The sequence below is a fragment of the Struthio camelus genome, chromosome 4 (genome assembly GCF_040807025.1).
Source record: "Struthio camelus isolate bStrCam1 chromosome 4, bStrCam1.hap1, whole genome shotgun sequence".
Classification (NCBI taxonomy): domain Eukaryota; kingdom Metazoa; phylum Chordata; class Aves; order Struthioniformes; family Struthionidae; genus Struthio; species Struthio camelus.
The window spans coordinates 33,968,117-34,085,509 of NC_090945.1; the positions used below are offsets into that span (position 1 = coordinate 33,968,117).

At 39.8% G+C, this 117,393-nt stretch overlaps 1 protein-coding gene across 11 annotated transcripts; it reads left to right on the forward strand.

The window, feature by feature from the left end:
- The first annotated feature begins 8,100 nt into the window (after nt 1-8,100).
- GAB1 (GRB2 associated binding protein 1) lies at nt 8,101-109,430 on the forward strand. 11 transcript variants are annotated; one of them, XM_068942146.1, is made up of 11 exons: nt 8,101-8,786; nt 65,982-66,276; nt 75,895-76,108; nt 83,969-84,573; nt 87,874-87,959; nt 88,260-88,470; nt 101,427-101,516; nt 103,713-103,806; nt 104,173-104,296; nt 107,170-107,292; nt 107,540-109,430. In XM_068942146.1, exons 1-11 carry the CDS (start codon nt 8,715-8,717, stop codon nt 107,696-107,698), a joined length of 2,073 nt encoding a protein of 690 aa, XP_068798247.1. In that variant the 5' UTR covers nt 8,101-8,714; the 3' UTR covers nt 107,699-109,430. The 11 variants fall into 11 exon arrangements, with proteins under 11 accessions (XP_068798247.1, XP_068798243.1, XP_068798250.1 ...); XM_068942142.1 differs by having other exon boundaries at nt 8,106-8,786; nt 88,167-88,470; XM_068942153.1 differs by lacking the exons at nt 8,101-8,786; nt 101,427-101,516 and adding exons at nt 9,009-9,055; nt 20,205-20,305 and having other exon boundaries at nt 88,167-88,470.
- Nucleotides 109,431-117,393: the final 7,963 nt, after the last annotated feature.

Genomic DNA, 117,393 nt, shown 5'->3' on the forward strand with positions numbered 1-117,393 from the left:
TCCAAGGAGATTTTTTCAGAACTGGGAGACGCGGAACATGCATAATCTTTTTTCACGATGTTCTCTTTCACTGATATAATTGTCCCTCCCTCTCCTTTTTCTAGACTTGGCCTGAGACATGATGAAAAAAACAGTTGTGACTCCACTGTTCTCTTGTTGTACTGTTTCTCTTATATTCTTTTAATTTGTCCCTGACACTCTGTGACCTCTAGGCTAGCCATTTCCTCCTCCTCTGGCAGTGGCACTCCACCTTTTATAATCTGTCATTTTTAATGTGATTTTTTCTTTCTGTTTTTAGGAGTACAGAAACATTTGGAAGTTGTAATACAAACTTGAGCAAAATGATATGTTCCACTCACTTAGCTGAGAATATCTGCTTTGCTCCACTACTGTCCTTTCATGACAAGACAATTCTTCCCAGAAAAGATCAGACTGAGCCTGAAAGAGTTCAAACCTATGAGAGAGAAAAAGATTTTTCTAACGAAGCCTGAGTCCAGTGTGAAAACTCTTAAAATTAAATAAAATAAAATAATGAAAATCCTGCAAAGGAAAATTTCATGTACCCCTGTTTGGAAAGGCAGAGAGAGAAGTACACCTTCCTTTGGCCCTTGGAAGGGCCAAAAGCCACCCCCAACTTTTGGGGCTTTTAAATGTTCTATAAATCTTAGATACTGTGATGGAGATTTTTAAAATTGTAATTTTAATAGTAGAAACACATCTGAATCTCCTTAGATTTAGGCTCTGGAAGTCTCGAGACAAACTGCTAAAGTTTTCATGAACAGCTACAGAAAGGGTCTCTCTCTCCTGTTTGCTCTGTCTGGGCAGGGTTGTCATTGCTTCAGGGCCAAGTGTTTGACTCTGGCTCTCAGATCTTTTTATCTAATTTGTAAATTCAATAGATCTCCTATCCCTGCTATCGATAAAGGCTGAGGAGTTTCAAAATTCTCAACAACACTCAACAGAGAGTAAAAAATATATATCCTCAGTCAGGACTGGCATTTCCCTCCGAGAATATGGTTGCTTTTCTCACTCACATGCTAAGGGGTAAGTTTCATCTTACCTAATTTTACGTGTCACAAGTATGGCTGTCTACATTTGAGCTAGTTGTCCAGACTCCTTTTCTAGTCCATAGAGATAAACAAGCACTTCAAGGACACAATTCCTCTAATCAATTTAGACATCTGCCTTAGGTAGAGAAGAAATGTGTCCTCGTCACCTATATCTTGTCACTGGCTATAAATGAAGTGCTGATGACTGTCTCATATGCAAACAACTACACTGTAGATTAGTACATTTACATGAGATAAATCTCAGCCTAGATGACTTGCACTGCTAGTTAGCTTCATATAATAGGGCTCCCCTATGGCTGAGGCTGTAGGCAATTGCTAGGATTACCCCTGAAACCGCCTCTGCCCTTACTCAAGTAGAAAGTGTTAATGTTGTAAGAGGCTTACATTTCCTATCCTTCCAGTCAGATAAAAGAGAAGTAAATGTGGCTGTTTGAAGAGAAACTACTTAGAATGAGGGTTAAGCATTTCTAAAGGAGGCATCCTTAATTCTGCAGAGAAGATATTTCAGTGCTGCTAATTTCATGCGTAGTACTAGAACCCAGAAAATATGAGTGTAGGCCCTAAAGTGTCACCCTGTAGTCTGAGAACAGGTTAGAAAGGCTCCTTCTTGCTTCTCTCTCTGTCTTGTGATGGTAGGCTTGTTGTGCAACGTTCGAAGTCATTTACGCATTCATTAGAGGGACCTCTGCTCGCTAGTACCTTCGTTAACTGATTAATTTATTTAATTTTTGCTGTATGTTCCTACTGCAGTGTCAAAAACATTCCAAGACATCCAGTGACTTTAATCCTCCGACTAAATGATTTCCTGTGAGTACTGCAGCATAGATGTTGGCTTAATCTGCTAGAGAGAGACAGGAACTTCAGCTAAACACATCTGATTCCAGCCTGGCATTTAAACACCTTCCTCCTTTCTTCAGACACTTCTAGTTAATCTCTCAATTTCTGTATTTTATTTTCAAAATATCAGTTACACAGAACTGCTTAACCATGGAGATTACAACAAAGAAAAAAAAAAGGTAGGCTTTGTAGCTGACAGAACATATCATTATACTTGCATTGTAAGTTCAATTATTCCAATTGTCGTATTGCATGAAAAATCTCTCTAACCAACATATACTCTGATGCACTTGCTTTTTCATGCTGTAACAGAAACCGTCAGCCTGCAATGCCTTCATATGTGCTGTCTCTTAGCCTTTAACTCCTCCTTCAGTGCTCTACCTCATAATAAATTTCTTCTGGGAGGAATTCAATACATCTTCCACCTTGTGTTTTTGGAGCTCGAACCATGCTCCAGGTTAAGCAACCAGGCTTAATATGTTTTCTTGACTACGCGCAGCGTTGGAGAATGAAATATTGGTCTCTTATATGACCATGCATTACAATTCTTCCTGAAAACAAGGTCATCTCTATAGTAATTCTTATTTCTATTACAGGATCAAATCAAAGTTTCCAAATCAGGCTTGTCTGAACTATTAAGTTTCCATCGTGCTGAATTTGGAAAATACCTCCCATGATACAAAAAGTCTGCTCACTTTCACTGCAGCAGGATAAATGCAAAGGTATCATCCTTACGGAGGGAAAATCCTGTTGATTTATTTTTGAGCAGAATAGAACTGAGGAAGTTTCTGCATGGCTGGCCAACCAGCTTGCCTGCTCCTTCTTCCTTGCTTAGTCTGAAAAAAAAAAAAGGGGAAATTCCCTTGCATGGAATGAGACAGTCCACTGATCCTTTGGCAAAAATGAGAGGACAAATATTTACCAGTGAATTTCCATTCCAGAAGTGGGAAGGAGTGTTTTCTACAAAAAAGGAAATCTCAACATATTTCACCAATGTAGAAACTCAAACTGTTCCTTTTTCATATGAGCTTTGCAGTATAGCCTTTTATTTATTTTTTTACACTCACATGAGAGGAAGAATACAAAAAGACAAAAGGTAGTTTAACAATCAATGAACGATCCTAAAGTGTGTGGACATGAAGTCATCTCATTTAAAAGTCTGTTTTGTATTAGACTTTCCTCAATTTCTTTGACAAATAATCTAAATAACTAGAATCTGAAAGTAATAATAGATAAAGCTATCCGCAAACTGACCAAAAAGAACTCTGTAAATTAAATTTATCTAGGAAGATTTCCGAGCTCAGAGAGGAAATATCTGAGATGAAAACAGATGTCTATATTGGGTTTTTTTAAGGTTAGAAGAATCTTTTTGCACCGGTTCATTGCTGTGTAAATACGTAAACATGTTCTGGGATATAGTTTGACATGCAAAATATGATTTTTTTTATTAGAGTTTTAAGTCTATGTCATAATTAAGAGCTGTGGTCTTATTATGCAATTCCAGCATTTCTAAGCTATTTGTATGAGAAATTAGTATCATTCATATTTTTAAAAAACAAATCCATATGAATTTAATCTCCTCTTCTATCAGCTCCTGCTTCCTTTGTCAAGAAGCCTTGGCAGACATACCAGGGGCAATGAATTTACACATGACCTACTCTATGTGGTAAAATATATAAATATTCTACTCCAAAATTTTGGAGAACCCATTTAAAACACTTTGGAATGCACTCACAAAATAACGCAAAGTCAATGGAAGAACCAAGGCTTCTTTCACATGCTCTTATAAGCAAGGTAATAATTGAGATGAAAAAATGTCAGAGGAGCCTAAAGCCCAAAAATAACACAGTTAATTAGTTGGAAGGTGGCAAAAGCACCATGACTGTGAGTGGTAGTCACATACCAGAGCACAGTGTCGCCTGGCCAGTTAAAGTGCATTTTAGTCAGTTTTGTACTACATACTTCACTACAGTATCTGGTCACAAAACGGATACTATTTTGGATGACAACAGCTATGCAGGGTTCATAAATAGTAACATATGCAACCGTGCAGTGGCTAGGCCTGAAATTATTTTGGCATTGTAGTCAGTGAGAATTCCATCTCTGCTCAATTCTCTAGCTGCTTTGTTGGGCACATCCTTTCCCTGGCTACATAGAGCATTGCAAAAACTGCAAACTTCTTTCAAAAAATGGAAAAAACAACTCAGTAACCCCATCACCTGCGAAACAACTGATTGCAGTTGATTGTTTTATTACTGCTATTAAAAAAAAGAGACAATCTAAAGCAAAGGAACTTCACCTGAAAAATAAGGTGGCAATTCCTCAGAAGTCCTGAGTATTCACAACATGAGAGAGCAAGATTGTCTTAGCACCTGCAATGAAACCTCTTCAGGTTTTCAGGCCATCACTGATACATTGGCAAGGCAAAGAAAATCCTTTCTTCTTCAAGACTGTCCTTGTACAGAAACACAAAAGATCTCCATAGTGCAATTAATTGAGCTCATAGGATCTTTATTCTCTGCGCTTCCTGAATCACAGCACACTTGTACAGAAATAACCCTCTGGAACAAAGTGAGGGGAGAGGGTACTCGTGTCCTTATGTGCAGTTACAGTAGTCTATCAAGCCAAATGGCAGTGTGACCCAACGGCTCCACCACGAGCTTGTCAGAACACTCTGTGACCTTAGTGAGTCTGTACTTCCACGCACGAGCTGTACTTCAGGAGAATTTCAAAGTGGACCACGCTTATGTTGTTTAAAGTTTCAAGGCAAAAACACAATAAGAAAACTAGCTGAAACATTCAAGTTTGATAGAAATTTTTGCAGTTTTTAATCCTAACTTAAGGAAATCACGCCCTACCTTACCTTACTGTAAGGACGGCATAATTGCTTCACTATAGTTAGGCCCACTAACTTCTCTACATAGACAGTTATACAGCAATAACTATGCAGACGTTACAAGTCAGACTTAAATACTGTGCTATTTATGCATTTCATCAGTGTTCTTAATTGCTTTGGTTTGCCCTAATTCAGGATGCCTCAATTATGAACTGTGGAACATTGTCAGTTATGCATGGAAACTCACTGTATTAACATTCTCAGTTTTGCTAGCTGTTAACTTACTTTAAAAGATAAATATAGCCACATGCAGCTCTTTCTTAAGATTACTGGTCAAAGTGCCAGTGAAATTGTAAATGGGTAGTTCCAATAACAAATTGAGTGTCGAAAGAGAAATACACCACCATGATCAGCAAGGAAGCAGTCCATTAGACAACATCTTAAAAAAAGATGTTACGTATCTAACAAGTCATTCTGAAGTATTTCTTTGCTGTATTATATTTTCTTAAATTCAACAATCCAATGAACCATTTTTAAGACAGTGTTTGGGCCTGTTATTGTATATAACAATAAGGCACGGTCTAAAAATAAGTGTTTACTACTTTCTCATCATTTATTGATATACTTGACATCTACTCCTTTTTCCTAACCTGTGATTTATCACTATATGGCAGGCATGAAACCTACACACAAAGTGCATCTCTAGGTAGCTGTTTTCAAGAAAATTAATTGCTACTGTAGTTACAGGACAAACTAATGCTGGACTCTGGGCTAACACCGGTTCCAGCATATTTTAAAATATCTATGTAATGTCAAAACATTAGACAACTACATTAGTGGTTTAAACAAAAGAGCTATACTGAAGCCCACCGTGAAGTCTAAACCACATATTACAATTTGAGCTCATACTTATCAACTGTACGCATCAAATCACCTTCTCACTCTTTCCGCTACCCCACTGAAGTAGATGAAATGATGTTTCATCAAAATATAAGCGAGGATGGTTTGGATGCTAGGATTTGTGCACTTTAACATTGGTAAAGCACAAAATTCACTGATTGTCTTTTTCTAAATGTTTTTGGTAAAATCTTTTGTTCTTTCATTATCTTTCTTTTAATATTTAATAGTGCTTTACCTGTCATAAAACTTCAAGCACTAGTGAAAGTAACTCTGTGTAAAGATCTACAGTGAAGTGGATGCACCGATTTCAATGGCTCTTGGCTTTAATCTTTCATTTTCCTGTTACTTTTGCAAGTGACTTTGTCAAAATGCTACTGATGCTGTTTAGTTACTTTTTAATGCGCTATACCTTGATGAATCACAGTAACTATGACACTGCCTTCAACAAAGGTACACTAGGGGGACTATTTGTCTGCAGTGGAAGAGCACTGCTGTTAACCAAACAACATGTCCCATTCCAGAACCCTGCAAATAAGTAATCTGAAAAAAAAAAATCATATTTAGAGCTCCTTTTTGTTGGAGTGGAAAAGATAGAGCACTGTCAGCAGAGATTAACTGTTCAATGGACTTATTTTTACCCTTTTAATTGAATAATGCCTAGGACTGCCTTGCATACCACTGTCCTTTTTTCTCAGTTGCATTTATCTGTAGGACGGTGGCAAAGAGGAGCCTTGGTTGTGAACAGACCCTACCTGTGGAAGATACTGTGCAAACACAAACCAGAAAGCCCTGTCCCCAAGACCTCACAGTCTAACTAGCAGACAAGAGGCAACGCACGTGAGAAGAGAAAGGTGAGAAAACGCATTAGTCGCTGTTTACATCACCAGACTTTAGACCCCAAACACCATGTAATTTGCTGACTAATCTCGGGAGCTGATTGCAATCTCCACCGGCTGGTGGAGAGCAGGAGTTACTGTCGGTGCTCTGACTCGCCCTCTAGAGGCGCCTTTCCTGCCACTGACTACACAGGGAGCTGGTTAGTTTTTTACCAACAAAGGTGGGCGCTGTGGTTACTTCCCAGGGAAATGCAGGAGCCAGCATTACAGCCAGCGGATACACCACTTAAAAATAACACTGTAAACACCACATACAAATAAGTAGGCCCGAGCTGTCAAAAAACGTGACTTTTTTGGTAGGGAACACTCTCGTGCTGAGGGGTTTCGGGTTGGCTGGTTGGTGTTTTAACTGTAGCTCCACAGGCTCGGGCGATGGTGGGTGGTGCGTACGTGTTAACTGCAGAGACGCTTCAAATCCGTCCGACACGTCCACCTTAATTAATACATCTCATCTGTCACATGCAGACGTGTAATTACAGCTTTCTTACCAGAAGCAACGTCACTCCACAGGGCCAGAGGCTCGCTCTGGGAAGAAATGAACTTGGCATTTAACTTTTCTAAGCCAGTAACCGAACTTTCTACTTTTTTGCCAAGGCAGTTTCAGACTTGCTAAAAGGAGTTTACTTTCGCCGAGTTGTTTTTAAAGCCGTTTTTATAGGTGTTTTTTTTGTTTTGTTTTCACCTCTAATGAATGATTTTGCGGTGTGTTTCAAAGAATTAATCAACATTTCAGTCATAATTTTAACATTTGTTATTCAAATCAGCATTAGCTTCACAGACCTGTCCTTCAGAGCTGAGAACAAACCCGTGCCCTCCTCAGCTCCCGTGAATATTCAGCTGAAGCTCCGCACGCCCCCAAAGCAGACCTCTCAACTCCACATAAGTCAGAAAAAAAAAAAATCTGCTCTTGGGGGTGGGGTGAGGCAACCTACCCCCCTTCTCCTTTTCCTTTCTCGCCTTCCAGCGGGGCAAACGGTCAGCGCCGAGGGCGCCGCCCGCCGAACGCTCCGCGCGCCTCCTCGCGCCCCCCACCTCCCTAACGGCCCCTAACGGCCGCGCCGCCGCAGTCGCCGCGGCCCGGCTACCCGCCGGGGGCCGCTCCCGCTGGCAGACTACAGCTCCCAGGATCCATGTCGGAAGCGCCGTCCCCTCCCTCCCTCCTTCCCTTCCCCCTCCCGGCCCTTGTTGTTTGAAAAGGCTCTGGCGGAGTTTCAGGGGGAGCTGCGGCTCCTCGGCTCGCCGCGGCTGCCCGCCCGTTGTGGCGGGGGGGAGAGCGGGGCGGGGTGGCGCCGTCGTTCAACTGGCCACCGCGGCCGGCGCTGTGGAGAAAAAGTGGGCTGGGGGGGGGGGGGGACACGCTTTGAATACCAGGGTAAATCCCTCCCACACTCGTGAGGAGAGGGAGAGGGGACCCGACCCCGCGGCGGCGTGGGGGCGAGACCCGGCCGCCGCTGCCCGGCTGCGCCCCCGGGCTCCGCTCGCCGAGCCCCGCGGGGGGCGGCGTCCGGCGGGCCGAGGCGCCCCGTCCCCCCGCCGTGCCCCGGAGGTGAAGGCGAAGGAGGCAGGAGCGCTGGCCGGTCCCCTCCTCCCCGCGCGGAGGGGAGGAGGAGGAAGGGGAAGGAGCAGGAGGTAGTGAGCCAGCCCGCCCGAGTCGCTGCGGCAGCCAGCGCCGAGATTTGCCAGGCGGCCGGGAGGAGGGGAAGCCCCTCCCGGAGCCTTTCTCCGCCGCGAGGGTCCCGGCGGCGAGGAGGCGGCGCAAGCGAGGCGGGGCGGCGGCGGCGGCTGGATCCTGCCCTGGGACGCCGGAGCCGAAGTTGCGGCGGGGCGGCGGCCGCCGCTCGTCGTCTTCTCCCGATGTTTGTGTGAAGGGCGGCGAGGAGGAAGGGGGGAAGCCTCCCACCTCAGCCCCGCTCGTTACTCCGCTCGGCCGCCGCTCCGGCTGTTTGTGCGTGCGTGAGAGACAGACAGACAGACAGACAGACAGACACCACACACACAGAGCGCTCCCCCCGCCCGCCCCTGCCCTGCCTGCCGCCCGCCTCGCTCCCTGCCCTCGCCCCGCAGCCCCAGGAGGCCGGAGCGGGCGCCGTGCTGCCGCCGCGTCTCGGGGCTCCCGCGGCCCGGCTGCCCGAGGAGGAGGAGGGCGACTGGCCTGGCGGGCAGGCGGCCCCAGCCATGAGCGGCGGCGAGGTGGTCTGCTCGGGCTGGCTCCGAAAGTCCCCGCCGGAGAAGAAGTTGAAACGCTACGTGAGTGCTCTTCCCCGCTTGGCGCTTCGCGTCCCCTCTCCCGTCCCCCGCTTTCCCCGTCCGCTCCCTGCCCTCGCCCCTGCGCCCCTCGCCTCTGCCCCTTTCCGCCGTCCTCCCCGGCCCGGCCCGGCCCGGCCCGCCGCCGCCGCCCCGCCGGCCCCTCGCGGCTCCGCGGCCGCTGACAACGCGGGGCGCGGGCGCTGCCCGGCCCCCTCGGCCGCCGCGCCTCGGCCGGCTCCCGCAGGGCTTTCGGTCGGCTTTGTGTGTGTGTACGTGTCTCTGTTCGTTTCTTTCTGTTTTTATTATTTTTTATTGGGGGGGGGGGGAGGAGGTGAAAAAGAAGGACACCGAGCGGTCAGATGTTTCTGCCTTCGTTTTATCGCCTTTCTGAGCGAGTTGGGAGAGGGGCGGAGTTTTTTGGTTTTTTTTTTTTTCTTCTTCCCTTTGGATCCGGGCTTAGCAAATATATGTGTTTTAAACGTAAACCCTGGCCGTGCCGGTGCGCGCGTGGAGGGGGCCGGGGCCGGGGCCGGGGCCGGGGCCGCCCCGCTCCGTGCGGCGGCCGCCGTCGCTGGCCGGGAGGCTGCGGGAGCCGGCGATGCCCCGGGAGCCGCCGGGCCCGGCCCGGGCACCCAGCGCTTTGGGACAGAGCGGGAAAGCGGCCGGAGAGAGGAAGGAGTTGCAATACATTTGTCGTCTTCTTCTTCTTCTTTTTTTTTTTTTTTTTTGATAGCAGCCTACTGTTGCTCCGAAGTAAATATTTTAACAGGCTGTAGAGGAGCTGACATTTCGGTTGCAGGAAAATGGAGCTTGTTTGCTGAGAGGGCAGATTTCGTGACAGGGGAACAGCAACGCTGTTGTGCTCTGGGTAGCTCTTCGGTGTTGGCGGAGACGCTGTCAAGTCACGTAGGAGGGATGGGTGATGCCAGAAGTCCTCTTTGCCGAGGCCCTTTCCCATTGGCACCGAAGTAACTTCATGGTATTTGTGTAATTGGTACAAAATGTTGGGGCATTTTTTTTTTTGTTTTTCTCCCTCCCCAAATCTTCGTTTAGCAAGTATTTAAATAGAAATGGGCTTTGCAGTTACCAGTTTTACCAAAGTAATTAAGCCTCTTCACGTTCATTTGAGAATCTGTGAATGCAGATCTTAATGTGATCGGGTTATTTTAATTTGTTAGTGATTGACAGTCACTTCCTGGAGAATAAACTTAGAGAAACACGCGGTTGTTGTTACTGATGAATTGTTAAATGCCAAGGAATTGGCTAAATGTGGCTCTTCTGCTTTTTTCCCCTTCCAAAGAAGGGGGAGGATAGCCCACCCTCCTGTTCCCACTGGCAAAAATCCTGTTCATGCTAAGGCTACAGGATCAGACTTGCAAAGAGTATGTCGTGATGGGCCTGGGAAGGGCTGTGCTTCCCCGCCAGATTGGACATGGGCTGTGTTTTTGGCTGATCTGCTGCGTGTACTTGTATACACATAGGGAATATACTCACAGGATACCATTTCACTTTAGCAGTGAAATGTGTAGGTATTAAGTAAACTATTAAAGTTTTTAAAGTTTGAGTTTTCTGCCCAAGCTTTAAATAGCAAACAGTTATGCTGCCTGTTGATGGCAGAAATTGTAAACAAGCACTTGGTGTCCTAAATTGATACTGTAAATCACAGTCTTTAAATACACTAGCTTTTTTTTTTTTTTTTCCATGTAGCTATCTTCTCAAGGTATATTCACGTCATTCATTCATGCTCCCATATTAAGATAAAATTACACCCTTTGAGAGGAAGTCTCTAACTGTCGTGTTGGTTAAGGGGTTCGCAGTCCTGAAGAAGTGGTTCCTTTATCTTTACTCAAAACGGAGGTTTTTTTTGAGGAGTTAGAGTATCAGAGGGATAGTACAGCAAGCTTATATTAGCTTCAGCATGACTTAGTTGGTACAGCTTCTGTATGCACTGTAGGCCGTAAGGTCGTAAGTTTAAATCTTGCACGTTGCTGTCAACTGTTACCTGCTTGTACTCTCCTGCATGAAGGAAAGGTGCTGTCTGAGGGAGGGATTAAAGCAAGATTTCTCCTGCTTGTCTGTAGTGGTTTGTGTTCGTTTCAAAGGCATAAAAGTGACCTCTGCGTCATGGTTGTTGGCTTTATCCAAACAAAAAGTTGACAAACTCAAGACAATGATTTTGGACTGAGTGCACAGTGATTGAAACGTTGGCTTGTGCTCTCTGTAATTTTATGTCTATGATAAGGCACAAAAGAGCTATGTTTTTAAAGCTATGTTATACTGGTGATATTTCAAGAGGCTGCATGAGAAGAAAAGACAGGAAAGCCTTTTCAGCAGAAAACTGCTTTTCTGCAACACATACTTTTCACATATATATATGGAAAATTGTAACTTCACGCCCTATTAGTTTTTGCATGCGAGTGTTGGGGCAAATCCAGGTTACCATCTGGGAAGGGAGATAAAAAGTTTGAAATTGCAGTTAAATATGGTTTCAGTTCTTAGGAAGGGTGAAAAGGAACACTTTGAAGCTAGTGCATAGACATATGTTTCACAGGAACTTTTAATTTTTGTTTGAAGCAGTTGGACACAGTATTAAAGCTAGCTTACAACCATTTGGAGCCTAAAAAGAAATAACTGTCCTGGAGGTGGAAAAATCAGATTTGCTTGGATATCTGCCTTAGCACCATGTATTTCTTTCCCCACCTCAAAAGCAGTCCTATTTTCATGTCTTGTTCATGCATTTTTGGTTTGGAAGTAACTTTCCAGTAACCTTTGTCGCCAGTTGTTGGTTCCCTGGAGCTGGTATTGGGAATGGTTTGTTTGCTGGAATAGGCTGGTTGTTGTCAGCAGGCAGATCTCTGAGCAGGAAACTAGTTGCAAGAAACCTTTGGCGTCAGCTGTGGATTAAAGATCAGGATGTGGATTTAGGAGGGGAAAAGGGAAAGGAAATAGGGGCTAAATCCTGCACAGATCTCTGCGGCTTGTGCAACGCTCGCATGAGTAGCGTGAAAGAACTGGCTTTTGCATAGGGATGGAGGACTGTCACGTTTTGCAGCTTCTGCTCCCCTCTGTATTGTTTCTTTTTCTCACTTGTTCAGTTGCCTTCAGTTTTGCGTATATCTTATGCCTTAACCTACTGCCACTAACCTGTACTTTTTCTGTTCTAGTTCTCTCATTTTTAAAGATGTAAATGGAAAACCCCTTCCCCCTGTCTCTCCTGTAAAAAAGGATAGTAAAACCTGGCTTCATAATTCTCTGCTATATTGCAGTTCTTCTGTGCCTGTGCCAGTTCACATAGCTGATTTTCTCTGGGGTAGCTCTATTTAGAGAACCAGATATTTAAATACAGTTGTCTCCTTGGTGAAGCAAGGGAGAAAAGGTTGAGTGAATGGGAAAGACTCCTGAAATCTCTCCTGCAGTTCCTACATTTTCGTTTGCGTGGTGGCTAGCGTTAAGTATAGCTGCTGAATTTGCTTAAAACCAGTTGATGCTTGGTTTATACAGTTGATTCACAGAAAGTCTGCTAATATAGAGTGTAGCATTTGGTGTTTTGGTAATTTTAAGTCAAGTGTGATGTAACGGAGGCTGAGCTTTGTATTGCACTGGCTTATGTTCTCAAGTGAGAATGTAATTCTCAATGTGCTTACTGAAATATATTCTATTTTGTAAAAGGTAAAACTTCATCCAAAAAAACACAAACATTCTCTACTGGGGGAGGAGTCAGCACTTTTATGGGTAGGTTGGTTCAGACTTCTCTGTATATTTGATAGGCTTCCCCGTGTGTTCCCACAACACTTTTGAAAGTATATTAGAAACTTTAATTTCAGTGTTACTCTCTTGTCCAAAACCAGAAGGACTTTTGGTTACTCTAATTGATCACCTGTACAGTTATTTTAAAATGAAGAGTTTAAAAATGAGAAACAGACTTGATCTCTCCAGGATATCAGAGGCACTGATATAATTCAGACGAAACTACATAGCATTCAACTACTTATTTTAATATTCTCTGGTTTAGACAACTGAGATAAGATAGTGACTAAAAAGTGGCAGATTATTAAACTAATTACTGAGCTTTGGACTATAGTCTAAGGTGCTGTAGGTGCAAAAGTAATAGAAATGGAATATTTTACTGTGGATTTCTTTGGCACTAATCACGTAGCTGCCTATTCTGTCCTGAGTAATACTTAAATGTGCTAAGATATGTAATGATGTTAAGAAATATTTTATTCAGCAGAATAGCTGTAAACCAGTAAAAGCTGAAGTACCTGACAAAAATCTTCTTTCTGGAAGGCATCTGTTTGTTAAAACCTTTTGTGATCTTCCGTCAGCATGGTAAGCAAATTAAAAAAGCCAGCTGATTTACACAAAGAAAACAAGATTGACTTGTTTGACGTCATTCAGTGCTATCCCTGCAAAGCAGAGTGGTCAAGTTAATTCAAGATAGGTGGGTGTAATCTAGTAATGTTATGAGATATCTTAATTTTCTGAACTTGGTTGTCTCTGCTCCTCCAGGAGTTGCTGAGGACCTTGCAGTAATCGGACCGTGCTCATGCAGAAGCCTCATGTTGTAGAAGAAAGTCTGTGCCTTCCCCTACTTCTATGCGCTGTGCAGGAACCTGTATCTTGACTTTGGATATTTTTAAAGAACACTAGTTAGGGAACCTTAAAATGTGAATTTGACAGCACAAGTAAGCATAACGTTTTCCGGTATCCCCTTTCATTATAGAAGGAAGCTGTGGTGGTCTGTGCGCCAACTGAAGATACCAAACTACGTGAGGTAGTACTTTGGGGGTATGTCCATGTTGCAAGCTTACCCTTTAGGCGTTTTATCTCACCTTAGCAGCACGGAACTGAACATGCAAGTATTTATCATCTTTGACACCTAGACATTTGCAGCTAGCGCTGACTTCTGCGCTGCCAAAGCTACAGCACTGGCAGTCATTGAGCTGCGGTGCGTGCTGTGAATTCTGTTATCTGTGAATGGCTTCAAGGGGAAGGACTGGAGAATCAATATACAGAACGCACTAAGTCTAATATACACATATTAAGTTAGAGGAGTCTCTTCTGCTAGTTATTCTGCTTCTTATGTAATATATCATACTGATGTACACTGTTTAATGTAAATGTTTCTGAGCTTGGGTGATCAGACTCCTAATACTCAAACTGTTTAAACACTTCTGCTCTGATAACTAGGAACGTTAGAGACTCAAGTAGCAGAAATGGATCTGTTTCTCTTTAAGTGAACTGGTGGACTGCTGGACATACAAAATAATCCAGATACTCATTAATGCATTTCTTGATGTGAGCAATTTTTGTTAACTGTTGTTGGATAGTAGCTCTTATTTTGAGGCCAGAATAGCTGAGAGCTGAGGAAATAGTAAAATTCCAAATTTTTAATGACATTGAAGATCATTCTCAGTTGAGTGTATACCAGGTTATGGATATCCTTTCAGTGTGCTTCTGCCTTTTGGTAGATGTGTTAATAAGATTTATTGCAGCTGATTACAATTCAATGAAGAACTAAAAGGGAGCAGGGAGAGGAAGTGGAAAAGCAAATTAATGTCTCCAGCTTTTTGTCATGCAGCACAGCAGCTGCTCCTCCACATATGCACAAAGTCTTACAGTTTTGAACATCCAGCGTAAGCAACATATCTATTAAGCTATCAGAAGAGATCATGAAATATCATGAGTTTAACTTCTAATTATATGCAGATGATATTGTTTTGCATGTCTTTTAATCATTTGTAAGCCCGAATGCTGGGAAGGCAGTTGTGTGAAATAAGTGTGAATTGGATATATTTAGAAAAGGAATGTTTTTATTGGACAGTTTAGCTTAAAAAAAGAAAGAAAGAATGATAGGCCTTGACTGTCAAAATGAGCATCAGTTTCAGAGGCCTTGGGGCGGGGGGTGCTTTACTGCTCCCAAACACCTGTATATCAGTGCTGTTGTTTTTAGTTGGCAGTCTTTCAGAAGGGATAGAATCTTTCCCTTTTCAATCTGCTTTTTTTTGTATGAACATTCCTCTATTTATAACGATAAGTGACAGACAGAAAATGGTTTCCAGTATCCTTTTCTTTTTCTCCTTAAATTTTTAAAATCTTGGAATGATTACTTGGACGCTTCTGTACTTTGCTAGTGTGTTTAAAGCCTTTTTTGGCATGACTTTTGGGTCAGATGATTAGAATCGAATGTAGTCTCTCTCTAGCATAGACCTTAGAACACATTTATTCCTCATTCCTTTTGGATCATGGCTTTGGCAAAAGCTTTGGTAAAAGTGAAAGGAACATCGGTAATTCAAAATGTAGCAATCTTAAAGAGATGAAGGTAATTTCATGTATGTTGGCTCTATTTTGGTTAGTCTCTCTTGCACTTTTTTAGTTTTGCTGTCACCTCTTTCTAGCCTAAAAATAGATTTCAACAATGTATATTAGATGAAATAGTTAAATCGAGGAGGGTGCAAATGATAAGATGCAAATTTTGTTTTGACTTGAAAGCAAACAAACATAAAACAAAGATGCATCTCCTTATTTTTTCATCCCCTAACTACTTGTTTATTGTTGCAGTGACAGATTTTGAGATTGATTTATCTTTTGTAAATGACCTTCACGTTTTCCCTGCTCCAATGACTAATCATTCTATTGCCAATATAAGCAATTTAATATGTTGCAATTTAATTGCAGTATTTCATTATGAGGGACAGACCTTATGTCATTCAAATCACTTGAGCAAGGCAGGCAGAAAGATCGGACAGAAAGGGATCATCTTGTCAAGGCAGGTATGTGTTGTGTACAGGTGAATATCGCTAGTCCAAAGTAAGTGGTTGTTTTTTATGGAAACTACTGTGACTTCAGCTCCTTATATGTACAGGCAAATATTTCTAAGACAGCCTTATTTTTTTTTCTTGGGGCAGGAGGAGAAATTCTGACATCTCTATATCAAGTACAAAGTGTTGCTTGCTTATTCCTAATTCCTGCTTTATCAGTTCTTGGTTAGGCTATTGCGGTTCTCTTTCATGAGTTCTCTGCCTTGTTTACTTTAGTAAAAGTGTTCATAGGCGTACAAATAGCTTTAGCTTTGTCAGTATTGCTGAGTGCAATATGCTAGTTGTATTTTTGTGCTTTCTTTTTTAAACTGGCTTCCAATAACAGATTATGTAGTCTGTTTCTGCGCTTTGATTTGGTCTTGCTGCTAGCTTTTGACAAAAGTTTTGTTTATCATGATTAAGTTTTGAGGCTTTTTGGAACATGCCACATTGCTTTTAGCTGTAAAATAATCTTACATTATGCAGTGTCTGACTGTCTGCTTAGTAGTGTCCAGCAGGGAAATGTTCGTAGAATAACTTTCAGCAAAATGAAAGAGACTGAATGAACTGTTAAATTCTCTAATCATCTCCCCCCTCCCTTTTTGACTGAGGTCTCATAGATGAAGGAATATGTTTAGTGGCATTTTATACACTGTAATTATGACTTTGGGATGAAAATCCCTGAGGATTTGATTTCTCTGAGGACAGTCACTGTGACATGTTTTTCTTCCTTCTTGCAGGTAAATGGTAATTATTTTGGATAACGACAACATGATAGTCAGCTGTCTTGGAGCTGGTGGAATAACAGCATATAACTGAAAAGTCAGGCAGTTATGTCTGTGTGGCTTGTGTATTCGGCATAATGTCTGTACATAATAACACAAATAATTCTTTGTAAAAATACATCTTGAGAAAGAGGTGATATTTCTGCTAGGAGAGCATACTGAGTGAGCGTGCCAGTCTGTTGCTCCTTGACAGCTGAGTTCCAGCTCCATATCAACAACTGAATTAAATGAAAAGATTTTGCTAGTTCTTCTTATTTTAAAGATAAATTCGTTGGCAGAATGTTTTAAAAATGATGCTTGATCAACAGCTGTGCTTATTCTTCTCTCTTGGAATTTCTGGGAAGCCTCAAGCTTTGTTGCATCTGCTTTTAAAAAGGAGGCAATTTTTGTGTCTTCCTCTGTAGACTGAGAAACTCAAGTTAGCTTTCTTGACATACAGTTATTTGGAAGCAAGGCCCTGTAGTTTTACCACACGGCTGGGAACGGTGACCTCACCTAGCAGCCGAAAAGCGACCTTGTCTCCTTGCGCGTTTTCTGCCCTAGAGCTTTCTAGCAGGCTAGCTGGTCACGCGTTGGCTGTCCGGCTGCTTTATAAAACAGCAGCAGATAAACTCTCCATGGCGTTGGAGATAGTGGCCGTCCCAAACTCGGTCTGCTTCCCCACCCTCTTTCGAGCGCAGCCAGCCTTGGGGCAGGGTGATGGCAGATGTGCTGCCTGCCTTCCTCCAGGGTAAGCCTGTCCCCACCCTGGGAGGAATGCGGTGGCTCTCAGTGGTGCTGCTGAGCACGTTCCACTCCTTCGTATTTCTGCCTTACAAGAAAAGGAATGAGAAAACCAACAGGAAAATAAACCAAAGTCTGTCTGTCTATTTTTATGTTTTCTGGGACTTGGGGTTTAAAAACGAAGCTTCTGTAGGTGTCTGCTGCTGACGGTAGGAGTTCATGGGATGAGATCTGGGGTATGGGATAGGCGTACAGGAAGCTATTCAAACACACTTAATATCCCTGCCTTCAAATAGACCTTTGATACAAGCAACACAAGAATTACACTGTATTTGGGAGAGTTATTAAAGGGTGAATACACACATGATATCGAATGCAAAGTAGATTTTTTTTAACTTTTAAGATTTAAAATGGAATCTTACACTTTTAAAAAACAAAAAGTAATTGTGAAAACAATGTTTTGTTTTCTCATTTTTCTTTTGTATGAAGAAACTACGCTGAGTCACGTAATGTACTAGACAAATGTCTCCATGTAGATTTTTAATCGGGATGAGGTGTAGTAGAGAAGCAGGTTTTGACATTTGGGGGAGGAGGATTGCTACCTTTAAAGGACTGCTTTTTGGAACAGCTAGTTCTACAGCACGTGAGCAATGGTTATTCTTGACTGAGTCCAAAGTCCAAATACAGCAGCTGGTGCACAGTTACGATCCAAAAAGCATATAAACTTTGGGGACCTTTAGAAATAGGGTGAAACGCTGAGAGCAAGTCTGCCCCTTCCCAGCAAGCACTAATATGAAAGTAAGAATCATATTAGGACAGACATTAAGGAAAAATTGTCTGTTACCCGTACTGTGATACTGTAAGGATTGATACTGTGCTCTTTTTTATCAAGAGGCAAATAAGCGAGGCTGACATAAAATAATGCATGGTCTTGAGGAGGTGAGTTGGTAATTTGTCCTTGCACAGTTTAAAAAGAAAGAGAGGAGGGCGAGCAGGAGGGGCACGCTGTGCAGTTAAGTTTAAAACTGAAGAGGTTTGCTTTTCCCAGAACAGATTAGGCAGTGGAGCACTTTGCCAAGTGATGTCCAAGACAGGAATGTAGGAGATTCCAGAGGGCTTGGACAGAAAGAATCTCACAGCTGTAGCAGCAAACACTTAGAGACTTGGAATATGACAAAAGGAGACTTAAAAAAAATGTTATTCCTTAACCAATTTCTTTTAATCCACCTGTGGTACAGTTGTCGCGAGGTAGGCTATGAGTGTGTTCCACTCTGGTGATTCTGCTTTCCTAGAAAGTAGTGATCTATATGAACCTGATTTGAGATGTAAGCCATAAACTGATAAAATTTTATCACTGTTGAATATTTCGCTTGTTATAAATCCACAAAGTCTTGTCACGTATTCATTAAAGAAATGTTTCTTCCTTTCAGTTATGCATTGTATTAAATCATGTTCTTATGGTAGCATTAGATAAACTTGACTTTTACAAAATTCTTTCCTGTTGCTAAGGGATATAACTTTTCCTGAAAAAGTAAGAAGTGTAAGAGCTGATCTGTAATCTTAAAGCATAAATGTGGAAAAATAACTTTCTTAAAACAATAAGTGTATCTTCCTGATTCTTGCATGCACCAATGCCTTCCCAAATACTGTTTCTGCACAATTACTGCCGAAACTGTGTGCATCGTGTTTTGTAGATAAGTTTTGCAGTCTAATGACTTGTTTGTTGCTCGGTGTGAAATAAAGCCCTTAAAGCTCAAAGCTGAGGGAATGTCACTTTCTTAGTTATGATCTAATGCACCTGTCTGTATGCATGAATGAAGTTAAATTGCATAAGCTTGTCAGAGCTATGAAAAATAACTTAAGCTACCCTTTATTATTAAAGGTCTGTCAGCAGACAGTAATGACTGACCCTTGGGTCTATATAAATGTGTTCTTTTAAGATAACACCTATTTTCTCCTTTCTGGAGTTTTGGGGAAGGAAAAGAAGAAATGGGGGGGGGGAGGAATATGTAAAATAAAGAGTAGCATTCAAGTGACTCATTAGCGTAAATTGGGAAACTTAACCCTGGTTTCATCCCAAGGTAATTTTATCTCAGGACAAGTAACAACAGAGTTTTTCTGCCATGGTGTATGCTAAGTTAATTGCCTTTTCACACTCCTTCGCCTTTTTCCTTGACCTGACACCTATGTTTATCTGTGAATCTCTACTGCTCCAGGATCAAAAAAAGATTGCAGGAATTTATTGTCTGATTTATGAAGAGACTAGCAGAAAAGTCTGTAGTGATTATATAAACGAGGCACCATCACCATTAGATAAACTTGATGGTGTTCTTTGGCAGCATTGTGTTAATGCCTTCTTAACTTTGGAATGGGCATATTTTTAAATTGCAGTAATAGTCTGTATAATTAGAACTAAAAATTTTTGCCAGGTACGTACCAGTGAGAGCGAGTCTCGGACACAGTGGAGGGGCGTTGCAGTGTCATTAGCAATGCTGGTGAGATGCCTGATTGCTTCCAGCGACTTCTTGGGAGGCCACCTTTTTCTCATCCGGATGCTTCTTTGTGTAACCTCTGTGTAACTGGTATCTGACAAAGTTGAAGTGTGTTCCTGCCTTCCTTTGGTACCTACCTGGAAAATGAGCCTTCTTTCCTTCCGCCTTTTTCCCATTTGCCACTGCTGAGCTGCTGGGAATTGAGTGTTGGCTACCATGATGTTTTCTCCCGCCCAGTATTGCCTCCTGTTAGGCTCATCATGGAACCCACTGCAGGGAGCGTCAAAAGGGCCTGGAGAGGTGGCACAGAGACCTTTCCTGATGGACTGCTTCCCTGATGGCTTCTGTTGCTTCAAAATGCCCTGTGGCAGCAGCATGAAATCGAATTTCACAACTGCTGCTCAGCACTGATAATGGGATGGTTTCAGAGGAAAGAAAGCACTGGTTTCCAAGTAGCTTGACTCCTGTGCTCCTGGTAGCTGTTGTGTAAAGGCGGGGGGCAGGATGGAGTGCTCCTCCCCGATATCTCTAACTGCTTACACAAAATAGAGAATTGGAAAGACCACGATCTAGCCTTTCCAGCTGAGGGACTGAGCTTGACAGATGTTTCTTTCTCAGTGCTAAGGAGGAAAGTCCCTGGCCAGCTGCTCTAGAAGAAGGGGTGAAAGGTGAAGAAATCCTGTGGGGCCTGCTGGGATCATATCTTCTGCCCTGCACACGTGAGAGGAGATCCAAAGCTCGTGGCTCTCATGTCCTCTCCTCCTCCTTCCTCTCATTGCAGCTATTTTGTGTTTATTTTCCTACTTTTAAATTGCATAATTTAGTTCTTCCTGTCACTTCCTAATGTCTGAATCATGGGTAGCTCTTCCTGCCTGCAGTAAACAAGCATTTTACTCCTGGCACCTTCCCAAAAGTTAAAAATGTATTTGGAGGGGCGGGGGGAGTCTCTGACAGTGTGCTTGGGAAGCTGATTTACTTGTGTACAGATTGGGTGAGCTGCTTTCTCCATATTTCTGTGGCCAGTTGAATTTTTTTTTTTCCCATCATCTGAGCAGGTACATTTGAGCAGGATATAAAAAGTGTACTAAGTTAATAACAACAGCAACTGGAGATAGTTGCTTCAAGCCCTCCTGCTGTTGCTATTCCCTTTTCCCTGCACTCTCTCATACCTTGCATATATGTACATTGCTGAGATACATGCTGTCTGCTATTTAACTGGTCGCTTATGATAAATGCTGTCTGGTCTAACTTTGTTCCTTTTTGCCTTTTTTTTTTTTTTTTTTTTTTTTTTTGCCTGTTTGCCTTTTTGCCCTTTTTTGCCCTTTTCCGTTCACTGCAGGGCAAGAAGGTAACACAAGGGACTTCAGGACAGGTGTTCTGCCTCCATCAGCATGTTGGGCCTTTTAGTCTCTGTAAAAGCTACAAAACATAGGTGTGACGTTCTTGCCTTTCCTTTTTTTCCTATTATTTTTAAGCTTTTAGAAATCTTTATTTTTTAATTTAAGTTAACTGTGACTCCAGAATAACGCGTGGAAGATAAAGTTAACCCTTTCCCCCATTTCCCCTCCCCGCAATACGTTTTTAACTGTTGGGAAGGGGAGGTTTCTTACCCCACCCCACCCACCACCCCAGCTAATCTGCTCTTTATGGGGAAAATTCTTTTTGGATCTTGATTCAGCAGCCCCACAGTATGCTGAACAGTACAGCTTCTACCCTGTTAGCTACATGTGTAGCTGGTAAATGCACTGAAGCGTCCTAAATAGGGGCAGAAGAAGAGAGATTCCGTTTTTTCTGTTCTGGCAACCTTGCATTTGTGCTTTCCCATCAGTCCATGCATCCTCACTTCACTGTGTGACCCTTCCTAGTAAGATGGGAAGAAGGTGGGAAGAAGTCAAATGTATTTAGGACAGACTAGATGAGGTAAGAAAAACCTCAGTCTGACTTCTTAATTGTGCATTTTTGTAGAAGAGAAAGAGCTTTCTTTCCAACAATTAAAGTTTACAATGATTTTTTAACTGCCTTTCATGTTGCAGGGGAAGCATATTCTACATGTGGATGACTTCAACCAAAAAAAAAAAAAAGGCAGGTTGTGCCAGTAAAGCAAAACAATAGAATGTTATTTTATTCTAGTTTAATACCAATTTCAGAGAAGACAATTGAAGCAAAAACGCTGTGCTGTTACATGCCATTGGAATACCTCATCTTGTAGTTTCTCCTGAATGAGACTTCATATGCACAAGGCTTTTCCTTGTGCCATTTGCTCTCATCCAGTGAGCAAAGGAAAGGATGGTTGTCCTCAAGAAGTTTGATGAAAGATTTTGGAACTGCTAACTCGTCTTAGAAGCTGTGAATAAGTTGGATATCCTCACTGTTGCTGTCTTCTGCTTACTCTACTTCCCTCCATGTATGGAGGAATTTACATTTCTTTCCATGGTAGTGGAGGGAGTTCTTGATCCATATGGTTGGAGCTGGATTGAGTTTTCTGTGTTTGCAGTATAAAATTCATTTGCTTGGGAGTACGATTTGGATAATGAAAAATGGCAGAGAAATGGGAAGAGATGAGGTGTGGTAGAAGACAGTACTATGTTTATAGTACGAATGGAAAATGATGGCAACCTAGTTTTTAATAACACCCCAACATTATGGGAGCTAAATATACAAGCAATTATATGAAAATGTTTTGGCCCATGCTGATTTTATCCTTTTGTTACGTGCATTTTGGAGACCTTGAAACTGAACGGTACAGATGCAGATAAATACCATATTTAATAATGTAGAAATTACTTTTATGTCCTTTGTACACTGTATGGTGGAAGTTCTGCTGAATCAAAAGCAAAAATGAAATGATTGGGATCTATAATTACAGTATTGCAGGACTGTGTACAGTATTGCAGGATTGTGTACTACTGTCTTTCAATTTAAGTTTGTAATATGAAGTATTTGGGGTTAGAATGAAGGTAACATTGACCAAAGCATAGGGGGACTCTATTTTTCAAACTTTTACATTACTTAAGTTTACATTTACATTAAGTTAATGTTGTAGTATTCTATGGTAATATTTTATCCGTTCTGGTCAATAAATATCGCACTGGTATGTAAATCTACTTCTATTTGAATTTGAAGTTCCTAAATTATGAACTTCTATTGATACGTTTCAGTGACTGCATTATTGTCATTCCTCTAAGGAGATCACAGTCTTACCATCTCAAAGGGAGTGGGGTTTTTTATTTCCTTTTTAAGGAAACTTAAACAGTGTTCAAGTAAAATCCAGTGGAGGGTCATGTGATTTAGCAAATAGTTTAGCAGTGTTTCTATGAGTTGCTCGTCAAATTCCAGTAAGTCTCAATTTCAAATGCAAATATTTCTCTAGGCAATTGACCTACACAGCCTTAAGTTGCTATAAAATACCTTCATAGTGTTATGAAAAAGTCATGCTAAGCTTTATACCAAAACTTGTAACTCTGAGAGTGAGCATAAACCAGGAAAACAGTTCAGACTCTAGCAGAAATGTACTTTCCCACAAAATAAAATCCAAGGATGTAGCCACCGTAATTGTGCAATAAACTCACATAAATGTGATGTCATAGTCTCTGCAACTTACTGAAGGGGTAGTCTGATTTTGAAATCAACTGAGTAGTGAATAACAAGTCTCTGAATTGGCCCAGACAACAGCAGACACATGTCTGCATCATTTTGGGAAAGCAGTCATCTCCTTAGAGAATTAAGCTATTTCAAAATAGAAGTTGTTGACTTAATGTGTTACTCTTGGCTTTCCATGAAGAAGAGCAGTATCCCACAGCGATTACTTCTCTGAACAGATCCCTAAATTACTGACTGTGTAGGTAAAGCAGACTGAATGGAAGAAAGTTCATTGAGGCTACTAAATGTAGTTCCTCTGAACCACAGTTATTCTCCGGTAGAATTTAAACAACTCCTATTCTTCTGTTTAAAAAAAAAAAAAAAAAGGTCCCCAGATGAAGATGTGATTGCAGAATTGCTCTTTATCTACAAGGACAGATTCATAGGCTTGCCCAAGGGTGTTTTCTAAAGTTTAAGCAGAAACCAACCAACCTTTAAAGTTTAAATGTCATGATTCAGAAACCGTTTCAGGTAATTATTGTATGTGATAACAAGGATGGGTGTTTGAAGCGTAGTTCTGTTAGGCATATGTTATCCTAATGTAAAAAGGCAAAATGAGAGGGTCTTTTAAGTTTGTTTCAGTTACAGTTCTTGATTAAAAAAATAAGTGTTGTTACTGAAATTGTTTGAGGGAACATGTTGAATGTCTATCAAGTGGGGTAGAATCTATCTCAATGTCCAAATAAGAAAATATTCTAAATATAATAAAGCACAGTATATATTATTCAACGTTAACCAAAGCTTCTTGGTGAGTATACAGTAATTAAAACAATTAAACAATTTATAAATTAGTGATGTGCCAACAAAAGATATGTCTTTGCCTTCTTAGTAGGAAAATCTTCACACCCATCCCTGTATCCTTCAGGCAAGAGCTTGTGTAAATAAATAGGCCTTGCAGTATGCCCAGAAGGTCAGCAGATCTGTAAAGGGGAGGAGGGAGCAGAATTCAGAGCCAATAGCCTTCCCAGAAAACTATCTACTGGTAGATCTCCATGTTTGGAGGCCTGGGCTTCTGCCTATTTCAGTCCTTCCTCGTGACTCTTAACAGATGTCTCTGACCTTTTCCTGTGTCACTAATTCATTCATTCTTTGTATATATTCCCCTTCCATCTGTATTGACTTGAGAAACAATCGAAATTCTCACCTTGAAGTTTCATATTTGGCATTGTGACGCTACCCCATGCTACTCTGGTCACCGCTTTAATGTCTCTTTTAGAGTGTTATAGATATGTATTTTTTCTCCTTTGGTCTCGCTTTCCTTTGGGGACCCACAGCTTCTGTGTTAGCTCATATCTCTTCCTCTTTGCTCTTGCCCTTGCCCTGTCCACAGATGACTTCCTGTGCTCAGGTTACTTAAGCTTTGTAGTGATGACACTAACTTCAGTGTTTCTGCTCGTAAATGCTGGCTCTTCTCCTATGAATTATCACTTGTGCATTGCTATCATTTATGTTTTACTGTCAAATAAAGTGTTTTTTTTTTTCTTGGAAGCTCTTTGCAGTCTTCCTTCTCTATTATTTTGAAATATACCCATATCTTTCTACTCAGTAAGTCTCTTGACACTAGAGTTACTTGGAACAAGTAGATGATATTCATGATAGTTGATGATATTCCAGGAATAAGTAGATGATGTTGCCTGAATTTGCTAGTTGGTAGGCTTATAGGCTTTTTGCAGACAGTACAAAGTTGCAGTGATCTCTTATCACTCTTGCTAACCATATTGTGTATCTTCAAATGCAACATCTGTTTTCTTCCTCTTAAATTCACGAATTTCAGGTTATTTGAAGGTTGTATTCAAAACCTTTGTCGCTGCACTGTACTCCTTTAGAGTCTTGTAACGTTACTTTGCCTATCTGTTCTAACAGAGCTATCCTTTTTTTCTTCCCTCTGGGCTGCCTAAGTTTGGGGTGAACTGATTGAACTCCCTGACCTGATTAAAACTCGACTATTTTCACATTGGGTTCTTCATTAGAACTCTTTCCCTCTGTTGCATGTGCGAAGGATTTGTAGGTCATCCTCTGTTCATTTAGTTTCCTGTACGAGATGCTTCTAGCTATAGAAGAGTAGGGCTCAGTGCTGGACAAGAAGGGTGTTGGCATTGAAGATGCTTGCTATTCTGGTGGGCGTGTCAGCCTTTATTGTGTTTAATAATGACAATAAATGTATTTAGCATGTTTGGCAAAAATACTTTTATAAGTACATGCAAACCCCTTAGAGAGCAAAATAGCTGAAATAACTATTTCCTACATCTTTCCTCTGTCTTCCATCTTTCTTAGATGGTACACAGGGATGAAACTGGATTATGTTCTCAGGAGAGTTTTCATTGCGAGATGGTCTTGTCTCTCTCTGCTTAGAAAGCATGTAGTAAGCTTTAAAACTGGTGGGTCTATGTTGGCGTTGTCTGGGTAGAATGAGAGATTCCTTTGTAAGTAAGAATTTGACCATATAGAGATCCATAAATCCAAAATGCTTCAAGTTTGTGCATAGAAACAATTGACAGAACACAAACAGGAGAGCATGGGAATTATCAGTGCTCTGTTAGGAGCGCTGCCAAGATAAGCTGCTGCCTTCTGTATCAGCTGTAAAGTTTCTTTGTGGTCATCCTTCAGTAAAGCCCCAAACAGTGTGCATGACTTGAATTCCATTGAGATATAAAAGCAAACACAAATATGACAGCTGACTCTTGAAAAAAATGAAACTTTTTAAACTATTAAGTCAAATTTTCTTTCAACTGATGATCTCATTATTCTAAAAAAAAAATCTGAAGCCAGCAGAATCCGCGCCTCCTGCATCCCCTCATCTGAAGAGGATAAACAGCAGCTTTGCTGTCCCCTTTGCGTGCTTTCTTCAGCATCAGTTCTGCCTTCTCTGGACTGTGCCTCCGTCGGTTGTCCTCCTGATCTGCATCAGACAGATCGCCTGTAGAGCAAAAAGTTACCTTGTGTTGGGGAATCTAACTGCCTGGGCTGCTGCTTTCTCTTTTCATGGGTCTCAAAATACTCTGAAAAGGAAGTATGATAGAATAGAACTAATGAGTCTGCAAAGAAGGGAATCTCTGTTCCCAAATACCATAATTTAATCCCAACCTGTTGCTTTGAAAGAGGAAGGAGTAGGTTATGCAAGCTACTTCATCAGGGTTCTTCATGTAACAAGATAGTTCATGGTACCAAAGACTGCTGCCAGTGTTAAAACTAATTAGCGTGTATGTTTGATTTCTGCCATGGTCAGCAGTGGGTGCTTGGGGGAAAAAAAAAGAGCTGTCTGCATATAGATGTACGAGTAATTTGAGAATGATCCTGAATTGTTTGTGTACTCCTGTAATTGTTCTTCTGTATCTTCCTGTGCAAGGTATTCCAGGAACGGGGGAACAGAGAAGGTGATGACTTGTTATTTTCTGATCTTGCTAACCTACCGTATGCTTAATGGGAATAACTGGAAATGAAGAGGCTACTCAGGTGTAATGAGGTTTAACTAATGTAACCAATGTTTCAACTTGTTCTACTGCATGTTTGCTCTGAGGCTTGTTTACGTATTGTATAAGCCAAACTTGTCTGTCTTGTTGGGTGAGTGTGGTTGAAGTCTGCAGAGCTAAGTGAATGTACTGTAATATCTTACATAGCATTAACAAAATATGCCCTTGTGGTATGACACATTAATGGCATATGAAATCTATATGCTCTTGAGACACACCTCATAATGGTGATATCTTTTTTTTTTTTCCTGATTGTGAGAAATCAGATACATACTCAAAACATGCTGTGGCTATTTGTACCTATTAAAGAAATTGAAGGGAGAGGGTTGGTGTGAGAATGTGAGTTCCTGAGGTAAATGTTGAAGATTCTCTATGCTGGGCTTTGGGCTTTTTCTGAAATGAATTGAAAATGTTTAATGAATTGTGAATTGTTTTTATTTATTTTAACTGACTTTACAAGCCCACTGCCCTCTTGTTTTGCTTTTGGAGTTCATAATAAGAATATTTTTTGGTGTTTCATATACTTTAGTTACTATAACCAGCTTATTTCACTGAGAAGATCTAATTTAAAATTAATGTAATAGTCATTCACCATAACGTTTTCCTTACTAAGGAAAATTCTTCCAGTATAAATTTTTTTCCTGGGCTAAGCTTAATTAATGTTAAGTGGAATTTAGTAAAGAATTTTTTAAGTAAGCCAGTTATTCAGAGTTACTATAAGTTGATAAGTATTCTGCTAAGAACAATAATAGCAAAAATACTGGTAACTGCTGTAGAATCTGGTCAGCTACAGAATGTGGTCTGTTGTAAAGAACTTTTCTGTTTTATGCCTAGAATCACTGCCCTTTTTGTTGTCCCTTTCTAATGTTAGCCTGCAATGTCTGCGTTTCTGTAAGAACATGACGTTTCTCAAACTTTCCAACAAAAGAGGGCTATCAGAAGTGCTGATGAATCTAGATGAATTAAAATATTTCATTACAACCCATTGATTCAAAGAACTTTCACGGAAAACTTTATTTTGATAAGATAAAATATTTCTGTCACAGTAAAATACAATAGAAATTTAACATTTTAACAAAAAACAATAATACAAATTCTTGATAAGACTAAAAAAGTAGTACTATTGGGGGGAAAAAAATTTTGACATTATTTTTCCCAGCTTCAAAATCTTGGGGCTTTCTGCAGGAGGGAGATTCTGTTTTGATAGTCAAACAGTGACACATACAATGCCTAAAGTATTTTAGGGTAACCTAGAGGAGGGAAAATAAGCGTTTACTCATGTAAAGCTGTGTTATGGCTGAATTTTTCAATGTAGTTCTCTGACCCCCTTGCTCTGTATTACTGGAAGAAGTTTGTGTTAAACACTGCTTTTTGTAATGGGAGAGGCCATGATCCGTAGTGATTTTTGCCTGAAAATAGCGGCTGCAAAGGAAGATGTTCACTTGGTTAAAGCTTCTCTGTAGTTTTTTCATTATCCTTTTTCCAGCGTTTCGGCTGTTTCGTGTCATGTTAGAAAGTGCAGTCTTCAGCCCAGACTGCCTTTAGCCCACTGAGTGCCGTAATGAAGCCTATCTGCCCTTTCCCTGGGATCCAGAGGTGCGGGTAGAGCTAAGAGGAGCTTGGAGACCTGAGAAGGTGCTGGACTCAGCATGTCCTGATTGCACTGGCTGAAATCTCTGCATGTCTCAGGTAGAGAAAGCTACAGTAGCTCTTTCTTGAAGTAGAGGAGATGGTGACTGTTAAATGAATCTGTTCTGCCCCTGAGAAAAGCTAATCCAGCAAACTGGAGGTAGTAGAGGAATTCCTTGCTGTTCTTATTACCTTAAACTCAGAAAAAGCAGAGAGGAATCCAGCTGGGTGAGCTGAACACTCTTTGGGTGATTGGATGGTGTTGTATATTTACATTTGACTTATAGTATAGTCAGTCTTCTAAAATTAGCAAAGCACAGCGTAATTATAAATACTTTCATGCTTCAGGATAAGCTTTGCATTTCATTAGTTCATTGGTTCTTATTTATGCTACGTCAGTTCAGGAAGAAAAATGTTAAACTGGAATAACTTGTTTTGAAAGTTCAGTACAAGTGTGTGCTTTCTTCATCTCTAATTTTGAATCTCCCACCTCTTCTCTGAATGTGAAAGTCTGTTTGCCTTGTCCTCTCTACTAAATTGTAAACTTCACCGTGGAGCAGCATCAAAGCAGTTTATTTGCCTTTAAATAAATGTATGTATTTGATTAGAAGTTTTTAGTTGACACCCCCAATTCCTCCTTTTCTTCTTCTTCCCCCACACAAATATATTCAGAGCAAGATTTACTGGTAAAAATAGTAAGCAGTTCAATGAATTTGGCTTTTTCTTAGGCTTTTCACTCTAAACCCTGGCTTGTTCTGGGTGAGATGCGGTGTCGTTTGTCATCCAAACAGCTGATGGCAGGGCCGTGATAGCATGCTGCGCCTCTGAATAGCTGTTGACCACCAGCTAGCGCGCAGCTTGTTGCAGGTGCGTTGACGCCAGTCTTTCTCGTTGTAAGTCGTCGCCCTTCAATAAGCGTGCAGCACGGCGGAGGCTCCTAGCCCTTTCAGGAGAAAAATTTGCAAAACGGGGGCAGGTTCTGCCTCTCTCTCTGGCCCTGACCCCCGTCCATCGTAGGGCCTATGGCGGCGGCTGCTGCTGCTGCTGCTCCTCCCTCTGCAGCGAAGGCTCCTGTGGGGCCCTTCCTTACCCTGGGAGCCTGGACGCCACCGCCGGAGGAGACAGCAGCACGGCTGGCGAGCGCGGCCGAGCACCGGACCCTCCTGCGTGTGCCTGCCCCGGGCTGTGCTCTGGCAGAGCTGCTTTGCCGGTGCACCTCGCCGTGCCGCACCGGCGAGCCAGCGCTGGGCACTCCGCCGCTTGGGAACCGCGGGGGGAAGGATGCCCCAGTTCCTATGCGAAGGAAGCTCTCCCCGTTTATCTCTCTCGAACACCACTTTAAAGGTACCTGGCGATGAATGCACGCTCTTTAGAGATCACAGTCTTGTAGTATTTTAGGGATACTTTGAAAGGCAAAAGAGTGCTTGACTAGGTTAGCGGGCAAATATATGTATGTGGCCCTGGGGGCCTCTTGTGCTGACTGTTTTAGGGATTGTCCTAACATACTTGTCAGACAAAACCAGAAAGATGAGCTAGTCATGTTCTCTTCCTTTTGTGACTTGTTGCAGAGACTGGAGTGAAAAATGAAACATTTGTGCTGCAGAACACTCTCGACTGCTCGGAAACGGACTTCATCTTAGTCTCTTTCCTTGCAGTTGATGTTAATAAAAGTAACCTTTTTAGCCACACTTTCTTCTTGTTCAGTCTTCTATGTGACCTTGTAGTGAAGTCATAAAAGCTTGAATCTTTGCTATCGCAATCCTTGCCATAGCAACATGCGTCATAGCTGTATAATTATTTATTTAATGGGTTTAATTATGAAAACTGGGAAAGGCACTTATGAAAACTGGATCAGGTAGGAAAAAAAGCACTAGTTTTAAAGTAGAAAATACTTTCATGGTAATTTGAGGCAGGAAAAAGTTTTTAAATTCTAGAGCATTTTTTTTAAAAACTTTCTTCCCTATGTTTGTCTTTTTCCTCCTTTTCTAATTGTTTTTTGTCTGTTGCACAAGAACCATGCAGCTGTTTCAATGATTTCTTTCCCCCTTTGCAACCTATAAATACATTTCCTTTGTCATGTTGTTTCCTAAGAGCTTTGCTTCCAGTAGCTGGCTAAAATTTTTCATCCTTTAAGTCTCGTATTAGCATGTTTAAAAAACAAAAACAAAAACCCTAAAAATGATCTTAACTAGTCTTTAGATTTAAGATTTTCTGTACCTTTCACTTCTCATAACGAACAAATTAATTTTGCTAGTGACAATCACCGTCAGAATTGTCTATTGGAATAAGATTTTCAGGTATTTATGAACGTACGGGCACTAGCACATTTGTAGAATAGAGAAAATACTTAAAATACTTTCTTTTTTTTCCACCATAAGCCTGAGCGCTGTGCTCTGGAGGACTTCTTCATTTATTATCAGCATATACACCAAAAGGTCCACTTTCAGCAGTATAATCCACAGAGTTTCGCAGAATTCTGCGGTCAGTCCATTCTCTGACTAAAAGTTGCAGGCAATGGCCCCTTTTCCTTAAATCAGGAGGGAAGAATGAATTACTGCGGTGTTGCGAACCTTTCAATTTAATCAAGGAATAACTGCAGCAGTAGGCAAAAAATACCTGGGCTTCTGGCAGGTATAATGGCTGGCAGAGTTGCCCTTTCCTGTATCTCTGCCTTCGGGCTCCGCTGGAATCCTGAATCTGAGTGTGAGCAAGTGAAGTTGTAGCATCAGAACAGGTCTTGGCAACTTAAGATTTTATAGACGTTCTTGCTACAGCTACATTAAAGGCTGGTTGCGAAATAAGACTTGGTGACAAAGCAATGAATTGCTAATCCAGGATGGGGCTAGAATTTCGAATTTGTGAACTTCTGGCGTGGAGAGAAGGGTGGGGTTTTGGAAAGAATTTCGTTAGTTGGATCGTGATATAAAAAGCAAGAGCTTTTAGCAGAATAACTCAAAAGCTAACTTAGAACTGTACTACTTTTCTGTTGAAGGTATTACTTGACTCAGAAGCCCTAATGAGTGAATATTCCTGCTCAGGCCTGATGCATGGAAGGAGAATTTCCTTTTTTATTTTTATTTGTGTTTTTTGCAATGTTGAAATGGGGGAACCTTTCCTGTTGGCACGCTGGTTGACGTAGCCACTTCTCTGGTAGTCTCTGTGCTCCTGTGTAGGAAAGGAGACGTTCACTCCTGTGCTCTCTGCAGAGCGCTTTGTGGAACATAATCTTTTTCCTTGGGAAATTACTTTTTATTCTGCAGATGTAATGCAAGGCTGTATATAGGACCCACAAATTGATAACAATGTGTTAGGAGAAAAGTCTTGCATCAGTTTTTCCTTCTCATTGCTATTGTATCTTCTTGGCTATCCATGGAGTTCTGCTTTTTGGAAACAAACTGTGATACTTTGGAAAGAGTTTCTTGGTCTTGGGAGTTCTCTTGTGGCGTCACTGCCTCTGAGAGGGATCGGCACGTGGTGGCTCTAAAAATAGACTGAGGATTGATGCGTGCTCATTAGTCAAAATGCAATGCAAGTGATGCACTGTTTAGTGTACTTCTGCAAACCATCTGGGACCATGGAACTTGTCTCCTAGGCCGTAGTTTTGGAGCCGCAGAAGTACAGTTTGGGACCTTCATGAAATTCCAGTATAAACTTAGCTAAATGTTAACCAGTAATGTTAGATGTAATCTATTGTTTTGTTGGACTGCTGTTCAGATTACATGTTTTATATTCGTAATTAATCTCTGTCTGCATAGAATCTAAGCATAAATATAACTTCAGCAATGTTACTGCCTAAGTTTCTCTAGGACTTCAGTAAAAAAAGCCATACCGTGTTAAAATTGCTAATGCAAAGGTGTACAGAACTGTGAGCAAATCTGGAACATGTTTCTGCCTCTCTGCAGCTGTTTTTACTTAAACTGATATTGTCTCTCTTAGTCAAGGATCTAAAACCTGCAGGAAATTTGATGTGGAAAGCCTCCAGTTAAAAATAACAGGAGTACTCCCATCTGAGATGAAAATAGTCTATTGTCAGTTTGGGTAAGTAAGAGCTATAAGGTCTTCTGTAGCATGTTGTGAGGCTTGTCACTTTTACTGAGGAACTCGTGACATCTTGGCGGCTGACTGTCGTCTTCAGCAGATACTTCTCTATTAGGTTGAACTTACTGGGCCTCAAAAATTGGTTATTTAAAAGCCCGGTGCAGCCTTTGTATTTAGAAAGGCTGACTGAGGTCTGGCAGTGCCCTTTCTTCCTAAGTTTCTCTTCCTCTTCCTGGAACAGTCAAGGTGGTCCTTAGCCACCTGGAGTTTGGCGTTGCTATGGGGGGGTGTGTGTGTGTGTGTGTGTGTGTCTATTATTTATTTATAATGTTTTCCTTTGTCTGTGGCAGAAATGTAACACATCCAGAATGGAGCTCTTTGCTGTCACATTGAATGGTGTTTTAAGAAAAATATCTTTGTACAGCAAGAATTGCCCTCTCTTTACAGATGGACTTCTTTCTCTGCTAGGTTTCTCCTGACCTGATGGATGTTCAGGCAGAAGCTTTTGTTCTCTAGTTTCCTCTTTTGGGCTTTGGGAGGACAAACTTGGAGAGCATTTGGCCTGTTGCAGCAAAGAGACTGTGCTTGAGGGGAGAGGTGGTTTACTGGGTTCTTTAGAAATGAACCTGTACCTGGTGAGAAGGGAGTGGTGGGGATAACTTGCACCTAGTGAAAACAAGCAAAAAAATCCCAAAGGGAACAGGAGAACTTTATAACTTTACAGCCCCTTCATGCCGAAGTCAAGGTCACTAATTTCACCCTTTGCTTCTATAAAACTTTTGCTTAGTGTGGGAAACCTTATAATCCAGAAACTATTGAAGAAAAGCTGTTTATTACATTGGCTTTTTTCTTGCCTATATCTTGACAATTAAATCTGATTTCTTTTGAGGAAGATCAAATGCTCTTTTAACATTGCAGTAAAACTGTGCTACTTAACTGTGTTTTCATGCATAATGTAATCAGCTTGATTGCTTTTTAATATGTCACTCAGACCGACAGTTACTGTCAGCTGGGCTGGATCTGTTGCCTTGGGGAGTTTCAGTGGCACATTCTGGTAGACAGCATTTGGTAGAACCAGAGATTTTGGTGTGAAACCTGTGTCCTAGGGTAAACGGTGACCTTACAGTAGAAAGCTCGATGAAGGCTTGAAAAAAAAAGATGCTCTGGGTTCTTTGTCTTCCCCTATTTCTACAGCCGGGAGGGAAGGGCTAAGTAGAGTTAAGGCTCTCTGCTCCGAGTGTAGCAGCCAGCACAGCTGCGCTGGTCTATGCCAGACATAAGTTAGGCTGGGTGCAGACCTGAGAGTTCATTTCTCAGCTAGAGGTGCTGAGGGGGTGGAGAGGCAGGATGGAAGCTGAGCTGTGGAGAAGTTGTCCTTTTTGGATTAAGTAGCGCATGCCTCATTACGGTTTAATCAGTGCAAAACCAGTACTAAGCCTGTAATGCCTTTAAATGCTGTCGTGCTCATTTTGTAAATCACAGTGCCTTGTTTTATTGAGAGACGGGGTTTGCCTTTTCAGGTGTTTTGTTCTTAAAGGCTTTATTGATGGTACAAAGTGTGGAAAATAAGGCATGCATGCGGTTGTACTTTTATTTTTTTTCTTTCTTCCCCAACTGAGTGTACTAGCATGTCGGTTTTAATGTGAATATGATTTCACTGAAGTATCAACTGGTTGAATGTGAGACCTTTAGATGTTATGCGTTCCTGATTAGTTGCAAAAATAGGTTTGAGTAATGAAGCTTTTCAATTTTCTTTTTAGTATATGCTGGTCTTTGAAGATACAGGTGCTTCATTTTTTCCTCCATTTTAAAAAAAGGAAGCAAAAAAAAAAATCCACATAGGCTCATTAGAAAACTAGAAAGTGGCGTACATAAGAAATTAAATTTGGCATTTTCGTATGTGTGCTTAAGTGTACTGCTGTAACTGAAGCATTCAGAGATAGTTCTCTTGCCAGCTGTGTGCCTACTTCTAAACTTTTGTGTAAAGATGCCTGGATGCAGCTTGCATTGATTAAAAATTAGGAGTAGCAGTTTTATGCATGCTGCAGACTTCTTTTCCCTGACATAAAGAAGTGCTTATGAAGTGTGCATAAAGGAAAGACAAGTTCTCTGCATGGGAGAATGAGGAAGGATTAAAATGAGACGGTCAGTAGTCCCCCTCTGCGTATTTTCCAGGAGGAAACCTTTCCAAGTAACATGGGAGAAAGTAGACAATCTTTAATTGGAAATATTTCAAGGAAAAATATTAGGCTAGTAAACTAAACAGTTAAAGTTAGTTATAGATTAAAAATTGGACTAATACCTCTATGCTGATTCTGTACTGCATGTGACTCTTTATCTTGTATGAAATACAGATATTGGTTTTTAAGTCTCATGTCTACTTCTCTGTTCTTTCTTCCTCCCTTTTCTTCCTCTTTAGAAAATTTCTTGGCAAGGCTATCAATGCAAATTTGACCTTTAAGTTTTTGACTGAACAGCTCGTGTGTCAGGAAATAGTTGAGAATGTGCAAGATAATTTATTGCAGGAATTTAGTGCACTTTATCACTCTGTGAAACTTTCAAGTTTGTGGGATTTTTTTCTTTACTTTGTTTTTTAAATCTCTCTCTTTAAACTTGCCTTTTACCATGAAGAAGTCCTGCGTGCCGGTTGTCTTTGCAAGGTGCTGGTCGCTGTTTGTTACACCTTGCCACACGTACTGTGATTAGAGTGGGGAGGCCGGGTTCGATTTATTGGAAATATGTTAAAACGTGTGAACAATGAGAACTCCGTGATTGGGGTGGGGTGGGGTGTCTTTTTTGGTGGTGGTGGTGGTGTTTCAGACTGGGAACGGACCTGTGTGAGGTGGCACACCAGGTGTGGTGTTGCTGGCAGCTGGGTGCTGGTTCTGCAGAGCAGCTTTCCCGTCTTGTGGTGGTGGGGACCTGGCCAAACCGTCTGCTCTGCTCCGTTTTCTGCCTCTGTCCCCTGTGTGTGGCTTCTGCGGCTGTATGAATATGGAGCAGTTGAAGTCAGCGGCTTGGCCGGGGGCCAGCGTGCGGCTGTGCGTGGCTTGTGTGACGACCACTCTGTCATGAGCGGGGCGCTGAGGCGAGGCAGAGAGGCGGCGAGGCCACCCCGCTGGAAGGTAGGCTTTCTCTGTCTTGCGTCCTTCGGCATATCGAAATCCTGCTCCTCGCACTTGATGGCTCCTTGCTCCTCCTTGCTAACCTTCCTTTCTGTCCCACTGGGGTAATTTTACTTTCTTTCTGGTTAGACAAAGTGACGCTGTTTTGTAAGCTAATGGTCTGTCTCCATTAAGTCACCGCGTTTCATTGATGAAAGTCTTGTTTCACAGACTTGGTGTTTAAGGTCAGCTGGCTATCTCGGCGCAGTGGAAGCGCAGGTGTGCAGTTAGGAGTGTATCGTGTAAGCCAAGATTTTATTTATTTTTTTTAAATTGTAGCAGGAGTTCCTTTGCACCTAATAATTACGGATATAATAAATAAAAGCACCAACTCGGTTCATTGTGCAAGTTACCTTTATTTTCTTTTGGAATATCACAATCAAGCTTTCGCCTGCAAGCAAAAACCTGATGAGAAGCCACGTGAAAAGTTAAATCGTCTCCGTTGGAATTTTGTCATAATCTCTCACAACCCAAGACCCACTACAAGCCTAGAATGATGTTTTCTTTGCTTGCAATCTCAGAGATTTTTTTATTTGGATGTAAAGAGACTTCAAACATGTGGTAAGGAAGAAGCATTAACTGGGTTTACTATATCTTTTGCTATATTTTTTCTAAAATAAGAAGCTTGTCAACTTTTAGAGAAAGCATTTTTTGTGACCTTGTAAGCGCCTTCCTTAAGGAATATAAAAATTATAGAAGGGAGAGTGTTTTAAAACATACCACAGATAATTTTTTCCTTTTTTTCCTTTTTCCTCAAGCTGAGTTTTTAAAAGGAGGCATAATTCATATTGTTTATTTTTTTTCTTAAGTATTTATTAGGGGTTTGCTAACTACCTGGGTTCTCATAGCTCTCTGAAAAAGCCAGTGTTAAACAGTTAATAGCAAAGACTGCATCTTTCAAGGTAACTTTTTTTTTTTTAATTGCTGTGATAACGCAGCGCTTTCTGTGTTTGTTTAAATATGTGCTTGCTGCTTTACTAAGGCTGTTGCAAAACACTGTTTACTCCTAGTGCACCAGACAGATGTATCTGACAAGTGACTCACTCCATGCTTTTAAGAAAAACTCTGTTGGGCACAGAGAAAAGAGGAAAGGAAGTGTGTTTTGGAGATGTCCTACACACTTCAGCTTTGCCTGTGAAGCATAGACCTTTTTTGTTTTCCTCATCCTGCACCTGTGTTGAAGAAACCACTGTTGAATAATGTCCAGAAATGTCTGGTGTTTTGAAAGTTCTCTTTAAATGAATAATGGTAAAACTAACCTTGACTGCTGTCACATATCAGGTACTGCTACTTCCCATATTGAAAATAAACTTAACTGCATTTAGGAGCAACTGCATCGATTTTGCTTTGAAGAAGTAATTTTTCTCAAACTACTCCTTCAAGTTCACCCAGTAAATTACATAGCAATAAAACCCTGATCTTGCAAAAGACTTAGGTCTTTTTTTCCTAACCTCAGATCTCTGAGGCCTGAGCTATTAAACAGTTTGTTAAAATTCTTGTATTTTATGTGTGTAGCTATTACCTGCATTGATGTGTTTTTCCTGACACTTGAAAAAAAATATACTTCCATTTGGCTACCCTTAACTATCCTGTTAAAAGCATGGGAGAATAACTTGAAAAGTATATTCTGAATAGCTGATCTCCATAAAGGCCTGCATGAAGCCCATATCAAATATAAAGAAGGTTTTTTATTCAAATGTCTGATAGTAATATAAGAGAATATTGGCAGAGTGAAATGAAATAGTTTCCAGTCACTTTCAATGTGACTTATTCAGACTTTGTGTATGCTTAATAAAAAGAAAAATTGAATATTTAACATCAAAGCGAAGAAGGTACTGGGGAAATGGCAAGGCATTTCAACTGTTCAATATAACTGTTAAATCAAACAGCATCAAAGTGAGTGTTTGTGGTTTTAAGTGTTTTCTGTGCACATGCCTCTTCTTGTGTATATGTTTTTATTAGTTTTGTAGTTCTAGGAGCACCATATATATACACCACTTGTGCTTTATCATAAATAGTCTTTGTACTTTGGGCATCAGTGCTGACCCTTTCCTTCACCCCAGTCTGGATTTGTCATCAACATAAGTTTCTGCTTATGTACTGCTTTTTTTGGTAATTCTTAGTTGAATTATTTTTAACTCTCAGATTATAATTCCCTATTAAGAAAAGACTTTCATGGTCCCTATTAAGGAATTTCTTCTCGTTCTGTTACATCATTATTACTTTGGCACTAGATAATGTGACTGGAGTTAGTGCTTTCTCCTAATGTCGGCTCCTTTGAATGGTTTGATGTACAAACCTGGTTTTGTTCCACACGGGCTCTGTGTGCAAGTTTTGGTTGGACTAGAAACGTGAATACTTGTCTGTATTGCTTTGTTACTCTTCTGGACCATGTGAGTACCTAATGCGGTAGTGTTATATTTGCGTCCAAAAATTTAGCTGCAGGATTTGTTAGTGAGGTCAAAGATCTGCCCTCCTTACTTAAGTAACCTTTTGTCGTTGCTGTCGATACTCAATATTTGAAAATCCAAACCCGATATTTTCCCTGGGGTTTTGCCTAGAGATCTGGGGGGAATTTCTGAAAAGCTTGCAGCTTAGTTTGCTCTTCTCGTTACTGCGGCTTCCGTGGGGCTGCTGAATGTTTGTAAATGAACCGAGTTAGCGGTGGAAGCAGTAGCCCGTGATCCAAAGCGTTGGAATTCACAGGTATGGGCAAAATCTCTTTAAAATTGCTCAATGCTGCTATTGGACCTGCAGATGATGGCAGAGGTGGTCCTGCCTTCAGAGGGTATTTCAGAAAAGTTCTTCGCATGTGCCACGAAAGGGAAAGAATAGTGTGTAAAATAATTGTTTTAATGTTTTGCAACTGCGTTGCTCCACAAAGAGCTGTCTACGCTTTGTTCTACCAAATGTAAGAAACCTGTTTAAACGAGTAAACGCTTCTTGAGTAAACCACTTACAGAGTTGCTGGTGGTGCTGCACAGAAGGGGAGAGAAATTTAAAAACACACAAGGCATGTGTTTTTCATTTAAACAGCAGTTATATTAACTCTGTATGACAACAGGAAATATATTCTGTGTTTACTTAAATGAAGATGCTTAATTCTGTATGGTGGCTTCATCTGTCAGACTTTCTGAACCTGAAACTGTTGGCGTATCACTAGATTGTGCTGGTTTTGAACCATTTTTGATTCTGTCGTGGCTAAGATTGCAAATGTACGAAAGGAGTATGAAACGGTGCAAACCAGCTGAGCGATGGAATGTGCTCGTACTATGTTGCCAGCACATCCTGTAGTAAGGCAACCTCAGCAGCATTGAATTGGTTAGTGTAATTCTGACTGCTTTAATTAGTTCTTCACCAATTTTAGAGACTTTCCCCTAGAGATGGTCTCCTTCATTAAAATTATTTGTGTCTGCATTATTTAGTCTGATGAAAATTCATCCATATTAATATCAATTTGAGATTGTTTTGATTCCATTCTTCACAGGAAAGAGGAATTCCAATTTCTTTCTAACAGAGCCCTACTGTGAAAATTTACTCCGTAAAACTAGATACTTTTTTTTTGTATTCCAATCTAAGCGAGACCTTGAATCAAAGGCCATTCAGTGGAATTTACACAAACTTTAGCCCCTGAAACTTCTTCCCATTTTATTCTCAATAGTTGGGACAGAGCGACCAATTTTCTGTGGCTAAGTATTCTAATATTAATAATAACGATCCTAATGAGGAGGATCGTGAATTGAGGCAATAATCAAAAGTAACAATCATAGTACTCCTGTGAAAGCCAATCACATGGCTAAAATACACCAAGAACAGTCATAATCTAAAAGAAAACACATCAATTACAGTTGAAAACAAATCACAGCGTTACATCTTAATGACGTCTCTTACTTTCTTCATGGAAGAAATGCATCGGTGTCTTATTCGACTGATCTTATTCACCCATTTTTGCAAATTGGTAGCAGAAGACTTCTGAGATGCCTTTGTTGGCTCCAAGATGTAGGCCACAGCTAACTTGCAAGCTTCTTCATTTGAAGTTTCTTCATTAGACATAATGCATAACCATGGTTAATGGCAGTCCTTATTATAATAGTGTATCGTCTGGAGCAGCATCAAATAGTGATTTGTTACTCAGTTCTACTCAATGATTGAATTGTTCTAGTAATCACCCTGTCCTTGGTTGTCTCTTACAAGAACATCCTGTACTGGAATACTCTCTGGCTTCCCTTACGTACCCTGCTGTTTCTATAACTTGATCCTGTTTTGGACACGTGATACTTCGGTGATACAAACTGTTGTCCTCTTTCCTGACTGCTCCTTCTAGAAATACTTCAACCACTGACTGGTCTCTGAACCGTGCCAGAGAATAACCAGTTCTTGGAGAGAGTTCAGGCGTTCTCTCTTCCAGGACCTGTAGAGCTGAGGCAAGAGTTCTGTTTTTTTTTTTTCCTTTTCCTGTTCAGAATACGTACGTTATCTCCAAGTAAGGCTAACTTTAGATTTGCATGATATTGTGATGGCAAAACTTCTTGTTCAGAATTTAGCCACCTCTCTTGCTGAAGACAACCAAGCGTTGCTAGAGTTTTGTTCAGTTTATACAATTATCTTTTGTAGATAAAATGAATTACTTTTGGTTTTGTAAGTATAATTTAATAAGCATTTACACAGTATGTTTTAGCTTAGATGACCCTTAATCTCTTGTCATTCGATTTCTTGCATGAGTAAATTTGACATTAGTTATTTTATGGAAAACACAGAAATGGAACTTTACAATTAGAGCATATGTTAGCAGAACTGAATAATTCTGACAACTGTGCGTCATTTTGAGCAATGCTGGGAGGACAGTTGATTGCAGGAAGTCTAAAAATACTTTGTATAAGTTTGTTGCCTCACACACACTTGAAGTGGCTAGAAACTCAGACGTATGCTTGTTAATGTCCTATAGCTTAAAATTCCAGAATTTGGATCAAATGCCCTATTGAGAAAAGCTGAAGAAGTTTTGAATTTGTATTTAGAATAATGTGTTTATGCAGTCAACTGTCTCATCCTGTCTGAAGTTACTATGGCTTCTCTTTCCTCTTGTCCACATCTGGGATTGTGTTAATTCTCCAGATAACCTCGGAAAAAAAACAGGATATTACACTTGTAGGAAACCAGTTGTTATTCTCCTCCTTTCTAAATACTTGCCTGTGAGTGAGTGAGAGAGAGAGAGAGAGAGAGAGAGAGAGTGTGTGTGTGTGTGTGTGTGTGTGTGTGTGTGTGTGTGTGTGTGTGTACCCACACACGACTGTCAGGAGATGTTTGGAGGATGAGCAAGAGTTGCTTTCTCTGTGATCTTAAGAGATGCCTATGATCTAGTATAAATGAGAGCAAAAGAAATATAGTTTGCATTCCCTTTTAAAGACAGACAAAGTATCAAAGAGATAGAGAGGCAAAAAACATACTGAGAGCTTGCTTTAGGGTGGCTACTTCAAACTGTGGTGTGCTGCAAGCGTCCTCAGTGTGTGGTAAGGTCTGCGCTCTGCAGTGCATTTCCCTCCAGGACAGGAGAAGGCGCAAAGCACAAAGGTGGTCAGGGCTTTGCACAAATAGTATGTTACGTACCTGATTACTGCTTGGATATTAGTTCATCAGGTCTTTCTCTGGGCTGGTTAGTTGTTATCTTCCCTTTTCTTAGGCTTCTGTTTCTTCTGTGATAGTTTGCACCTGGAGCAGCTAACCAATACGTATATCATGTCCCTGCTGCTTGTGTGCGCTTCAGTACTGACCCCTCTCTTCCACAAAACCTACTCTGCTTCGTGAAATACCTTGGATATGATTTTAAGCTGGTTATGTTTATGGGATTGTGCTCTGTTTTGCTTTTTTACTATAAATTACACTGTAAAATCTTTTATATATCACAGAACGTTCTTGAAACTATAAAGAATGGCTATTTGCTAGTTTTGGACTGTTTGAAATCACACTATCTTATGAAAAATTATACTTGCAAATGAATGTCATTTGAAATACGTATATCTCACACACACACACACACACACACACACACACACACACACATATATAAAATAATGTATAAGAGAAATTAGGGGCAGGAGGTAGAACCCCAAAAAGGATATTTATTACCCCTTGTTTTCAGACCTGAATCCACACTACAGAGATGGAAAGATATTGCAGATTGCTTATTAGCAACAGCTTAGGTCGGCCTCAGGTTCATTTTGTTAGCGTTGTGCTGCCTCTGAAGACTTGTCTAGGCCAGCTTTTTATTTTGACGCTTTGTAAGACAACGCCCTGGAGCTCGTTACTCTTAGGATGGTCTGTCCCCTGGTAATGATTGTGCACGGCTTGCCTGCCTGAAGGAATCAAGCTTGGAATAATATCAGTGAAGGCAATGTGGCTTCCTTGTTCAGAGCTGTTTGAATATAGTATGTTTATCAACCTGTGTGTGTGTGTGTGTGTATATTTATTTATTTATTTATTTATATACACACACACATGTGTGTGTATCTTGTCTAATGTTGTTTGTTTAGTTTTTTTCAGTATACTAGACAGGAACTGCAAGGGCAGGCTGAGATATGCCTTTTTACAGACGTGGTCTCGGCAGTGCCGTACAGCGTATACGTTGAGGTTTGTGGTTCTGAACTATATCCATTGTAAATCATGTAGCTGAGGTTTGAGAGCACGTTGGCCTGAGGAGCACCTGCACTTTCCCAGGACAGACTCTTTAAATATGCAAAATTACAAAAACACCCAAACAACCCCAATCCCGTACGTAATGTGGTCAAATGTCCATCTCCAGAAGCATTTTCTCATCTTTAAAGTTTTCTGTGGGTGTAAATTCCAGTGTAACTTCACACTCTCTGCTTCATCATAATGAAGTCAGAAAGGAATTACTGTCAGGTGGGAAGATATTTCTTAAAACCTTCTTTCAACATTTGTCTCTATTGCAATGTGTTCGTTAGAAGTGTGGAGCAATCTGTAAGTTCTGACCAACAAGAAATGTGTCAGAAATGGCATGTTTTTATGACCCAAAATAACCTGTCAGACATCAAGCTTTATTAGGATGTTATATGCCAAGCTTGAGATGATAATTTCCTGGTATATGCCAATATTAGAAAAACCTTCCTAAAATTGCAGTTCACAATCTGCAAATCTCAATTCCCTGCTCAGCAAAATGTTAACATGATCAATCTAAGTAGAAATTCAACCCTTTTTTTTCACATGTGCTGGAAATCAGTTTCTTCCTCTTTCATTCTTTTCCTTTTGTTGGTTGCTTGCATGTTTGTCATGTTTGTACTTTTTAATTTTTTTTTAATATGCCTATAAAATGCCTTGCACTAGGAAAGGTACTTTAGGAATTAGAAAGCAGTAAAAATAAACAAACTCGAGAACTACGTGAAACTTACTTCAATTTCTGTCAAGACTGAAGAATATTTCTTAAGGAATTTGAGTGATAGGTCACATACAGAAATGAAGTCTTATCTATTGCTTTCCCTCCTCTCATCCCAAACTCTCAAGAAAGATGAGCAGAAAAGTGAATAATGACACCTTTCTTAGATTAAAGAAAAAAAAATTTCTAATTAAAAAAATCTTGGAAAATGTGAATGATTAGGCAGGATTACTAAAAGGCACAGTCTAAATTTGTGCATGTCTTTAGAAAAGTGGTGACTTAAAAATAAATAACAGTAAAAAAAAAAAAAAACCCAAAACTCCTGATATTAACCTGTTCAGTAAACTATTTTTTTCAGGACAAAATATTCTTCTGTTCCTTTTTTAATCCTCTGAGCAGTCTTAGTGTTTCACTGGTGTTTTGCCATTGCAAATGAATACTTGAATGTCTGTACGATGCTCGTACTGGGTTTAGTCAGCAACATAGTACACTTGTTTGCAGGTGTTTGCCTTTCCACTGTGGCTAACAAAAAAGAGAGGAAAAATAATGATACCACTGATAAATGAACTGCAGAAGCTCAACAAAGTTTGCACTCTGCTATTAGAAATAAAGATTTAAATCCTAATGCAGCTAGGTCTTCCTATACTTTACATGACTTCTTCCTGGGCTTAGAATTCTGTTTATCCAAGGGAAAGTTTTATAGAATATCAAACAAAGGCATTAAGCAAGTTTGCTACGTGTGGTTAAACAAACTTCCTAGGAAGCTGATCTTCTTGTTACCTTTTCTTCGCAGAAAGTGCAGCTTATCCTTTCCTGAGTTTTTCATTTAATTAGCATTTTAGATCTCTGTGGAAGCTAACATAACATCAGGGATCTTATTACAGACAGACCAACCAATGAATCTCCGAGTTTAGATTGCCTACCATTTCCCATTACAGTATTGTTTTAGTTAAATCATATTTTAACTGGCTGTGCTGATGATTTTTGTGCTGGATGTCTGTCCTACACTGACTGTATGAGGAAAAAGAGTGAAAATCCTTCTCCATCGAGGGTAAGTCTGCTTTTTGCTCCAGACCTACCTTCTGGTCTCAGGGGCCTGGGTTTGCTGAAGCAAAGAAGGTATTGAGGCCTTGGCCTTCTCTATCTCCTCTGTCACCGGCTCCCCTGCCCCGTTCAGCAGCAGGCTCACGTTTTCCCTAGTCTTCCTTTTTGCAGCTGTGGAAAACTTTCTTGTTGGCCTTCACATCCCTTGCCAGATGCAACCCCAGATGGGCTTTGCTTTTTCTTGTTTTAAATTCAACAGCTACAGTTTTCCTCATAATCTCATAGGGAGCAATTTGAGAAAATTGCTTCCTTTTGATCCTTAACTTTGTTTTAAAAATAATTTATGCCTTTTCTTACTCTTTATCGCTTAATTTGATTGTTTATGTGGAAGCAATAGGCCTACTAATGTGAATAGAGATGTTAGGAATAGTCACTTTGATTCTTGCGGAGACTTGATTAGTTTAGTCGCGCTCTGCGTTCCCTGGGGTCTCTGAGCAGCAGAACTAAGGAAAGCTGGTTTCTGATGTGTTTAGGTCTCATTGCTGGTTCCAAACCAAAATGACAGTGTAGCAGACTGAAAGCGGCTTGTTAAGTATGAGTGCTTGATGCTCCTTTCTTTTTCCTGTACGTGTATTGTCCTCCCCAAACACCCCTCCTTTGCACTCTCTCCCAGTTTCCCTTCTTCCCTTCCCTTCTTTCTTCCAAAATCTGGAAGTTGCCTTGATGCTATATGTAAAAACGTAATATAGTAAAATTAAATAATAAACCCTGGCTACAAAAAAATTCTAATTTTTGAGAAATCAAAGTGTTAGTGCATTGTAAAAGTAATCAAGTCTTGGTGCTCTGTATAAGCAATACTGACTCAAGTCTTATGCTGGTGCCTGTGAAACAGAGACTTGGCATGACCCAGTTTTATATTCCATTCTGAAGGCCTAATATGCATTTGTGAAGCAGTAGTTATTTGTGGGTGTTGATTGTCTTATTTGAAGTGGAGTGGCATTTGCCTTCGCTTGTGATGTGCGAAGACGATATCCTATAGAAGCTGGAAGTTGTTGAGCTGCTCGGATTTGGTATGCTTGTGTAAAAGCAGAGGAGAAAGTTTGGAGGCTTTTTAAAATACAGTGCATTTGATCTGGGGTGTGAAGTGCCACAGGTTACCTTTTGGTAGTATATGCTGTCTAAAGAAAGGATTGCTCAGCAAGGCAAGAGTCCCAAGTCAGATCCTGGCTTCAGCTGTGCCAGCTGAGTCAGGGCTTCCAAGATAGTTAATTTAGGACAAAAGTCTTTTGATCTTGTTATCCAGAGATTGCTGTGCTGGTTTTCCCTTTGTATGTTTGCATTTTAAATGAGCATCCTGGCAGTGGATTCGGATGCTTTCAGGAGAATTTGGGAATACTTGGCCCAGCAAAATAGGCTGATATTCAGAAATGGGGTTGTAAAGCCTAAAGCTATTACATACTAGCTTTTTTTTTTTTTTTTTTGAGTTTCTTGCTATTTACACGTTGTGTCAAGTTTTAGATGGTGCAAGGTACTTCTAACCTGAATGCTACAAGCTTGTAGCCTTCTATACTAATCTGGTCTCTTTCCTTTCTTTCCTTTTCCCTTCCCCCTATTAAAAGCAACTAATTTAGGCACTGTGGAAAGTAACAGCTTATAGGTTTGGCAAAAGGACACACCAGAAGAGATGCTTTGGATTGAGGAGAAATAAGTGACTGGTTTTACAGTCCCTTATCAAGTTTAGATGATGTGTAGTCTTCAAAAATTGAAATAATATTGTTAGTTGTCAGCATCTTTGCTCATACTTGCATGTTTTTCTTGCGTTGAATGAAGATGAGTAGAAATTCTGGTAACACTAATATTTTCAGATATTTTTTGGAGGGGAAGCGATGCTAGTGTGATAAGCTAACACTGTCTGATTGAAATGGTATGTTTCAGAGTTTTGCTCATGAATCTGCCTCTTTGGGCAAATTGCTTAAACGGTCAGGTAAAATGCTGATAATAGCAGGGTTTGTTTTGTGTTTCTTCTAAGCTTTGTGGCTAGGTCCTCTAAATGCACAAGAGACAGCTGGATCCTGATGTTACCTAGCTCTTCCTGGGTAACATCCTTGTCGGGTTCCATCAGAACTCAGGGCTGTTTGTTTTCCTTGCAGTTAATGAATAGAATATAGGTTAAGCTCTACTTTGGGTATTTGAATGTTCACGCTAGTCTCATCTGTGAAACGGAGCAAGTTTTGTGTTTGTTCAGAAGTTAAGTTACACAGAGCATAGATATTTCTTGCTTTGATAAAGGGATAGCATTAATTACCATACGATTTCTGGTTTAGCAGTAGCAGTAGACAGCCAGTGCATAGTTCCCTTTGTGCCTTGTAAGCTCCATTTGGTAACTGTGGAACGTTGCATTAGAGAAAATACAGTTACTGATGTTGTACAATAAAGTTTAATACATTTCACATCTGAAAATCATAAACTGAACATGAAAATTGGCATATGTAAACTTCATGTGCTCCGTGCAAGGAGATGGTTGAATCAACCAGTTTGATCTGGTTGAGTATAGCAAGTATATAAAATATAAAAAATGGCCTGAGTCATAATCCGTTGAATGTAAGTGATGTTAGGATTTTTAGCTATTAGTGTTTCCTATACTTTTGTGGCCGACCTTAGTTCACAAAACTTATATCCCTCTGGGTTTTGTTACACTGAGGTAGAAACTCTTTGCGTTTGGGGAGGGTTTTTGTTTTTTGGTTTTTTGTTTTTTGGTTTCTGTGCATAGTAGCCATTTACTTCCAGGAGTGGTATCAGAGTAAGCTGATTAGCATGATTGATACTGCATGTCAGGGGACTGGCATAATGGGCTACCATTGCGACTGCATTGTGAAACCACACGCAGATGAGGTAATCTCATTAGATGATTAAAACCTTCCTTGACTCTACGAGACTGCAGAGCTTTCAGTTGTATTGCAGTTGGGAACTGATGCTGTAAGTCTAGTCCTTTCCTTGGAATGATGCTGAAATGGAGATCTGGCTGGGTTTTTCTCTTGGATAAGGGTCACAGCAGCTGGAGGCCAATGCAAGATGTTCCATCTTATCATTTTTTAAAGTAAGATTCTGGATGATGGAATTACTTCCCTTTAAAGTCAGTGTCAGAACTGTGTTAGTTTAATTTTATCATGCTTAGCTGTTCTTTATGAGATTCTTTAATGCCAGTGCTAAAAGGATATATTTCTGCTTTCTGTAACTTGCTGTCTCCCTAAAGCGAAGGTGAATATCAAGGGTTATGTTGTTGGCAGAAGTTGTCCTATTTTATCAACTAATTGATTTTTTTCCTTAAGGTCTGCTTTGTCTTGATCCAGGATGTGGTCTAGTATAAGTGGCACTCCTTCTCATCTTGTCCTATTTACAAATTGTATGGCAGGTAGGACATGCCCATGCTAGAACAGGTGGCATACAGAAATCGTATTTGATTTGGTCATATGCTGTTTGTTTTAAGGAGCTCATAGAAAGCCACTGAATTTCAAGTAAAAAATAATACATTTGGCTGTAGCCGTAGACTTGAGCTCTGTTTATGTCAGCAAGTTAAAAATGAAAAACAAATGTTTTGAATTGTGGGATTTCCGTGTTTTAGTGTTTATAATGTAGGTGTCACTAGAACAGTGTTTAGCCAAGCAAGACTAATATTCTGAGGCTGGCAGTAATTACTGTTGCTGTGTAGTCAGATTCATCTGTATTAAAGAGTAGCGTAGTTATTCTGTTTAGGAAAAAAATCAAAAGCTACATTTCTAACTTATGTTGCATGCTGTGAGCCGCAAACCACAGATATTCTGTTGTGTTGGCAAGGGACCCCAGAGATGTAAACTCTCCTGAAGTCCATTTTCAAATGTGGCATATTTATACAGCAGTTCTGCAAGGAAGTGATCTTTGTCGAAGATATATTTGAAATGTGATGTCAAAATAAAAAAATCCGTGCTCCAGCATGTCAACAACTGATGAAATGCGCCCACTGCAGAGAATGGTTGTTCTTCCATAAGTATTTGATAAAAAAAGAAAATACAAATTTGTACAAGTTATTAATGGGTAATAGACAACCAAATATTCTGTGAAACACAATCAGGAGCAGTGCAAATACGTTACTCGTTTTCAGGTTCTTTAAGGTTCCTAGTTTAGGTTAAATGGTGTAACTTATTGACGTGATGTCTCAGGTGGTCAAGTTCAAAATTCAAGGTTATGCTGGCTATCCATGATACCCCAGTGAGAGGCAGGCCAGTAATGTATATATAAAATGAAGTATTAAATGTTTAAGAAAGCAAATGAACTGGAGCGAATTACAAGCTTGTGTTTCTTCTGTTTCTCTTTTCTTTTAAACTGTTCGCAAGCTTTGAGTTGTATTTCTGTGTAGTTGTTAAACATATTTTTCTATATGGTAGACTGAAGTGAATTACTTTACTGTTACGGTGTCTGTTATACGTAGGTATGGGAAATGTTTTCCATCTTAATTTTAACTTTCGCTCTGAAGTATTGAATGCGAGCATCGGCTGAGTTGAGGTAGCTCAAGATCTCTTATTCACGGAGGAGTCAGGCAAGTCCTGACATTGCCTGAGATGTCTGAGGGTGCTTGGATAAACCTTGGTGGTTACTTTTTATTTTACAGACAAAGCAAGGCCTTGGTACCTATCTGCATTTTGCCTGGAAAGGATCTGTTCCTCTAAATGAGGTTGAAAACTCTGGAGTATTTCCAGAGAAGTGAGGCAACTGTTTGGATTATCAGAATAGAAAACCTCCTCTGGTACGAGGGCAAAGCAGCTTGCTCTTTCCAGGGTGTCTGCCTTGAACAGAGGAGAGCAAATCACAAATAAGAATTCTCACAAGATCCTGTCCAACGGAAATGAGTTGCTGGTTTTTTGTGTTTTGTTTTGTTTTCCTCTTCATGGAGTCTTTTTTTTCCTGCGTGTTGTGCCCACATGAAACGCCTTAAGAAAACAAATTCACAGTAGTGATCTCTGGGCCTTGTTGGCTGTTGAAATAGTTAAGTGACTTCAGATTCACCAGAACGGAGTATAAGCTAGAGTAATCCACGCGCTATGGAGTTCGTGAATGCGATAGTGAATACATTCATTACTCAGCGTTTCTTATTTAATAGATGTACTTTTTTTTTTTTTCCTGGTGATGCCATAGGTTGGTTGTAATGTCTGAAAAATCCGTAATGGTCTCCAGTTGTTTTGTATGTACTTGCTTTCAACTCGGTGCGTGTAAACAAAGTGCCCTGGTAAACAGCTGCAGTATATTAGCCTATCTTAAAACACTTCTTTTTTGGTTGAAGTGGGGGAAAAAATATATATATGTATATTTTCTTTCTGGATGGGTACCCAGAGAAGTGTTGGGTAGAATGGAGAATTGCGGTCGTGTGCTATAAGCACCTGAGCAGATGCAGGAGAGAGGGAGTAAGGCTGAGTCCTTATCACTGGAGGGTGAGTGGAAGGTCTGGACTACACAGAAAGTATGTTCTGTCCCTATTCTGGTTTGTAAAAACAAAACGTTCCTGATGGGTATTTGTGGTTTGGACACTTTTTTTTCTTCTTTCTCTGGAAGAAGTCTGTACTTGCAGTATTTCTTTTGCCACGATTTAAGCAAACTAATTAGAATTGCTTCTTGTGTCTCCATATGGATTTGTTCTGGTGCGTAATGTACCACATTGTAAACTTTTATTTAAAAAAAAAAAATCTTCTAAGGACCTTAAAATAGCGTGTTCATGAAATATGTTGCTCCACTGTTATTCTGTGCTGTTTTCTTCCTTCCTGCCGCCCCCCCCCCCCCCCGCTCTCTCTCCATAACAACACAGTGCGTGAACACAAGAAAAAGCTGATGTTCTACCTCTTAACTATTTCTTTTGTAACATGTTTGTTGAGCTAGCTGGACTGCTTCCAGAAGTGCGTGAGCATGTTTATACATCTAGCCTAACAATAGTATCATAACACCGATTTGTTTAACCTGGGCTGGAAATAACAATCTAAATATTGTGAATCAAAGAGAAAGCAATCATTTGTATGTGCTTCTCCACTGTGGCAGCCCATTTGCCTTGTGTTCGATAAAATCATTAAAACTGCTTTTACGTTCTGTGGGAATTTTATCAGTTCTGAGAGCGTGATGTGACATGTACCATGTTTAAAGGCTTAGAGAGGTTCAGCTCTAGCTTTCCCTCCGTGCAGTGTCACTTGCTTTCATCAGCTTGCTCAGGCAGAAAGTGTTTAATTTCTGTCTAGTTCAAGCACACGTTATTGCAAAAAGTGATCTTTTCCCCCTCCCTTTGGAGGGCATACATCATATCGTAACCTGTTAAACTCTTTGCCCAAGCTTTTATTAGAGCATTTGAGCAGAGTTCTGAGGGCGGTAAGTGAGCAGGTGATGCAGGCTATGCTTGTTTATTCGTCACTTTGACTGACGTATTTTCCTAAAGATGCCGAGACTTTGGTATGAGAATGGTTTTTTTTATTGTTACTTTGATTCAATGCCTTTGCTCGCCAAAACAATTTTCCTCTGTATTGGCGCAGCTGGGACAGTGTGCTTCAGTGGCTGATGTGAACAGTCCTAGCACTATTGAGACTCTTAATATGCCGTGGGGCCTCAGGTGTGAAAGTTTGTGGTTTATGAACAAAATAGCAACATGCGTTTTTGAACCCAAATGAAGTAATGCTAAAACATGAATGTTTTCACTTGGATCATCCCATCCGTCAAAACCAGGCGGATGTTCACTGTGCATGCACTGATTTAATTTTGCTTTAGCAAAATTGGAGTGGACTTGCCCCCTCTGCTAGTCTCATGTCTTCCATGAAAAACTTTATAACAGGGTAGGAATGGATATTCCTGCCGCTCTGGTGTGTCGGCATGTTTCCAGAAGTGAGAGTGTATTTGTCTCCGTATTATTCAGTCCTCGGCCTCTGTGCCAGACTATCAAGAAAAATGAATGTTCCCAAATTACAGAGTAGCTTTAGTGAAGTGGCACCTGTCTAATAGGAAACCGACTGCAGCTGTACAATAATGTGACGTTAGTAGGTGTCTTGTCTTCACAGTGGGTGACAGTGAAGATATAATCGTTCTACATCAGTGGTTTCTAAAATTATGGTTTGACAGTTGTGTTATTGCTTTTACCAGTGCTTCTGTCACGATTTGTGTAGTGAATCAGCTGCTTCAGCTCTGCAGCTTTCCTCGAATGAAGTGACTTGCAACAGAGGCAAAACAAGTACGTTCAAATGTGAAGGTCAGCTGAGTATTGGCTTAGGGTAGCTATTACATTCCCCCCCCCCCCATATTGTTGTTAGCCTTTCGGCCTGAGAGGAAGGGTAGAGGACTGACTGCATGAGTGTTGGAGCCTTCCATCTGGAGACGTGAATTTGTGCCTTAAAAATCCACCTAATATTGCTTCCGTGTAGTACTTGTGAGAGAGAAAACCTGCGTGGCACCTCGCGTGTGGCGCGCGCTCCTCTGCGAAGCCTCGCCTGTCCGAAGCACAGCAGCGCGGAGACCGCCTGCAGCGCTGGCGCGCGGGCGAGCAGAAGGGAGGCCGCGGAGCGGGGGCGCGCGGAGGGCTCGCGGCAGGTCCCGTGCGCGCAGGGAGCTGGGGAGAGGGGGGCGCGTGGCCCGCCTAGCGGCATCCTTCTCGCCTTGCTGTACCCCGTGGACAGGCGAGTCTTGGTCACGTAACCTAATATATGTTGTGCTGGAAGTTCCCGGGGGGGGGGGGGGGGGAAGACCTGATTTTTGCTCTGAGTGAGGGAAAATTAGAAGCTACCTTTGTTTGCTTGGAGTTTCATATGTTATGGCTATATATAGATAGATGGTTATAGATATGTAAAAATAACTTCAGGATAAAAGGGGTTAAGTTGTAAGGTCAGACAAATACTTGCTGAAGTAGGTTGTTTTGTCTGTTGGAGGTTACAAACTATTAAAAAATATTTTCAAACTGGTACATGCGTACCTTGGAATTCTGTTGGATGACAAATAAAATTTAGAAAAACATGTTTTCCCCTTCCCACAGCTGCATTGTTCCTGAAGTGCTGGCAGTAGTAAGAACTTCCAGTCAGTAAACAAAGTGGATGTCATTTAGATGTATAGGGCAGCAGTACATAAAGTAACAAGTCATCCAGGTTTAGAGTTCCTTTGCTGCCTGTAAGTTAAAAATTAAACCTTTTTATAGTAAGTGAAACTAATTACGAAACGCTCGCAAAAAGGTGTAAAAAGCAATTGGATAGTGCAGCGCTTGCTTTTCGTCTCAAAGAGCAAAGCTTGGGCTTGCGGAGTAATTTGCAAGCCAAATGAAGGAAAGGGACTGTGGCACTTGCATCTACTCCAATTTAAAAGAAAAAAAAAAAATCCCCTAGGATTTAACTTCAAGTTCTCATGGTAGTGTTTGTGGTTTTGTGACAGGTTTCTATTTTATCTATTTGTAATGTTTTTCTTTTTTCTGTGTTGTGATTTGGTACAAATGAAGAAATGAGCAATCTCACTGTACTGAGCAAACCGCAATCTAAACGTTCACTTTTATCTAGTTGTGCCCAGAGGAGGAAGGGAATAAACTTTGTGGTGAGATCAGAGATTCTGTGCAATTTTTATTTTCCGTGATTCCTTTAGCAGTTATTGATTGGAAAGATGCTGCTGTTAAAAAGAACAACAGCAAAAACCTCCAAAAGGATAAGTGCTTTAAAAAAATTGTTATCAGCAGTTAGAGGTGGAGATGAATAACGATATTTAAAATACCTTGAGTTTCTGGGCATTTCCTAGGTTACAAAAGTGAGCTAAAAGGATGTTTTACCTCATCTTCTTAATTATCTTAAGAAATGCCTGGCATTAAATTACATTTTCTGTGCTTTTAACATCCAAATGATGCCACTTAAATTATATGTTCTTAGATGATACCAAAAATGTCTGTATTTGCCAACTGTGCAGATGCGAAAAATAGGGTTTTTCATATCATACTTGAATGAAGCCTTAGCTAAGGGATGCTTTTAACTGAGCAAAATGTGAAGCGCTGGCCGTTTCCTGAACTAAGTGTCCTTTTTTTTTTTTTTTTTTTTTTTTAAGATGGTGAGATGTAGAGAGCTGTTTGGTTGGGGATCTCAGTCCTTTTAGCAAAGAGCCCTGCTGCAACGCAGCTGTGATAGCTTGCCTTGGAAATTTGGGCTGAGAAGCAAGTCCCTCCTTTCGTGGTACAGCTGTATAAAGACACTCACATTTTTCTGTGTTTACTTACTTTTTGTCATATGATGCTTGCAGCAAAGGAATATTAGTCAAAATGACAAGAGCCTTGAGGTAAGATTTCGCACAGCGATTGTCAAAGGAAATGTTTCATTTTGGAGAAAACAACATAAAGCTTCCTATCTTTTCACTCACTTAGACTACGCATACAAAGTTAATTTAAGGTGAGTCTGGGAAGAACTGTGATTATATTTTGCCCTTTCTAGTTTTTTCTTCTTGTTGTTTTTTTCCTCTCAAGTATGCTTAACTTCTTAATTTTTAAATGAAGTCTTCGTGGACCCTAGGGGTTGGCCCTTAATTTTAAACCATTGTGTGAATGCTAACTACTTAAAAATAGTCGTGCAGCCAACCTTGTTTCCTCTCAGGGTTTATCAGTTGGAAGCATCTTCTTTTTATCCTATGTGTAAGCAAAGACCTCTCTGGATTGACGATTTGATCTGTATAATGGAAAATGTAGGCAGGATATCCTTTCTCTGTTATTCCTTGGTGTGATGGCATCGGGTTCTGTCTTAGGATGGGGGAAGGGGAAGAGGAGGTTCCGATTAGCAGGCAGAGTGGTTTCAAGGGATGCTCCAACTACAGACTGAAAGAGGACGTCACGTCCTTGTTGAACCAGTTGTGCTTCAAAGTACTATTATAACGTGTGCCGTTGGTGGCTTCTGCTGGTATGCCCGAAAGCTTGCTCATATGCAGTACTGGCATTTTACGTATGGAAGTTGTTGTGGGTTCTGCGCTGAGATGCGTCGTGAGGGGCTTCTCGGTAGTTATTTTGAGCATTTGCAGACCTTCGTGAAATACTGTCGCGTCAAGCTAAATCCAGCCTTAAACTGCTGAAATTCAATGCCGGAGCTTCCCCCACTCAAGAAAAGAGTATTTCTGGTATAATTCTATGATTAAAATGCCTCTAAAAAGAAACATGGCCTAATGTACAGTAGAGGTGCAGTGAAGTATGAAGTGCGTGCGTGCATGGGGTAGCAAGCATGCTTAAAATTATGGGGGAGCATTATGAAGAGCTCCCATTTTGGCATACTCACAACTATCCAACTATAACGTTCCTAGCCTGAGATTTTGTTTGGTATTCACAAGGCAGAGGACGTTATCAACTTCTGTGATTGCTGAAGAACCTTTTACCTAGTAAAGTTGGGTTGTGTTCAAGGCGAGGAGTCAGTGTATACGTATAAATTTGACACAGATTTTTTTCCCCCTCTTCCCCTCTCCAGAAAACATGATAAAACTGTTATACAAGAGGTGAGTCCCTCTCTGAGAGAGTTCATGCTGTTCTTATCATCGTGACCCACATGTGCTGTGGTGTAACCTCAAAGGAGGAACACAAAAGCCTTGGAGGGATGACAAAGACAGGATGAGAATGTGGATTTGCAGAATAATGATCAACTCGTGCTTGGAATACAAGACAAAAACATTAAAAGCAATGAAAAGAAATATTTCAATTGCCTACCTGGACTTTGGAACCTATAACCCTCAAGTGTTCGTGCCAAGGTGTTAATAAAATTTAAAGGACAGTTTTATACTGGTAATGAAAATACCTATGGGGGCATTGCATGGGCTTTTATGTGAGAAGAGGATACAGGTCACTTGTTCTACACCATAAGGTGCTCTAACATCTTGGAATTAGGAAAGTCCTTTTCATATTAGTAATCTGTTCTGTGATTGCCCGTTGTAAGTTGGTTTTTTTTTGGGGGGGGGGGGGGTGGGGTGTGTACACATGCACCTGCACGTGCATGCACACACACACTCTTAGCCCAAGTGTTTGTATAGGCTGCTGTTTACATTTCTTACGAGAATTTCATATTATTCAGTAGGACACAAATGCTTTTATCTGAGCATTTAGATCAGTACTAGTTATAGCTGCTTGGAAAAAAAGAATATAAAGCTGTAAAACTACCACTGCGTTTTGTTGCTTATACCGTATGAAAATTTTGCACCCATTAGGTGTTACAGCCTAATGACTATTACTTTAATGCAGAATCTTGATTTATCCAAGAATTTGCCCCACTATGCATTTAATAGTGTGTTTCACTGTTTTTATCCTAGTTCAACCTACAGTCTGTAATGAATGTCCTGAATCTATGTAGATAACATACTTCTAAAGCAACTGTTTATAAATCAGAGCAAGGGCAGCTTTTTCAAATTTTAAACCCACCCCTCATGTATTAAATCACTCTAAATCTTACAATTGCTGTTATTTTCAGTCCATTGTGTCTACTTCCTGTTGGTCAAAGGTTATTAGGATAGGGTGGTGTATAGTGAGATGGAAAGCCGACAGGAAAAAGAAAGCTTTGCTTATTTTGGGGTAGACACAACTACAGAAATGGCCAGGACATTGCTTAAATTTTCTGAAGACTTAAAGAGGTAAACTAGAAAAAGCTGTTCTTGATATTGTTTACTTTTCTGTTTTTGAACTTACATATATGGAAAATGAATCAGATTAAGTAAATAAGGATTTCCTGAATGAATGTTATCTTTTTGCTTGGAATGTGGTTTTTTTAATTCTAAAAGAGATTTTCACTTTTGCTTTTGTTTATGAGGTGACTTGACTTCTCTTTCTGAAGCACCAGCCTAAACCTCTACCTGCTTGTTCGCTTCTATCTCAAAACTCGGAAAAAAAACTAAAAAAAGAAAAAAATTATGCCACAAAGTGCAAGTAGACGTTCTAGTGTATTGGTGCAGTATCTCACATGCATATGTGGGCGTTAATACAATCCTCTGAAACACTTGCTTCATTTGATATTTGTATCATGATTCAAGAATCTTGTGTTTCTTCTTGGCTAGTAAAACGGCATTGTAAGTACTTCAGCGTTGTCAGCCGGGAGACTTGCAGCGAGTTGTCGGGAGCAGCGCTGAGCGCCCGGCGGCGGGTTGGTTTGCTGGGGCTCGGGTTCCTCTGGCAGGGTAGCTCAGCTTTTGTGGGGAGCAGCTGGGGCAACGTGATTCTCAGGATTTGCTTTCAGAACAAATCTTGATTCATAAGGTTGCTGTGGGATTGGGAGGAAAAAGTGGTAAATTAATTGGCTGTGGTGATGAAATTCTACAGAATCGTTGATCTAATTGTAACAGTGCAATCATGTAATATACTATCTAGGAAATGATCGAAATTTTTTTACATGAGTTGATGAGAAGTGCAAGTAGCATTTTATGAACTGCTCAAGCTGTAATTATACAGAAGCATCTTAATTTTCAAGTGTGCCAGTGTGTACTTAAACTTGTTACTGGTATGTTAACTGATTTCCTCCCCCTCCCCCCCTTAACTCTTAATCATTTTGCAACTACCGGTGAGTTGTTTGGATTTAAAAGTGTTTTGTTCTCAGTGCTCGAAAAAACATTTTTTTAGAAATAATAGAAACCCAGCTTGATTAACATAGTAAAAGCAATTTACATATTATAATGTGTTACAAATAATTTTGACTTTGTACGTCTTTATTTTGAAGTGAATTTTCCTGTGGAGTTCTTTCCGTGAACTCTGGGCAGGAGAGATTCTGCTGAGCATGGTTGTTCCATATTCTCGGTGATTTGAAGTGCGAATAAATGTATCGGACATAATTTTGACTTTTATTAGCATATCTCTTTCTTCCGTGTTTTCACGCTTGGTTCACGGTTTGTAGTGGGAAAGGCTAATAATTTGCATCGTTGAGTATGAACAGCACTGCGCATGTCCTTCCTAAATCTTCCCTTTCTCTGGCATAAGGAATTCCTCACAGTGCCTGACAGTATTTAAGACATACTGTGTTGGTTCCTCGTCTGATACCTTGGCAGAACAATAGATTTCCTTCAGCTTTCCCTTTACTATGCCCAAGTGGCTCAAGTATCAGCCCTTCCATTGCTGAGAGAGTGGCTGTCTCATTTACAGAGGAGGCTCCTGCTTCAAACTCCAGGTGCTTGTTTTGCAAAAATGTCAGCTAGGATACACAAGGAGCTTCCTCGTACAAGGAGCTTCCTCTCACAAGGAGTGGGTAAGAATGGAGTGTCAAATGTATTAAGTTCGATTTGTAAGACTTATTTTAAAACAGTGTCTCAAATTTTCTTTGGAGACTTCTCCAGGTGTGTTAATGGTGGTCTGGCAACTTCTTCCGTTATGCTCACAGTTAGTTGAGCTTAAACCAGGCTAGTTGGTTGGAGGGGCAGTTTGTGGGAATTGCAGGTTATTTTTGCACTGTCATCAAATTCCCCCCCAATTTGTCATTCCCTGCTGAAGCTGGAGGAACTGCTGCTTCTGTGGGTCAAATCTCATGTCCTACGTGGGCACAGTGTTTAGGCCCGGAAGTACTTTGTCAAAGAGATGATATGCAGAATGCCTGGTCTCTGTCGTCACCTGTAGAAATCTGAACGCAGCATAAGCACACTCGATCGATGAAAACATGAAGCAGTGAAGCATGTGTAGTGTGTTTGTTTAAACTTGAGCCTCCTTTAAAGGATCCAAAATAGTGTCAGGAGTTGCAGGTTTTTACACAGTTCTGGTGTCTTGCTTTCCTTTCACGAATGGGGAAGAGAGATATCTACACAGGCAAGTATAAAAAGAAAGCAAAACCTTAAATCATACAAAATATTACAAAAACTAGTGGCTCGTGAACTTGAAGAACGGTGATTTTTCACACCTAGCACTTGGAAAGCCTTGCAGTTACAAACACCTCTTCATTTTTCGTTTTGTAGCAGGAAAATCATTTTGAATGGACAGAAAGACGTGGTGCAACCTTTCATCCCTGGGTGCTGGTGGGAAAGCAGCTGTTGCTCCAGTTGAGTGTAGCTTTCACCTTTTAACTTTAGATTGATTGCGTCTTTATAAATCATAAACTTTTTATTTTTGAGTGAGTTGTTCTCATATTATTTGTCACAAGTTATGCTCACGAGCTCATGACAGTCGAAATTTAGTCTAATAACAGTGTGACTGGCTCCTCCTCTGGGTTGTCTGTCTTGTTCGGGGTCTTGTCAGCACTGTAGTAATGTGCAGTTATAGGGAAAAAGGCAGAACCTACCCTGAATGTTTTGCTTTCTTAAGTTAGACTGGGGGGAGGGGGGAGTCACTTTTAATTAAGAGCTGATGAAAAGGTTGAGGTGACTAGAAAAAACCCACAACTCTGGCTGATGAATACATAAAACCATTACTTTTTAAATAAATTAATCTGAAACAAAGCCAAATTGTAATTGGCTGGATGATTGCTTGTACGTATTATCACAGAGACTGATCTCGAAGAGGAATCGGAAGGAAGGAGATGTCATGCCCTTATTCATTGATTCTGGGAGCCTTCAAAAGACGAAAAAAAAGATGTGGAAGAGGAGGAAAAATGAACTGAGGCTAGTATCACTAGTAGAGCAAAGCAATACGAGGTGACTTACAAGAGAGGAGGAGTCAAGTAGGTGCATTGACTTTCTTAAAAAGAAGCAGCCTACAAATAGGTAAAGAGGCTCTAAACTGCAATAGAGCAAGGCAATAATGGAGCAGCATAAAATGGAAAAAGATATGATCGGGATTAGAGAAGGGAGATTGTCCTGGCAGTTTTGTTTTTAATGCCTGCAGGAGGGATATGGAAAAGACTAGGAGAACAGGAGAATTAGTCAGATTATACTCGTGGTCAGAGACTAAAGATCAAACTTTGGAAATACGCAGAGAAAAAGGGCAGCAAACCAGGGATGCCGTGTAGGTGCACAGGTGAGGGACATGCAACAGATATCCTTCTACCTATGCTGTGAGGACAAGCATAGGGTTATGTTTTTGTTGCTATCAAGTGCGAAGAGGAGATGGCAAAGCCAATTTCTGGTGATATGGAATGTGTTTCTGGCAAGGCTGTTAAGCAATATGTATTGGACAGGCAGGACAAGTGGTTTGAAGTAGAAGAAATAGAAATGAAAGGGTAAGTTTGCAAGTGATCAGAAACAACAGGGTATTTATAGGTGTATAAGGTAGATAAGAGGGTCTAGGGATAAGGAAGGATGGTCTGGTCACTGGTCCTAGCTTGAAGACAGTGAAGTAAGGACTCAGTTCCTGGCTTCACAGCGTATCATCTGCTTTATTGCATTAGCTCTCTGAGTCAGTTCCTCCTGTGTAGAAAATGATAATTCTTTGCTGTGCAGGGGTGTTGTGGAGATGAACTAGTGCTTGCCGTCACAAAATTTCTGAGGTAGTGCAGAAAAGAGCAATGAAGTAGTTACTGAGGAGAGAGGTGGCTGATGCTGCCAGTCGTAACAGAATTACACTGGGAATGATCATAAGGCCGGGGGGAGAGGGGGGCAGAAAACCCATGTAAAATGGAAAGGATTGTAAAAATGTTCCATGAGTTTTAAATTCACAAAATGAGGCAGCAGTTAGAGTGCAGTATTACTGTCTCTCTTGTATCTTGCCATGTTTTGATGCTTTAATTAGCTGTATAATGCTGGGAGACTAGTTTTAGTTCACATGTTTAGACATCAGTTGTGAAATGTTGCCTGCAGTAAATCTGCATGGAAGTATTGTTGTGCTGTATTTTCAGGGTTTTGTTTATTTAACAGAGCTAAAGTTAGAATCGGCAGCACAAGACTAGAAAATGGTGACAATAGTTTGAAAACAGGAAATTTTGGCCTTGTGTGTATTCGGAACAGATGATCAGGATGATGGCCAGGAGAGTGGAAACTTCCACTGAGACTGTTTTTTCCTTATTTTGCTCAGTGAGAAAAGATGGTGCTTCCTGGAAAACAAGTCTTAAGTATTTAAAGAAAGTCATAATGTATCCAGTATTTTCCTCATTTCACATTTGTTTATTTTGCAGAAGTCTGTTTGCACTTCTCAGTGTTTAACTAAAAAGCAGAACTTTTGGACCAATGTGAGATCTTGGAAGTGAAGTTTCTGTTGTTAGAATAAGATACTAAACATGTTTTTTATGTGGTAAGTTTACTTGTACTGCCTTATTTTATGTTTAAAAAGAAAAGAAAGAAAAAAAGGAAGAGCATCATTTTCAGGGAAGAGGGTAGTAGTTGCCAGTAAGTGTTATGACAAAGGTTTTCAAAAGTGACTAGTGTTTTTTTGTATTCTTCGGCTCCGGTGCTCATGATAAGGTTTTAAGCTCTCCAGAAAACGCTTTCTGCGAATTATATCTCTGAACTGATTTCCATGTAGATATCTACAAGTGCTAGTTTTTGGCAAAACTTTAGCATAAATTTTGAAGTTTTTACCGTTTTAGAGTTCTGAACGCCTGAAGAGCAGCAAGTTAAAAAGTGAAGCTGGGTACTTAAAACACCGTGACTTGGTGTGACCTCTTCTGGCTGCTTCCTGGCCCTCCTCCCAATGAAGCTCGGTGGTGGCAGTGGTCACTGCCTGCGCCTCGCACTGGCAAGGTTGGAAGAGGAGCATCGCGTCGGGCGCGCTTGCGTCTCGTGTGGGCTGCTAGCGGGACGGGACGGGGCGCCTGAGGCCGAGCAGAGCGCTGGCTTGACTCCCAAGTCAGTGAAACGGCACCAGGGGTGCGCTCGGCTCCTTTACCGCTTTGAGGAACGAAACACCTGGAAAGCTGAAATACGGGGGCCAGGAGGGGGAAAAATATTTGACTTTTCCTGTTGGTGATCCTTCTTCCTGTTTTGTACCAAAGATAGTTAGCTGTTTCATAGTTTAACCTTTGGGCTGAGAAGGATGGACGAAAGGGTGACAAAAGCCTGAAGAGGAGCTCGGCCGGCAGCCGAGTCACAGGCCAGCCTCGGGCTGTCTGTTTTCCCGCACCTCTCTGGTTCAGGCTTTGCGCGCTTTCTGCTGGCCGAGCTCCTCGCGCCTTCCCCGCGCCCTGCTCCCGGGGCGCCCCTCTGGGAAAGGAGGGCGGCCAGCGGCGCCCGGCGCCCCCGCCGAAGCCCCGCGGCCAAAGGCTGAGCAGGAGCCTCTGCAGACTTGAGAGAGAAGAAGGAAGGCCTGAGATTTGCAGCTTTATTTTTGACTCTACCAGCCATTCGTGGGTAAAGATTTATTAATGATGTTACAGGAGAGGGATATATATGGTACCTCTCTCTGGGCTAGCCAGTGCTCAAGTGTTTTTTTACTTTGTTTTTTTTCTTTTTCTTTTTGAATGGATTTTACCCAAGAGAAAAGAAAAGCCGTAATTGTACTACAAGAGGAAAAGCTGCTTTAAACTGGGTAGGGATTATGGGTGATGATAATATTAAGCAAAGCGAAGACAATTAACTGGTTTGTCAGTAACCAAAGTTACTTGACCACATGAGAACAAATCCTGTAAAGAGTAGGCCAGAAAAAAGGTTGTCTTTGATTAATTTAACAGAGTTAAGCTTTTATTTTAAACGTTTTGCGTAATTTTTTTGGCCTCTTAAGCAACAGCTCGAGGGGATCTAAATGGAATATTAAATCCCTTTAAAAAAACGTAAATGTAAATTATGTACTCTTTCCTGCCCCTTCCTCCTTCCTTTCCCCCCTCCGTTTACGTGTGCGTACCCGATTCCCTTCGTCTTTGAAGTTGAGCCAGCAGCTGAATGAGGCACCTTCCAAATCTGTATGAAAGGGGCGGGAGGAATCCCTAAAAGTAAACCAGATGAAGGGAGGCATAGCTAAAGTGTGGCTGACGACTTCAAAGGACAACTCTCCAGTAAGGAGATCATATCGTAAATCCTCTGTGTTGCATTCAGATTTAGCTGCGTGCTGTCCAAAAAAAAAACAAAAAACAAAAAACCCTACACTAAATGATGCTTTCTGCCAGTTTCTTAGCTGACTTGCTCATTTCTAAATCAGCAGCTTGGAGGTATGTCTGAACAGAAAACTAGAAGGCCTTTTTTCCTTTTTTCCTTTTTTTTTTTTTTTTTGCTTTTTAACCTACTCAAAGTACTGATTCAGAAATACTTAAGTCCACTAGGGCTTTGATCATTTGATGCTCTGTGGGTGAGCAGCTTGTCATATTTTTAGACTAGTTCAAAAACAAGCAAACAAGCTTGTTTCTGTGGCTATGATGGTCTCATGATATGCTGGTCTCATAAGCAGGACAATGTTTGGCAAGAGTGGCGATGTCCTATGTTAGACCAGCTGATATGCTTTGCAGCTCAAAGGAGAAAACAAGCTGAGAGGCACACAAGTCCTTTCTTAGTGTGAAACAACAGCAGCAAACCTTGTTTTGTAATAAATATGTTTTAGAAGCCTACACAGGCTTTTGGTGAGCTTGATTCCCATGACATTTGCCATGTTATTTACCATTTTGAAAGGAGCAATTGTACTTCTGAATTAGGTATTTGATCTGCATGCAATGTTTTGTAATTATGTGTTGATATTTATATAAACACTGTGTGTATATATATATATAAATGTATGTAATTGTAGTGGTTGCATGTATGTGTGTATACACACACAAACACACACACACACACACACACGCAGTTCCATTAAAAAAAAAAAAAAATCATTTCCTCTTTCCCCGAAATATCTTTCCAGTAACAAACAGTATTGGTATGAGAGAAAATGTTTAAATTCCATAACCTACTGGATATATTTCTGACTTCTCAAGCTTCATCCAATTGACTTTAATCACAGGAAAAGCTGTCTGATAATGCATAGTTGATAAAATCAGTGACGTGACCGACTGTTAGCACCTAGAACATTCATGTGACTTAAACCGGTTGCACGGTTTTTTAATGATTTTGTGGAATAGTGATCTGTAACGTGCACTGTAAAGTAAAACGCAAAAATTTCAAACAAGAATGCCCAGAGAGGGGAAAAAGGAGATTCAACTTGCATAAATACTTATTTGCACACGTGCACACTCTCTTTTAGAGATTTCTTTTTAGAAAGCGACTACTGAAGAAGCTCTCTTCACTGCATATATAGCACAGTGTTCTGTACTTCAGCGAGGCAGTGTACAGCTTTCATTGCAATGACAAATACTGAAATGTTAAAAATAGATCAAGCTTTAAGAATCCCAGATATTTTCAAATAACAAAGAGTGATTTATGTGGGCTCATTTTGCACTTTGACAAAATATAGAGGCGCTTTTGTACTATGATTAGCAAGGGTGCTGATGTCAGTTCTCTTGTCTAGCTTTAAGCTTTATCCCGCTGCTAAATTGTGCTTTGTACTGTAATCCAGAGAACCTTTGTATCTGCCTTACTAGTGTGTAGTTTATGGAATTGCTTTTGTTTTTGAATATAATCTGTGCCAGTTTCAGTGAGTGTGACTCATTATATGACTGAAATAAACATTCACATATGCACTATGTGAAAACTCTTCAAAAATAGTAGCAGGTGCTGGTAGGCTAAATTCAATGTTTTCAGTACTTAATAGTGGCTATTTTGCAGCCTGAAGGGCTGAAAACAAGTTCTGTTTAGCTGATGGATTTCTGAAATTTTAAGTAAGAGTCCTCTTTACTTATTAATACTCAACAGAGATTGTTAGGTGTGATAATAAGAATTTTTTTGACTCATTAACACAATGTTAGAAATAAACTTCCAAAAGAAGCATATTTGATTGGTTCGGAGTTGTTTTTTTATTACATGAGGCAAATGTGTCTTGCTTTTCAATACCTTTTTTCTGTCCTGTCTGTAATCTCTTTCCTCCTGATTTAAGCTTTGAAGTTTTCATCTGAACAACTGAAGGCTGAGGTTAAAGTAACAGAGGTTTGCGGTTCAGTTCGGAGCACTTATCGGTGATCAACTTTGCCTGGAGAGAACGCCTCCAACACTGAAGTTTCCTGTTATCCCAGAATCTAAGTTGTCAGTTGATTTGGAAACAGGAAAGAAAACAAACTTTGCCGGTGTTTTTGGGCCACGGTTATACAATGCTTATCAGCAGTGCTACTTCGTAGAAGATGCTTGTAATTAAAATTGAAGTTGAAGGTGTTTTGTTTGTTAAATCTTCCACTTTTGTGTTTTGCTGTTCACCCAGTTCAGCTCACTAGTACAGAGGAAACAGTTGCTTGAGACCATGAGTTGAGTTGCACGGTTCAGCGTTTAAAAGCAGATGCTGTATTTATGACTGCAAAAAGCATGCTTATTTTATGAAGACATTCAAGTATAAAATTTGCCTTTAAAACTCAACCTTTAAAGGCTTGGTAGCTACTGAATGGATCACAAACCTTAATTAAGCTGTCTGGCATTTTTCCCTTTCTTTCATTTTCTGGATTATCTTTTCATAATAGCTTCCTAAGCTTGATACCCAAAAAAGCATGCATGCTTGACAATGAGTGTTTTGTGAGGCTCCTGTGTCTAGCTGCCAGAGCTAGTTTAGAGCTGTCGCTCTAAGATGGCAACACAGTTTTGATTCTGTCCTTCATGCCCTCCCTCCACTAGTTGGTTTGAAGGTAATGGCTGCATGAAGAAGAAATAGGAACTCTTTGGTCCTCAAGAATGGCTCTCAGTCTTTTCCTTCCTTCTTTTCCTAAAACTTTTATTTCCAAAGCTAGATCTCGATGAGTAAAGGATACCACACGTCTCAGCTCTTCTGGTACCGTCCGTGTTGATTCTGTTCCTTTCGTTGAGCCTCTTGTTCTGCCTTTGTTAGCCCGCAATTGGGATTAGCTGAAATGCGAGTTCCTATTTGTCTGTTTTTTGTTTTGGGGGTGGGAGGTCTCCTTTTTTATTCCTCATAAAGGACTTAGTTGCAACCTTGTTTCACCACTGTGAAGAAGTTTAAAATGGAGCATCTGTGGGCACCATGTGATCCTTCAGTGCAAGGTGGAGTAGGTTGGCTACTCTCTTGACTTTCGTTGGCCTCTGGCTTTGAGAAGTAGAAAAAAGTGACGTCTCCCCAGTGCATCTCAGCTATACTCTCAAATGTTTATTCTGTGTGAAAGCAATGCACCTCTCCTCCTGGGCAGCGCATCCAGTTTCTTTCACTGTGTCCATCATCCTGGTGTTTGAGCAGATGAGGAAACTTGTCATATAGGGTGCTGTGCTATTGGTAGAGTTGAGGAACTGAAGTGCAGCTGAGCAAGGGAATAAAGGTAATGTTGATAACATCAGAACGTTTGTGTGCAGAGACTGGTTTCTTGACTTGAATTAGGACGTTTGGAGAGCTGCTCAAATATGAGTTATGCTGGGGGACAGTGACCTGTGGCATTGCAAAGGCAGCTGAGGATTAGCTGAGAGATGTGACACTTTGGCGATGCTTTTCTGCCTCGCTATGCTGCTTTGTATCTGCAGCAGCAGGAAGGCTGGTATTACAAGCACAGTGTCCAACTGTGAAACGTATTTCTTTCTTGGATGTACCTTACACTGGAATTGGTTTTAAGTGATAAAACTAGAACGCTCGGTCATATTTCCCCATCTCTGTAAAGTTTTGCAAAATAATAACGTAGCTCTTTTTCTGTAACAACTACCAATGTGAAATATAGGGATCCAAGTGCAGAGTTCCCCTAACATCAAGGGGACCATACGTTGCGAGTGCTGCATGTTCTTTAAATGTAGGTCGCTATTGTTGAGCAGAGATGAAATATTCAGAGCTCGAGTGCAACAGCCTTAATCAGCAGATACTGGGAACGAGACGTTGTGGAGCACTTATTGATATATTTCATCTGTTCTTCCCCATGATTACGGCAGCTTCCCTTAGGACTTTGTGTGTGCTTTTTTTTCCTTCCCTTGACCCTTCTTTAAAAAAAAAAAAACAAAAAAACCCGCTGGATATATCCTTTTCCATTTTTTTAAATGGCAACTTAATTTTATGTCCTCTTCTTAGAAACTGGTATGTAATCTCTTAGAATTCTATTTGAAGTATTTATTATTACTCAGTTCAATCTAGACAGAAGCCATACGCAAAAAGTAATAGTTTTAAAATATGATTTCTTGCATCTAATTTTTCCTTTTTATTTCCTCCAATTTTCAGGCATGGAAGAGGAGATGGTTTGTACTGCGCAGCGGCCGTTTAACAGGGGATCCAGATGTATTGGAATACTACAAAAATGACCACGCCAAGAAGCCTATCCGTATTATTGACTTAAACTTGTGTCAACAAGTGGATGCTGGATTAACATTTAACAAAAAAGAGTTTGAAAACAGTTATATTTTTGATATCAACACTATAGACAGAGTTTTCTACTTGGTGGCAGACAGCGAGGAGGAGATGAATAAGTGGGTCCGATGTATCTGTGATATCTGTGGGTTCAACCCTACGGATGAGGGTAAGTTCTGCTCTCTTTTCTAAGAAATTCTGCTATGCCTCCAAGCCAAGAATGTTTCCAGGATCAGATGATTATCTCTAACTAGCGTATGTTTTAAAACTTATATGCATGGACTGTGAAACTCCCTTAGCGCCCTGGAAAAAAAGTAAGAAGAAGAGAGGAAGATCTTCAGGATTTGTTAACAATCAAATGTTCCATAGAAATTGATGAGGCTGCTCTTGCATGGTGTTTCACATGACATTAGGTCTCAAGTATAGGAAAAATCTTAAAGTAAAATCATGCCAAACAGAAGAGCAGCCTCCTCAGCTTCTGTGGAATGTTTGATTGTGTCTGTATACCATTTTATTGCTTACTGAAGTACACTATAACTCTCATGCTGGAAATCTTTTTCCCATCTAAGGAATCCTATTCGGTATAACAACTTATGGCTGTGCAAGCAGGAGTGGGTGCAAAATGGCAGACTTCTTCTATTGCCGTTTCTCCATCTGCTTTGCAACTCATAAAAAAAATGCCCTAAAACAAAAAATAATTTGTACTCCTCCACTCACCAGTTCTAATCTTATGCAAACAGACATTATGTGAAAGCAGCTGGTAGGAAACAAGGGAGTGTGTTAGAATTCATACAAATACCTTGTGGCCACCAACATGGCTTGTCCTGAATCTACCCTTATTTATTTACTTATTATTCCTTCATTCCTTGTGGAGATTAATGAGTGGCATGACGTGCTGTAATTCTGTGCACAGGCCCAAGAAAAGATTAAATAGTAAGAGGGTTATAAATAAAGCATGCCTGACTGAAGGGGCTACAACTAAATCCCTATATTTATTGAGTTGTGGATTGAGGGGAAACAAGGGCTTTCGTCGTCTTTACTCCAGCCAAATCTCCAAAAATGACTGGAAAATATTCTTGCGTTCTGAAGAAAGACCCTTTTCTTCTTCCTGATTTCAGTTTTGAACTAAAACTTCTTCACCAAAACTTTTTTGTGCCTCTAAATTACCCCTCTAATAGAAAATTCGATGAAGGGTACTTGTTTTGAGTTAGGGATTATTTTTATGACATCCTGATCATAAATGAGACCTCCTCCCACATGTTTCTAAACATGAGCCACAGGTAGGCAGGTGATTGTATTTTCTAATGGTGCACCAGTGCAGCTGCGGGCAGGAGGCATTCAGAAATCATTGGTTTTGGGGACAAACTAGGAGCATGGAAAGCGAAGAGGAAATGTACTTACCTGGCTGTCCTTGTGTATGTGAGAGCACAAATAAGCACATGTCCTAAGCAGTTGTGTGGGACAAAAAAGATAGGGTCACTTCAAAGGCATGATACCTTTCCTTGCTGGGAAATGATGCATTGTTAATCCTTCATATTCTTTTGATGCGTTGCCTGAGTTGAAGATGAAATATGCTGTGGATGCAGGGAGCTCTAACTTCACTCTAACTGACTGCTTGGATTAGAGGCTAGGGCATACTATGGTATATCATTAACTTTTTCCCACTTCCTTCTCATTGCGTGTTTTATCTTAAGTGTTTTAGCTTTGTCAGAACTTTCCCAACGCTGTTGCTTTACAGAATTGCAAGTTGGCAGTACTGCTTTATGGGTTTAGTGCTGTCTTCCGATGGATACGTAGAGAAAGAATTAAAGAAAAATGGGAAAATCAGTTGATCACTTTCTACATATATTGACAATATCTTATTTTACAAGATACATCTCTACGTATTAATGAATGACTTCAAATCATGCATGTACTTTATAAAGTCTTTATTAACATGCACTTTATTTTGAGAAATTATATAGGTTAAATTCACTGCAACTAATAAGAAAAACACTATTCCTTTAGTAAGGAACTAGGCAAAAAGAGGATGTATGGGACATAACCAACCTTCACTTTAGCTTACGGAAGCAGGAGGTAGTTTTCCTTGGGCAATGTCTCTTGCCAGACTGGTTAGGAGTCTTATTATGAGAGGACTGTCATTAGCAGCCTTTGCTAAATCAAGGACTGTGGGGGCACCTCTGACCTTTTTGTTCCTGCTTCCGTTCATTTGGAAGCCCAGTCCAATTGCTTCCATGGATTTACTAAGGGAGAAATTATGAGACAGTGGTGGTTGGTGCTATTAGAACACTTCACAATGAAAACAAGTATGGAGTTGTTGTTCTTGGGTTTGGAGGGGTGAGGGAGAAAGAGTTAATCATAACTGTGATGAGGAGGAAAAAAAAAAAGTCATTTTAAACTAACACCCAGCTGCCCCTTATATACTTAGCGAAGACTCTGGAATTCCTGTGATGCTGGCGAGTTCATGTTTTGTCTTATTCCTTTTCTTTCAACAAGAAGACATTGAAATCTGCAGTCCTTACGATGATAGAAATTATTTTCTTTAAACATATTTGAAATATGTATGTAAATATAAATGTAATATGGATTATACTCTGAAAGAACTATAGCTTGCTTCACATGCAGCTCTGAAAGTCTGCAGTATTTCCGTTCAGGCAATTGCTATCTGATACATTCATCTCATGCCTTCTGTATTTTGCACAGTAAAATTTTCTTTAGATAACTAGATTTGTTTTTATTGTGTTCTGATTAAAACATGCACTCTAATTGGGCACTTCAAGCCGATCGTAGCTTGGGTGTAAAATCGGTGATTGGCAGGATGGACGCAAATCCATATTTCTCCCCAACTCCTTGTATTCTTCTCAATTATAAAAATAAAAAATAAAAAAAAATGCTGCACTATCAGACGTTGTTGCTACTACGTTTTGTTGAGATAATAGCAAAGTTCTTAATATCAGATCAGGATACCACTGTGCTGACTGTTACAGAAGTGTAGAACAGAAAATTGGCCCTGCCATTGAGAACTTCTTATCTGCAGTAAGATGAGTCAACATTTGAGCAGAGACAAATAAAGAAGTAAAAGCAAATAAGATGGACCGTTGTGACAGATAAGTCATCTTAGCGCGTTGGTTGTTGGACTGTTGTTGAATTCTGGGATTATAGTGAAGATATTTTCAAGAGCACTTGGGTAAATAAATGGTGGACATTAGAGGTCTTTAGAGTGCTCTTACAGCATGAAGAAGCCTGTAAGAAATAAAAAAAAAAAAAAAAAGTATTTTGCTTTGTTTTGGCAACTTTGACGAATGATGGAGGCTAGCACACTTGGCAAACCAAAATCACTATCTCAGTAACGTATAATGAATATTGTTGACTTTGGTCGTGGAAGGCCTCAAAAGTGAGGGGAAATAGCCTGAGCTTTTGGACGAAGGAGGGGGGGCTCTGGAGGAGTGTAAAGAGAAGTACACTGACAGAGTAATGATATTTAAAAAAAAAAAAAAAAAAAAAAAAAGAAGTCTTTTTGACAGAATTCTCAATGGATATGAATAGGGCAGTAATGGAGTAGTAAAATGGGGATTTGTTACCCTTTTTGAGACATACAATATAAAGTCTGAATTTGATTGGTTTATTTTAACGGGTGTGTTATTAGAAAGGACTGCTACTCTAGAGATGATGTTCATAAGATGTACCTAAACAAAATGTGAGATTTTTGACGTGTCTTCGATCTGATTAATGAGAAAGAAGGTCAGGTCAAAGACGACATGCAGGAAGATGAGTGACTGGTGCCCTTGAGCGGAGAAAAGAGCAACATGGAAAGGACTGAGCTGAGCATTAGGAGAGGGGGCCGCCAGGTAAGGATTGCTGGTCAGTTGTGTTAGAAGCGAGGCAATAGGTTTAGAGGGAATAGCAGCACAAGGGCATACCTTTTGTGGAGGCTTTTGGGGTTGTTTGGTTTGAGAGGAAGTAGGTTGGGGGGAATGGCCACTGACGTGTGGAAATATGATTTTGACCAGAGTGGCAAGGTGCAGTTGCTGAGAGGATGGGGAGAATAAACTGTGAAGGAAGGTGTCACTGTCACAAAATTTCATTGCAGTGCGATAAGAAAATTAGAAGAGGCAGGTCTAGAAAAGGACCTGAAATTTGGCATAGCGGATCTGATAGAGGTAGCTATCGCCTAAAAAGCTGAGTAAAGGGAGGCAAAGCACAGAAAGTCACTACCCAGTATCCACAGGAAAAAGGGAAGACATGAAGATGCCTTTGACATCAGCTGATGTGGTAAAGGGCAGGTCGTTAGAAGATGGCGGATAGATGGCCCAAAATCTGCAACAGAGAGTCTAGTACATCCTCTGTTATAAGTATCTGAGGAAAAGAAAAAAGGCATAGGATAAAAATAATCATTTAGTACAATCACAGAACCTTTTGTGGCATTAAAATCACCTGAAGAGTTGCCTGGAGAAGGGGGCTGCAGGAGGGTGGGCTGGAAAATTGTTGTGCAGACTGCTAATTCTCAAATCATGAGGTGCTTTGAGGCATTATGTGGAGTGCTAAAAACATACTTTCAGTAGGCCATAGGTGCCTGTGATTCTGGACAGATTGGTGCACCAGGGTTGGGTAAAGTTGCCATGTGACTGGAGCAGCCTGTTTGGGGGAGGAAAGCTGTATAGGCCTTTTTAGTGAAGGAGAGGTAAGTGAACTTTCTTAGGCAGTGGGCTGTGCTCTTTCTCATCACCTACGGAAGTTACTCTGTAACAGTAATTCTTGATTATTTTTCCTGTATACCCCAGCCTGTGTGCCATCTGAAGATGGAGAGACAGACTACATATATATTTGTTTCCTTTTGAATGAGCAGTTGTCAAAAGAAAATTACAGGTGTAGGGGGGAGAAATTCTGAATAGAAACGCTTTCAGTATTTTTGAATTTTAGATGGGTAACTCAAAGTACAGCTTAAAATGACATAGGAACTATAGGCAGGAAGCACAAAATACTACGTGTGAGCTCTGAAAGCCAGGGACTTTGCATGCTGTAGAAACTTAAGAAGAGGAGTCAGTTATGTTTATGGTTCTTCTGGAGGAGGTAGGGCTGTCCTGAGCATAAAATAAAGTAAGCAAGGTCTGAATTCATTGTTAGAGTGCTTTTTAAAAATAGGATATTGTATGTCTCTTCAGAAGAAGAGAGAGAAGATGCTTTAAGATGATGTTAAAATAAAAAAAAGGTACAAAATTTTTTTTTTTTTTTTTTAGATCTATTAAAATTTTTTTTCTTCTGACTGCAGCAGAGATGTTCGGAACAGAGGGTTATTGCATAGATTTTTTGCATCGATCGCAAGCTGATCGTTTATGCTGAAAACCTCCCTTAGCAAAGCTTCGTGCGCTGCCAAACCCAGACTAACATGCCCATGCATCTTCTGGGCCGGATCTGGCTCGTGCCTGGCTCGAGTTAGGTATGCGTACAGAGCAAGTGCTTGTCTGTCTGCCCCAGTCAGCGTAGACGTGCTTTGTGTGTGTGCATGTGCATGCACACGTGCACATGTGGCTTTCTGATTCCAGGGTCTTTCACTTGAAACCATGTGGAAGCTGACACTAGAGGAAGCTCCAGCAGTGTATCTCCTGAGGACGTATCTTGTTTTACGTTAGGGTAGCAATTTAGTTGCTCTCCTGCTGCTGAGATGATGACTTACTAGACTTAATTAAAAAAAAAAAAAAAAAAGTGATGTATTTGTTCCTAATCTTTGAAATTATTTGATTTATTTATGTGCACCTTGCATACTGGATGCATATAGGAAAATGAGTAATATAAAAGTGGAAGTTATCACTCTTCTGTACGGTTGTCTATTTTTATGGCAACCAGCATTTTCTGTAAATTTTTATTTAAGGTTATTACTCTACTATTTTGTTGGCTATTTTTTCTTAATTAGAACATCTGCATCACAGTAAATAGATTGAATGAGTCATCTCAGAGAGGAATAGTAGAATCATGCGATTACATATCTGTTGCTGATTCATTGTTACAATGGGAAAATCCCATTTCTATTTTGGTCTTTCACACATTCTGAAAAGAATGCTCTTTCTTACTTTTCATCAATGCAAATTTGGCATTTAATGAGATGGTGCTTTTTGTAACAAGGCTCTCAATTTTTTGTATTTTGTTCACTTTATTAGAACACTTCATACAAGTATTTACATAATTAGAATATTGAATAGACATTGTATTCCATGATGTAGAAAACAGTCTCATTTCTACCTTTATAGAAAGGGAAAACTCAGTGCACACTTCCACACTCAGATTGTTCATAAAGCACAGGTACCGGAACACGAGGAGTGAGGAAGATGTATGTGATTCAGAAGGAAGAGGGGAGCCTTTTATTATACTTGTGGGAAAAAGTGTTCTTTTTTACCTCTCATTAATTTTCTCAATTGTTTTATTAGTGGGGCAAATATAAAGACGCTTATGAGAACAAAACCTGTGAACAAATTCTAGAAGAGATAGTGCCACTAACTGCTCTTAACAAACGAATTAAGGAAGAATAAAACCCTTCTCCTGTTCTAAGAAAGTGTCCTTTTCTAGCTGTACTGAATGCAGGGATTATAAAAACAAAATAGGATTCTTGTTATACTCATTTGCATGTTAAATATTCTGGATGCTTTTCCAGCTCCCAGCTATTTCAAAGCAGGCATAGTGTCTGAGCTCTGGGAGCAAACCAAATGGCTTAAAATGCTCTTTGGTGTGCAGGCGACCCCTTCCCTAAAAATCTGCTAATTCAAATGGAAGCAAGTTGATTATTGTGCTCTTTGAAATCATAATAGGCTACTGGGATAAATGAGCAAGTGGCTGAAGAGAATGTTTGACAATGTCCAAATAGGCAAACAGAGCATTCAGTTTATTTTATCAGTAATTAGAGTTGTTGTTAAAATTACTGTTTTCTTGATAGTCTAATGTTAAATAGCTTGAATAGATAAAGCAAGTAATAAGTAGCCCAGCAGTAAAGTGTTTGAAACTGAGTTCAATTGCTCTTTAAAACAGGCATTAGCTTACACTATTTAACATGTGCAAAATGAATTTCTAAGGATGAATTTCAGATCAGAAAATTGATACCTTAATAGTTTAGTACTCCGTCCACCCCAAAAGCACAGATCTGTAGGAGGGCTCAGGGCGTTTGTCAAATGGTATTTATGTTAAAATAAATGAGGCAGTTCATCATGAGGAGAACATTCCTCACTCTCCATTAACATTAATGGGCTCCAAATGAGCTATTCTTGCTCAGAAAAGAGATCATGGCAATCTTCTGGGTGGTTTGACAGGGTCGCCTTTAATGCTCAGTAATAGTTATAAGGCAAATGGAAGGTTAGAATAGGAGCAGCATGAAGTACTATGTCTATGTAAATCAATAAGTGTCCCAGATTTTGTGCAATAATCGTTTTCCTTTCTCAGGAAGGAGTTAGTAGAAAAAGGAAAGGTGAGAGAGAAGGGGAAGATGATCTGAAATGGCTTCTGTACCAGGAAAAAATAAGCAGCAGCAACTTAGTGAAGCTGTGAGAAAGTCTGTAAGATTCGAAATTGAGATTATGAATAGGAGACAATTGTTGCTGTTTCTCTGAAGACAAGAGCTGAAGGATATCAAGTGAAATTGTCAGGAGGCAGTTTTAAAATAAAAGGAAGTACTTTTTCACACCATGCATAATACATGGTGGAACTCATTGCCACGGGATGTTGTGGAGGTCAAAAATCTCAGTGTGCTCAAGAGGGGTGAGACAAGTTCAAAGATGAAAAGTCCATCGGAGGCTGGTAAGCACAGAAAGTGGATGCAGCCTCTGCCCTGGGATGTCCCGAAGATGTAGACTTCCCAAAGTTGGGGGAAGTATGCCAGGCTTGCCTTGCTGCTTTAGCTCAGTTCAAATAGCTGCAAAGTAGCTGCTGTCAGAGATGCATAGTGGGCTTTGGAGACTTAACATCTTAGCCAATGTATTTAGTCTAATGCACTTCATCAGCTTGCTTCCTTTCACAATTTATTTTTACTTATTTTTAAGAATGTCACACTTTTTTTTTTTTTCTTTTCCCTTGTGTGTTGCCTCTTTCAGGCTTCTTAATTTTATTTTTTCCCCCAGAGGCTGTTACTCTTGAGTCTGTTACCTTTCCTGGGAATGTCGGTGCATGATTAGTCTAAATGCATCAGCCTCACACAGATATGCATGTTGTTACATACCTGTTGAGCTCTCCTGACCACTGTGGTCTAACTGACACATCTCCCTTCCCTGTAAGCTTCAGGGACATCCTGTTTGATTTCTTTTTTTCCCCTTGCGTGACCTCAGCACCAAGCAGACCTAATCACCACCACCTTTGGATTTGTGAAGGTGTGTGTGTGGTCAGGGGCAAGGATTGTGGTATACCGTAGCTTTTGAGGTCTCGCTTCTCCATAAACATGGCCAAAGAAGGATAGCGTATGTGGGAGGAAACCTGTCTCCTGCCCTTTTTCTCTCCTTTTTGTTATTCTGTCTTTTTAGGTAGGTTATCTGAGCTGAGGAATTTTCGTACATCCCCTAGACTTCCTCATCCCAAATGGATGTGGTGGGATTTAATTTCTGAGCCTGTGTAAGCGCTACAGGAGTTTAAAGCTAGTACAGATGTTCCTGTTTCTACCTCTGAATCACTTGTACCTTGTGTACACAGAGCTGGAAGCAGGAGGGCTATGTTCTGGTCTTTTCATCAGGCCCTTCCCAGGGTTATGCTAGGAAACAGAAGCTGGATGAAGTGATTTCGCAGGGTATAGCTGGCCTGTAGGCCAAAAAGGAGCAGTCTGCTGTATGGTGATAGCATGATAATAATACTTTCATTAAAACAATGTTAGTAACTGATTTCCATTTTTGGGATGCGCAAATTGGAATGTACAGTGAGTTGCAAGTACAAGAGAGTCTTGATAATTATGGAACCATTTGCTTAATTATGTCATTCTTATTTCATGCATCATTGAAAGAAGGAAAAAGAGTGAAGTGATTGTTTAATGCTTGATAATGTCAATATTTTCCAGTCTCCCAGATAATTTAACAGTCAGGATACATGTATTTGGAGAAGAAAACTTAGTCAAGAGCATGTGTGAATTGGAAGTGGATAAGAATTACAAAGAGAAGATTGGGGGGAAAAAAACCCTAACTACTTGATTTACATCACTCAAATAAAAAGTTGGGTTACGTAACAAAAGAGCCTGCTGGAACATGGTACCTATTGTACCTTTGTATTTGTTTTATAGTCATAACGGATCTTCCATTGCAAAAGCAAAGTCTTTCCTGTTGCTTTTCGGTCATTGAGAGAGGCCATTTCTTGCTGGTAACTAATCTTGAATACTGAAGTGACCTTGGTCAAAAGGAGGTGAATACATGCAAGTGCTGACTCAGGTTGCCGAATTCAAGTAGTAACCTTATGGACCTGTTTCTGTTCTCGAGTGAAACAACAGATTCGTGTTCTTAGCTGTTGTACTGCAGCAGTCAGCATCCTCCTCCTTTCTGTAACCAGAAAACAGGTCAAACAAGTCATACGGTCAAGGCATCACCTCTAGTTCCAAGGCAGGCTTACAGAATTGGCTGCAGTTGAAAGAATCTGAAGAGTCCTGAAGATTCTGAAGTCAACTTTAACGTCCACGACTGAGATTTTCTTGTGCTCGTGTAGTTCGCAGTTTTGAATTAAAAAAGAAGACAAACTTCCCTTATGTGTATTTTGTTAAGAAGTCCTTTTGTAGTATTGTAAGGCTATTTGATCCTTTTTTAAAAAAAACAAAAAAACTATGCTTCTGTGCTTGCAGATGCTGTGAAGCCACCTGTCAGTTCTTTACAAGCACCTGCTGAGTTACCCTTGCCCATCAACACTTCACCACCTTCTATTCAAGCAGAATCTTCCCTACCTCCTCCTTATCAGCTTATTAACATCCCCCCACTGGAGTCTTCCTCTGGTCAAGAAGATCCTCAAGACTACCTACTGCTAATAAACTGTCAGAGTAAAAAACCTGAACCTATGAAGTAAGTGACTTTTTTCTTAATAGCATTTATTTGCGTAGGCCAAGGCGTTTGTGCTGAAAACTTATTTCTTTTCTTTTTATTCACAAGACATTGAAAATGTGGATGCATGTAATCGGGGCGGGGGGAATTGTCTGTAATGTCTCTTTTTTTCTGTGCTCGAACAATTGCGTGTAGCAGTAGTAAGTTGTTTGATCAGCACTAGACCCATATTACATTCTTCAAAAGTGTGTACAGTAATTGGCACTATGAAGTGTCAGATTCATGCAGTGATTCTAGGGACTACTTCATAGCCTGGAGTGATGTGTAGCGCAGAGCGAAGTACCACCCTCTCTTTAACCGCACCCTGATGTGTTTCAGTCCAGTCTAGAAGCAGAAGAAGCTGGAGGAATTTAGCGTTCATGCCTTTCTGGTACTTGGCACTCCAGTTTTGCCAGTTGAACCTTTCATGGGAATGATTCAGTAATATAGGCTGAAATTTGTTATCACCTGCCGGGTTACCACATCACTGAATATAGCAATCATCAAGTGGCATTTGTGGCTGTAGTATTAACATGGTTTAGACTCAATCAAGAGACCTTATGAGTAGAAGGTAATTATTTTGTGATAACTCGGAGTACAGGAGACACAAACCACTCTGTTTGTGTATCTTTGAGTTTTATGAGATCTTAACAGTTTTCTGAAGAATACATATTAAAAAACTATAGCTGAAATAAGTCTTATTCATTACTGAATAAAGAGTACCTGCCCAGTTAATTCTCCAGAGGAGTGTGCAATGTTAAATTTTAAGGCAACAATCAAAAACTTTTGCTCAGTGAAACGTATACGTATTCCTCTAACTGCTGCTTCTAACTGAAACAAATGTACAGCACCTCCTGCATAGCAGAGTATGATAGCTGATGGTAACTATCTGGGAGACATCACTTTGTTTTTCAGAATGGATCATAGTGGTCAAACTTGGAGCAGGCTGCCCAGGGACTTTATGGAATCTCCATTTTTCAAGATTTAAATAAGTGGACTGGATGAGGCCCTGAGCAGCCTCATCTGACTTTGAAGTTGCCTCTGCTTAGACGAATTGGGCTGGTAAGGAGAGTTAGACCAGGTGACCTCCAGAGGTCCCTTCCAGCCTTGATTATTCTGTGGGAGAATGTTATAAATCTCTCTGGCAAGCTTCTTTTTAATAGTAATATGAAATAATGTCTGCTGAGGTATTTCCAGAAAAATAAAACTAAACAAAACTGCGCATTATTTTTGTGATTGCAGAAATGTGCATTGAAGGCTGAGGATAGTTGCCTATGGAAGTATTTTCTTGAGTATTTCACATACTCCCTTAGGGCCATACCTTTCAGTGGCGGTGCCTTCTTCTTCAACACCTTGATGCTCTGCCAGTTTTACCTATGCCATGTGCTCTCTGTTCCCTTGGCGTTTTTATCTCGCTCTGTTGTGCCTGAGGACTTTCCTGCTCCATTTACTGATGATTACGTGGTAGGAAAGCATCCACCCTTCACAATCGTTCTTGTAAAGCAGAAGGCACGACGAGCCTGCAGGTCCCCCAGCACATGGAACGCGCAGGTTACGGGCAGCACAGCGCGCTGGAAAAACATCCTGCAAGAGAAGAGGATACCCCATGTTTAGTTTCTTAAAGTGTGGAAGGTTTGAATGCTTGATGATGTTTAGAAGCTGGTGGTATTGGTGGCTGAGAGTAACGCTATCGTTCCTGCTAAACGTTATGCCAGTTCTTTGGTTCGTTTCATTTCTGCAATGGCTTGGCAGAGAAGTGATGAGGTTTCGTTTTAGGGCCCTGGCTTACCAGAAGTATGTCAGAGCGCAGGTTTGGTTCTGTAAGGGATGGGCACAGAGGGGTTTTCTAAAACCACGTGAAGAGTGCTTTTTTAGAATTGTCAAGGTTAGGATGTGCAATTGACTTTCTGATGACTTCTGCAGTTGTGTGGTTTGAGGGTTAAGTAAAAGGAGGTGAAGTCTTAGGGGGCCATAAAAACAGGCACAAAATAGGGCAAGGTAGAGTCTCCTACAGTGGGTAGCCTGCAGATTTTGTTGGGGAACCCATAGGTGATACAGGAGAGTAGGAATTTTGGGGCTGGGGAAGGCAGAATATGCTATGGAGAAAAAACAGACAAAACTGCGAGAGGAATGGATAGAGTCTTGGGAGTGTGGAGGTTGTTTAAATAAACGGTGTTTTTACAGACGTGTTTGAAGGTGGTGAACATAAACATTACAGTCAGTTGGGAATGATGGGCTTACTGTATTATATTTAAAGAAGTTTGCTGATTAGCTGTGTCCTTTTATTAAGATGGCTGTAATATGGAAAATTCAGAATAATAGTTAGGCTGGAGTTTGAGTTCACCTTAAGAAAGTTGTTTATATTTCATGTTTGATATAGTAGGTATCCTGCTAAGTTCTGCTAAATTTGGGCCAGAGTATAGTTGATAGAGACCCTTTCCTATGGACTTAGAACTTTGTTTGTCTGCGTAGCCTATTATTAAGATGATTGGTTAGAGAATATTGTGTGCATTACTGCAATCCACCCCTGAACAAGTGAAGAACTACTAAATGGCTCCATCATTTTCCCATTAACTCCTAGACTTAGAATAATTAATCCATGAATTTGATAATACAGCTTTTACTATGTCTTTGTAGGAAAAATATTTTTGTGTGCCAATACTCATTACAAGTAAAGCATAATAGTTATAAATCAGTAGGCAGGTATTGTTACTTGAATGGTTTATTGCTATAATCTTTTCCCTGTAGACCTCAAAGTTGCCAATATGCAGAAGGCACTCTTTCTATTCTATTTTTGCATGTTACTTTATAGATAACCTGAGAATCAATGAACTTTATTTCAGGGCTTTGGGGTTCTTTTACAGGTAAGGTGGGTAACTGCGAAAAGTAAAGGAAGTAGCTAAGCTGCTTGTTTGGAATTTTTGAGAGTTCTTGTCTTTTGAAACTAATCAGAAAAATAATTTCCAAGAGCTTCATTGCTGTCCTGTATACTGTTGTGAGGATATCACGTATCGTTGGACCCAGTACTTGCAGTTGTACTAACCGTGCTGTGTTTTGTCTAAAATAATGCAGTTTTATGCCCTGATCTCCATTGACTTGAAAGAGAGTATTGTTTGACTGTAGCGTTTAGTGAGATTTTAAGGTTTGGATCGTACCTAAGAAAATGCAATGAAAGACTCTTTCCAAAATCTTTATTGTTCTGACTCGTTCGAGAGGTATATTCAGGTTTTAAATGCTATCTTCCTCATCTTTCCTGTGTTTATGAACCAGCCAAGGGTCATCCTTTATCTCTGAAGAAGGGCAGGAATACCTTCTATTAGAAGATTTTGAAAGTAAAAAGATTCCATTGCAGTGAGTGAACAATAGCTTTTTTTGGAATGTGCGTGAGAAATTAATCACAGAGCCATTAACTTGCCTGAAAATATTATTTGAGACATCCTGCATGGTGTTCCGTAAGTTTTAACAGAAAAAAAACTATGTAACCCTGGCTTCCATTTTCTGGAAATAACTGTAATCAAGATAGAGCTGTTTGGTTTTTATTTATTTATTACTTTTTTTTTTTTTTTTTTTTTGCTATGATTGCTTTTTCTGCCCCAGATTACTGGCACGCAAGACCAATTTTGCTGCTACTTTCTGTTTATAGTATTCTGTTTGATCTGTCGTATTGATTGCTGCAGCTGGCAAAAGAATCAGCTTGAAAAGATGAGTGGTCAAGCCAGACCACATACAGCATATTCAAATTAGGATGGTTATTCCTCTGGCTAAAACACTTTGAAAACTTTGTCCTAGTTCTCTGTCAGCAATTAGTTTTTAGTGCATAGGGACAGGCTTGCTTATTTGACATTATATGATCATTTCATTCAGAAACTTTTCTGGGATGTGTACGACTCTCCACTTCCAAATGCACAGATCTATAGGTGCGTGCACACGCACCCACTCACCCGCACCACAAGCTAAGCATATGGAGTGTGACTCCCTGCCCCCACACCATGTCCCACATCTGATCTGCGCATCTTAATGTACGGTGCTTGTAGATCAGCAGGCTGTATAGTTATTTCTTGATGCATGGAAAAAGAGGTGTCCAGCCTTAGCACCGAGTACAGAATAGTTTTGCCACTGTTGGCATAATTTGCAGATGTGCGTTGCACATGTGATAGTGCCATGAGTTTGTCAGGGTCCATCCTCTGTTTATAAATAGGGCTAATAGTTTTCCTTGTCCTATATTGAAGTTCATTTTAAATTGGGGAGAAAAGATACTTTAATTCTTATCTTAATAACCAGTTTTGAGTAGATTATAAAGTCAAAAGGGATGGAGCTGTTTTGAAGTGCATGGAAAAATTATGAATGTCAAATAACTTAAGAAAATAAATGCAGAAGTCATTAAGCTTCCTGCATCCGAGATCCTTTAGATAAGCGAGAGTAAAATCTGTTCCTGAGCTCTGATCCTAACTTAACTTCCCTTGAGATAACGTGTGATTCAACTTCACAGTGTAGATTTTCAGAATGGTACATGTTCTTCTTCTCGTGGCAAACAGTTAATACTGACTTTTGAAAAGTATTTAAATTTAATAGATTGAATTTCCTGTCTTCATTTCTGTGTGAACTACTCCTCTTTGGGCCCTTGTTTCAGGCTGTCTTCAAACTTAGACTTGCATAATCAGATTGGCAAATTCAGTAGACTAGAAAGTCAATTCCATAAGAATATTTAAAAACGCGGGCACTCGCGCACATACACACACACACACATACACTCACTCAATGAAAAATGCTCTCTTGTAGTGAGGATATGAGTTGTTGCCGTGAGCTAAACTAGTAACTGGCTTGGCTGCTTCATATCATGGTTTTTGAAAGTCTGCTTTCAAAAGTGCATGTGGTCAAGAAAGAGTAAGAAGTAGCATTCAGTCAGAAAGAGAAAAACTCTTAAATTTAAACACGAGAGCGTTGTTGTTTACATATGATGGGTAATCCTGAAGCATTGGCATCATATATGCACTGTATGCATCTTGAGCTTTGGTTATATGCACCTGCATGTTGTGCATCGTTTAGAGTCAAATATAACTTGTTATCACTGGAATATGTCTTAAAGCCTGTTTAAAACCACCGTAATGCCTAGAACTGGTAACGTTTTAAGGACAGTTCCCCTGCTCTGTGTGTGTGCATAAATACTTTAAATGTCACTTGAGTTCTGGTGCATGGCTAAATGGATTAAAGTGATCCCAGTACACGTACAAGCCATGAATTGAAAAGCAAAATTGAACGCACCCTTTTTTGATTATGCACATTTCTGTACTGTTTTCATAAGGTGAATGGTAGTGTTTATATTTTATTTCTGTAGTTTTGGAAATACTTGCATTTAAAAGTATATCCTAGTGAACTGGAACTAATCATTTTGGTTCTATAATTGGTTGTCAGTGTCCTGCTTCTCTAGACCGCCCATTTTATTTTTATGGTGTATAAAATGCAGACCAAGATGCTTGCCATACTTGCTTATGTGAAACATGCATGACTTTTGCTGGGAGTTTGATCTGAATGCATACCACAGAACTAGAAGAATACATCTGGAATCGAGAGGAACTGTTGAATGAACCAGTGAACCTTTCGAGTAAATTTGAAGCGCTGCTGAAGGGGCTAAGCTCAATGGCTTAGCAGTTGCACAATATGTTTGTGTCTTGTAGTGCACTCTGTAGCCTTACGCCTTTTTTTTTTTTTTTTAATTCCTATATGCTGTATTTTTCCAGTTATGTTAAGCTTTTGCATTCACTCAGAAACCAGAGTGAAAAGTAAAACAGAGCAGTAGTTCATTACTGAACTTCTGAAGCTCTGAGGCTAAGCACAGTAAAGTGTTAGCGAAGAAAGGAGACGTGTCCAACGTGTTCAGCATCATAAGGAATATGGGAAGTTTCACTTGGTTAAGCCAGAGATAAATACTTGATAAGAAAGTTGCTCATCTCTTTGGAGGTCTGTTAAACTAAATGCAAATTAATACTTAGAGTCACCTAGACACCAGTTCTGACCAGTGAGAGAGAACTTAAAAATCTACGTTAATACAGTAATCAGAGCAAAATTAGTATAGTTTTTCTAATGAAAAGAATCAAAGAACAAAGAACAAGGTAATAGAAGGAAGCATCATAAAGCGAGAGAAGAACTCTCATAAGCCTCTCGAGCTGATGAAAGGTAGTCTCTCTGCTATTAAACAGAGGAAAAAAACCAGCTGGTTAGGTGACTGGTTTCTTGTCTTCAGCTGTCCAGTCTAAGCTATTCAGATAGATTTCCTTGGTAGCTGACAGGGAGAGAGAGAAGCACTTCAGGAGTTCTTCATCCCAATTTTAGGCAGATATCTAAGAAGAATGGATTGTGTTTCCCACTGTCTCAATTTCTCCAATGACAGCAGAGAAACCTACATGAATAGCTCAGCTGGATTCCTTTCTTCTCAGATTACTAGAACCCACTGAGATGAATCCAACCTTCCCTTAAGAAAGATGTTTTCTGTGATATAATCAACAAATTGAAATTTGAATAATATGTTGTGGCTGTGATTGCTTCAGAAAGAGCCCCTTAAAATGAGGGGAAAATACTTCTTGTGGTACTTACACTGCTGATTTTGTGTGTTCTGTTCCTTAGAAAAGTTTTGTAAGCTATTTGGTCCAGTTGCTTAATAGAGCTTAATAAGAGTAAGTGGTAGCAGCTCTTCGTGACACGCGCATGCTGAAATACAGACATTTATATCTATCTGTCTATATAGATATGTATAGACGTATAAATAAACACAATGGTATGGTTCTGTGGTAATGAGAATAGGAAATATCACGGTATGATTGATAAGACTGTGTGGACTTCGTTAAATCCACCTGTCTTAATACTTGCCATCGTTCTGACTTGCATTTAAACCAGGAGTCAGACTTAAAACAAAATTTCTCTGTCTGGAGTGAGATAACTGGGGAGTTCTACCCGGGAAAAGAAGTTTGTTGTGGGTTTACTTCCCCTGTTGGTTAGAACCAGTATTAATGAGTGCTATTCTCATAAAAGATGAAGTTTCCGGAGGAATCAAAGGCAAACACCATCCAGTTTTATCTAATAATGCTGCCTTAACTTAAGTTCAAGACAAAAGCATTCAGTCTTTGCATGTATACCCTATGATTGATTTTTTTTTTCTTTTTTTTCTCTGTAAGAGCAGGCCATCCTTCTCCTATTTCTGGTTTTATCTGTTATTTTTCTCTGCTTTATGTATTTTGAATCAGGTTTGTATTGTTAGTAAGTAACTTCAGGCATGTGCTAAATGGTGTTGCGGACAATCCTATTTTCCTCTAACATTTTTTCATACTCGTTAAAAGAAAAAAAAAACAGCAAGTACTGTAAAACCAGAGAGCAAGTGCAATGTTCTCACCTTTAGCGGTGCCATTAAAGCGCTAGTAGTTTGCAGCATGGCCTAAGAAGCTTAAAAACAAACAAACAAACAAAAACAACACCAGCAAGAACAAAAAAAGTCACCCAACTCCCAAACAAACAAGCCCTGCTCCAAACTGGCTTGGTATTTTTCTGGAAATCACTTGCTTTATGAAACAGCAACTTGTTGAGCTGCTGCTACAGCTGTACTCTTGTGTCATTATGTGTTTAACATGCATGGATTTGTATGTATATAATTAATTAGGGTTTTTCTTTTTAAGTACTGTTGTTTGTTTAATAATCCTGTTCCTGCACTTTATTTAAAAAAAAAAAAAAAAAAAACTGGAAGACACAGGTAGACTTTTCGATTCTTTTACATTTTAAATGTTGAGTTTATTATTTGTAATGTTTGTTTTTTATATGTTTGTCAACATTTTAATCTTATGATCTTATGTGTAGATCTCATACTGACTCGGCAAAATCCACCTCCTCTGAAACAGACTGCAATGATAATGTACCCTCCCACAAAAATCCTGCTCCATCAGTGAGCAAGCATGCTGTGAATGGCTTTTTTCAGCAGCAAGGAGTCTATGACTCTCCACCCTCTCGTACTGGACTGGCGTTGGCAGACTGCAGCCTTTATAACCTGCCTAGGAGTTATTCACAGGATGTTTTACCAAAGGCAGCATCTCCATCAGGGACTGATGCAGAAGGAGAGCAACATGTTTTCAATACCCCATCGGCAGCATCTTCATTAGATGCCCAGATGAGACACATCTCCATTAGTTATGACATTCCCCCCACACCTGGAGGTACTTACCAGATTCCACGAACTTTTCCAGAAGGAACGTTGTCTCAGACTTCAAAGCTGGAGACGATTCCAGATATTCCTCCACCTCGGCCACCAAAACCTCACCACGCTTCAGATCGATCTCCTGTGGAAACCTGTAGCATTACTCGCACTGCTTCAGACACTGATAATAGTTACTGCATCCCTACAGCAGGAGTGCCGCCCTCACGCAGTAATACCATTTCAACTGTAGATTTGAATATCTTTCGTAAAGGTCAGTATTCCTTGTTTTATCCTGCTCTTGCAGAAGTTGTATGTTAAATGACCTTAATCTTGTGCAACAGATTGAAAAAGGCTGGAACTTAAAAATTTTGAGGGGAGTTGTGTGCCCAGAGCGGAATGCCCATCCTTATACTTACAAAATCTGAGACAAGTAAGGATTTCTGGAAAGAAACGAGCAAACCTTAAGCATTGGGCATTTATATTTAATTAGAAAAAAAAATGTAAATGCATTATGCAGAACTAACTGTTGTAGTGACTCTTCTAAAATGTGACCATTTTCCTTGCTCTGAGAGTTTACTGTTGATCTTTGAAGACGGTTATAGATAGTCTTGATCAAGTAATGTTCATATACAAATTTTTCTAGGATGTCCACATATTTTTGTCATGTGTTAACATTCAGTATTTGGTGAAAATAGCCCCAGCAAAAGTCTACGTTTGTCAGGAAGCGCTCTTGTTTATTATTACTTTTCCTCCATCAATTCATGTAACTTAGGGCTCCTGAGAACATTTTCAAACTAAAGGTAGCATCAAACAGGTTTCCAAACAAACCATCTGTCCGCTGTACCTCAAATGTGAGTCCTTTGTCCTTGTCCAGTGGTCTGATGAGCACAAGCCTGCTCCTTGCAGTGTTTCTTTCGGTGCAATTGCAATGTCAGCCGCTATCCTAAGGTAGCGCCTGAAAAATTGTGCCACTTCTGTAAGGCAGGCTTCAGAAAAGTTGCCTGTGAAATGAGTTAATCTGACATGCGATTGGAGGTGCTGTAACTGGGTAGAACTTGTTTTCTCCTCCTGTGTCATCAGCAAGAGGAAAGACCCCAAATTTTATCTGGAGGTATGTAGCTGTAACTGATTTGGCTCGCAGGGTCTCCTGCGGATGCCAGTATTGGCCAAGGAAGAAGGAGGGTGACCAAGGACAGAATGGCTCAGCTTAATTTTCAGACTCTGTCTGTAGTAGATAGCATGGATAGGTAAAAAAAATTATTATGCTGTAACTGCAAAAGCAGATGTAGTTTATGAAGCTTAGTTTGGTGAAGAAACACCCCGTGGACTAGAAATGCTGGAGTCTCAAAACGACAGCTGAGGATTTCCCCCGCATGCTAAGGTGTCAGTGCATGTCTGAAAGCAAAATGGGACCATTCAGAGGAACTATACGAGGGGCAGTTTTGGCCTTTAACAACAAGTGTGTAGCCCTCCACAAAGCTTTTCTGTGGTTCTAATGTTTAAAATAAGTAGGAAAGAGGAAAAAAGTTACAGGAAACCATCAAAACAGCAAAGCATGGGACATTGATGAAGTAGGTTTGTTGCACTGGGGCATTCAGCCTTAGCTAAACATAATTAAAACCGTAGATATCTTTACGGTGTTAATAGTCTTTAGAGAACAGAAGGGAGGAACTAATCGTTGTTGCTAGTAAGCTCATACAGTTGAGTTGAGCACTGTTGCTTGCTATCAGTCTTTCGGAACGACTGAAGTAAGGCTTGCATCTAGTGGTCCAAATCCACTGAGGCTGAAAGCATTTGGCCAAATTCACTGGGAGTTAGTATACACCCACTGCTTCCATGTGAGCCCTGGTTTGGTTCTGGGTGCCACAAAACTTTGCATTTCTCGCCCTGAGATGTAGTTTTTAAAGTGAAATTAAATTTGCTCGTTATAGTCCTTATAGTCGTTTAAATGTTGGCGTTTCCAGGCTTTTTAATGTGTTGCTATAACAGCTATTCCTTCAGCAGCTGGATATTAGCAAATCTGGTAAAGCTACTTCTAGTCAAAAAAGCAATTGCTTTTGCTTGTTTTTCTGCCTGTCTTGTTGTGTGAGTGTGTGTGTGTGTGTGTGTTTGTTGTCCACCTCCACCCCCTGACCCGTGTTCTCTCACTCTCAAATTGAAACTAAAGAAAGGTTTGGGAGGTTGAGATCGGGAAGTGGATGTTTGACTGTCCTCTGTAACAGTATACTGGCCTTGTTAAAAGCTCTTGGGCTAGCTTCATTCCTTTCAGGTTCCTAAGGCAGGTGGGCATAACGTTGTTAACTTTTAAAGTGGAGTTTTAAGCTGGTTAGAATTGATGCTAATGTTTGGGGGGATTTTTAAGAGAATTCCTTGCGTTGCGCTAGATACAGCGTGTGAGGCAGAAAGGAGGATGACAACAGAGACAGAGTTTTTAGAGGAGGCGATATACAAAAGGGATATGATTACAGAGGTACTCAGATATCATTATTCCGTTTGTCATTCATTTCATAGACTAAATGTAATAATATTGGTGTCTATTACTATTTTAAAGTTACAAAGTAAAACCCTGAAAGATGCTTGCTTACTTTGTTTTACTTATAAGCTTAAACTGGGAAAAGATAAATGAGCACTCCTTCATCAAAGCTGAGTTTCCCTGCCCCAAGACGAGTTGCCTTTCTGCAAATACTTGATAGCAGAAGTGTTTGTTTTGCCTGTGAAGTGGAAATTTCCAAAAAACCTCGGAGCTGTTTCTCAGGGGCAAGGGGAACTAGAGAATTTTCCCAAAGTGTCTGTGTTGGTGTCAGGAAGAAGAGCAAGCCAGTTGCACAGTAAGGCAGCCTGTCACCTGCCCAGGTGAGTAGGAGCGAGTACCGGAGAGTCAGAAATATTTCGCAGATATTCCCACCGGCCAGAGAGGCAGCCACAACACTGAAGAACTTGTTAGTGTGAACTGCCAAGAGTCAGGAGCCTGAAAAACGTGAGAACTTTGGTTCTGTAGCAACTCATTCAAACTGAAAGCCCCTGGTGACCTAATGGGGGAATTGAGAGCGGAGGGGAAGGCAGCAGATCATCTGTACAGGTGTGAGGAGGAATTTGTCTGTTGTTACAACAGATTAAATTCTGTTGAATCAGCACTTCAAAAGGGAAGGGTAAGTCAGAAAACTTCGCTCTAGCCCTCAAATTATGTCTGCTACTTATTTTAGAACAGAATTCCCTTTTGAGGGCCCAATATCTCAAAGCCCACTCTTGCATTGAATTGTTATGCTCGTCAATTTGAAAAGATGACTTAGCTACTTTAAATGGAAAAATTTCTTTATTTCTTGCCATGGAAAACGCCACTGTAAGAGCTTAAAGTAGTGACTGATAGCGGTATTAAGTTGGTCTGTGAACAAGCATGTAGTGTAGTATCCTCTCAAGTACATGGATAAAATCTGTCGATCACAGCTTTACGTGGTGCGCGTGTGTGTTTATGTATTTTCTCAGCAGCAGACAGTAAATGATAAAAAGATTGTGGTGGCCTGATGCTGAATGACAGGAAGTAAATAGCAACTTTCTCTTCTTGCTTCTTCAGAAATTAGTTCTCAAGACTGTTATGATATTCCACGTACGTTTCCGAATGACAGATCTAACTCGTTGGAAGGCTTCCACAACCACTTTGTAAGTATGACTTCATCTCGTGAGACACAACAGTGACAGAGTGCTTGGATGCTCTTTGATCCTGTGTAAAAAGCAAGCTGCACGGTGTTTGTGCTTTTCAGTTTCAATAGGAGTATATTAATCTGAGTTTATTAGGTTAAAAGATTCATATGATTCACAGCTGATTGCATAACTTATTTTGTTAAAGGAAATATATGTTAATTCTAGAAAAACAGAAGCATGTTGACAGTGGGAAGTGTTTCAAGTGAAGAACTAGATGAAAATTATGTCCCAATGAATCCCAACTCTCCTCCACGACAGCATTCCAGCAGCTTCACTGAACCCATCCAGGAAACAAACTATGTACCAATGACACCAGGCACGTTTGATTTTCCGTTATTTGGAAAGCAAGTCCCTCCTCCCGCTCACATGGGTTTCAGGTCCAGTCCAAAGACCCCTCCTAGACGGTCAGTACCTGTTGCAGAATGTGAACCACCACCAGTGGATCGGAACCTCAAACCAGACAGAAAAGGTGAGGACAATGTCCAATAGAAGTTGATTTTATCACCTAATAAAATAATACAGCTCTCCAACTTTAGTTCAGTGGAAAATGATCATTTTTAAAAATTCTAACAAATAATTTTTATCCTACGAAGTAGCCATAAGATAAAGGAAACCTTTAACAGTTTTTAACGTTTTTAAAGCATCAAAATAACAATGCCAAATACACACTTAGGTTTAAATTTCAGTGCTGCATTTATCTGTGGAAAAAATGGCATAGAACTGCTAACATCCAGAAGTATGAGCTTTAGTCCTTATGTGTATAGGACAGCTAGCCAACTTATGATGACAGGATAGCACACTAGGAATTGGATTTAAAAAAAAAAAAAAAAAAAGGAAGAATTTATAGGCAACACAGTGTTTGGTACAGGTCCAGTAAAGGTTTTCCTTGTATGATGCAACAATTAAAAATAACTCATTTAACTTTATTTTAGGCATATGCTATTGATGTCAGTATTGTTAGAAATCAGTCATATAGCGAGAGAAAGAGTTGTGTATTGTGCTACTTTTTAACTAATCCTATTCAAAGCATTCAACAGTTATGGAATAATTCTTACAATTGTGTTTAAAGGAAAAAAATAAGTTGAATAAGTAGTTTTAACTAATAAGTAAGTAATTTTAAGGCCTCATTTCAATCTGAAAAGCAAGGAAAATCACTTTCTTGCTTCATGTTGGGGCTTCCCACCCCTTGAGCGAGAGTGACAACATGGAGCAGTCACAGGAAGATGGTTAACTTGGGACCTCTGAGGTTGCTATATACATCTTCCTTGGGATCCAAATAGGAGGAGGAAACTGCTCGGCCAAGCCAGTTCTTAAGATATGTTTGCCCGGTCACAGGAGCTGGGTGCCATGGTTATAATGCAATTTATATAGACTGTAGTAAGTGAAAACATAATATCAGCCTAGATTTTGAATTTCTTTGCCTTTAATAGAATAGGATAGATTAAACCAAACCACAAGGCAAATGGAAACTTTATTTTTTCTGGAAATATTTTAAACTGCTGAATGTGTGGGAGATACTGTTTTGAATTTGAGGAAGCTGCAACAACTTCATTAACAAAATTGACTAGGGAAAAACCCCAAATTTTAGAGAACCCCTCCAAAAACTTCCTTAAAAATAAATCTCTTGAAGAATCTGGAGTATTTGTTTTACTTTTCCTTAAAATAAGGACTATTTGAAAGAATAGGATAGTCTTTTCTTAAGAAGCAAAGATGACGCTGTTGTGATGATGTGTCTATATGAGACATTTGCATAGAGAATGACCGATAAGTAGCTTGGCCTTCCCAGTGGATCTGAAATGTTTCATCAGCGTATCAGAAGTATAGATAAATGATGAAGCAACTTATTTGCATACTGCACAGTTGTTTCTCAGGCTAGATACCATCTCTACAAGAAAGTTAGTTAACTAAAGAACATTAGGTCAAATGTCTGCACTGTTTTGTATTTGAAAACGACCTACTTTTATATATTTGAAAAAATAGCGTTCACAAACTTAATGGCTGATTTCAGCTTGATGAAATGGCTGATTTCAGCTTGGGGAAAAGTCAATGTTAAATACTCAGATGACCTAAGATATTCACTAGCTAAAACTTTAAATTAATGTGTTTGCCATTAAGTGAAAACAGCCAATAATTTTAACAGAAGTGTGATAGAAGATCTCTGTGTAAAGTGGGAAGTGCCACGTCTTACTCTGACTGTCCGTGTTCAGAAATTGAAACATAGCCCTTTTCAAAACCTTGGCTCTCTGCTAATTGTTTCCGTGTTACCAGACAGTAGTTTTGTTTAGTTCTTAAGAAGTACTGGACAGTAAAAGATTGAAGAAACCTGATACTGGACAATATGCTCAAAATAAACACTGAACTGCTTTAAAATATTTTCCCTGACTGGCCAGTTTGTGTATTTAACTGATAAAATGTTTGTTGACTTTCAAAAGTGGTAAACTTTTGTGTTGAAAAGCTTCTTGCTGTGTTGCTGGCGGTGCAGATTTCTGCAGAAGCAGCACTGTTGCTCTTGCATCTTTCTCGAAACCAAATTGGTGCTCTGCACTCTAAGAGCAACGTATAAGGCTCCTGATCCAATACCATCCTTAAATGCTTGAAATACGTAGAAAGACCTAGCTAACATCAGGGAAGAGAGATTTTTAGATGTACTCGCACATTTCTTGATGAGTGTAGAGTTGCATGATGTGGCTCAAACTGACTGGTTGTATTTTTTGCCTGTAGACTTTTGGAAACTGTGTCTCCTTAAAACAGCGTGATTAATTATTATTGCTTGAAAGATAAAATCAGTTGAAAGTAAAGCTGTCCCTTAAAATAAATATGCTTAGCAGCTGGAAAAAAAAGCCTAATACGTGAATGTGTATTACCAAGAATGATGATAATACTGATCTGTCAGTGTTTTATCTTAGTAACACAAGCACTGGTTCACACAATTTTTATATCAAGTATACTACTGTAAGTCTTCCATTGTTGTGAAAAGCTGGTATGATGACACATGAGAATGCTGATATATTCTCATTTCAGTAGTTGAGTTCTCCATGCAAATAACTTCCTCCAGAAGTACTTTCGGGAAGATAAAACTGCCATTCCTGTTGAATTAAAATAAGATAAGACTTTAATAGTCTGTTACCTAAGTGAAACAAGTTATGCTCTACTGTGGTGCTTTTTCAGCTTTCAAGTTATTGTAGCAACTTCTGCCAGTTTTTTTTCTGCATATCTACATGCACTGCAATACTGTTCTGATATGAGTTAGTACATTAATGCATATGAGTTAGTACATTAATGCATAGCAAGTAACAAGTTGGCCTGTGTATTCAATAAAACCTAGCATAGAAGAGGGGGGAATGGTAAACAAAATAGTTATCTACTGAGTATTACCTCTTTTAAGCAGGGGTAAATTCTTACAGTGTATAAGATGAGATTAGTGTAAGAATTTCTGTTGGAGACAACTGCTGCTTCTCTAAAAGATGGCATAACTGCAGAGAGTTACGAGGCCTCCAGGTATATGAAGGCTGTATCCTCTTCTCTCTGAAGAAGCTGCTGTGACCTTTTTTCCAGTTTCAGATATTGCTGCAAAAACAAACCTGCAATTCCTTTGTAGCAGGCATACTTGTTATTGAGAAGTAGCATTACCACCTTTAACTTGCACATTAGTTAAAGCTGAGAAACGTTCACGTGTAAGCCAGGGAGGTTTGCCACATTCGGTGCTGAAATTGCATTTGACAAAGAAATCATATAGTGAAGCTAGCCCATAAAGGAGGAGTGCTCTACTTCCTGTTGCCACATGTACGTGCTCCTTTGCTTTGCTTTGGTTTAAGAACTTGGAAGCTTACAGGCAGCACAGTTTGCCAGTGGTAGAAATGGAGGACGTGGAAATGGCAGTGGCCGTTCTGCCGTATGTAACCTCCTCCTCCTCCCCCCCCAAGTATTTCTGTTAAGCGAACCTGAGATGAAGTACGCACTTGGTTACTTCCTCTGGTTCTCCTGTCTTTAGAGTAACGTGCCACCCAATAAAGACCTAGCAAAGCGTGTGTCTCCACAGCTCTGGCATACGCACCTGAGGCTCCGGGCCACTTATTAAACTTTCAAAATTCTCCAGTTTGTTTTAAGAGTAGATACATTTTCACCAAAGTAGCAACTGTGATGGAAGAATGAGCTGTGAAAATTAATAACATTAATGCACTAAATGTAGGTAGTAAACACATCTCAAATTCACTAAATCACGTGCACGTTCTTCCAGCGAGGGCTTTTGGCTTGCCCCTGCTTTGAGAGCCCGAGGCTCTTCAGTCTTTGAATCTGTACGAGTTGCCTGGGCCGGGAGGCGCTGTGAGCTGTGCGATGGCCTGTGTCTTTTGCCGCTGATTTCGGGAACGGTTTTGTTTTAGAACATGAGGTAAAAAAGATAATACAGCCTGGAGATTACACTACATTTTCATGTAGTTTCATTCTCCTGGCTCACAGCTGCTTCTGGAAATGGGGAAAGGTTCCAGTACCTTCTGGAAGGCTTGAAATTAATTTCGAAACATGTTATTGGCTGCCAGCCCCAATAGCTTGAATCAAAACATGTTACTGTTTTTTAGAGAAGCATACCAAAAGGTAAGTGATCTGTTACTTGCGACAAAATTGAGTGTGTTTGGCTAGGTGTTTTTCTGCTCTTACCTGTAACTGAATGACAAAAATAATCTTTTTTTTTTTTTTTAAAACGTGTTTTTTCAGGGAGCTGCTTCATTTATTTTAAAGAACCATTGTTTGTGTTCATTTTGTATTTCTGCTTTCTGGCTGCTTTAGCTTGCCATAGTTGCATGCCATGGTGATGCTAAATTGGAAGCGCTATTGCTAGCAGAAGATTTCAAATGGAAAAAAATATCGCTTCCATCTGTGCGGCTGGGTTGCGCTCTCTGAATCATTAAAAGACTATGTGTCTAGTTCTGCTACAGAGCAATTCTGCAACGTTTTAGTTTGAGACAGTCTTTCAATTTTGAGACAGTCCCTTCTTCGAGATACCGTTTATCGAGAAGGCACAGTAGAATTAAAGGTAGCCAAACACAGCAAAGAAAAGACTGCCATGAAAATTAAGGCTGCAAACGACCACCTGATTCTTCTCTCCTGTACCCTGTACTTTCCTTGGGCTCTTTCCTTCTTTTCCAAAACGTTGGAAAGGGTAATGTTCCTGGCAGTGGTACTGTGATCTCCAGCCTGCTGACAGCTCACAGGACGGTGATGAGTGTTTCATAGCTCTACAGGGAAGCATTCAGGGTGGTGAGAGGTACTGAGCAGGTTGGTCCCAGGTGGCTGTGCTTGGCAGCCCTTGAGAAAGTTGAGGGCCTGACAGAGGTCTGTAAGTCTAGATGATTGTAATCTTCCCCCAAAAAAGTGATGTAGGTCAGAGATCAGGAAAAGTGAACATTTGACAATAGAAGGGGGTGTAGGGTGTTGATTGACTTTGTTGGTCAGGAGAGGGCTGGAGTAGCAGTGGGTCTCCGCTCTGGCCACTGTGAAAATGCCACTGACTCAGCTGGGACGGTGTTTGCATGAGAGCGAGGGTGTCTGTGAAGCTATGGGTGTGCTAATGAACCCCCCCGACCTGTGTGATTTATTGGAGGGGAGGGGAACTGGGATCTTAAAGCAAGAATTCAAGACCAGACAACTACACAATGAGACAGTCTCTGAAAAATACTTGTTTAGGAGATAACTTTATAGCTATATGACATTTAGTATTTATTTCCATCTCTTTACAAAGTTCGAGGCTCTTAAGAAATGTGCTTGCAGTATTAACTGTCAAAACTTAGTTTTTCAGTACTTGAATCAAACAGTTAATGATGGAGTTGACAGAGTTTTGATTTGATACCCTGCTTACTGTAACTTGTTCACTTCCATTTTCTCTGTACCAAAGTGGGTTTTTAGGCTTCTAAAGAGAGAAATATGTGCTTCGAGCATATGGCTGAATTAATGATTCATGACCACGATGGAATGAAAATCAAAAGTTAAACCTCTCTTTGGCAGAGTGGAACACTACCACTTAGGTAATGCTTTCGATCTGTATTGCTTAAAACACTTTACAGAAGAGTTTAGTATAGCACAAGACCCTCTTTCAGGGTCATGAGGAGCTGTGATAAAGTGATGTATTCAGGATCACCAAGCAGACTGCTGACAGAGACAGTAGTCAGGATCCCCCACTCTCACATGTACAGCATGTTACTGGACTCTCTTGCTTGTGTCCTGAGTAACAGTTGTATTTGTCCAAATATTGTTACAGCTGAATTACATTTAAGTTTATTTTTAACAAGGTTTTCAGTCTTAGACTTGAATTGAATTTCACAGCTTCTTTTACAGTTTGCTGATTGCAAAAAAAAAAAAAAAAAAAAAAAAACAGGATAGTGTCTTTTCACATTTATTTTTACAAAAGGCTTATCTTTCAACAAAAAAAAATCATCAGAATCTCATCTGATATAGTTCCATGCAACTGCAGTCCATACGATTGTCTTTAAAAGAAACTGTTGCTTGGGCTTGGTAACTTACAGCACAGCAAGTGGTAAGCTAGGATTTAAGAGGCAGCAAGTGATGCATACATTTTTTTTCATGCAAATAAAACATACCAACATACCTTGAAAACAAGCAAACCAAAAAAACAAAGGAGGAGAAAAAAATTCTCATGGAGTTGGTTCTTGTGGTTATTTTAAAAATGTTGTTTCCTCTGTGTTCATTTTAAAGCAAGGATACTAAATTTGGTTTTTTTCTTATACATTTTTCTCATTTAAGATGTTACATGACCTAATTCATGTGGTCAAGCCACAAATATGTGGACCGCTTATAAAAATGTGGCTGTATCTTTGCCGTGGCTCCTCATGAGCATCTCCTGCCCAGATTTTAACTTTATAGACAATTCTAAGTTTTCATCAACCATGTTATTAAAAACTGTAAGCCCACTTTGAAGAGAGAATTGTGTACAAGACTTTCACATGTGAAAGTAAGTATCTGTCACCTTCTGTCAGGCAAAAGCATTACAGTGGGGCCTAATGTGACCAGTTATAATCATCCGTAGTATGGTATTTAAAAATCCTAAACAAAATAGTTAAGGAAATGAAGAACTCTCATTAATTGTGAAGTTTAGTTATAAGCAGTCCAGTGAACAGTTTTTCTTTTTAAATATTTACATGTTTGAGTGTCTGAGTTGGACGATATGAACATCCTGCACATTCTGATATAACAGGAACACCATCCCAGCATCCTAAAATAAAACTTCAGAGAAACAGTTACGGCATTTATGACATCAGGAGCTGAGATTTTATTAAATAAATAAATAGAATAAAAATTATCAAATGCACCCAGGGCAAAATTGAAAACCAGCAATACTGCACTCTTCTAAACTATCTTGATTCTGTTACTTATTTTTAAATAAAAGATCTTTCACTTTCTCAGGTGTTAGGACAAGTAAGCATTTAAAATAAGAAAAATGTGAATGATGATTCTAATCAGCAGAGCAAACTGAACAGGAGGTCTGTTGAATAAGAAACTGTAATTTCCATGATGACTTTTCAGAACAGAAGTACTGTCAATTTTACTTTGATTCAAGAAATTCAAGTGTTTAATCCTTCCCTTTACTCTTGGAACTTCAATTCCTGTTCATTCCATTTAGTGATTAAAAAAAAAAAAAAGGCTTTGGAGGGATGGGATTTGGTGCTTCCTCAGAGTTCCTAAAACATGTTGAATGCTATCTTACCAATTTTCACAAGCTTCAGAGCCTTCCATTCAGCTGAAACTTGGGCTTCCTCCATGGCAGACTTCTGCAAGGTTAGCTTTTACTTAATAGATTTAAATGTAATTTCTGTAGCTCCTTGCTATGTTTGGATCATTCCAACAAAGCTGCAAATGACACTCTGATTTACTGGATGTAAGATTAAAAAAATTTAAATGTATGAGATTTCAACTGACTTATTCTTATGCTAGTGGTAGAGATGGTAGTGTAGAACTTCAAAAGTCTTGGAGGCAATAGGAGCAGGAGAGCACTGGTAATATCCTTCAACTTTTGTCCTTGTTTCAGATGATTTTTTTTTTCTATTTCCTTATGTATTTAATGCCTATTTAAGGAAAGATAAGTTTTCATATCCATATAGTCATGCTATTCCATTAGCTTTTTTTATAGACTTATTAGGCTTAATTTTCCAGGAAACAAGTTATTCTCTGTTAGATGTTCAATTCTTGTAAAAATTTGAAAGAGCCCTCACGATAGTATCCCTTGTCCTTTATGAACCTCAGTGCAGCTGTAAAACTATTAATCAATAAACACATTAGAACACTGTGCACTTTGGTCTTAAACTACTGTCTTTGTTATTGAATGCTTTCAGTTCATCATGCTTTGGGGGGTTTTTAAATGTAGACATGTAGAATTATTGGCAAATTAGAGCAGTCAAATAGTATTTGCCTGATTAATAGCTTTGGTATTCTCTGAACAGTATTGTGGCATTTGGCAAATATTTTATGAATACCAGTGAACTTTAGCTATCTGATACAGTTAGATGTCTTTAGAATCAGATATTTTTTCCAATTTGTTGTTAATTTCTGGAGTATCTAAAGTACTAATGCTCTGAGAATGATTTATTTGGAGATGTTAAAGTGTTTAAGAAAACTAGAGAGCATCTCTTTAATTTACTGCCTCTTTTTTTTTTTTTTTTTAATTCATAATGTAGCAAGTATGAGCTGATTTCAGCTTCTTTTTACAGTCCTAAAGAGACTGTGGTCAGTAGCATCCATGTGGTATCACTGACCAGAACTAAGCACATATTCATTCTATTTACTGCTGGATACTAGTATGGAAATGGATATGGAAGTTGTATAACGAAATAAATGTTTCTAATTATAAGTACCTTGGCAGGAAATAAAACTTACTAGAAACAGGGATGAAAAACGAAATTCAGGATATTTGTAGAGCTCTGTGTTGAAAACCGTGTACTTGGAAATCAGAGTTTACTGGGATGAGGAGGAAGAAGAGAGGCGAAGGGGAGAAGTTGCTCTGCAGAATCAAAAGCCAAACAATAAAACCTATGAGACCGAGGTGGTGAGCTTCAGCCTTGTTTTTTAAGGAAAAAGCCATGGAAGTTTGAGTACTGGGATAATCTCCCTTAGTCAAATTTCATTTTCCTTTAATTACAAACACACAATGTGTGCACACACACACACAAACACGTTAACTGAAAACTGCTATTAGTTATGTCTCTTTGAAAGTGCTTTGAGTCGATGCAGGACATCTGTGTGGCTGTTTTTCCCTCTTGTTCTCCAACCTCCTATTCCAAGTAAAGCGTTACTCTAGCATTCCTGCGTCCGATCGCCTTGTCTCATGAGGATTAGAGTCCTGTTGGCCAGGAAATAGCATTAACAGATCACACGTTTTTTAACTTTTATGTCACGTTGGTAGACTTACTTTAAAGTTTTAAGCCCCACATAGTTGGTATTTAAATAGTGTATTGGCCTCTTTCATGAAGATGTTTGCAATTGCCTGATATCAAATCCATTGCCAGCAAGTAACGGAGCAAGCAGCCAGTCCGAAAATAAGCGTTCTTAACAGAAATCTTGTCATTATTAGTGCTTCAAGGCTGTAACCAGAAAACAAAATGAGACTCTTCCATGAATGGTTTATGTCCGAAAAGCCTAAAACGTTAGGATTCCCACCTACTATGATGTATGCTGCAGTAAGACTCACTTTTTTTCCAACATTATGTTCCATGTCTTTTCCTGGAGAACTAGGAAAGAGAATGCCTTAGCAAGGTCGTTTTCAGTTTAAAGCGTTATTTGAAACAAAATCAGACACGTGAAACGGACTCTTCTCCTGCTGACTTCTCAGACAAAGGCAGCATTGACGCGCATGACGAAATGCCAGGAGTAGAATTCATGCTGTTCGAGCGCAGTCTAATGCTAGATGCGTAATCACTGGTTCTGCTTGGCAGTTTTTACAGTGGCCATTTGTTAGAAAAATAGACTTCATTAGTGATTTTGCAGCTCAGAGTGCCCTTGCACAGTATTTGTGTCATAGAACCTGTGGAGGTTGAGTTTTCCTCCTCCTCTTGTCATAGCGTTTTGGGTTTCACAGGTGGTAACTTGAACAACATCTGGTTTTCACTTCTCGGTAGTTGGTTTCCCTTACAGTAACTTGTTGGTTTGTTTTTTCTGTGTTTGTAAAATAGACTTATATCCAGTTGTAAGAGCTGTAACACGATTTCTTTCCTTTTCAGTGAGGAAAAAATTGATGTAAACTACGCTTTGGCCTAGATATGTCTTCTCCAGAATAGATATATGAGTTAAAAGCATTGTCTTGTGTGAGTGTCTGAACATTAGATGAGGTAAATTTGCACTTGTGGGCCTAAACCACAAGAAGCGCATGCCGTAACGTTATTGGTGTTGAAATGGCGTATGGGGCCAGGCTCGCTCTAGCGGCCTGTTGTCCTTTCGCCTTCAGTAAACTTAAGGAAACGCCTATGAGATTCCTCTTTAGAGGCTGTTTCTGAATAGCATAAACCTTGGAGAGCAGTCTGTTATGCAGGTTTGAGATACTTTGCACGTTGTTATGCTCAGCTCTTCTCTGGGCTTCTGGGAACTGCTTTCAGAGTAAGTTAGTCAGGTTACTTTGGATCAGCACCATGAATTTCAATCATATTATTTAAGTTTTTCAATTCTAAACATGCATATTTCTGTAGATCTGGCTAAGGTAGCGGCAGAGCTGATGATTTTTAGATAAAGAACGACAATAAAAAAAATTCTGATATATTTATTAAAAATGTATCTTTTGAGGAAGTAACGGGTGCTATTAAGCCCTTTCTGTGACCTAGCCTCTGTTATTTTATCATCTTAAATGCAAGGATGGGGTGAAGGAATTCTGCGATACATAGAAAAATCTGTGAGGTTGGTTATTTTTCTGTTTTTTTTTCCCCCCCCCTCCTTCTCCTCTCTCTGGTGAAAGATCTTTTCTACTGTACATTAGAAGCTCCTCAACAGAGATTAGGACTTTGTTTTGTAGAGAGAAATAATTGCACAAGCATTTTAATTCTCTGACATATTAAACAAGGGAAATTGCATTATCATGGCTGGTTGGTGGCAGCAAACTCTTTTGCCACCCAATTGTTATTTAGGTCACACTGTCCTTCAGCGGCAGGAGATGAAAACGCAGTGAGTGTATTTTACACTGGAACATTTTGTATGTTCTTGTCCGATGCAAAAGAGGGATATTTTAGGGATCTGTGCTTATTTGTATAGCTCTTTTGAAAGTCTCAAAAGAGTTTATAAATGCTGAATGGAGTATGAGGGGAGGCAATTACAAAATATCCATGTTTTACAAAAGTGGATAATCATAATTCAGGAAAGTCAGTTTCATGAGACCACGTGGAATCATTAACAAATGTGTAGAAATAGTAAGTCACAGCCCTGAGTTCACTGCTCTTATCTTGTATGTTATTGGTTTCAGGCATTTGACCATACATACTTTCATTAACACTGCGACCACGCTAATTTTCTCACTGTGCTTAGGATCTGTGCTCGTAAGTTAGTGCATTGATTGATGTTTTAAATTGAGTTGGATTGGCCCAAATTTCTTTTTAATCAGATTAGAAAACTGTGGAACACAAAGCTAGTACGATTAGATGATGATATTCAGCATCAAATTGTTTTTAGTAGAACATGTTTGAATTTGAACTTACAAATCTGTTCAATCAGTTTTGAGATCTTGGTCTTTTTATGTACTCAAGCTTCTATCTAGAGTTGTAGGCAAGGTACTTAGAATATCAGATCAGTTCTGAACAAACTTGGCCAACATGTTGGGTCATGCTTTTGACTTAGCTCCTGTTAGCAGCATGCTTTACAGAAATACTTTGGTGTGCTACTTTATAATTTGAACCTTTGGTCAGCATTGCCCAACCACTTGGTCTTTTAGCCATTTAAGGAGACATCTGTCTTTGAAATTAGAAAACAACCATCTCTGTGAAAATCACTTTACTTTTTTTTTTTTAAAGAAGTTGCTAAGTAGTAATATTAATAAATAAGTTTGTCTTACCTGTGTGGCCACGCAGCAGCACTGTGTTACAGTTAATGATATGGTGGAAAACCTTTCTATTTATCTTGCTTGTTGTTACTTGATAATTCCCAATACTTCAGTGATAACAGTAATAGAGTACTTCATATGCAAAACCCTTGGGGTAGTGATTTGCAAACTTCTGGTGTTTGCTGCCAAATTTATTTTTTACAAAGCGTTCTCACTCACTGCTGGTAGTACCAGCCCACATCTGAGTCTGTGCCAATCCTTTTCCATTTTGTGCTGTAGGGCAATTTTCAAACATAGTCAGACCTAACAACGTTTTATTAGGTTTATTATGAAGATTTACCTTTCATATGGCTTCTTGGTATACCACCTGAAGGCACTCATCTTTTCTAATATTAAACAAACACGTTGTCAGATACACTTTCAAGAAAGAGTAGGGTTATTTTGCACTATTGATCGTATTTATATAAAATAGACCAGGTGATCTGAATTGCTTGCAGTGTTTTGTCAGGTTGAGTAAGAAGAACCCCTTTAAAGGGAAGGGGGTATATTACTGTCTGTAAAGACCTTGTCTTAAATACCTTGTCTTACTTTGTACTCTTCACCTTGTTACTAAATGGATTGGTACATTATGTCATAGTATAAAATATCAGAGAACAGCTAGTGCGACTACTACACTTGCAGGTAGGCATATGCAATTGAAAAAAGCAATGGCTTACAAAAATGTTATTTTCAGTTGGGGCTGTTTGTGGTGGAGGTTGGGTTGTGTCGTGGCAGGGGGCCGGTGTGCAGGCTGGGAACTTGGAACAAAAGTCACTCTGCTTCTACAAGCACAGAGAGGTATTTTTGATAGAGACAGATTTTGATATGGGCTGATGATGATCTATGGGTTTAGCAAGTACAATGTGGAAAAGGGTTCTTGGGGGCCGGGGGGTGGAGGAGCGCGTGGTGGATAGAAGACCTCCTGAGAGCTTCGCCGTTTCTAAAGTAATACGGTAAATGAAGAGGCTTTAATTTCTTAGAGTAATTTAACCTACATCTGGAAGACAGCTATTCTTGTGTCATGTTAGATATTCCTCAAATAAGGAATTTTTAATGTAATACGACTTGAAAATAATTTAATAAAGGTCAGTTACCGTATTTGTTAATGCACTTTTTAGCCTTTTTGTACACCTCTTGTGCTTGCCTCCGACAAATTTCTTGCATGCAATGTTTTGTTTGTTTCAAGTCTGGTGCTTAAGCCATTAGTGTGAGACCTAGCTAGACCGTAAAACTCTCCTTCAGCAGCTTGCTTATGCTTGTGGCATTAACCTTTCTGCAGGGGGTTCTGCTGCTTATTTACAAAGTTCCATCTTCCAATTATAAAAAGAACATTATATTAAGAGAGTCTTCTTTTTACCAATTAGGTCAAAGCCCTAAAATTTTAAGACCTAAACCACATGGTTTAGAGCGAACTGATTCACAAACCATAGGTGACTTTACTACAAGAAGAAAGGGTATGTACTTTAGCACTGTATGTATATGGAGCTTTATAAAAATAAAACGAAAATTAAGAAAACTGTTTTTCTAGAATTTGAACTCTCATAAAGCCTTTTTACTTCCAGTATAATCTAAGATCATGGATGTATTTTCCTTGCCAAGCAAAAAGTTTCCTTTACAGGGAAGAAAAGCCTTGCTGTCTTGAACAGCGCAAGGAAACATTTCCTAGACATGTGTTCTGATCTCTTATATTTTAGCTGTTCATATTTGGGATTTACTTTTATATCTGCTTATTTGGAAACAAGTATATATGACTTACCTGTAAGCTGCTTGGAATAACTTTGACTAAGCAATAACCTGAAACCACAGTTCACTTGGGTCTCCTGCTGTTGGCTAAACACTGAAGTGCAGCAAAAGATTGATCTTGTGACCATGTGTTAGTGCAGAGATTCTATTTATGTATCTTAATGAGCATTGCAATTAGAGTCTCACTGGCTTTATTGAAGGTGCTGACTTGGTGCCTCGTACGTGAGTCAAAGCAAATTACAAATAACGTTGAAAGTCTTGCAGCACTGTAATTGATGAGTGCCTTTGGTTGCTAAAGCCCACTGAAATTGGATGAACCGTTCCTGCTGTTCGCAGTGGGCTTCAGACAAAATCGTTGCTCTGTTTCTGCGCGAGTGCTGTACCTGGCTGCTGACTGTACCTGCCGTTCGGCCTCGGGCCTTTACTCGGCACTGGAGCCGTGCTGGTGCCTTGTTGTGTCACTCATGCTTTAGCACCATCTTGCCTACATGAAGTTCAGTTCTGCCATCCTATCTCATGGGATACCTTATATCTTGATATACAGATTACTTGTAGAGACTCTCCTGAGTCTGTGGCGACCGCTTTATGATTAAGCCTGTTAAAGTGGCAGAATTACTGGAGTAGGCTTGATGGGTTTCGCATGAGTAATTATGGCATTTTATCTAACGGAGAGAACTGTCTGGGCTGCTAAAGACTCAAACTTATCCAGAAGATTTGAATGATGAGTCTTTGTACTGAATCCATAAGATAGAGTTTATCGAAAAGTCAGCTATCTGAACAGCAAGTATAAAGAAAGCGTGCTGAGTACAGTTCTGCTTTTTCCTCATGAGAAGACCACACTGATTAAGCAACTGATTTCTTTCAGTTCCTCATGTGGTCACTTACAGCAGCTTTTACTCCCCATGAACTAGTTCTTAATGCCTGAAATTTGATCTCAGTAAATCTGTTAATATGCAGCAAACTGATAGGTTTTTTGTTGTTGTTGTAATGGCATCATAATTTATTGTGTTAAAACAGTCTTAAGGGGGATGGAGCTGAGATTCAAACTGTAACAACAGTTTGACTGCATGTGGTTTTCCTTACAAGTTCGATGATCCATGTTTTAAAACTTTCTTTAATGTTTGGGAAGGGTTAAAAAAAAAAAAAAACCCAACAGGTTGGAGGGAGGGATAATGTGTTTCTTGCTAATATTTAATTTGTGGTTCTGTTCTGAAAATGGAATTTTGAAGTGGCAGCTTTTCTTGAATCACGTTAGCCGTCGTTGCTGACGGCCTGCTGCTCTGCTCTGCAGCTGATGAGCGCTGGGCTTGATGAGCACCGAGGCCAGCCAGCCACCTTTGGGATTTAAGCTAGGCATTGGCTCGCCTGTCAGTTTTGCAAACTTTATCTTAGTTACAGATTCTGCCCACGCTTTCAGCTGTGAAACCTAATCAGTAAGGGCACATGTATGCAGCAAGGGCAGAGTTTGCATTATAATAATTGTCCATGAGCCAAGAAAAGTATGTGGAGTTTTGGCTGTGCTGGCAGTTTAAGCTGAAACAGTCAGTCAAGCCTGTCCGGTGCTTGTCAGTTCAACAAGTTGTTGTGACACGTTCAACGCAGAGCATGACGCTGCCATTTTCAGAGTCTCTTTTCGAAATGGAATCACTACGTACAAGTGTATCTTGCAAAATTCTTGAATTGTGTTTTTTTTCTAATTACTGTCAGTTTTCAGTAACTGGAAAGTTTAAAATATAAATGAATATATCATGACTCTCTGAGAACTGAACAGTGCTTTTCCTTTCCCTTACTGGTGTTTACTGCTTAAAAAATAGTATTTCGTTTTGGTATTTAGGTTTTGAAAAGCTGTTGAATTTAACTATGTTTAGAAATGTTCTGTGCTTTAAGAATGTCTGTTTCTTATATAGCTAAACCAGCTCCGCTAGAAATAAAACCTCTGCCTGAATGGGAAGAATTACAAGCCCCAGTTAGATCTCCTATCACCAGAAGTTTTGCGCGAGAGTAAGTTTCTTAGCTTTTCCTCATTCAGATCATTTGTTTTCATTTACTGGAGCGTTAATAAATGTATATGTGCATCTCTGTTACGTTTTTTAGCCTATATAATAGATTGAGATTTCTTTTGGAAGTGCGTGTATCTGTGTATATGTGTGTGTATGTATACATAAAATATATAGTAGGCACACATGCACTGAAACAAAGTGTGTCAATATGAATGTTTATTTTGTAATATTAAATGTAAAGAACTGTATAACCGGAAAAATGCGACTTGAATGAGAATTTCAGCTCTAATATGCTTATTTTTGTTGTTTACCAGGAGGTTTAAGATATTCAAGATGTATTGTTTGTAAAATAATTCCTGGTAATTAGCTCCTCCAGGTTTCCCATGTCTCCCAGACCGGATTCAGTTCATAGCACAACTTCCAGCAGTGACTCGCACGACAGTGAAGAGAATTATGTATCCATGAATCCAAATCAGTCCACTGAAGACCCAGTATGTAAAATCTACATCTTAACTACTCTCTTCCTGTGCAGTCCTTACTTTTAAATCATGCAAGCACTCAACATCACCTCCCTTTACATTTCTAGATCCACCCCCCCCAAAAAAAAATTCTCTGTAGAACAACTGTAATTTTGCTAAGATTGCATTGAGAAAAATAAGAGCATAAACTGTATCTAATTAGTGTGTGGTTAGTATGCATATCTGTTCTACAAAGCAGTTCAAAACATGTCTTTTTGGTTTTTTTCTTCCTCCCTACAAACTCTCTCCTCTTGTCTGTAATTGCTGGTCTCAGACTAGGCACCAGTTGTGACATTAAGGGAAATAAACTATCTTAGGACTTCTGAGCTGAGCTTAAAAACCTTTCTTAAAAGAAGATCTTCCAAGAAATGTGGAAAGAACAGGGAAAATAATTGATATTGGTTATTTACAATCTATGAAATCAGAGCTACATGTGCATTTATTAGTTTAAAAAAAAAAAAAAGCATAGAAGGATTCTTTGTGTACTGAACATCTATGTTTTTCCCTCTCGGGTAAATTTTTTTTCAGAGAGTAGTTTCAGATATTTAGCTTGCACTGCAGTCAGTGAAGAACCTATTAAGAAAAATTAATGATGTGTGCTGTGTTTAAGAAGCGGGAGGGAAGTCCTAAGCCTAAACTAATATATGGTTCAGAATAAAACTTATACCTTTAGCCCAGCTTTTGGTTCAGGGTGGTTTCTGTGTACTCGCTATGTCTTATCTGCTTGGATTCTTACTTAGAGAGTACAGTAGCGTTTTTCATCTTTTAAAGCATGATGAAAGCTGTGGTTTCCAAACCTTCTCTGGAGGAGGGCTGGCCTGCCACCCTCTCTGCTTTGTTTGTTTGCCTGCCGCCGTGTACGGCACGTGCTATCCCATTTCGCTACGCCTTGGACTCCTCCTTTCCCTCAGTGCTGCTTGCTTTTCCCATCCCTGCTGTCCTGGCTTCCCTGCCCGTCTCCTCCAGGCTCCCTCCCCTCCTGCTCACGTTATTGCCCCTGGATGCTGCCTGGGAGGTGCCCCTGCGCGAGCCCCTGCTGCTGGCTTCCCCGCGACAGCTCTGACTCGGTGCAAGTTCACAAGCCCGGCAGAAACGCGCTGGCTTGTGCTCTGTACGATGTCTGAGCTGTTCACGCGAGCGCACCTCCCGCGGGAAGGGCGCTCCTGCAGCTGGGAGCCAATGGTGTAAAACTTACCTGATCTCTTACGAGAGCACGGTGCAAGAGGCGCTGGTAAGTAATCAGGAACGTCCCATTTCAGAGCTGGAAGAGAGGTCTCACTTTACACAAAAGTTGCAGATTGCCTATACGCACGGTTCTGTCCATCGCAGAATCACAGTTAACGCTGGCGGTTCCTGTTGATTCTCAGAACGGCGTTTCAAGGCTTTAACTTTAGCGCTAAGATGGTATGTTTAATATCACAGCTAGGATGGCCCGTCACTGATATCTTATGCTTGCTTGCACCATTCATTCTTCAAGGTTGCGCTGAAGATTTTTCCTTTGTTTTCCTTTAAGTCTATTTGATTTTTTTTTCTAATGCATACATTCTGCTTGTCTAGTTTGTGTGAAATATAGACCTTTTTCTGTTTAAAGAGTAAGACTTTTTTTGTGCTGGAAACAGTGATACGGATCCTGACTTTTGCATGTCAAATATGAAGAAATATGTTTTAGACAAGTTGGGCAGCAAAAATGAACTTTGTCTCAGTTATTTGTGTTTGTCCTTGTTACTGCTTAATGTAAATGAATCGGGTGATGTAATGGATAACTTGCATTAAAAAAGCCAAGCCCGTTAAGTTTTAACCCATAAAATATTTTATCTCCTAGAGAACCTGAATGTTTGCAGATATCTCAAGGCCATTGTCTTAAAATATGCTAATTACATAGACATTTTGAATTTTTTTTATTTGTTCTAACTACATCTTAGAAAGAAGTCCATACTTTTTCATCCTTTTCTGTCATCAGCTTCGGAGTATCTTGTTTGGACATGTCATACTTCTGTTTTACTTAATAAAATGAGCAATATTCTGCTTTTTCTTTCAAGTTGCTCTCAGCTTTGCCCTCTGTCTTTCCTTTGCCTTGCTCTTCATTTTTTGCTGACTGCTGCCCTCTGTCTTCCTTTTTTTCTTTATCTTTTAGAGAAGAGTCCTTCTATTGTACTGTTCCTATAACACCTGTTAAGAGGGAGGGATCAGGCTGGGAGAGGACAGAGGAGGTGAGGTTGTAAAAGTCTGGGCTAATTGAAATTTAGGTACATGCAATACAGCTTCAGTTCAGCCGGTCCTACCAAATTTTTCAGTTTGTGTAATCTTTCACTTTTATCAATTGAATAATACCTTCTGATTTTTCAGCTTAATTATAATGGCTTTTGAATGAAATGCAAAAGTCTCTTTTGAAGTTTTGTCACTGTTGTAAGGCTGAAATCCTTGTAAGGTGTTTAACAATAACTTAAGTACAGAAGTTTTAAGTCATGTTAAATTTGAGACACAATATATATTCAGGAAAAAGCACGCTCCATGCTTATCTCATGCTATGAAAGGGATATTAGATGGAAAGCATAGATTGGTTTGGTGGCACCCTTAAGTTTGGGGGTTTGGTTGTTGGGTGTTCAGGTTTTTCCTCCCTTGGTTTTTCACTCTGTGTGCCAAGCTCAACATTAATTGTTTCATTTTTGACTTAGAATATGTTCCCTTGTTGTACAGTGTCAGTAAAATATGCATGGTTTAACACATTACAGGAGCGCCCAGTTCTTTAATCCTGAATGTTTAGGCAATTTGTAGGAAGCGTATTTGATAATATGGCCCATTAGAATGTGCATTTGCAGCTGAAGTTATTTATATTATAATTTCAGAATTTGTTTGGTAGCAACAGCCTTGATGGAGGAAGCAGTCCTATGGTAAAACCTAAAGGAGATAAACAAGTGGAATATTTAGATCTGGACCTAGATTCTGGGAAATCTACCCCACCTCGTAAGGTAAGCAAATCCTGAGAACTTCAGCGTTTCTGCCATGGAGAGTTTAGAATTTCTTTGCTAGTAGTTGCTGGGAAGGTGAGCGCCCCCGAGCAAGATCACCCTAGTTAGTTTGTCAAACGGTGAGTCAGAGAGCGTGTTGTACCTTTCAGAGGAAGCTCTGCTTGCCCTGGATCTGTTTGGGGCCTCTAGTTAGTTTTTGTTGCTGATCTCTCTTAACATGTCTTCCACTCTCCTTTGCCTCTTCCAGAAAAAGAGCAGTGGTTCAGGCAGCAGCGTGGCAGATGAAAGAGTTGATTATGTTGTGGTTGATCAGCAGAAAACACTAGCACTGAAGAGCACGCGAGAGGCATGGACTGATGGGAGACAGTCTACAGAATCTGAAACACCTACTAAAAGTGTAAAATGAAAATACCGCTTTTTCTTCAAAGAACGGGAAGAAGTGAATTTTGAAGAATGACAGAACCACAATGGCCGTGTTGATTGACTGTACAGTACTTGACGATTCACTGGTGTGTGAATAGGTTCTTGCCCGAATTAAGATGGAAGCCAAAGGATGCTTCAAATATATCAGAGGAATTTTAAGATCCTAAATTGGCTCTGTGGTCTCTGGAAAATTTGCAACCTGTAAATAACATGTAAAATAGTATCGCTTAGCTTTCAGAAAACCTTTCGTTCCGTAGTTAACACATTTGTAGTATTACTATGTTTATGCACTTTTTCAGTTACAACGTTGGTTCAGGTATTCCCAGTTAGTGTACCTTAATGCCTAATTCATCTGGAGAATTTTTTTCCTTACACTACTATTCCTTACAATTTTAGGTTAATTAAGCTACTTGTAGATATGGGAATTAATGTTTGAACTTCATTTTAACAACTTAAATTTGATTTTGCGGAAATACTTTCACAATTGAATAATCTACTTGAAATGTCAAGAGATGACCGGTAGTTAAATACTTGTTTATATTTAATATACACAAGATTATTTGGAAGTCTGCAGGTTACCTTCCTAACAAAAATTGCTGTGAGTTAATAATAATGAACTATACTGGGTCTAGACCTACAATCCTGGCTAATATGTTAGTTGTTAGTGGTGGAACTTCTATTGTATTTTATTAATGACAGTGTTCTCTGTTCAATGGGTGAAGATTCTGCAGGGTGGGATCTTACACTTTTTAAGACTGAATAATTAAATATCAAGTAAGCCTGCAAACCACTGATGGCATGCAGTAATATTGTGATCTCACACTTGTTAACAAGAAATAACCTTTATATTATTTACAGAAGGTAGAGTATATAAATCAGGTACGTACCAAGCACTATTGTGCTAATACACTGATCAGGTTTAGACAGTGAGCTTTAGTTTTGTACTATTTAGAAGTTCTAGTGTCAGTTTTCAGTTTGAGATTAATGGGACAGTTTGACATTCACTGTTTATAGTACTAGCAAAATACTGTGATTTTGAATTAGACATTAATTCAAATGGAAATACTATGTTTTGACACCATAGTGCCCTTCTTACGATCTTTATTTTACTTTAATCTCCTGCTTGGCCTTATATTTAAATCCCTATGCAACTGATATTTTATATCTCTGTTTTTAAAAATTAGATGTTATACCTAAGTGATCCCCTTGTAAACCACTTGTTGATCTTTCCTGGTACAGGATTTTAAGCTGTGTATACTGTGATCCTTTATTTTACTATGCCAGTTCCAAATAATAATCTGCCTTGGTTTAGAAACGTTTTTGTTATCTGGAAGAAAATAGAGTTCTTTAAATACATGAATGACTTAGGTCTAGATAGAAAACTTACTAACACCTTTTTTTTTTTTTTAAATACAAATGCCCTGAAGTTAATTGTTTTTTTCCCCCCTACCCATTGGTTTTATTTTGTCTAGATCATTTGAAAGTTGAGCATAAAGTGTGTTGTTTTCTGGCATGTTGGCCTCAGTACTGTGCCTAATCTACCATTGGTTGTTTCTTTCCCCTCACAGCCACAAACAACAGTATGTAAATTATCGTATTCTTAACAAAGGTTCTTTTTAAATTAGTAATTTTGATGCTTTGAATGCTCATTTTAAAAAAAAAGAAACTAAACGTAATGCGTTTTGAGGTGAATTTTAAATAAATCAAGTTGTTCAGTTTTGTTGTGTAAACTCTGTCCTGTGAAACAGCAAAGCAGTATTTAGTGTGTGTATAAAGATGCCTAGATACCAACCACATTTTTTCACAATTTTGGATTTTAGAAACAATACTTCTCAAAAAATATATAAATCTAAAAATCTTTAAAGCATGTCTCTGAAAACCCCCTTTCTTCCCCCAAACAGCTAAATTAAACTGAGTCCCAGTCTCCTGGGAGCCAGGAAAAGTGGTGTAATAGGCTTCTAGGGAGCTGGATTACCTAAGCATAACTGGTTCAAATCTGTAGAGATCCTGGAGCAATAACTCCATTCTGCTTCGAAGCTCTTATCCAATAAAAACAAAATTTCCTTCGCTGGTGGTAAGTTGAAGCATCCATAGGCATGGTGAGTACTTGGCAGTTAAAAATGCTGTAAAGGTAGCCTTGCTTTAGGACGCTGGCTCTAAGCGTTTTGCTGGTGCAATGACAGCAGTGCCTCTGTATTGCTGAGTTGCTTCCGATTTTTTGACAGATGTGATTAGGTGATCTCTGTGCTTCTGTTCCCTTACATAGTTCTTCTGGTGTTCCTCCTTGTGGAGGAGAGTCACATCGTGTACTCCTGTGCTCACGCGTGTGCCCGAGGAGTAAGCTGATCTCAGAATGTGTGAAGCTCATGTTTCCTTATTCTCTCAATAGGCAGGAGAATTTGGGAGAGAGGACCATAGAAGGGCTGCTCATCCTGCACCCCTCCTAGCCCATCCTTCACCCTCGGCACTGTGCTCAGTTGGGAATGCATATGTTTCTGTTTCTGGTTTGACCACTTAATTTCTCCTAGAATGCTGCTTTTGTTACTCAAGAATGCACTGGGAAACTTCCTAAAAAATGTTTGGCTACTACAAGACTTTTTTTTTTTTTTTTAAACTCCTTGGGTTTTTTTATAGTCAAGCACTGATACTCATATTTTGATATCTGAAGCATCTTTTCAGATGTTTTGAGCATCTGTAATTCTTTTTGGCATTTACACTTTGCTGTTAGTTTCCTAGATTGGCCTTTCTTGTTGGGCTAGCGATGACAGATGGTTTTGCTCTAAGATTGCTGACATCATTACTTGGTTTATGGATTACACTTATTTTTTTCTTCCTTTTAAATCTGGCAGTATTCATGATGATAATTGTTATCAAGAATGAAAACAAACAGGTTTTTTTTTCCCTTTTTCCCTTTTGTTATGGAAAGTAGCAGTTTTCAGCCTATGCAGATAATATAAAACTTCTAAAGTAATCCTCTAAAAGTTAATTTATTAGATTTCCAAGATGCTTTCTCCCTTTGATTTCCGGTAATGCATTTTCTCTACATCCACGTTGTCCAAAGGACATTCAGAATCAGAGACATGATACTAACATTGGATAATACATCTAATTTTCAGCTAGCGCTAGAGTGGGATTACATGTTGCGGGTTTGTCAGAGTTCTTGGGCATTCTGGTGATATGAATCTTAAATTTAAAATGTGAATGAATTCTAAATGTGAAGGTAGTAGAAGAAAAGCTAGGCTGTTGTTAGCCTCATGTAATTGTGAGTTATTAGTTACTTGAGGACACTCATCTGCTACAGGGATGGGTGCTAACGAAATCCCCAGTAGACATCAGTGCTAAAGAAGCTCGTCGGTGTTGCTTGTCAGGCGTTCTTTTTCATATAGGTTCAGTTCTCACTTGTTTTGCTAAAGTCGTATGTTATCAAGTATGGAGATGGTTTTCATCACTGTATGCGTCGTGAGCAGGAGTCATTTTAAATTGCAAGTATATTTGTAAAAATAGGTCTTTTATAAATACAAAAACGCTCACAAAAGTTGAAATAACTTACTACCTTGCTCTCTAAGACTGACTCTAGATATAGGTCAGTATTGCCTTATGCTGTAATCTGAACAATTTTTTGGTTTGTGCGACGAAAAGCCAAAGGATGTTTTATTTGGTGAAGAAAAAGTTTCTTCCATACAATGCTAGCGTGCAATTCTGGAAACAGTAGTATCATTTAATCTGTGTTTTGTTTGTTTGTTTATCTGTACAGCTCTTAAGCTGAACGCTACCCACAGGCAAATTTAAATTTGGAGAGTAGCATCTGCATTTCTTGTGTTTGCTGGGAGTCTGTGTTGCACCAAGCCCTTCGTAAACTTACGGTTCATTTCTTCTTGTCCTTCCTATTACATGGAAATATTTACGCTGTCCATGACCACACCAAAAAAGTGCTTGTCCAACAATTAGTGTGTATTAAATGTTCCACAAAAGCATTGCGTTGACCGGGTGCAGATGAACAAAAGACCACGCTGTTAGGTTGTTCTGCTTCTCTTTTTGTTTTAACTGAGTGAGCAGCCAGGTGTCTCTGGGCATAGGTCTCAACCTGTCAAGCCACAAAGAGTGGGACATTAAAAAAAAAAAAAAAAAAAAGGCACTTGAGATGCTTATGAATAATTTTTCTTAGCGTATATTTATGATTCAGCGTCCTTGACACTAATTTTCAGCCATGGCAGTGGGGGAGAGTAGCTGGTATTGGAGGCAGGACTAGCCAAGAGGCTTGTCTTTAGATGAACAGAGCCAGACTGTTCTGCCGCCTGTGAATTTCATTTTCAGACTCTTTAAAAGAAAGTTTTGGTACTAATGGGAATTGGAAAGGGTTGATCTGTTTGATTTGTTGACTTTTTCACAAGAGACAAGTTAGCTGAAGCATTATAGTTGTGTAACCTGCTGTGTACACGCACAAATTAAGAAACACGAAACACTTTTGTGTAAAGTCAGCTTAAAAAATAAATATCCCATCGTGATGCCAAATTTGGTAGGCCAAAATAATTATTTTCTTGTTTCCAGACCCACAGGGCATCGGCTGAAGCCTTTATCTCTGTGTTAAAAACAAAAACCCACCTGATGTTAAACTATTTTAGCCTGCTAGGGTAGAATGCAGTAGAAGTATTATCATAACATTTAGAGTGTAAAATACACAGCTGCTAAAACAGAAACTCAAGTTTTCTTTCTTTCAGCTATAAAATCAGTGTCTGTACTAATCATCATGGTTTACGTGTGAAGGTTCTTGCAGCACCCACCATTGTCGCCGAGTCCTTTCCTGGTAAGTTAGCTCTGCAGTGGAAGGTGGTGGGTATTGCAGCAGTCTTGAAAAGGGCCGATGGGAAATTGGCTACTGTTACAGTAGGATTTTATTAAATGCTCTTTGAGGTTCTTTCCAGCTGCCCTTGGGTGTTAGTGTGTGTATGTGGGACTTGGGCAGCGTACGCGGATTGCACTTTGAGAGAGGGTGTGGAAAATGCAGTCTTTTGAAGACGTTTACAAGGTGCACTACAGAAATAGAGCGAGGCTCAGCATAGAATTGACAGAGCACTTTTAAAGGCGAAATAAAATATATTTGATTTAGAGGAATAAAAGGCTCACTATAGGGCATGTTAATATTTTATTCAGGTCTAATTTACTAACTTTACACACCTGGAAATTACACAGGTTAATTGAAATGGATTGTTCAGGACTTTTCCCCTCACCTCTTAGTGGCGAAAGATGCTGACCTGGGAGTTGGGGAGATAAACAGAAATAGAAGCCTTTACGTTGAGGCAAAGCAAAATGCCTCAGATAGGGCCTGCCGGAGTGCCTCAGTCTGAGTTCAGAGTAATTGCATCAGTCTCTGCTGAGGTTAGCATCAGCGTTAGCATTACTGCTAAGCTTATAAAAATAAAATAAAAAAAATGTATAATACGTGTAAATCGTGATATACGTATTTAGTTATATTTTAAAAGTTAATCATTTTGAGGCCAAAATGTTAAAACAAATGGTGTTCAGAGTTACGCTCCATAATCTGTAGTTAAGCCTGGAGCAGGATTTTTAAAAGATGCTATGTATAATAGAATTGCCAGTTTCCTAGGCACGTAAATGCACTGTATGAGGAAAAGCAGACTGCAATGGTTAGGGCACTAGTGTATCCTACTGAAGTAAATGGAAGTACCAACAACTTTTTGAAAATAATCTGACTTCTATTCAAGTATGCAAATATAAGTTTAGAAACTTAATTCTAAAAAATAATATTTGGTCTTTATTTAAACTCTTACCTTGTTCTTTCCTACCTGAGTGGAGGAAGTGATGGAGCCCAAAGACAGCATTATCATTAGGTCTGTTCTTTGGCTGAGTGCAAGGGGCGGCAGACTTGGCCTTTAAGAACTTTCTTTAAAACGGAGTTTGGGGTGGGGGGGGAAGGTTTAAAAAAAAAAAAAAGGGGCGGGGGGGGGGAGGCAACCAAGATCAGGATGTAGCCTCTGATCTGCCTTGCAGTGAGCTCCCTCCCCGTTGTGTGCCGGGGAGTGCAGCTACCCCAAACTCCACGGCTCAGCCTAAAACTGGGGAAAATAATTCTGCAGCCAGTGCCAGAGAGGTACCAAAAGCTGTGGAAAAAATGATGAGCTAGAAACGACCTAGAAAAAGTTGAAGCAAAAAAGTAGAGTAGCTCTGGAGAGGGTTGGTGGGTGGTGGGTTTGTTTCCTCTTCGGTAAAAGGAATGGGATAAAATTTAGGATAGGGCTGGGAGTACAGTTGTTACTAGTCTTTATCGGTTGACGTCGCATCTCATTGTGATTGAAATAGTTCCTCATCAAGTTTTCTGGTAGTACCAGCTGTGGTCTGTATGCTTTTGCAGAGGATCCCTGCATTTTGGCGTACCAGGAAGGCTGCCTTTCCTTTAAAGTATGGGACTAAAGACCGGAAAATGTTGGCTCTAACCCTTCCTCAAACCAGCCATCCAAACCGCTATGGAGAAAGTCCCTTCAGGACGCTTTGGCAAGGAACTGAATAGGAGCTGATTTATGATCGTACTCGGTCTTGAGAACTGTGAGAAGTTTTCATGCAAGCTTAAATTTTGGTCCTAGTTTTGTGATAATGTCACGTGGTGGCGTGTGATTAGCCACATGGATTTGTTAGTTGTTTCTACTTTTCTTTTTGCCAAGTTGTACTTGTTTAGAGATGAATTTCTGATTAACAGTTCTAAGATCTTCAAGGTTCTTTTTAAGTATGTGCCTTGAGTAGAAGGTTGGAAACTTTGAATTAAACAAGCAGTTTCTGTTCAGTAAATGGGATGAAACTTTCCAAAAAACATTCAAGCAAACCAAACTGCCCAAAACCTCAGAGAGCTCAAGCACCACTTACACTCTCCAAGAAAGTGAGCTCGATTTCAACTGCGTATCTTATTTAATACCTTCCATCTGTAGGACTAACCATCTTCTTTTCAGGTCAGCTGAAACTGTGTGGGCCTTTCCCGTTTCCTTCAGAAAACTTGCCTGACAACCATCTGTTCTGTTGGCTGCGGCATTCTGCTTAGAGCTACTGAAGTAGCTTTGCTGGACGCTCTTTTGGTCAGATACTTCTCCAAAACTGTACCAGTTTATCTGTCATTTATCAGTCGCACATTTATCTGCCACATTCTTTTTCTCTATTGGTCATTTCAAATCCCCTGCCTCTGCATCATAACGAATGCAGTACATGCTGTTACATTTTCCCCTATTTGGCAGGATCTTACTTTGATTTCCCACGTCTTTCTGACAATTTTTTCCCCCCAAATTTATGTTTAATTAAATCAGGTTTGAAAAGTAGTTACTTTCATAATAGGTGCTTTACATTCCACTAGAGTGAGCAGAACTTCTTTGAAAATATTAAATATTCAAAATAATCACTAACACAGAAAGGAATTCAGATGTTATATACGAACTGATAATTCAAAAGAAGTGCAGTACAGCCTAATACAAAATCTGTATCCATGTCTAGTACCAAGGACTTGGAAAATATACATGGCACAAAGCAAGCATAGGCTACAGCACATGTAAGAGCACATTCTTGCGGTGAAAACTGTATTGTAAGCCCCTGAATGTCCTATTTATTCTTGTAGTTTTGGGACTACATTTACAGAAAAGGAGGAAGCAGATACTTGTCAATATGAGTTAAGTGCCAAAGTGTTTTTTTAAAGTCTTTCATAGATGTTTGTTTAAATATCTGAGTATGGTGAGGAAAACAGGCCCAGGTCACAACTGAAAGGAAACTGAGCAACGTAAGATGGGGAAGAAAACCGTGGACACTAGCTTAAGATGCTGTGATAGAGGCCTTGATCTATCAAATGTGGATGTACAGGCAGATACATGTGTATATGTGGAATCCCACTAGAATCATGAAATTACTTATAGGGATCAAATTGTGAGTGTACTTTAAATAGAATAGAATTTCTATGATTAGTTTAAATAGATTAAGATATTAAGCCTTACTTAAGAAAAATCTTTTCAGATTTATCTCCTTCTTTCAGTGAAGTCCGGGTTTATACCAGCGTCTTAAAATCCTCTGTCACTCAAAGAGTGACTGTACCAGAAGGAGGCCAAGTAGCTTTACTGCAGTGCCCATACGCGCGGTAATTGACTTTTGCAAGGGGACCTCTTTGTTCGCGTTGCCTCGCTCTCATTGCCGTGCCATATGGTAAGAAGGGAAACTTTGGGAGTTCGAGAAAACAGGGTCAGTGAAGAACTGACTGCTAAGGGGGAGGATGATCTGGACTTTTCAAAGAGAAGGATCTATGTGCGTAATGAAATAGGCATCCATAACGAAATAACATAAATCTGCATTGTGGTTGGGCTTTTTCAGGCACAACAGTGTGCGAGTAAAACCTAACAGCGTTTTCTCTGGTCTGGCTTTCCTCTGTGGGAGAACTACTTATTACAGAATCTCCATTCTTCAAGGATTTCCATAAGACACATTGAACACTATGGATTTTTTTTGCATGGGTAAATTTTATTGTTAGACACACATCAGGTGGCTTATTTTGTGTTGGAGACGAGCAAACTCTGACATGCTACGTGGGTGTGTTTCTGTTGCCAAACTGTCCTTGGTTTGTGGTTATTAGTATTAAATTTTAAAGATTTTGGTGTTCACATTATTATTTTTACAATCCGTTTTTTGAAGACAGACCTAAAACACAGGCTTGCAAATATTTATGACTGAGCACTGCAGATGAACTCAGTGCTGTTTATTTTGCACAAAATACTAATTTTGCTAGCCCGGTTGCACTGTAATTTAAATAAATTCAATATCATGTTCACAAGACTCAAATCTAAAAAGCACATGAGTAGATACTTGTACACTTATGTGTACTATCTTGAGCATTGTTGCCATTGCACTAAGGAATTTACTAATTAATGTAGAGTATCTTCTGCATGTGTTGATATATGTAAAACTTTGTTTACAGTGAAAGTTGATATCAATTATGACAAAGCTGCACCTTTGGGCATTGAGACTTTTTTTATATGTACATAGCATGTTATTGACTGCTCAGTTTTGACCACTGGCTGTGTGCATGCATATATATATATATATATATGTGTGTGTGTGTGTGTGTATGTATGTATATAGCTCACTTTTGTGACTGCAAAACCACCGATTGGAGACTGGAATACAAATAATTGTGACAGGAAAATGATGGCTTTAAATAAGTGTGCTTACTTATATTTAGCTTTGGATAAGATAGTCCAGTTCAACATCAGTGTCTTTAAATAAAGCATGCCTTACTGAGGTGAGGGGTAAGAAAATTTGGCTGTATCTGGCCTCTTTTGCATAGCTGTTTACTTTTTCATTTCAAACTAACCGTTAAAAAAAGCTAAAATGTGAATGCAAAGCAGGCTCTGTCCTCTCTCCTAGCTTCCTGCATTCAAATGACCTGCCTGTGTCTGATCTTTTAACCACAAACAGTTTAATTTCATTCCTTTCATTTTCCAAACTCCTGGCAGATTTGCAGTGGTGATAGATGTGCAGCAGTGCCTATTAATGTAATTGCTGTACAGCTAATAGTGTCTTTTAGAGTAGCTCTTATTTGCGGTGTTTTAATTCAATTTGTTATTTAACCGGAAGTCATCTAAAGTATATTAGTAGAAAAAGTTATGGTTACACAAGCAAGCAACAAAAGGCGTGTCACCT

What these genes read in the sequence shown, in the direction of transcription:
- GAB1 (XM_068942142.1), top strand. Translation starts at nt 8,715, where the DNA reads ATGAGCGGCGGCGAGGTGGTCTGCTCGGGCTGGCTCCGAAAGTCCCCG. An exon ending in CTTTACTACAAGAAGAAAGG is followed by an intron (nt 101,517 to 103,712) that starts GTATGTACTTTA and finishes TTTCTTATATAG; the next exon opens with CTAAACCAGCTCCGCTAGAA. An exon ending in ATCAGTCCACTGAAGACCCA is followed by an intron (nt 104,297 to 107,169) that starts GTATGTAAAATC and finishes TTATAATTTCAG; the next exon opens with AATTTGTTTGGTAGCAACAG.